The sequence below is a fragment of the Anoplopoma fimbria genome, chromosome 14, assembly GCF_027596085.1.
Source record: "Anoplopoma fimbria isolate UVic2021 breed Golden Eagle Sablefish chromosome 14, Afim_UVic_2022, whole genome shotgun sequence".
In the NCBI taxonomy this organism is placed as follows: Eukaryota; Metazoa; Chordata; class Actinopteri; order Perciformes; family Anoplopomatidae; genus Anoplopoma; species Anoplopoma fimbria.
This window is the reverse complement of record NC_072462.1, coordinates 13,404,097-13,548,275: the sequence shown is the minus strand read 5'-3', so window position 1 is coordinate 13,548,275 and position 144,179 is coordinate 13,404,097. Positions and strand designations below refer to the sequence as shown.

The 144,179-nt window shown below is 40.2% G+C and overlaps 6 protein-coding genes across 8 annotated transcripts; 4 read left to right on the top strand and 2 right to left on the bottom strand.

The window, feature by feature from the left end:
- The first annotated feature begins 4,255 nt into the window (after window positions 1–4,255).
- nup214 (nucleoporin 214) lies at window positions 4,256–31,867 on the top strand. Of its 3 annotated transcripts, none has more exons than XM_054612450.1 (36): window positions 4,256–4,485; window positions 5,318–5,513; window positions 5,676–5,830; window positions 6,409–6,607; window positions 6,702–6,772; window positions 6,873–6,936; window positions 7,119–7,222; window positions 7,654–7,760; window positions 7,917–7,986; window positions 8,888–9,011; window positions 10,819–10,977; window positions 12,094–12,529; window positions 12,772–12,908; window positions 13,038–13,126; window positions 13,518–13,601; window positions 14,156–14,305; window positions 14,756–14,914; window positions 15,020–15,123; window positions 15,216–15,395; window positions 15,773–15,855; window positions 15,953–16,036; window positions 16,531–16,842; window positions 17,001–17,168; window positions 17,567–17,678; window positions 19,609–19,672; window positions 20,545–20,614; window positions 21,055–21,139; window positions 21,370–21,422; window positions 21,573–23,105; window positions 24,047–24,114; window positions 24,219–24,432; window positions 25,082–25,234; window positions 27,320–27,491; window positions 28,734–28,879; window positions 29,634–29,667; window positions 31,032–31,867. In XM_054612450.1, exons 1-36 carry the CDS (start codon window positions 4,444–4,446, stop codon window positions 31,066–31,068), a joined length of 6,018 nt encoding a protein of 2,005 aa, XP_054468425.1. In that variant the 5' UTR covers window positions 4,256–4,443; the 3' UTR covers window positions 31,069–31,867. The 3 variants fall into 3 exon arrangements, with proteins under 3 accessions (XP_054468425.1, XP_054468424.1, XP_054468423.1); XM_054612449.1 differs by having other exon boundaries at window positions 15,950–16,036; XM_054612448.1 differs by having other exon boundaries at window positions 15,950–16,036; window positions 21,573–23,111.
- Window positions 31,868–40,343: 8,476 nt separating this feature from the next.
- Window positions 40,344–50,132, bottom strand: fam78ab (family with sequence similarity 78 member Ab). The gene is made up of 3 exons (XM_054612456.1): window positions 50,097–50,132; window positions 49,715–50,011; window positions 40,344–45,391 (listed from the first exon to the last, which is right to left on the bottom strand). Exons 2-3 carry the CDS (start codon window positions 49,975–49,977, stop codon window positions 44,866–44,868), a joined length of 789 nt encoding a protein of 262 aa, XP_054468431.1. The 5' UTR covers window positions 49,978–50,011; window positions 50,097–50,132; the 3' UTR covers window positions 40,344–44,865.
- A 2,024-nt stretch (window positions 50,133–52,156) lies between these two features.
- Window positions 52,157–59,339, top strand: LOC129102653 (inactive phospholipid phosphatase 7). Its single transcript, XM_054612890.1, has 3 exons — window positions 52,157–52,454; window positions 52,618–53,397; window positions 57,549–59,339. Exons 2-3 carry the CDS (start codon window positions 52,866–52,868, stop codon window positions 57,935–57,937), a joined length of 921 nt encoding a protein of 306 aa, XP_054468865.1. The 5' UTR covers window positions 52,157–52,454; window positions 52,618–52,865; the 3' UTR covers window positions 57,938–59,339.
- Window positions 59,340–63,705: 4,366 nt separating this feature from the next.
- On the top strand, window positions 63,706–84,591 carry prrc2b (proline-rich coiled-coil 2B). The gene is given in 32 exon segments (XM_054612068.1): window positions 63,706–63,866; window positions 67,138–67,315; window positions 67,424–67,601; window positions 68,104–68,206; window positions 68,707–68,770; window positions 68,904–69,047; window positions 69,320–69,447; window positions 69,450–69,632; window positions 69,801–69,925; window positions 70,556–70,719; window positions 70,932–71,016; window positions 71,134–71,302; window positions 72,116–72,455; window positions 72,548–72,738; window positions 73,582–73,783; window positions 73,899–74,103; window positions 74,239–76,269; window positions 76,998–77,155; window positions 77,376–77,482; window positions 77,571–77,712; window positions 77,980–78,056; window positions 78,215–78,502; window positions 78,672–78,773; window positions 78,957–79,149; window positions 79,240–79,334; window positions 79,476–79,594; window positions 79,751–79,991; window positions 80,155–80,322; window positions 80,510–80,589; window positions 80,751–80,832; window positions 81,129–81,335; window positions 82,090–84,591. Coding segments are annotated over 31 exon segments (6,654 nt in total). The 5' UTR covers window positions 63,706–63,866; window positions 67,138–67,200; the 3' UTR covers window positions 82,258–84,591.
- Window positions 84,592–88,973: 4,382 nt separating this feature from the next.
- edf1 (endothelial differentiation-related factor 1) lies at window positions 88,974–92,682 on the top strand. Its single transcript, XM_054612340.1, has 5 exons — window positions 88,974–89,223; window positions 90,435–90,486; window positions 90,641–90,801; window positions 91,191–91,284; window positions 92,099–92,682. Exons 1-5 carry the CDS (start codon window positions 89,146–89,148, stop codon window positions 92,158–92,160), a joined length of 447 nt encoding a protein of 148 aa, XP_054468315.1. The 5' UTR covers window positions 88,974–89,145; the 3' UTR covers window positions 92,161–92,682.
- Window positions 92,683–95,803: 3,121 nt separating this feature from the next.
- On the bottom strand, window positions 95,804–115,230 carry LOC129102791 (inactive tyrosine-protein kinase PRAG1). Its single transcript, XM_054613060.1, has 6 exons — window positions 114,983–115,230; window positions 111,090–111,434; window positions 109,222–110,984; window positions 102,564–102,709; window positions 100,262–101,028; window positions 95,804–98,503 (listed from the first exon to the last, which is right to left on the bottom strand). The coding sequence occupies exons 2-6, from the start codon at window positions 111,357–111,359 to the stop codon at window positions 97,340–97,342; spliced, it is 4,110 nt and encodes a 1,369-aa protein (XP_054469035.1). The 5' UTR covers window positions 111,360–111,434; window positions 114,983–115,230; the 3' UTR covers window positions 95,804–97,339.
- Window positions 115,231–144,179: the final 28,949 nt, after the last annotated feature.

The window sequence follows — 144,179 nt, the reverse complement described above, 5'->3', positions numbered from 1 at the left end:
TCTCTAATTTTAAAAGTTCACCTGCACTTCTGATTTCTCACCAAAGGGAACAGTCTTCCCAAAATGTACAGAAATTAACCAAATTCACAGTTATTACTTTAGATCACAAAATAGCTTCTAACTTAATCACCCTGCTGCCCCAAAAAATTGAACGGGCAATTTTATTTTTGCATGGCCTCTACTTTAACTTGGAGAACTTTAAAATAAACTCCAATTAAAACTAATCGGTAAATAATATATGGTGGGAACATTGATATACTCCACTGTAGTGATAGGTGGGTGTGGAGCAGTGCCTTAGACTGTGACTGTATGAATGTTGTTGTGATGTGAACCTTTTTATGATCAGAGACGAAAGAGACAAAGTACATGTAGGGTTAGGATACAGACGTTGACTGATTATTTCCCTCACTCAAATTGGCCTCAGAGAACCTTTGCTCAGTATAATGTATTAAAATGTTGTATTCACTCATCTTTTCACTTTATGTTTATCAGTTGAACTCATTATAACAGATTTACTGTACTTGGATCCATTCAACAGCCAATCCGCAACAACCTCACATTATTTATATAATTGGCATACAAATGTATCCATTGCATTCCCTTGTTAACATTTAAGATGAGGCATTTTAGAGACTTCATTTTGGAATAGTCTTCCTTACAAAGTAATCCCATATGCATAAACATTTATTTCTCTTGAAGCATTCACATTTCAGCCTGTTCGCCTGCCTTATTCAAAAATATGTATGACTCTGTCCTGGCCAACAAAAAATTCCAACCATTTTAGGAAAGACTTCTCTGCGTCCTCTTCTGCTAAAGGTCTATTTGTCTTGTGCAGGGTGAATTGAAACATGAATGATGTTGCACTAATAACTGAGATATTCTCAGAGAATGTCATGGCTAAGCCTTGGGAAGGGTGAACTGTTTGAGGTGGCTAAAAGCAAAAAGTCATGTAAAATGTATGTAATGTTCTGTTTTTTTACATATATCTTTGATTTAAGCAGTGTCTCCTACGCATAAAACATAAAAAGAAAACCTTTCTTTTATTTAAAAAAAATTGGTCTTTTGCAATCTGTGCCATTCACCTAGATGATCATTGAACATAACAAGAAAATAGAAAGAATGGGATTGTTGGTTGAAAATAACCTGTTTTCACAAACATTTATTTGCAAATAAATTGTTACATACTTTCTAAAACCTTACATAGTGCTCTGTTCATCCCCATTACTGTAAAAAAACTGATGGGCACAGTAGTTCTTTTTTTCCATTGAGTGGTTTATCCTGAAAACAAAACATTTATATGCAAAGAGACTCTTGTATTATACAAATGCATGCCATTCAGACACTCACTCTAACCCAATGAAACCTCTGATCTTTATGCACCATGTAATTTAAGCTGAATAACTGTTGTCACTGTTAGCAAACAAAGACTGTGGAGTCTTGCAACGAGTAGGGTTGTATTTTTATCACACACCCTGGCCTTTTATTGACTGTTTGCGTCAAGTTTAATCTATTATAATAATGACAGCAAAGTAGAGATAAAGAGTGGAATTCATGGACTAACTACCCAGTTGAGTGTGCATTTGAACCTTCAGCAGACTCAGAAAAAATGCACTAAAAGTTTGTACGTGTATATATGTGTCCTTGAACATAATGCCAGCACTTTAGAACTACTTAGAAAAAAAATTATAGGAAAGAGTGACCGAGGGTTTGGCGAATGAGAGAAAACGCAACTTTTAAAGCCATGTGTTCAGAGCACTGACAATCAGAATAGGGATGAGACCCAAAGTGCATTATGGGAGATCTGACATGACTTGCTGTGCTCTTGCTATTTGCTTTGTCTTTCTCCAGCTTGCTTTGGTCTGTGCTAGCTTCCTTTCCAGAGTGGAGGGACATGATAAACTCAAGCCTTCTTGGTTATAAGTGTGTGTCTCTGCAACAAGGACTGACTGATGTTTGACTGATACCTTGGTGCTTCGTGAACAGAGCTGTCCTGTGTTGACATGGACCATATCTGTATTGCTCTGGTAAGCATGTGCCGGACTTGGTTCTAAGTCTGGGCTAATTGGTAACCTCTCAATGGACAATAGTCCATAGGACAAAAGATCTTATCATGCAACCCTACATTTTGATCGTGGTAACGCTCTTCACTATCAACAGGGCTTGGACCCGGCAAACTGGGATGGGACAATTTCAGTGTTGATACTGCTTTATGTTTCAAATGAAAAATGTTTATGCGCCTTCTGACTCAAGCATCAATAATATATACAACCGAAATGCAAGTTGCCACTTTTGATGTTGCATAAGAATCTACCTTTCATTCCCATCATGGTATTTGCCATCACCAGTTTCAGTTGTGTAGTCCAAGAGTACCTGATTTCTTTAAATGCAATACAGAAAACTCTGCTTTCTAATAAAAGCCCTTACTTCACCACATACAGTCCTCCTCTTTCTTTTGTCTCTGTTTGTGTGCTTTTAGGTTATTTATTTTTTAGAAAGTTGTGCATTTCAACGAGTTGTGATGTATTATGGAAATGCATTGCATTTGGATTAAAATAAAATACAGCAGGACATTTTCAAGGAGGGAAAACACATCATGTTGAGAAAAAAAATAGTAAATCTCAATCCTTTAGATTTCAGTCCTGGTGGATTTAGAATTTCTATGTGAGTGAAAACAATGGACTGTGCTTAAAGGTTAGCCGTCTGGAGTCTTGAACTGTGACCTATTTTTCAGAATAGTGTGCATAGTACATTTGTGGTGTGTATTCAATGAATGTCGCCACACACCCAGTTCTTAATAATACAAATATATAAAATAATGCAATACCTTCATCAGTGGGCTATCAGCTCCATCCCCATTGTCAACCCCTTTTAACATACTGAAACTTTTATTTTTTTTGGAAAGCCACAACAAGAATTCAGAATTATTTCATCAAAGGCAAAAAGATTGCCAACTTCTACAATGTTGGGTATATTCATTCAGCCTACGGTACTTAATTTACTGCAATCCTTCATCAAACTATACCCTTCTTATAAGAAGAATGCAGGACAGAAAAGTGGAGTAATAGCTTGGTCATAATGTTTTTGGAAACATTCATAAATCCTTCCTGCTGCTGTCAGGTTGCACAACCAGCTCTGCTCCCAGCTGACCACATGACACTAAAAACCTCTGCAGTACAAATACACTGTGCAATACAATAGTTATAATAGTTTCTGTCTGTTTTTTTTACTATGTCTCTTGTTTGCACTATCCTTTATACTGCTGTAATCCTGTAAATTTCCCTGCTGCAGGACTAATAAAGGATTATTTTATTTTATCTTATCTTATAAATGGTATTTCTTCATAAATTCTTCACTTTTTTAAATCTGCATTGGAGCTTGATCTATTTTTGTTTATGTCTTTCAATGTCACTCTAGATTATTCCAAACTACAGTACCAGTCAAAAGTTTGGACACACCTTCTCATTCAACTACTTTGAAGAATATAAAATATAAAACATATTCTGGTTTGTTGAGCACATAATTCCATATGTGTTCCTTCATAGTTTGATGTATGAATGTAGAAAAAATAAAGAAAAAAAATAAAGAAAAACCATTGAATGAGAAGGTGTGTCCAAACATTTGACTGGTACTGTAGTCATTCAGCCTACTTCATTTACTGCAACCCTTCATCAAACTATACCCTTCTTATAAGATCTTTTGAAAAAATTCAAAAACTAATTTAGGTTAAGAGGCCTCTGTGCTATTCTATTTCTTAAATGTTATTAGACTGATTTAATAATAATATGTTTAGTATTAGATTGATATTAAACTAATCCTTGCAGGACGGAAAAGTGGAGGTTCTAGCTTGGTCATAGTGTTTTTGGAAAACTGTACAGTACCAGTGAAAAGTTTGGACACACCTTTTCATTCAATGGTTTTTCTTTATTTAAAAAAAAAAAAAAAATTCTACATTGTAGATTAATATGGAACACAAATGGAATTATGTGGTAAACAAACAAATGCTCAACAAACCAGAATATGTTTTATATTTTAGATTCTTCAAAGTATTTGAATGAGAAGGTGTGGCCAAACTTTTCACTGGTACTGTATAAATGGTATTTCTTCATAAATTCTTCTTTTTTATTTTTTTTTTTTAAATCTGCATTGGAGCTTGATCTTTTTTTTGTTTATGTCTTTGAATGAAGTTCAAAGTGAAGTTTTTTTCTTTGTTGTAAAGGAGGTTTAGGAGCATGTGGTCTCGAGGTACTCTGGCATCTACTCGTCATCCTGCGTAGCTGTGACGTCGTGCTGTGACGTCGTTCTGTGGCGAAAATCTGGCGGCGTGCGTTCGGCTGCGCTGTGACAGACTGATGTTGGTCAAAAGACTGTCTCACATACAGAACAAGGAAAGAATAAACTAATACAACAGATCTCCAGGAGAAGGACCGGCCTCCGTCTCTCACCATGAGCGACGACACGGACTCCCCCCCCGAGAGGGAGATGAAGGTACGCTGTTAGCCACAAGTTGTGTTGACAAGTTAGCATGTGGAAGCTAATGCTTGTTAGCACTGAGTCGGTTGATTTCCTATGGTTCCGGCTAGCTTAGCTGGTTGGCTAGCTCTTAGCACATGAGCTACTTCTCGTAACGTTAATCCTCATTGAGAGTTTTAATATTTACGTGACATAATGTGAATTAACCGTCTCCCACATGTGTGTGTGAGTGATTAAGACCTTTTTTAAAAAAAAATACTTTTCATGTTTAGTTCATATTGCTGTAAATGTTAGCAACGCAGTTTAGCAGCATTAGCTAACGTGACGTCACTGCTCAGCACTCTGGCCCTCAAACAAGGTTTTAACTTTCATTTTTCAAGAATTTGCTTAACTTAGTTTTACCTTTTTTTAGTTGTGCACCAACCAGTCAAGTTGACAATAACCACATACTTCATGTTAGGCTTCATGTTAGTCACAGTTAAAGAAATGCAGCTGTCACACACTTTATTTTGTATATTATTGTTTTTCATCCTAGAGGGAGGTATGGTTTGGATTAAGTTTTGCAGGTAAAATAAGATAAAATAAGATAATCCTTTATTAGTCCCGCTGGGAAATTTACAGGATTACAGCAGCATAGAGGATAGTGCAAACAAGAGACATAGTAAAAAAAAACAAGATCAAAAATAAGTATTATGAATGAGCAATAAAAAAAACAGTAAAGAATCCACAGTAACTGAAATATTATATATACAGACAGAAACTATTATAACTATTGTATAGGTATTGCACTGGAACCATATATGTTAACCACCACAAACCTTTCACACTACTTGTGTTTCTTTTTCAGGATTTTCAGTTTCGTCAGATGAAGAAAGCCAGAGTCTTCGACCCTGCTGAAGATTTGCCAAGAGAAAGAAGTAGTCTGCTGACCATCTCAAACAAATTTGGTTTAACTTTTGTCGGGCTCGACAGAACATTCAAAGTTTACCAAACCCAAAACATTCTGACGGCTGATATGTTTGACGGCAATGCCAACGAAATAGGTATGCGTACGACCGTTCAGGTTTGAATTTGAATATTCAGCTAATCTAGTTTTCACTACATTGTCATGTTATTCATCGTTACCAACAATACATCTTCCTCTTATTGTTTTTTTATTCATGTCTCTTTCTCACAATTCAATCAAATTTCCCCCTTTGTTCCAGTCGAGGGGATAGCAGCATTGGCCGAGGTGACTGTGGACCTGACTCTGCACCACTTGGCGCTCAGTTGTGATGAACTTACTTTGTCAGTATGTGGCATGTCTGACAGGGGGAGTTTGTCCCTCACGTTCTATGATGTCCGCACCTTCGTGAACAAGGTGACTACTTTAGTCAGTGTACTTTTTGTGCGAGTGTATTAGAAATGCGCGTTGCTTATTTCAGGATTTTATATTAGTTTTTTTTACTTAACAAACATAAAAAGATGGTTGAAGATTTGCTAGTTGTGCATCACGCAGGTCTCGGGATCACCACAATCCTCCAGTAAATATTTGTCTAATGCAGATGACTTACTGAAATGAACAACGTTAACAGGGAAATAATATTCTAACAAATATTAGGTGAACATTTTAAGCTTTTTAAGCTGACATTATTCTTTCAGAGCTATACTTAATGAGCAGCAGCAGACTCGCAGATGCTCCTAATATATAATAACCCTGACATTCAGCAGTTATTTTTTATTAAATTCTCCGTCATGTCTCCAAATAATTATTCTACCTTTTTATGTTGACCTTTTAGAAATACACAGTTTGTAAACCTTTACTGTAGATGGGCATAGGTTATGAAATAATTTCATGACAATTAATTCAATTTCCAAGTTCACACATTTCAGTTTAAATGTGGCTACTTCTCTTTCCCTGATGTTCATTTTTTAAAAATGTTCTTGTTACTTTTCCAGGCAAGACCACAGAAGCTACCTTTTTCATCATTGATGCCAGCAGTACCCCCTTGCACTGTAGTGCAAGACCTGAAGTGGAATCCTGGACTTGCATCCATGTTGGCTGTCTGTCTGTCAGACGGCCGTATGATGATTTTGGATGTTACTGACAGTGTCAAAGTGCAGGCTGAGCTTCCAGCTTCAAGTGGCATCACATGTAGTAAGTGACAGACTGCGCTCATAGTGGAGTTCACATGTTCTCCATATCTCTGTTGTGGCTCAATTTTAGTTAATGTACCTTTTTTTTCACACAGTTTGCTGGAGTCCAAAAGGAAAACAAGTTGCTGCAGGAAAAATGAATTCCACACTCAGTCAATATACACCAGTAAGTGAACCTAATTCACCATCATTTAAATAATACACTTATCGCTCCATCATTCAATGACTGATACGATGGCTAACATATGTTCTCCTCTGTTAAAAAGGCACTGGAAGAGAAAAAAGTTATCCAATGTCCACACTTCTACACCTCTGACCAACCTGTCAAAGGTAAGACGAGTCCTGTACCAATAAAAATGTAATAACATCCGTGTTCCTGAGCTTGATTATGAAATGCATATAAGACAGACACTCCTTTGTAACCAGTATAATACATGTTATCTAATTAGTTTTACTTTCATTTATGTGTCCCTTCTGTGGCTAATACTTCTCTTCCCTGTTGTCTCTCACAGTTCTGGATGTGCAGTGGCTGAGAACCTTTGTGTTTGCAGTGGTATATGCTGCTGCAGATGGGTCCCTTGAGACCCCTCCTGAGCTAGTGTTGATCTCCCTTCCTGTGAGTACGCCCTACATCCATAGTCCACTGAATTCACCTCATCACATTTGGATCATTGTCAGGTTTCACCACTCCAGTTTTCAATAGAGGGGCAATGAAGATACATTTGGCTAGTTTATTTCTTTTGAAATTCACATGAATGTTTCGTGTTTGATTGAAGATATTTTCTCAACATGGCCACAACATCTAGTTGAAGAAACAAATGTAGCATTAGACGCTTTGCCAGATTATATATTGTAACTTTTAAAGGCCACATGCTTTGCGGTGTAGCCATATTCTTGTGTAGTGGCTCTGTAGGCACATATAGGCTCCTACTGCGGCTCCACCATATGCTTCCACCATACAGATGTTTCATCAGTTGTTCCATCTTGTGAATGTACATTCAACAAATGTGTTAAAGTGTGGTTTGTTTATGTTTGTTTTTTTTGTAGAAGAAGGATGAAAGGGTGGAGACAAAGTATCTGAACTTTAGTGACACGGTGTACGGCAGCTGCACTGAGCGACAACACCACTACTTTCTTAGCCATGTAGAGGACTGGTAAGAATGGTCACGATTTACAGGCATGGATGGTATAAGAGGCCCCCAAAAGCATGATAATTATGTAGTTTATCAGTGCAAACTCTTAAGTTTGATTTATTTCAATGTCATGTTAGATTGGTGTAATGTTTTGCTTCATCTATGTTTTTCATCTAGGGACCTTGTGTTTGCTGCATCAGCGGCTTCCATTGAAGTCAGCGTCATAGCTGCCAGACAAGAGGACAAGGTACCTAATTGAGTGATAAACGAAGATTTTATTGAAATAACAAGTTTAAAAGACACACTGTTTTGATTATAACTAGAAATGAAAGGTGTGATGAATTTCCATTTGTGTCATGAAGCGGTGTACGGTTCACACCATTTGTGTCATGAAGCCTGCAAATTTCCCTGCTGCGGGACTAATAAAGGATTATCTTATCTTATCTTATCTTATCTAAATCCTCAGTTTGGTGCTCATGCTGAAAAAACACTTAGATAGCAGCCTACAATTATATTACAAAGCAAAGGGCAATGCTAGTCTGTCATACAATGGTGGTATGATAGACAAGCATCGCAAAAAGGCGCTTTGAGCATTTTTTTGTTGAAAGTCTTGGAAGCGCTCCTCCTCTGCCAGCACAAGGCGCTATGTGGAAATAGGCCCTTAGATGTGTTATTTTGATGCACCTAAATGGAAAGGTTAAGCACATCAGTGCATCTAATGTGAAACGTTAGTCTTCAGCCCTCCATTATGAGAAGTATCAAAGAGAGTTGCATAACTGTTCTAAAAAGTTCTTCTCACTCAAAACCCTTTTAAAATAATTTATGCTAGAAGAGCTTCCCCCACCTACACTCAATAAACCCAATGCCAATTGCTTCACTAGCCCTCTCAAGGACAGCAATACTGACTTTTTTTGTATGAGGTCTCCACTACAAAACAAATAATGTTATCTTGGGTCTTCAGTGTAGAATTAGACTTGTTCAAAGCTACAAATGATCACATGGAATCCTAGTCTTGTCTAACATAAAAACTGTATTTAGATCATTTCAAATAGCTTTAATTTACAGTTTTAACACTTACTGCTGGTGTGATGAAAACACATCAAATCTCTATAGACTGTGATGACCATGACTTATCGTTGTCCTTTTAGATCTGGGAGCTCTGGATTCTGGAAGATGCGAGTAGGGCTGAGCTTCCAGTGACAGAGACAAATGACGACACTCTGCCCCTTGGCTTAGCCATAGACTACACCAGCCAGCAGGAGATCCACATCAGTAAGTGAACTTGGCTTTCTGTTTACTTCCTCTCTTGTCTTGTCTGACCAGCTTTTTCACATCTACACAATGTGATTACACTTTCCCCAATATTTGTCTTTCATTCTCTTCCGCAAACCCGACACTCAGAGATGGTTGTAAATTGACCTATTTTGGCCAAATAACACAAATTTTTCATCCCAGTAAAGTCTGTTTAAAAAATAAAAAAATAAAAAATTCTAATGTGATTCTAATAGTTTTATAATGTGATTCTAATAGTTTTATGTGTTGTATGTTATAGTTTTACCAGCTATACCGCCCACTCCATAAGCTTGAAGTATTTCAAGATATGTATTTAACTGTTTTTCTTAAATACTTCAAAGCACTGCAGCTTTTTTTCGTCTGTCTTCTCAGATTCCTACATACTAATTATTTATTTGTATTAAGTTGTTTGTAGCCATATTCAATAATCAGTTTCCTATCATATTAAAGTTAACTTTAATGTCATGATAGTTGGTGTTATGTCTTTTAACAGCATTCCTTGTGTCTTTTGTTTAAGCTCCCAAACATTTTATTTTCAAAACTACCCCTAATGATCAGATGAAGCTGAAATCCGTCAGGGTTCTTTGTGCATACAGCATCCACTGCAGTGCCGTATTGCACCGTGTGTAAAGAATATAGATAAGCTACCGTCTCAGTACACTGTTTTATCTTAAATGGCTTAGTCTGCCAGACACTCACGTAGAGCTGCTGTTGCTGTCTAGCCCCATCTCTCCCCGCTCACGCCAAGAGCTCCCTCCCCAACAACAAAAAAAACCTGCAATTGGAGCAACATTTTTACAAGATTATAGTCTAATCAAAACCTTTATCCGACGTGAGACTTTTGATCGGGAAAGCGAAGGGAAAGAAAGAAAAGTTATCTGTGGTTAAAAAAATAAAAAAATGCCCTCATTAAAATGGCTCAGGCAAGCTAGAGGACCACAACAAACAACAAAGCCCAGACAATCCTGTTGCAGAATGCTGATGAGGTTTACCATGTGCCTCTCCCTTCTGTTCACGCACTGTCACCAGTTTTGCTTCTCATTACCTTTCAACTATAGTTTCATAACTGAAATAAAACATAAACTGAACATAAGATGCTACATTTTAGTTTTGTTCTCTGCGTTGTGTGCTTATTCTGTGGATAACTTTGGATCATTTCATTTCAGGAAGCACTTTCTGTGTTTGCATAAATATGTATTTGCATACTGAATATGTAAAGTATAGGATAGTAGTCAGAGAGGTGAGTCAGTGGTAATTAATCAAACACTGAAATGTACTGAGGAGGTGCAGCCACTGCTGTCAAGGCTCATACTTGAGGAATAGTTTTAGATACGAAACAGCTGTAGAGTGGACAAAGTGTACTTTTTGACTCACTAGCTCAAATGACTTGTTTCAACTCTGACTAATGCATCTTTAAATTGGAGTGCGAAACACTCAGTCATTATTTAAATGTTGGTTTTGGCTGGTGGGTGTGAAGAGCAGGAAAGAGTTTGTGTTTTACCAAACGAGGCATCTTAGGACTGTAGTCTCTGCACATAATTACAGTGTGCCGTTTTTGAACTGACCCCTGGGTACTTATTTTAACCACTGGGGGGCAGAATGAGCCACGGTCAGGTTCGGCACTAACACACAGCCTGTGTGCTCTATTGCTGTCAAGGCTTTCATGATTAAAGAATTTTATATTTCCCCGTGCAGTGCTGGGAGTTGAGTCTTTTTCCTGCACATCATGTAGACTATACTATTTCTCTGTCTGATCTCTGTATCCCATCTTTCCACCCTCTCAAAGCTGATGAGAAGACCTTGCCTCCAGCCCCCACGATGCTGATGCTCTCCACAGAGGGATTGCTCTGCCCGTTCGCTCTGCTCAACCTCAATCCTGGGGTTAAGCAACTGGTCTCAGCTCCCACTGCCCTCGCCTTGGAGGGGGAGAGACTGCCCAAGCCAGGTAAAGAGAGCCGGAGACTCGATAGATGTTTTAGTCTAAAATGTTGTTTAGAGGGCTGCACAATGTTTCGTGATCACACATTGCAGTGGTACATTTCCGTAAGAGATAATCATCTAATGCAGTCTTGTCAGTCAGAGGCTGTTGAAATACGTGTGTTTATCATCTAACATGCCATCCTATTGTTTCTAAAGGTGCATTTTTAAGTGGAGATGGTATCACTGCTCAGTTTAACAGCCTGAGAAACCAGTCAATCAAGCAAACACCTGTCCAGATATATTAAGCTTATCTTCATGTCTTCAAGGAACAAGGCTTTAATTTTGCATTACAGTTTAGTTCTTAAACATAAAGCTGGTGTGCAGGACTTTAACATATAAATTAAGGCCTGTTAAACAAGGCCACAAATTGCTGATTAAGCCTATCGCTGCCAGGGAAAGCGCTCTGTAATTTCGTAGTAGATTTGTCTCGTAGATATGTCTGTGGCAACTTTCCAGGGCTGTCACACAAATGCCTGCAGGTGAGCTCTCCGCATCTCCCCATTGGAATTTTTCCTCTAAATGCCGAGTTATTTTTATATCTAGAACATCGCTATGGTCAAGTATCATTTATTTTCATTATGCAACACAAGGATGCACAACTTCAGCCCAAATTTAGTTGTAGCCCATTTGTAATACAACAAACGCATGACAAACAAAATAAAACAAAAACGTTCCTGTAGTGCATTTTTTTAATTAACGTCATAAGGAGCGTAAACGGCAGCAACAATATTTTTCCTGCGAGCGGGCATCAGACAGCCAGCTGCTGGCTGGGTAGTGAAGAGCCTTAGGTCCTAGCTGGGACCATTACTTTCATACAATTAAAATGAATTACAAATACACCAATGTAGTTGGGAGGTCTTGTAGCACTTTACGTCATAAAACAGGGCCTACAAAGATCTGAGTTGTGTTTTAGTTTAGTGGTGGTGAGAGTGGAAAGCAAGTAGAAAACGTTTTTGTCACTTGTTCTTATCTCTTAGGCTAATCCAGTGACTTGTAGAATTTGCAACCTCTGCTTGTTGACACAACTTGTAGATCTCATGTGATAAGATCAAATCAGAGCCAATTTCTTTTCTCTTCACAGGTTCTTTGGCAGCCCAGCCACCCAGAATTGCTGCCTCCATCCCATCAACCCTAGCAACATTCCCAAACCTTGGTCTTGCTTCAGCAAATGCTTTTACCCCTCCAGCCCCTGCTGCATCTTCATCTGCTGCCCCATTCAGCATGGCTCCCACAGCTCCTGTGACATCCATGGCGTCATCATCAGGCTTCACTTTCTCGGTCCCAACTACATGCGCCACCTCTGCTCCTCCACCTTTCTCCATGGGGGCGCCCCCACCTTATGGCTCAGGTTCCCTCGGCTTTTCCTTTGCCCCCAAACCTGCCTCTGACACTGCCTCAGCCTTTTCTTTCACCCCTCCGATCAAACCATCTGCAGTGGCAGCCCCAGTTCCAGCTCCAACACCCCAGAGCATTGCTGCTGCAGCCCCATCAACTGTGAAACTAAATCTAAATGAGAGGTAAATGATTTTGGACCCATCATTTATAATGGTATTCAAATGGAGACATTACAGTTTGTATACATACATACATACATACATGCATACATACATACATACATACATACATACATACATACATACATACATACATACATACATACATACATACATACATACATACATACATACATACATACATACATACATACATACATACATACATACGAAGACTTAGAAAAATCTGTCTGCTCTTTCCAAAGGTTTTCAGCCCTGGAGACCCCAGCACCATCCCCACAGTCTTTTTCCTTCAATTCCCCGCTGCCCAAAACAGTTGCTCCCAGTTCCAGTGGTTTGACCGCCCCTCCACTCGCAGCCACTAAGCCACCTCCTGTAATGAGTAAGCCTGCCTCAGCACCTTTTACTTTTCTACTTTGTCATTCTGATTTGATATTTAATCAAAGAATTCTTTAAATCCTAAGTGTTCATGGCTTGGGTTTTGATTCTAATGTTGTTGGTTGTGTCTCAGCCCCAGTTCGTCCAGTTCAAACCAGCGCACCGCCCACAGTCGTCCAGAAACCTGTTCCTGCTGCCCAGAACCGTGTCCAGACTCCACAGGTCCTTTCTGTTTATTATGAAGCATTTTTCTGTTTATACATTAACTAGACCTGTTTTATTAGTAGTAGATATTTAGCTAAAAAAAAAAAAAAATTGTCAAAAGATAAATATATCTACCGAAGTGTGTGTGTGTGTGTGTGTGTGTGTGTGTGTGTGTGTGTGTGTGTGTGTGTGTGTGTGTGTGTGTGTGTGTGTGTGTGTGTGTGTGTGTGTGTGTGTGTGTGTGTGTGTGTGTGTGTGTGTGTGTGTGTGTGTCGCTTGTACAAGTGTATCAATAGTGCGGAAAATGAGACTTGAAACCATTTCAATAATGTGTCTAGGTTATATGTTGGTGTGTGTTTCCCACTGACTTAAGTGTAGATGTTAATGACTTTATTACTTCACAATGCAGGCAGCTGTTAGTGTGAAGGCCCTGGAGAAGCAGCTACAGCAAAAGAAAGACTCTGATCCCATTATGGCTGGAATATTGGAGGAGGTGAGACATATCATTCAGTACACGCTAGAGTACCATGAACCACTTATTCACACACAAATACTTGCATATGGGGAAAAAATACTAGCATAAAGCTAGCTACATATTGTAAGATAACTGAACTATGTTAGCTGGCTAGCGCTAAAATTACACAACAGATGTTTGCTTGTTTTCTTAATATATAACCCGTTGAGATTGTAGTTGAGTTGAATAGATCGGTCGACATATCTGGCCCAATTTTATAATGATGTAAACTGGGTAGACTGGTTCACAAACAGCACAATATACCCCAGGTTATAAAGCATTATTCTAATGACATAAGACTCAATAACATTGGTTAGGTTAGCTTAATTATTTCCTGCTCACTATTAACTGCATAAACACTACAACTCTGAAACACACATAAAGCAAAGTCATGCTTACATTTACAAAGCATTGACAGTTAAGTTAGATATATTAGTTAGCCTCCTAAAAAAAGTTTAGTTTTTTAAGTTCTGTTACAGCATGATATGCTTCAGTTTGTTTCGTAACCAAACATGTCTTTGACTCGTGATCAGATTGCACACTTCCAGAAGGAGTTGGATGATCTTAAGGCACGAAGCGCGAGAGCCGACTTCAAGGTCGGCACCAATGAGGAGATGAAGGAGTTGAGGAAGGAGTCAGAGGACCTCCATATTTTCACTCTGGAAATTAAGGAAACAACAGAGGTGAGACCATGGTTAGAAAAACAAAATGTACTCAGATAAAATCCTTGTTGGCTAAATCACACTCACCAGCTAAATTCTATACCCAACAACTACCTCCGACTCAGAATGCAACGGTCTTACAGTCGCTGTCATTCATTTGCTGTGTTACGATAAACAAAAACACCAGCATGTGTACAATCATCCCCCCCTTGTGGCTGGGGAGACGATGCATAACATTTCAATATTTGGGTATTATTATTTTGTCTAGTGCATCAACAATATTTTTTGAAAGCAACATATGTGTATTTCTTCTCCTCTCCCTTTTTAACTTTTGTTGTTTAAAAATACACCAAAAATACTTTTTCAGCACTTAATTTTACATTCAAGTGTATATTGACAAAAGCAGAGACATATTAGTTTAATACCTAGTGTCTCCTTGTTGAATTAAGGTTATTATTTTCTGATTCACAGTCTCTGCATGGGGACATTGGTACACTGAAGACCACCTTACTGGAGGGCTTTGCTGGGGCCGAAGAAGCCAAGGCTCAGAGTGAGCTGAGCAGAGACAGAAACTACAGACAGCTGCTGTACAAAAAACCTCTGGACCCTCGCAGCGAGGAACACCTCAAGGTGAGATGTTTGAATAAAAGGATGCATTTCCTTAAGCCTTTAAATGAATCCCCTACACACCCCTAGCATTTTTGTCTATTATATAGATTTCTTTTCCTTATTTAGGAGATTCGCAGGCTGTACCAGTATGTTACGTTTGCTGTGGAAGATGTCAATGACGTGTTGGATGTGGAATGGGAGAAACACCTTGAGAAGAAGAAAAAGCAAAAGTAAGCACAAAAGACCTGCTATTGAAGTGTTTGATACTGAAAAGCTTGGGTGTTAAGTATCATTGGTTATGAAATAATGATCTTCTTCACAGACACATGGCCGTACCAGGGCGTGAAGGTCTGTTCACCACACTGGCCAACAACCTGTACATTATCAACCAACAGAAGAACAGATTGGACCAGTTGATTAAGCAACTCACCTCGCTGCGCCTCTACAACAAGACCACCACTCCAACTATAAACCGCAGCACTGCTGCTGAAACAACTGCTGGGTAGGAGCTGACAAAGAACAGTAGTAGAGACGGAAGAATTAGAAAATCTTGGTAGATTTTAGGTTTGTTGTGAGAGAGGAGACTCTGGAGTAGGTTTGAGAATAAGATCATTCATATTTGAAGTTAAACTTGACTTAAAATTTTTGGAGATAATTCAAGCTAAATAATTTCAACTTGTTTTATAATAGTATGGCGTAATAGCTAGCAAAAGAATCACCATTTTCCAAGAATAACAAAGATTGCACTTATTTCCTTCAGTGTGGAATGGGACATTAACATAAATTTTTAATTATCTGCATCGGTACACTGCAAACAGCTCTTAGAAAAGGTTTTGTTTTTCCCCATTTAAACAACTTGTATCTGTGTTTTTATGACAGTTTGGAAAGCGAGCTTGAGAGTTTAAGGGATGCACTCATGAAAGCCAGGCTGGACACCGCCCCGCTCAAAACCAAACCCCCAGGTATGAATCTTTATGTATTTTTTTTATTTAAAAAATAATGAAGAATATCAAATTTCTTAATTTTAACATATACTACATATACATTTTTCTCCAGCAGTCAAAATCTCACCAGTGAAACAGTCCCAGCTGCGTAACTTCCTCTCAAAGGGACAGATGCCTCCTGTCCGCTCAACTGCACCAGGTACACATATTCTGCACAAACTGATTTTTAACAAGGGTTACAAAGTATTTTTTGTTGTGTAAATTTGATCTACTGACTTTTGAAATTTGTCGTTCCATGAAAGTTTATAAGCGTAGTTTAGCTCTCTAAATGGACTCCAATATCAGCCAAACAAAAAAGGTTATTTAAACAAATGCATGTTGTATTTAAGTTAATATACAAAGAATAGAGGGTCATTACGTCAGTGAACTCTATTCTACATTCATTTGATTCAAATAGAGCGGCTTTGTTGTCAATAATTAACCTACCATCAAACTGTTAATGATATTTAATAATTTTCTGGAGGGAACTTTAGCCAGCTCTCTCTATTATTGTCAGGAGGAGGCGTTCAAAGTAGTTTTATCAGAACTGCAAATATCTTGTAAAAATTCAGATTTTTTATTTTTTATATTACCATAATGCAGCTCTACCACAGTCATGGGTTAACTAAATGTTCTCCATCTATTCTCTTCCAGCCAACCTGTCCCGCTCGGCCTTCCTTTCACCTAAATACTACGAGGACTTGGATGATGTGAGCTCCACCTCCTCCCTGTCCCAGTCCCTGGAGCCTCACCCAGCTGACTTGGAGCTGGAGGAGGAGGAAGAGGAAGATGAACTACAGCCAGAACCCCTCTCCCTCCCCTCAGCATTGCCCAACCCCCGCCACCCTACAGTTGTGAGGACCCCCTCTATCCAGCCTGGCTTTGGGGCCATCCAGTCCACCCCTTTAACAAAAATTCACTCAGTCCCGAGTATCGGCTTTGGACTCAGCCCTATTGCCAGCCCTAGTGAGTAAATCACACCAACTATTGTTTAAAGATTGTTTGGCATTTAAAGCCAGGAGATGCCTGCTTTTAAATGTCACATGTAAGACAGAGTGCAGCTGCCAAACACTAAGAGACATGCTTTGTTTTCTCAACTGTTGCTCACTGTATTGGTATTTCAGTTCCAACAAATAAGATCAACCTCAGTGGGGCTGAATCCACTGCTCTTGCCACAAAGACAGTAAAACATGGAGCCCCCCCAACGGAGAGGAACATCCCTGTCACCAACCCTGCCCAGCAGGCTGCAGCCCATGCTGCTCTACGCAGGCAGATGGCCAATCAGAAGCCAGGTAGGAGAGCATGATTTTTGATTATTAATTTGTTTATTTTTAAATGGTAATGGAAGATGTATTAGGTTGTTATGGGCAACAGTGTATTTAAATATCTGTTTGTATAATATTGAAGTGCTGTGCCCACTCTAATTCACCAGGGGGAGACACAGACTTCCAGATCAAATAATATGAACCTGGTAGCTTTATGTCCAAGCACATTGCTTGTCCCATCATATCTTAGAATCACACACTAAACTGTTTCAGTACAATTCAAACCAGGCTTAAATCACCATGGATACATTACATTCATTTAAATACACCTGCCTCGAATGTTCCTTTTTTTTAAATAAACATTGTTTGTGTGTTTATGTACACATGTGTGTGATTGCTCACATATGCATTTCTGTGCTTTCCAGCTGTGGTCAGTTCTTCCTTGACAGAGTCCGCTTTGAAGACGGTTCCTCAGGTGGTCAATGTCCTGGAGTTTAAGGACAAAGGGCCTCCTATGCCGGTTTCCAATATCATCAGGTAAAAATAAAAAACATTATATAGATCTCTTACTGTCTTGACATTTCCTTAAGTAAATGACAGTTATATGTGTTAAGTTTGGGTTAGGCATTGTCCTCGAATGGTTAAGTTTAGGATAAGTGAGAGATTTTTCACATTTTGGGAAAAAATAGGGTCAAGACCAAAAGTAATGTGACAACCACTTTTATGAGTTTCAGGCAGTTAAAGTCAGGAATATGTCCGAAGTTCTGTGTTGTATGCTGAAAGTCTGGATATGGCTCTTATGATACAGTTACAATGATATGAACAAAACAGACACTACTATTTAATTGTCTTATTTTACAGAATAACTCTAATCAATAACACAATATTTGTAGTTTCTCACTTACTGATGACACGTTTTAGCTGTTTTTCCCCTGAATCGTTGTATGTTGTATCTTTCAGTTGTGTGGTTTGGTTCTTACAAAATTATTCCAAAGTTCCAGTCTATACATGTCCTAACTGGTTTTCATGCAATTTAATTAGGTTTTAATTTCTAATTTGAAACCATTTTTAATTGAGTTTAATAAAGTAATCTATTTAATCTATTTTATCTGTCATAACTATGTGTTTCCTCTAATATTAAACATGTTATCTAATATTTATGGCGTTATATCATGCCTGTATCTATTTCTGATCCAGTGAGTAGATAGTCTGTCACTATGAGTCCTCGAGGGGTATGGTGTTTGTTTTGAATGTGTCTCCCCGGCATAGATTTATCAGGTCACTGACTCCACCTAATCTTAGCTGATGCTCACAACAGACACAGGCCAGCAGCCTTTGCATTCTAGCTTGTTTCCTCGAGTGTTTCATCTCTTCCATATATATATATATATATATATATATATATATATATATATATACATATCACTTTGTCTTTAGTCTTACCTTTTTAATGTTCAGTTAAAAAATCTGTTTCCATTTCCCTCTGTTTTATTAACCTCCCTTATTCTAATATATTGTCCTGTCTTTGCTAAATACAATTCAGCCCATTAAATATTATAACGGTTATCTTTATTTTTATGTCATGGCTCTACTCCAGCACACTGGATTTCAAACAAAATAGTGATTATGATGTTATATAAAACAGTATGTTTACAAAAACAGTATGCTGTAGAATGGAGCCAAAACAAAACAGTGTGAATACTTAGACTGAACTCTATGCACTCTTTCTTATTGTCTCTTTAAATGCCATTATCCTTTCATTTCTTCATGTCTTTTATTTGACTCTTTTATTCACTGCATGACTCACACACTCTTGCCTTGCCTCTTCCAGTCTCCTGCACCTTACTCTTTCTGCCTCACTGGGCTGTGCTCCACTTTTGTGCTTGATATTTCGGCAGGCCATCCATGCTTGCGGCTTTTCCCAAATAAAGCCTGCACACATTAACAAACAAGCAAAGCAAGGCATTGTAAGAGTAAGATGATTATGAATGTGGGCTTTTCCCTGATTCCAACATGCTCTTTTGTTCTCGCAGTAGTGTAATGGTTTAGACATTTCTTCAAACGATTCCTAGCTCGATATATTTTGTTTTACCAGAACAAAATATAAAAAAATTCAAAAAATGGAAGCTCCCAAGAATTTCAAAATCCACATTGTTGAAGATTTGGTTAAAATTTAAACTACCATTAATTTAGACTTTGAGCTAAGGAATCGGTTTGACAATTGTCCCACAATATGATTATATAGAGAGATGATAAACTGCAATATTACATTTTTGACCAATCCTACACAAAGGAAAAACTTGGTAGCAGAGACCAGGTTTTGGGTTGTGGATACCTCATTTAAACATGAATACCTCATCTCACTAAATTTTTAAGGTGCGAGTTGTATTTGTTCCACCTGGATGGAATTTTAAAAAAACAAAACGCTTAACACTCTCTCCACTATTTGTTCTGCTCTCTTTCCCAGCTCATCAATACCAGATCCAGCAGCTCCGGTCTTTACAACAGTTTCTTCCAACCAGGCCAAACGAGTGAGTACTAAATCTATCCATCCCTCCCCAAGCTGTTTGGGGTGGGGAGGGGGTTTGTACACCCACACGGCTATATAACTATCATTTAAGTGACACATTATCCTCAGATCTGTAAAATATATCTTCAATTGCTCACAAGTCAAATTTACGGAACATGTTTACGGAATTGATCAAACATTGAAACATGAAATTATATTAGGGTATACCTTTTTTTCCCTTATCACCCAAATCTACCACATATGTTGGAATAAAAGCACACAATCTGATTGTCAAAATTTAATTGATTAAAAGAATATGAACATATTGACTTGACCACGTGTAGCGGTTGGGATTTCTGTTTGATACAGCCACACATAAATGTCTTCAATGTATTTTTTTATTTTTTTTTTTTAAATCCATGTACATGCTGTTATTTAAATACTTAAAATCAAGCACATTCAGTATTAGTATCTCTCTCCCTGCACATTTAAAGATTGTTCAACTTGGGAGAGTTCGCAGATTGCTGACAGTTTTATATGCGAACACAGACCATTAAGTACATGGGTGAGAAATGCCCCAGCTCCCTCTCATGTTGATGTTACAAATTGCAGTTTGGTGACATGGGAACTCCTCGCACACATCTTCATCACGGTTCAAGTTAATGGGAATGACCCAGAACATGGTGATCTCCAGCCATGTGTGTGTGCATAAAAACCTGCTTTTTCTCTACATCTGCCTTGCGATAGCAGCAGATATAGCAGTGTTTTCAAAGGAACTTGCACAATGATTTTTTTTATCCTACACAATGGATAAACTGTTTGTCTGTATCGATGCTTTACAGAATTACCGGTAACCTTTATTTGCCAATGCCTTTTTAAAAACTGTCTGCACAGAATCCTACCCAAGGTATCCAGAAGATGTCCGCTGAAAGCACAACCACCCCACAATCAGGCTTCTTGTTTGGTAAGCACTGGTTAGACATAGGTGAATGCATAGTTTCCTCTAACCTGTTTTCTTTTGGGTTTTTTTTTTTCAGATTTGGTTACGCAATAAAACTAAATTGAAATCAATAACATTGCTTACTATTCTTGACTATAGTAGTGCAAAATCTTGTCTTTTTTTATTTTTTGCATGGTGACACCTAATATGTTAGATTTTGATTGATTTCATGAACTTCTTTACCTGGGTCCTGACCTTTTTAACCCGCCCACTCCACTGAGTTCGAGTCTATAGATTTGCCTGGCATCCTTACATGAAACGACGGAAGTGCCAGTCGACTTAGTGGGTCTCTAGTGATTGGAAATTTATTAGAGTGGAGATAATGTCAGACTGAAGATGGAAACAGAGTGTAATGAGTTGACAATTCTTCCTGATATCAGCCAATAAACTTCTGTGTCTTTCAGGTCAATCGCCCAAAACAGATGTTTCAGTGGCTCCTGCTTTCTCAGCAGAGCAAAGCACCAGCAAAAGTTTCCCCTTTGCATCAGGGTGAGTCAATTATGAAACTTAAAGAAGCATTCTGAAATATAAAGAATGTGCAAGTGAACACTGACAGCTCCTCTATGTTGTGATTCTCCAGATACTGCAGCAATTTTACCAAATGCCTCTTAAAATGATACCCTGCCCACATATTCTGTTTCACTAGGAAATGTGTGGTATTACAGAAGCTAAAGATGCTCTCACTGTTGGTTCATTGTAACCTAAATTGTCTCTTGCAGGCCTTCAGGCTTCAGTTTTGCTTCTGTTAGTCAGGGAGCTGGAATGTCACAAGGTAATATACTACAGCAACTTGCTATCAGATATTTTTAGGGGCAGATCACACCGAGAGGCTTTTTTCCAGCTATGCGTCTTAAGTGTGATCGGCCCCTTGATGATGTCAAATGTATATGCACTCATCATTGTCTTATATGCCTCTCTCTAGCAAAAGATGGGAATAAATTCTCCTTTGCTGCAAATGGCAAGATGATGTTTGGCCAGACTGGAGAAGAGCCATTCGGCCTCACCCCCAAATCCCCTTCCCCTGCTCTTGGCACAGGGGCTCCCACCCAGCCTCCAAACACATCAGGGGACAAATCTGCCTCTACTGCCTCTGTCCTCAGGATAGATCCACAGCCGCTTAAGACCATTGGTGGAGAGACTCTGGGCAGTTTCTCTGGGCTACGTGTGGGCCACGGAGAAGAGGCTAAAGACTCAGCCACCAAACCTGCTACTGGCTCATTTAGCTTTGGGGAAGCTGGACTTGGTATAGGCAAGGGAGCAGCACAGTTTAGCTTTGCTTCAAGCACCCAAAAGTCTGCAGAAGATGCTACAGGAGCAGCGTCAGGGAGTTTGTTCAAGCCTCCTGAACCGACCCCCAAGCAGGCCTTCTCTGTGCCCCAGTCCAGCTCTTTTGCCTCAGCTTCACCTACGTCTTTCGGTAGTCTCCTAGCTGCTTCTCCAGACCCCTCAGAGGAACTAAAAGTGTCCCCACAACCTTCAGAACCAACACCACCCCCTGAAAAAGAACCTGCTACCGCACCACCTGTAGAAAGCGCCAGTCCCCTTGTAGTATCTGAGCCTCCAGCGGCTGCAGCCGCGACAGAAACCGCAGCAGTTGCAGCACCAACACCCACACCTCCTCTGGCCACAACTGCCCCTACCGCAGACTTCCCCTCGTCCACCACTGCACCAACTGAAGCAACCGCTCCAGCACCAGCCAGTGCGGCTCTCACAATAGACGCCACCCCAGACAGCACCATCACCATTGATCCTGTGCCCACTTCAGCTGCTTCCACCCCTGCTGTAGCACCTGTCTCCCAGGTAGCTCCAACAACATTCCAGGTGCCCAGTTCTGACAAACCAGGATCCATTTTTACTCAACCTACTCCTGCAACAACAGACAGCAGCTCCCTTGGTATTCTACCAGTTATCAGCACAGTTTCCGCCGCAGCCATCACTCCCACCCTTACTGTTGTTAGCAGTACAACAACCACAGATGGAAGCTCTATGTTTGCACAACCTGTTGCTCCTCCAGCTTCTTCAGCCCCCTCTGTCCCCGCAGCCCCAGCAGCCCCAGTAGCCCCGGCATCCACAGGTTTTGGCTCAACTGGCTTTGGTGCATCACCTGGAACTGGTTTTGGCAAATCTGTGTTTGGCCAGGTGAGTGGCTTTGGTCAGCCTGCCAGTAACACCGAAACACCCAGTGGCTTTTCTTTTGGCCAGTCAGCCTTTGGAGCAAGTTCCAACGGTGCGACTACTGGCGGAAGTGTTTTTGGTGCTGCTACTGCTACCAATGCCAGTTCCTTCTCCTTTGGCACAAGCAGTGCCAACACTGCCAGCAGCACTGGCTCAGGGCTGTTTGGACAAAACACAGCACCAGCATTTGGCCAGAGCTCAGGATTTGGGCAAGGGTCTGTGTTTGGGAGCAACACCACCACATCCTCCTCTACAGGATTCAGCTTTGGACAGCCCTCAGGTGAGTGTGAGTCTGCACTTGATTTCTTAACGCTCATTGATAAAATACGGTAGGAAGTTGTGGCCAACAGTTTTATTTCTTTCTGCTGTGTAAAAAATCAGTGGGATGCAATAGTAGTCTAGCTATAAAAGCAATAGTTTTGGAAAGGTTAGAGATGTCCAGACTCCTGATTAACTTTATTTATGGGGTCTCTAACGTTTGGGTGTCTGCCAATACGAAGTGTAATCTAATATTTATATTTACTTAAATGTTGTATATGTATCGATACATTGAACAAATAGCTGTAGTTACTAAATTTGTAGAATAAGCATGTATGAGGTTTCTAAGCTTATACTATACTAATATGAGCCCTTATCACAAATGTTATTAAGGCTCGTGTTAAAATCTTTTTTGTCATGTGATTTTCATTTTTGTCTTGTATTCTATGGCATGAGCAAATTATAGTTTCAATGTCGCTAATGCTTCTCTGAACCTGACTGTCTCAGGTCATTACATTATTTCACCTCAACACAATATCAGACTCAAAATGATATTGGGATCCTGTGACTATTAATAAATTAGGAAAATGGCACCTCCAGGCTTTCAAAGGCATTTCTTATAAAAGGTTCTCGGAATTTGGGGCGGTGTGATAGTCTGAGTAAAGAGGGTGGCATGAGGGAAGTTTTCGCATTCCCAAAGAACATAATATGGGAATGTCTGTGTCTCTGTGGACAGCTGATGTTAATGTGTCAGCTCAGCAGTGAGACGCAGCCGCTCCTGTCTCTACAAATGGAGCTCTGAGTTTCAAGAGTTAACATATTCTGTTATATGATTTGGGGGGAAGAAAATGAATATGTGTAGTGGCTACTCGAACATTTCTATGGCGTCATCGGCTTCCTGACGTCTCGTAGCGCTGATGATGTCTCGGTCTTGACTCTATTTTCTTTTCCTTCTTATTACAGCTTTCGGCTGCACTTCTGCCGCCCCTGCGTTCGGCCAACAAGCTAGCAGCGGCAGTGTATTTGGACAGGTATAACCCACTGATTTTTTTTTTATTGTTTTTTTTTGATGAATGATAAAGCAACCAACCAATTTCATTCTTCTGGGAACATTATTGAACTAACATTTCTCTCCCAGCAGCAGCAGCAGCAGCAGCAGCAGCAGCAGCAGCAGCAGCCATCATCTGGTGGGACTCTGTTTGGCTCAAATCCAGCCAATCCAGCTGGCTCAACTGCCGGTGGAGGGTTCTTCACCGGCCTTGGAGGCAAACCGAGCGAAGACGCTGCCAACAAGAACCCATTCGGCACCAATGCCCCCACCGGAGGGTTTGGACAGCCTGCTCAGACAGGTACGCTAAAGCAATCTGTACAAAATGGGTTAAATTGCTAATTCACATATTGTTGAGTGAGTGTGTCAGCTCTATTATACTTAAATCTAAATAGAAACTGAATCAGAAACAACTTCCCATTTTACTGTCCTTGAAAGATGCTTTTATCTGCCTAATGCGTGCTTTATGCTTGCCCTGGTGAAGCTACACCACAAAATGTCATCATTGTGACAAGTTTTCGTGGTGCTTAGTCGTGCACTTCTGGATTTTTTTTAATAGGCGCCTACTGCATGGCTCGAGGCTTATCAGACAACTGTCACAAATCGTTTATCGATAAAAGCACTATTAAAATGTCTGATTTTTAGAAAGAAGGCTAAATCAAATTGTTTACAGGATGTTCAACCTTTGTTTCTTCATAATGCAATTGATTCTTGACTCCTTTTTTGACAGGGCTTGTGATAAAGTATGTCCATTAATATGAGATATGAGTTTAAAGCTAATTACAATTCCTCCTCAGCATTGAGGAGGTTAGTTTATGACGTTTTACCGATTACACTTGTCGACTTCTAATTATATTTTGTTGAGATTACTGCCACGAATACACTTTGAGTAAAAGGACCTTTTTGCATGCTCATAACACATATATAAACAAAACTTTAATCTCCTCTAGGTGCCAACACTCTGTTTGGGAATAGCGGTGCCAAGGCCTTCGGTTTTGGACAGTCGTCCTTTGGGGAGCAGAAACCTAGCGGGACCTTCAGCACCGGTGCAGGGAGCGTTGCAGCTCAGGGATTTGGCTCCTTCTCTACTCCCACCAAAGCAGGTACAGTGTTACATTACATTACATTACAGTCATTTAGCAGACGCTTTTATCCAAAGCGACTTACAATCAGTAGTATATTACATGTCATTCACCCATTCACACACACTGATATAACTACCATGCAAGGTGCCACCATCAGACTCTAACTAACATTCATGCAACATCCAGTCCACACCGATGGCAAGCCTTCTCTTGCCCAAGGACACATTGACTGCCGAAGCCTGGGTATCGAACCACCGACCCTCTGATTGGAGAACTACCTTGCTCTCCAAAGCAGGTACAGTGTTGTCCACATTCCTTTTATTCTAATAGTACTTTGATTCTTCAGTCCTTGTTGGCTCAACCTACTCTCATTCACTCTATGAAGTTGATGCTTGCTTGCACTTTGCAGTTAACATTTTATCAGGGCATTTAAAACGCTGACATTTTCAGACCAGACTCTATGTGCTGTTCATACATCCTTAGGGTAGGGATTCATTTTCTTAAATACAGCTAAATTACTATCAAATGTAAACTGGGGTGTTATTACATCATTTCATAATTCCACGCTTACACGCATTCCCCTGATGTGGATTGTACTAGAGATGTTCGATGATCTTTGATTAACATTTTTGTGGGTCTGACTTGGGGGGGCTCTGCATCAGTGATGTGTGAGGTTCAGGGATAGTGGGAAGGCTGTAATAGCAATCCTTGGCATCTGTGCGTTAATGACGTCTTGCATCAGCTGACTCTTGACATTGCTTTCTCCTTTATCACCTGAACTAAAGCAAGTGCTCTTATCTCCTCCCCCCAGCAGAGCAGAAAGTGAAGTAGTCATTGCCTGCCATCAAACTGCTGATGCAATGTTACCCATCAACACTACAAGTCACAGTGCATATGCACATTTGATACCCAAACGCTTTACGTTAGTTATTTAAGATACATTATTTCAAAACTATCATTTTATATAAGTAATAGTGAATAATCATCACTATTCAATAGAGCTGCAATATTATGGGTTAAACAAAAGGGTACATTTTAGTGCTTTTCCATTCCTCAGTATCAGTTAAGTTAGTCATTTGAGTTTAGGTCTCACAGCTTTAAAATGACTTTGCTGATTCTGTCCTTAATAACCTTAAATATAAAAGGACATTTAGCCTATCTTGATATTTCAAGGCCTGTCTTAACTGCCCACTATGCTACTATACGCCCAGGCACCAAGACTTTTTAGTAGATCAATTTAAATTGCTACTTAAGTTAGCCATAGAGTTTAAGCATAAGGAAATTTACTGAATTCACTCCCAAATAGATACCTCGCTTTTCAGGATTTAAATTAAGTTTCTGTCTTTTTTTCAATTCTTGGTTATAAAATAAATAAATAAATCCTGGTCGTTGTGGTCGCCAACCAAGCTATTTCTTAGCTCTATTGGGATATTGGTACCACTCAGCACACCAATGCCCTGTCACTGGCCTACGTACAGGGAATGTAATCTGGTTACATTAGCTCAATCAATTATTTACTGGGGCATGCTGGTAGCCAGGCTGTAATTTCAGTACACCCTTTCTCCCCTGCCACTCCCACCTCTGTGGCTTTGAGTTGGTGTGAAGTATTCATCCTGTCTTTGAGTTGTCACAGTGTGTTGTTGCACAACAATAATGTACTGTACACAACAAGACACATTGTTGTACTTCACCAAGTTCAGACATATTTTTGTGAGATACAACAGGGGAAAATATTTACTTGCATCGGATATATGATTACCAACAATACTCATTTTTATATGTATTTACTTCCGTACAGTTATTACCATTATGGTGTCAGCCCATGTTTACACCACATGTGGAATGAATGTGTAGTTATTAGTTTATATATTTACCCAGGAGTCAAAGCATGTGTGTTTAGCCTTCTATGAAAATAAAAAGACCCTTGACATAGGTGAACAAAATAAGATACATGCTTCAAAGGCCACAGAAAAAGCATCATCACTGACCTTTTTTCCTTTGTAGAAACAGTGCTGATGACCATGTGACTCCCTGTATATATTCTGCTGGTTTCTGTTACAAAACCTTTTTGAGCACTGATCTATTACCCCCCCCCCCCTGCAGGTGGCTTTGGCAGCGCTCCAGTGTTTGGGAGTCCCCCTTCCTTTGGTAGTTCCCAAGCATTTGGTGCTGGAGCAACATTTGGCGCAAGCCCTTCCTTCACCAACAACATGGTTCCCTCAGCTGGTAAAGTGTTTGGAGAGGGAACACAGGCTGCCAATATGGGCGGATATGGGTAAGAAACTGAATAAGCTCTGTGAAATGTTAAACAAAAAAAATAAAGTTTCACTATAAAAAATAATTTTTAAGGAATGTTTACATAGATATGGCCGAGACAATATTTTAGTGTAAAACATTAAACCAACTGTTGACTGAGAATTGAGAAGGTGGGAGCAGAGCAGAGCAGCCGGTTTAGCTTGCATGGTAGAGCAGCTTTTTGGGGACTTCTCTCATCTGCTCTCTCTCTCTCTCTCTCTCTCTCTCTCTCTCTCTCTCTCTCTCTCTCTCTCTCTCTCTCTCTCTCTCTCTCTCTCTCTCTCTCTCTCTCTCTCTCTCTCTCTCTCTCTCTCTCTCTCTCAGTGCGCCATGCCTAACACATAACACGCAGAAGAACAACTGAAGAGCACCATTCACCACATTGTTAAACCCTCTATTAACAATATAGTGATTAAAATAAACCAAATGGAGCAAATTTTAGAAGCCCATTTGAAACCTTGTCTACTTAATGAGGGAGGCTGCTTTCACACTGTAGCGCACACACACAACATTTCTTTCTTCCAAACCCAAATTTAAAATTGAAGTTTTGAATTTGACAGAAAAATCGTGCTAAATTGGAAATTCCTTACAACCCCTCAAAATATTTTTCTTGATTTCTCCAGCTTTATCAGCACTGTGTGTCCAGCGTATCCATGTGTTTTGTTAAAGGGTGCATGGCATTGAGCCCAAAACTCTGGAGCACTGTGCAGGACTAGATTATTCCCCTCAGATAATCTCAATCCAGGGTCATGCTGCCTGCAGATTAAACTGGCTTGTTCTCTCTCTCTCTCTCTCTCTCTCTCTCTCTCTCTCTCTCTCTCTCTCTCTCTCTCCCCCCTCTGTTTTGCTTATTCTCCACATTCTCTCCCTTGGGAATCAAGGGGAGTGGGATTACTGCTTAAACCCCCGTCTCGCAATCCACACACACACATGCACACGCACACAAACACAAACCATCTGAAACCTTCTGCCTTGCAGCATGTTTAATCAGTAGCATTACACTAGTGTCTCTTTCTTATCTCCCTTATATTATCTTTGTGCAAATACATTTCTGCTTGAAAGCAGGGCTGTATAATGACATTCAGTCATGGTTTAGTATTTTCACTAATTTTGTCTCATCAGCCTCGCTCAGTATCAGATATTTATTTTCAATTTAGAAGTTGTACCTTTTTAGTGACTGTCTACAACCTCACGCCGTCTGTGTCTGCTTTCCCTTTTCCAGGTTTGCCTCACCGCCCAGCGGCCCGTCCTTTGGTGCTCTAGCCAATCAGGCTGCTCCGTCGTTCGGGGGCCTGGCTCAACAGGGCCCCGGGTTTGGAAGTCAGCCCAGCAGCTTCTCAGGCTTTGGACAACAGCCACAGGCGGGAGGTGAGACCACGACTTCTTTTCTTCCCTCATCATCTTCAAATGTCTTCTTGCTTACCAGCACTTAGTTGAATATTGTAAACAGCACAGTCAGTGGCTCAAGTGTAGTCTGCATGCAATTCTTCATCAGTACAATATTAATAGTAATGTCAACAAGGCATTTTTCATCCCATGAATTTATACAAACCGTGCAAATCTCAATTGTAATTGCCCACCCAGTATGAAGCGATTTATCTTATGTCTGAGCACAACATTTTATTTGGTAATTCTTGGAAGCTTTGAAATGCAGATGTACATAATTTATTATTAAAATAGTAATTAAATAATAATAATAATCACAAGATTATTATTAGGATTATTATTGTTCAAAACAGGAAATGATCATCATACAATAGAAATAGTTATGTTCTCTACAAACATTCATGTCTCTGAGTTCTCTTGCCTTCTTTCTCCCACTTATTTTTATGTGATTGTTTTTTTCCAGACTTTTCTCCTTTAACTTGTTACACATTTGTCACATTAGCGTCTCCTTTAATGGCTTTGTTATTAACCATATACATATTTTTCATCAGACCATCCAATTGCTAATTTCATCCATGTATCTTTTAATGCCTTCCCTGTCTCTATCCTTGAGCCCGGGGTGGCAAAGTGAAATGAGAATTGCAATATAATTGTGAATTTTCATCTTTTGCCACAAATTCAAAAGTCATAATGCTACAATCACCCAATGAATCCCTTTTTTCCCCCTTTTTTGTAGGATTCTCTGGAAACACCTTTGGGTCTACAAACCAGTAAGTGTGGTCAACACGTTTCATTTTAATTTGTCTTTTCGTGTGTGAACCAATGAATGGACAGACCCACATTTCGCCGTTCCTCCCTGGCAGCAGTGTGTTGTGCCTCTGGTGTTGTTTGAACTTCAGATTTAATACCACCTCATCTATTTCCTTTTCTTTGCCTTTTCTCTTCTCTTTATTTATTTTGATTCAAACAGAGCTTTATTGCTATTTCACTGTAAAATCAGTGGTACAATAAATCTTGCTTAAAAATGTGGTCCAATAGATTATACACTAAAATGTACAATACAATGCCACTCATACTATATATACATCAGTCTGACCCCACAGGGAAAGTCGATGCTCCTGAAATGAGTGTGTGATTAAATACTCTCCTAGCACTTCCTTACTAATTTGCCCCCTTGTGATTATAATTTAGTTCCAATCCTACTGCTTCTCCTTTTTCGGTCTCTCATCCTTCAATCCCACTTCCTACATCTCCTTCTCTTATGCTGCTTCTCCTTCCATTTGCGGCTGTGTGTCACATGGCAGCCAGAGTTCCCGGGGGTGTGTTCCAGTGAAATGCACTCTGAAGTGTGCAGGAGTGTTTTCAAGACGAGGCTTAGCCTATTGGACACGTTCACATGCTGTTAATAATCCTTCTCTCCCTCTTTTTTAGTTGTTCTTTTGTGACTTTCCTGTATAGTACATTCATCTCAATGCTTCTTTGCTTAACTCTACTCATTCATTGGATTCTTTTTTTTTCTTCTTTAGTTAATATGAAAGACAAGCCTCTATCCTTTTGACTGAAACTATATATTTATGAATTGTACCACAATTTAACACCCTAAAGACAAAACATCAAAATAGATAACAAATAAACAGAAATCACCAAACCATCCTAAATCCATCATGTTTAACGTACTGAGTGCTGGTCTAAATGAAAAAACAAAATCATATTGCTATTTCAGTTTCAGTGATATTTGATATATTACACAAGACATTCATGTGTGTCTGTTTTTATATTTAATATGAAGCTGTAAAGCTCTGCTGCTTGTTTGTTTTTCCTTTTTTACCCCTGAAATTAACAAGTTCCTGTTTTAGTCCTGCTTAAAACACAAACAAAACAACATAAAGCTCCTCAGCATCACTTAGAATACCTGTCTTGTTTTTGCAAAACTTTATTGAAGCCGTCTCCTGCTGACAGAAATATTTAAATCCAATATGCAATATGTTAATAACAGCACCATAACTTCAAATGGAAAATTGTACATAGCCTGGTATAAATCTAATAATAATTCTACAACTGGTGCCCTTTAAAGCATTGAAACTCCTCTCAGTGATCTCTCCCTCTCTTCTTTGTCTGTCGTTTCTTCTTCCAGATCAAGTCCACAAACATTTGCCAGTTGGAGAAGCTAGTTTTATTAAACCTCCACGTCACTGCTACAGTGCTTTCTGCAATCAAGCTCTCCGTGCCATGTAATGGGTGAAGGGAATAGGGCCAAGATTGTGTTGCATTTGGGCTAAATAAAGAAAAGTGAATTAGAAGATATACATGCATTTTCTCTTTTTAGAAAAGTTTTGTATATTCTAGAAAACGTTTTTTAACCAGATTTCAGTTGCAATCACATTAACATACATTTAATTATTTGGGAAGTTTATGCCTGATCCTAGTTTTTTCCTAGGACACAGGAGAAGCAAGTATTGAACATGGAAAAACAGGTTTTTGAAAATCCTAGAAAACTCAAAATCATTTTTTTGTAAACAGGTCCAGGACCTTCTATGGACAATGAAGTATGTTGTTACACATTGATGGAGTTTACAGACTTGTCATAACATTCATACTGCAGGGCGATTTTGTTTTCTAGTTCATTTTGTGTCCAGCATTTGTGAGTTTTTGTTTTTGCACTTTTAAGCATAGAAAATGACGGAACAGTTCAGTCTTTCATTGAATGATGGGTACTTGTATCATTTGCATGGCTATACAAACTCAAATTCAGTCCAGTCGTATCTGTCAGTACAGTTGTAAATACATGTGGCCTGTACCAATGTAGAATTGACTGAAATTAAACAAGCCCAACATGCTAAAATGTGATACAAAGGATTGTGGTCAGGGGTGAAAAAAAGTTATATATTCCTTTTCAGATGATTTTTCCAGTAAATCCCCGCTTGATATATTTTTAAATGAACTGGTAGAAATAAATGAAATTTCTCAAAATATTTGTCTATTCAATATTGTATTTCTTAATGCAGTCATTTGAATCGCTCATTTATTATGTTTAATCTCTACTAATAATGAAACAAAAACAAACACTAGGGTCTAACGTAGTGTCTCTTTACATTCTTAGAAGCAATATCAGTAAAGTGTTTAATGATCTTAAGCCTTCAGCATGCTGCTAAGATAAATTATGTTTCAAATTGAAGAGATGATACTTTGGTGTTATACCATTTTATAGAGTTTAATATTGAGCAAAACATCTTGCATTTCACAGCATCACAGTTAAAAAAACAGCGCATGGCTGTGCTTACTGTTTCCTTAATACAGAGAAAAGATTTGAATCTGAACTTTGTCATACAAACCTAAATTCTGTTTAATTCTAGCTGGCATGAAGAATGGCATGGCAGCGAGCCCTGAGGCCGTGTGCACATGGTTCACTAATTAATGCTAAATCCTTGATATGCAGCTCATTCCTCCATCTTCTGGGAGGAATTCATTGACTCACATACAGAGCTAAATGCGGCTGTGGGAGAATGCTGATGGGGATCCATGGCGCGTATCACAGACTCAATGTTGTGGCATTTGGCCACCATCGACGGAAATGACATTCTCGGCTTATGGCTGTGGAGCATGTCACCGTCACTCTGTCCAGCCTTATCTCAAGTCTCTCACCGGACTGGCGGCAGAGGTCCTGGTCGCTCTGAAGTGGCACGGGAATGTCACGGCCCTGAACCCACCACCATGTTGAATGTCCAAATCAGCAGTCCCCAATAGTCTTTAACTGATATAAACACTACACTGCCTACAGAAAGCCATAGGTTTTGTAGATGTGAAATATAATTGGCTACAAATAAATCATAAATGCGTTGTTTTTTTTTAAATATTTTTGTCTGAAGACTCATATAAGCAGCGTTATCACAGCGATGTTTGATCAGCGTCGGCTCTATTTGATGTCTCAGGTAAAGAGTTACAGTTGGACATGCTGGCAGATTACAGAACCCAAAGGCTGTAATGCTTTCAGCCAAAGCGGATGAGCTTATGAGATTCCCAGCACCCGCTCCACAACTGGCCTCTATGAAAGCTTTTAATGACAGAGTTGTTGTTTTCATTATTATTATTGTTACATCACAAATACAACAGACGTACTCAATAGTGACAGTCCTTCTTTCCTGTGGCACTGCTCCTGATGTTGGAATGTCTCACCAACACTCGGGAGGATGACAGCTGTCTTCATGGAATCCAGATTAAAAATAGCTGAGTCAAAACCACCTCCCACCCCTCCCCCAACCACACCTTCATTCTCTGCGTCCCACCCCCCACCACCATCACCACCACCACTGCCAAGTACGTGATGATTAGCAGCTCTTGAGCACATCCTGCATTGCTTTGCTGACACGTTCATCGTCTCTAAATGTGCCTCTTCGCTCCCCAGTGGGGGCATCTTTTTAGGTCTTAAAGCATTCCTATGAACACTGGTGGATGCTACTGATTCTGGTCACTCGGGCGTCTCCCATACATGTGTCAGCCATGCTGTTCAGGTCACACTACTGTGTGAGGTGACCACCAGCTCCTCTGAAAAGAGCGTGCTACAATTCTCCCTAATGGGTTATTTTGTCTGCCCAGATAATCCAAATCCAATAATCCACTAACAGACGAGGGAGACCTCGCCCCTCTCTGCACACTATGCTGACATGGTGGTGCACTGCGGATCGAGGGCCTCCACCTATTGAGATAAAGGCACCTAAACGAAGCCAGAGGCCACAATGTTGCGAGAAGTTTGGAAGATTACAGTAAGAAAAATTATCAGAAAGGTTAAAAAAGTGCAAATATTTCAGAGGTTAACACCCAAAACTATAGACATTCCCATCAGCCCCAGCTTTACTTTGTTTTCATTATTGCTAAGTAGCTAACGTTAGCATGCTAACACTTTTTAGATGGTGAACTCAGTTAACATAACTGCTTAGCATCGACATATTATCATTGTAAGCATGTTAGCTTGCGGACGTTAGCATTTAGCTCCAAGTGCCTAAGTAGCGCCTCTAGCATGACTCTGAATTTTTTTTAATGCCTGTCATTTAATAACAACATAAATCTGCATACAAATTCAGGACTTCTCTTAGTCCACACAATATAAAGTTAATTTGATGCATTCCTTTTCCATCATTGGCTTCGGCATGTAAAATATTTTTATCCACCAAAAAAATAACCCTAGTGGCCATTTAAAAAAAATAAAGCACTGCTAAAAATCCAAAGCAAGGGACAATATATTTTCTTTATACTTTTCCTTTGTCTTGCATTGTCAGATATACTATTAATATTCATTTCAAATGTTATCAGAGCTTTTCTTTTTTTCCCCCATTGCGTGCAAGTTTCAACTCGACTCAACGCCTCCCGCTGCGTGTTCGTCCCTATTTTAACTGCTGTCTCTCAGCCCGGTATACTTGTACTATTAAGATGCAGAATGTAAGAACATGATCACTTTGTGTGCCAGTATTCATTATTAAATAATAAGCACAGCTTCGAGCATTATAGCAGCACTGACACAAACATCATGCATGATGTATAACACCCGAGGTATACCAGGTAGTCCGTCCCAACCTCCCAACCTTAAATCACCCACCTGCCTCAGTTCCCCCTCTCTCCCTCTCTGTCTTTAACTGACTCACAGGGATTACACAGTTCAGTGTCATTACTTATCCTGATACTTCAAAGGAGCTTTATTACCGAGAGTTTTAATTTCTATCAAACTCCATTTAGTCTTCCAAGTGTCCAGAAAGTATCCAGAAAAGGAGCCCTGCCTCTGCAGAGAAAGTCGACACCCCCCCTCTCCATTTACGTGTGACACTACCAAGACATGTGCGTGCAACAGCAGTTTTAACACTTAGTCTGCTTGTAAACAGATTACTGAGAATGGGTTTAAGGTTTTAACAGACTTGACCATGGATGTCAGGCATTATCACAGATGTCATGGGGGGGGGGGGGGGGGGAGGCTTTGACCATCACCACACTGTTTCCTTTTCCATCGTTCAAACGTAAACAATAGTGAACATCTAAAATGAGACAATAAACTCCACTATGGACGGAAAACAGACGTGTTTAAGTGCATGGCTTGCTCGGAGAGTATCTCAAGCACACCTGGCATTAGTCCCTTGTTTTTGCCAAAAAACGCTGTTTTTCTTGTTTACATGTGTGAGTTGAGCCACAGCTGGCTTTCCAGCATCACCTCTAAATTTCCCACCCAGGTGAGCATTCCCTGTTTCTATAGCGCTGGCATTCAGTTTGAGCTTGGGGCTCATAGTCAAAGTCATTGCTCAACTTAGTCAGAACTGATCGCAAATGTAACTCTTGTTATCAAATCCAACCTCTTGAAGTATATTTTGATTGCGGTGGTTTTGATATCATAAGGAATGTGTTTTGCAGCAGAAGACTTACATTATTTCCTCAATATCCCTCTGGGACTATTTCAGTTTGAGCTCTTGAATCCGAGTCAACACTTACAGCAGATAATTCTCTCATTTGCTGAATCGAGGACTTTCCCCCTTTTTTCTCTCAGTAAGCATCTCGCATTTGACTGCATGTTAAACACTGCTGGTGTCAGCAGACGTGCTATGCTTCTCAAATTTAGGTTTATTGGTCATCAATAAATATCTAAAGGTCTGCTGATGAGACGTTGCAAATGATTCAGCACAATCGGTATGAGCTTCTACCTTCTTTTAGACAGGGGCATGTTTTTTTCTGCTCTAACAACACTATTTGTTAGTGTCATGTGTTTGATGTGAATCTAGAAAACCAAGTTACTGTTTATGTAGAAAAAGACAAAGATTTAAATTTCAGATTTCATTATTTTTACAACATGTTTGTTTAAACAGGCACGTGGCCAAACTACCAGTCACCAATGGCTTTTCTCTCTGATTGGTCAAAGAGGATAAGCACAGGAATCATAGGCTATGTTCCCACTAAGCTTTTACATTAATTACATCCATGTTTGATTGCAGATAATGTCAGAGTACGCCAGCCAATGTGGGGACTCATCCAATCTGTTATTGTGTCTTGGCTTTAGCTCCGTTAGCAAATGCTTAAAAATGATTCACACTGTGTAGCTACAGATAAAGTATTGTTTCTATTTTGTAGCATATTTAAGCACTCTGACGGAGGATTGAGTAATTAATTTGTTTGCTGCTGGCTATATGCTGTATGACTAAATTAAAATTTTATATTTATAACAAAATAAAGTGTAATTATCTTATTTTCTGTGTAAAGTGACGTTCTCCGATGCAAGTTTTGAAGGCTAACAATTTTCTATTAAGGCACCTTTATAACTAATATAAGTATAGTATTAGTTATATAACTAATATTATAAGTATAGTATTAGTTATATAACTAATATTATAAGTATAGTATTAGTTATATAACTAATTACTTTATTATTTGGTAATAAATGATGTGGCCTTGATGTTTAAACACATTATAACAACTTATTAATCAGCATACCCGCAGAAGTGATGATACAATAGCATAATTTGAAAAAAAGAGAGATAGAGGATAAATACCAGACATTAGAATTGTGGAAACCCCAAATCTGTCATTAACGGCTTGTAACTGATCTATAAAATATGAATATATTATTTATTGACCATTAATAAAGCTGTTAGTTACAAATAGAAAGTGGTTCCAATTGCAATCATTGCATTTTTGTAAGAGGACTGAATGGCTTGTTGTTGATGTATGACGAGACATGACAAGAAAAATGGTGATGAAGAATGTTTCACTCTGTCCTTACTGCTGTCAATCTAAATGAAACGTTCTGTTTTTTTTTTTTACTTTTCTCAACAGTTACAGAACCACATAAGAGATTACAAAGAGAGGGGGTTCATCAGCCAAGACAGGTGAAGGTATATCCCAACGAGAACGCACATCATCCCCCGGGTCAATAGCACACCGACACTGGCGGTGTAAAGAATGATCAATGTGTCTTTACATTCTTTTGTCTGTAATTGAAATTTTTCCCAAACTGTTTTTTCTCACCTTTTTTAGATCTCATCCAACCTTTTGTAAGCTCCTTTTAAACTGTACAGAGAAATAAAAGTAACTATGAAATGAACGGACTAAGTCTCATGTTTTATTCATGTTAGTTAAGGTTTTAATATTCACAGTATTTTATTATGGACAAGGCAGGCACAGGTCAGATGAGGTGTTCACAGACGAGGTGTTCACTTAAACTTTTCATGAAGTGGTTCAGCTTCTCATTGTGTAAATCTTGCTTTCCCCTCAGGAGCTGCGTGTGATGTCTGGGTTTATTACAAAAGTCTTGGCAGAGTGTGGGAGGTGTAGGAGCCAACAACATCACATGCTGTAATTACACTGATGGCAATTAAAGTTTGCCTATAAGTACCCTTGTCGTCGTCGTCCCCCCCCCCCGCTTGTGGGATGTTCAGTGTTTAATGGCTATCATTAATTTAAATGGAAATTACACCACACTGTTTGGTAAGCAGTTGTTGTCTTTATTTCAGGCTTAGTCTGTCCAGATGTTGTACAGATGTACTTGTTGTTTAAACCAAAATCTCTTATGTAATTGTTGGGGTTGCAATGTGAGTGCAACAATGATTTAACTACTTTGATGCAGCATTACATTTAAATTAAAAATGACATAACATTGGCTGCAGGGCTTAAAAAAAAAAAATGCATTGAATTCAATTCCCTTAAAAAAGGCCTTGGAAGGTATTAAAAAAGTTTTAAACTCAATACACAAAAGTCTTAAATATATTTTTGTCGTCTGCCATAGCAGTAATTTCATTTAAAAACTTTTTTGTGTATCAACTAAAAGTGGGATTGTGGAGACATTACATTTTATTCATACGAGTTTCCATATAGAAAACACTGTCACTACTGGGAACTGCAGTTGATAGGAACCTTACCATCCCATAATGGAAAAGTGTCAATTTAGAAAAACTTGATTGATTAATGAATCCACTTTTAATCATGACACCTTCAAAGTGGTCGCTACGGTCGTAAAATGGATATTAAACTGCATTTTATGTAGAACTTAAGTTTTGAATTTGAGAACTCATCAGTCTCTGATCACTTCATAACAGACATGTACACCACAGTGCCTTCAGAAAGTATACATTCCCGCTCTTTGTCGACACTGAATAAACAATTTGAATCTTCAGAAAAAATCAGAAGCTGTACTTTCAATCAGACTTATTATCCCCATTTTTCATTGATAGATTAAATATTTGCAAATATTAAGACATCCTCACAAATAAGCCTTTATGATTCTCTAATCTATAATACTAAAATATAAAGGTGACTCATAAAAGCATAATACTTTCATGTTTGCAAGTACTACAACTTTGGAGGTGAAATAGTGACATAAAGTGTAAACTTAGTCCTACTCCAAACAACAAAGTGATATAGAGGTCAATCCCGCTAAAGACGGAGGTCTTTTCAAACCAAAAAGAGCCGAGTCAGTGCCTTTCTGTGGATCAGTGGCTAATAAATCCCAATATCGTCCCAGAGATCACAAAGAATGATGGAGAGCTATTTCACCTCGAACACTGGCACCATGGGAGTATTAATAGTGACGTCTGGAGCTACAGATACTGTGGCACAGTGATTATTTGGTATTACAAATAGGGACAGGTGGATGTACGTCGGGAGACACTGAGTCGAGTAAATATAGCTGTGAATGTGGAGCTCAGGAATGTGACCAGGATAGCTCAGACAGTAGAGGCTGCAGTCCGACCGGGCATCAGAAGCTGCTGCTGGGGGATTTCATTTGGTATATGGACACGTCACAGGATCAATACATTTGAAAGTAAACCAGTCGTTAAATCGTAAAGCATCATTGAACCTTATCAGCCCCTCTTGTCTTCTCTACTTTACTGTCATGCAGACTTTCCACAATTCTTATTAAAGCCACCAGTGTTTAAATCCCAGAGTTGTTTTAAGATTTGTGAGTCACTGTCCTCCATATCTGCCGTGATTCTCTGAGCCTGTACCGAAAAAAGGGACGATATCAGCTCCCTGCTTCTGCTGTAGACTAAAGATGAATTTTAAGCCCTTACATTCGTGCTTAATGCGGTAATATTTTATACCAAGTGATGAACTGGAAATTAAGCAAACCCAGTAGAGCAATTTGCAATCCTTTGAAGACTCATTAAAGAGTTATAACGGAGGTGCAGTGCAGAAAGGGTGGAGAAGAGCTCATCTCCTATTATTGCTGTTTACCTTCTTGTATTCCAATGACTTATTTCAGATTCATACATTTTGACCCTAAAGATTTGAGTGCAATACAAAGAGTTTCCAAACCCACAAGTCGTTGCTCTATTGTGCCTCGTCTTATGTGATGTAGCTCTGATGCTTGGAGCAGTTTTAAAGGATCTGACTTGCCAAGTCAGAAAAGTATTGGCCTTTTAATGGCATTTACAGACGATAAGAAAAATACAATATATTGCCAGTTTTATCTTTTTAAAATAGCAATGCAACTAAGCACAAATAAAAATCCAGAAAACTATTAAAGAATAAGATTGAAAAAAAACTGTGAATGAGTCAATAATGTAGAGCTGGAGGAGAGATAATACAGAGAGTCTCCTTTCTCCACTCAGACACTGCAATATATTTTATATATATTTCTTTTTACCAGCGTTCATCCTGCTGTAAAGGCATTATCTCAGCACTGAATTTAATTGTGCTACAGATAAATTCAAAACATTGGCAGTTATGAGGTTTATACGTAAAAATGGGAATTTAATTGATTTGTGATCCTTCGCAAAATACAGGTACTGTACACTTAATATTCTATCACTGATGCAGGTTTTCCTTTATTTGTTTAATTCTCATTTATTGTTTATTTGTTCCATGTTTCTATGTCATATCAACATAGTCCTTGACCATATGACTCTACAGGATCTCAACTGTTTTATTTGTCTTTTGTCCTTTTTGTAACCTCTTTTGATTTTCTCCCATTCTTTCACTCTATTACAACCTTTCTTTACTCTTTCTTCTTTCCATGCTTTTTATCACAAATCAGTCAACAAAAAGAGACTATATAGAGCAGCAGCATCCTTTCCAGTGTTGTAGAAATCTCTTGACTGGCTGAAGCATACAGTACATCATGTGCTATGCCATGTATGTATGGCCTCGGGGTGTGTTGGGATGCAGGCTTTCAGTTTCAGATTATTCAGTAGGGCACTCAGGACTACGTTTCTTTTTGTTGTGGCTCAGAAGCTATCTGGTTCCTTGATTCATCCAGTGAGTGAACACACAGCCCAACATGTTTGGAAAGGAAACCAAACCTGAAGTGACATGTTTGGATGAAACTAGAAGATTTATTCAGTATAATAAGTCATTAAGGAAGGCAATGTTAAGTGTAAATTTGCCAGACAGCATCATTTTTCATTTTGAATGTCACAGTTGGAAAAGAACATCTCCACATTTAAGCTAAAAAAGAAATGGAAAGACAACAGATAATGTTTGTACATGTTATTCATTTATTAAAAAGTCCTTTTTTTATATCTATTTTTTTCAGGGTTTGTTTCCCCAGTGTTGTGCATTTTCACAGTTTTAAATATTTGCTGACTGACCCATTTTCAAGTATTGGTGTAAAAGTCAAAGCTGAACAAAAGTACACACACTGCTTAAACAATTTCAGTGCTTTATATCTGGAAAACGAACAAAACAAAATGAGAAATGTACCAAGTCGCTCATATTCTTTTCTGTGCTACATTTAGTTTTTTTTTTTTTAAACCATGGGACTTTTTTAAGGGACAACAGCAAATTTAATTTTGGATGGAACCAAAAGTAAAAGTCAGGAAATGAAGGCAGGCGATCCGGAGTGTGAACTTGGGATGTCTTATTGGTTTAAATAAAGGGCTGTTGATTCACTGATGGGACTTAAATAATTACATAACGATCAGAAGCAGCCCTCTGAAGAGCTCTAATGATGTGGGTTTAGGAGGGGAGGCTTTCATCCACTCAGCTCAGCCCTACAAGCAGAAAAAACTGCAACAAAACATCTTCCACGTAGCTACATTTTGCATTTGTAATGTTTGTCAGGAAATACAAATATGAACATTGCATTTAATGATTAAAAATAACTGAAAACAGGCCTGTTATTAAATGCCAAGAGTTCACGAGTTACCTACAATGTCCCACTGCATAGTTTTGGCTTTGTCCAATTTTGGCACCTTCGGCCCTCCATACAACAAACAAACAAACAATGTGCCATTCTGTTTTTCTGTGGCTTATTTAAGGAAGCACATAAAGCATTTATGAAGTTCTTCTGTTTTGTTAACATAAAATACACATCATTAACACATCCTAACAAATTCAGACTCACACACAGAAGACAATTAGTGCCCTTATTCTACAATATATGCTGTTGATAGTTGACAGGCACCCACTCAGTGACCTTAATACTTCCATTTCTCTTTCACGTTAAAGCATGTATCACTTCCTGTTTATTAGCAAATCTTAACAGCTGTGTTTCTGCATATGGCTTTGTAGCATGTGCATGTGTTCAGACGGTCAACGTGCAGGGCTGATAAATGAGTTCCTACTGCCAATGTACTGCTGTGACAATCAGATACCACGCCAGGCCTGCTCCTTTCCCCCCAGGGTGTTTGTCTGTGATGGTGTGTGTGTGTGTGTGTGTGTGCGTGTGTGTGTGTGTGTGTGTGTGTGTGTGTGTGTGTGCGTGTGTGTGTGTGTGTGTGTGTGCGTGTGCGGGCAAGCTCTGTCCCTGTTTTATGACAAGGACGTAACCTTTCCTGCACTGTGTTTGTGTGTGAGAGAGAGAACGAATCATGACTCAACAACAGCAGAAGCACATCATTGGAACTCCTCATCCTGCCTAAATCCCTTAACTGGGATTTAACACACACACACACACACACACACACACACGCTCGCATGAATACACACACACGTGCATGTTGTGAGTGCGGGAAACATCTGCGTGTCAAGGTTTAATGGTATTACATGTAGTCCAAGCTCAAGCACTACCCACAGTGTCCATAGGTCATTGCAAGACATTAGCAGGAAGATCCAAATACTACGACAGGTGAAAGGTCACCGAGTATATAACATGAGCCGGAGCTTTCTCTGCTGCCATCAAAACAAACCACAAATTGAAATAACTTGTGGCTGACATCCAAGTCGGGCTTGGTAAATGTCACGTTATTTTAGGATCGCTTTAATGTCTGAATGGATTTAATTTGTTGTCACCCTTCATATTCATTCCCCCACCGTCGCCTGACTCTCTGCAGTACACTTTAGGACTTTGACAGCTCGCCTCACACAAACTCTATGACCCTGACCTTTGCTATTTGACCTCACTTAAACCTCAACCATGACCTTAGCTGGCCATTGCGCTGCACGGCACCGACTCAGCACAGTTAAGCCCATCTAGGGCATGCAAGTGTGTCACTGCAGATCTAATTATGACAGCAGTCCCCCAATAGCCTCTTCTCTTCGTCTTGCAGCCCAGCATGGAGCACAGGCTAACGTGGTTAGACATGAAACAAGCCTAGCAGGTGTGTTTACATGTAGCCATGTGCTAGCTTAAAGTGTAGTTATGATGTGAACAAAGCAGTTCAGTTTGTGGCATCAAATTGACTGCATGAGTTGATGTTTGAGCTCTGGTTCAGCTAAGCTTTTGTTATTGCATGTTAATTATAAAGCTAGGAGCCAAGAGACTCTTAGCTTAGCATAAATACTCGTTAAGCTAAGCTAACTGCCACCTGTAGCTTCATATTTAGCTTACACACATGAGATAGGTATCAATCTGGTCGTCTAATTTTCTGCAAGAAAGTGAATAAGCATATTTCCCAAAATGTAGAATTAATTATTTACGGTCTGGTAGAAATATCAGCTGAATCATAGTACCTGCCTAATGAGTTTGATCACAAAATAATCTTGTTTTGTACAGTTAAATGGACATAATGCCCTTAAAAAACACAGTTTCTTGTAAGGAGACGCTGATTCACTGAAATAGCAGCAGCTTAATGATCTTTGTGAAATACATGAGCAGGTCAGTCTTGCACGTAAATTATTTCTTTGGTTTGAGGCGAAAATAAGGGAACTTGGTGAGAGCAGTGAGCTTGCAAGATATTTGCATCTAAAAGTGAAAAACTGGCCAGTAACAGAAAAAAAACTTTTGTGCATAAATAACTTTTTACCCATATCTTGGCTTCCCATGATGCCAAAATCAGCCTTTCTCTCTGCTTTTAAGTGTTTGGAGTTTTTCCAGCTGAAGCACATGAAAGATTAACAGCTAAACAGGCTTCATCTCATTTAATGTTGGTATCTAGCTGACCAGAGCTGTTTGTGTATGCGTGTTTGTGTCTTACATCTACTGGCTGTGAATTAAAGGGAGACAAACCCCCACATTTCTGCAGCGAGAGCTACAACTGGAGGGCAGAGAAGTGGGTCATCTATATGCCAACCGAGCAGTCAGGATCAAACTTGCATGCTTCCTGCTCTGCTCGTCAGCCTCAAGAACAGACAGAAACGAGAGAAGGAGGAGGGGAAATCAAGGGGGGGAAGAAGAACTCTGGTGTAGATAAAGATTACAGATGATTGAGGATGAGAGACAAAACCACCTTTAACAGAGAGACATGTCTTAAAATGAATATAACAGAAAGAAAAGGAGTGTTATTCATTTAAAGGAAGGCAACGATTATAAATTAAAACGTGTATAAGATTGTCAGCACAACAAATATCTTGCGGTTTTCACTCTCCAGTTATTAAGTCTCTCTGTTATTTCTCCTGTCTGTGGCTGCTTATTAATCAAAGTATTGATTGTTCAATGTGAGCAATGCAAACACAGTTACTCTCTGGCAAGAAAGTGTAGGCCAGACTAGATTGATGCAACAAGAGAAGGGAAGGAAGTGTAAAAAAGGGGCCCTGAGATGGAGTGACACAGAGAAAGGAAAGCAAGTGTTCTGATGTTGAAGGCAAGGCCTATAAACAGAATAAAGTGAATGAAATGAGGTTAGCTGAGGAGTGCTATCGAGTACTTTGTGCTCAAGTTGTTATTGCGTTGAGTGCTATTGACGAGGGTTGGCTTTACTGGTGTTCTCTGTATCAGTACAGAGCATCACTACTGTTGCATAATGCGCTTGAAACACAACTAGTTAGTCTGGTTGTATAACTGTGTCTACGCATAATGCTGGTTGTACTTGTGCAACAATACATATGTCAGGTAAATGCAACATAACATAGAGCCATCAGACCCCTTCTTCTGTCATATCGATCATGTTGTAAACCCACATATTCCAGCACCAACATGTCTGGAAGAGACTGGACAATTGAGCAAAATACTGCATTGCACTTTGTTTAAGGCGAAAAAGTTTGCAATGAAAAGCAATGTAAACTTAAGGCAGCGTGGATTGAATGTCTTGCATGTTTTTAAAAAAAAGTCCTAAAATCTAGTATGTCACCCAATGCAACGACAAAACAAAATTAAATGCACTCTTCCCAGCCCATAAATAAAATCACAACTGGTATTCATACACAAGGTTTGCGCACATCCATCTTTGTAGCATGTGTGCAGACATGGTCATGTAAATACTTAAATACACCCACACTCACAAACCCCATATCGCTTGGCCCAAAACAGCCAAAATATAAAACTGAAATAAAAAAACAAAGAAATTCTTTTGTTTTTCATTTTTGCAATTATTTCATTTAGCACAGTGCGATCCGCCCCAGTTTGAAGGTAGAATGGTTGCAGTTTGTTCACTCCAGTTTCAAAAGTGTGTTCAAGCCCCCCACCTGAGAGCAACAGCTGGTCTTTTTCTCAGAGGTGGTTTCCTTTGCCTGTTTTTCTCTCCGTCAGTCTTTTTTTGAAACATAAGAGAGAAGAATATAGAGGCAGAAAAAGGAGGGAGGGTTAAAGCAGTGAGAGCTGGTGACGAGCAGGAACCAAAGAAAAGAGAATAAATAAGAGATGATACGGTTAAGGTATCCAAGGCCAGTCTGGTCAGTGAAGCAGGTCAGTATTTGGGTGGGATGACCACCATGGGGTCACCATTCTTTGGCCGCCACATCAGCACCTGGGCGTCGTTGGCGTTGGGCTTGACCATTGCGTTGGAGGGGATGGGCTCGTTCTTGCCCAGGATCTCGGGCTGTTCCTGGGCTACGGGCTCTTTCAGAGCTGCCCTGTGACCCAGAGGTTTCTCCGGGTCCACATGGATGTGAAGCCGCATCCTCCAACGGATCGTCTGCAGCACGAGTGTCTCCGAGGTGACCTGGTTGATGGCCACCAGCCACGTCGTAAAGCTCTGGTCGCGGCGGATGCTGCTAAGCTGAGGCACGTTGCTGTCGCTGACGGGCACACCCCAGGTCACGCTGGGGTAGAAATTGTCATTCATACTAACGGTGAACTTGTTGTCCTTCTTGGTGGGGCCGACCACAGTGCAGGTCTCCGTGGTGTTGCCGTACCACGGGTAGTTCACCCCATCCGAGTCGCTGATGGCCTGGATTTTACCATCACGCAGTTCCGGGAGCTCCCAACTCGACCTGGAAGTTGAAAGTCACAGATGAGGATTTACCAAGAAATGGAGTTTATAGACATTTAGTGGCTGTTGTGATTAAAGGATCATTGCACTTTATTACAAATATGGTCTATTTAAAGTTTTGGTCATCATGTCTAACGGTTAAGATTACTGACGGGTAAAGAAACACTAGCCAATAACAATCATTCTGGCTTTTATTCAAACCACTTCCTTTGAAAGCGAGCATTGGTGAAATGTATGATATTACGTAATGGCAAAGTTGAACTGTATGCACACAAGTGCAAGTGGAGTAAGCCAAAGTTAAACCAGGAAATTGTAAACTCGCATGAATGTTTGAAACTGTTAGTTTGATAAGAAATCATCTTAATCTAATGTCATCATTTAAATCTGATGTCATCATTTCTGTTACTGCCAAAAAGTAACAAAAACAAGACACAAGTTGTAATTAACCAGAATTATCCTTTTAGTTTATCTCTGCCGCACTAAACCAAACCCAAAGGATTCCTCCTGTAAAAAGCTCTCCAGTCTAATCCTCTCTGTATAATAGCAGATCATTTGCATCTCAATAGTGTGACAAGTCTCCTCCTTGATATCTTTACCAACAAGACATGACAGACCCAAGGAAGTGACTCAAAGCCTCACAGCTGGATCGTTCTGCCAATTTTCAAACTGCAGAGGAAAAAATAGAATACAACAATAAAGTACTGCGACACACTCAGCAGGCGGCACTGAACGGCTCAAGTGACCTGGCACCTCTGGTCTGGCCGTCCATGGATTTTCTGCCCACAGCAGGAATAAGATTACCTTTCATTCAGTGAAGCCGGGGATCAACAGGACAGAGGAGATAACAGGGTGATCACCAGCCACATGACTTACTGCCTGTTTGGCCTGGTCGCACAGTATTCACCCAGGGGTTCAGATTAGCATGTCATGCATGATAATAGCTGGCCCTTGTGTGTGTGTGTGTGTGTGTGTGTGTGTGTGTGTGTGTGTGTGTGTGTGTGTGTGTGTGTGTGTGTGTGTGTGTGTGTGTGTGTGTGTGTGTGTGTGTGTGTGTGTGTGTGTGTGTGTGTGTGTGTACAGTTCTGTTCGGAAAAAAATCACTTAATCCTCTCAGTTGATGCCTCCAAAACAATTTGCAGTAACTCTCCATTTTGACAGGAACTCAAATATGTTTTTAAACAGCGAGCACATCCAGCAGAGCCGTCTGCACACAGGTACGATGCTGAGTCGTCTACCCAGCTGAGAAACTTTAATCATGAGTGGAGAAAGCGTTGCAGAGATATGGCTCACTTCCTGTTTGTGTCTTCACTGACTGCTTTTTATGGCGAAATAGTCTGACATAAGAGTTTGTGGACAGAACTGCAAGGATGTTGAAAAAACATTCACCCCAAAAAAGGTTCATATGTATACTCAACTGCATCGCATTGTGACTCCTGAGCATGTCAGTTATTGCAAATGTTGCATGCACTCTAGCACAGTGATTCCCAACCAGGGGTACTTGTAGCTCAGGGAGTACTTCTGCAGCTGCCAGGTGGTACTTGGAAAGATTGTGGATTATGCTTTGACAAAAAAGAATTATATATAAATATATCCACAGACTGAGTGAGCTATAACAACTGAGCACCACAGGTTGTGAGAGAGTGTGTGCAAACTAGTCAGCAAGAGAGCAGTCTAAAACAGTTCAATTGTATACTTTTTTTTAACAATGTATTTAACAAAAAATTGAACATAGTTAATAGTGTTAAATAACTTCCAGCTTAAAATCAAATGAACATGACTCGAAACAAAGATTCATTTACAAATGGTTTCATTGAGAAATCTACTGAGCAAAGTGGAAACATAGCACGTTTCCTGTTTCTGCAACTTCGCAGCCACTTTCATTTGCATGTTGCGGGCAAATGGTTTAGAGCATCTGAATTCTGTTGATGAGACATAATAACAGATGGCGAATATTGGATCAAAATTGTAGGAGAGGAAGTGAAGAAATAGGGTGCCAATGCCATTAATGAATCAATTAAGCCTCACCACCTGTATGTGTGGTGTGTAGACTGCCACGCGGCTCTCCCAAGAATATTGGCAGTAAGTTCTGTCTGAAATATTAATGTGTAAGAAACATTACAGCTAATGCAAATTGTATCAAACTGTTACAACGGATACATATTCATTTCTTTTTTTGGTTTCACTTATGCCGCAGCTCCTTTTTTTAGCCCCTTTAAAAATTTAGGCCAACACAAGTCGCTTCATGTAATCATCAACATATGCCTGATGACAAATACACAAATCCTGCTTATTCATACAAAACTGTACCACGGTAAAGCCATCCTAAAAGATGAGTACAGAAACCAGGGAGGAGAGATGATGAATGTGTCCAGAATCCAGAGCACATCATCCAAAGCCAACAGAGAAATCATCCACATTACTGTCTTCAGCCGTTCTGTCCAATTACAGCACGCTGGAGCTTTATTGCCATCAAAGAAACTACTTAGTATGAGAGTATCAGCAGTGAGAGCAGACTCTTCTCTTGCATCCTAAGAGCGGCTTCAAAAATGAACATCAAGAATAAGTGGCCTTAAAGTGGTTGTGAAGATATTGAAAGTACACTTTTTAAGTGCGACAGCTTACGTGGGGTAGAATGTAGATGTTGCTTACTTCCAGCTTGTGATCAGTCTTCTTTGTCTGTGTGGGTATTCTGTATTTGTGCAGACTTGATTCAGGAGGATGTTATCTCTTAATTGTGTGTCGTTTCGACTGATAATTTCCTGCCTTGGAGATTTTTTGAGGGTGCTGATTACTAACAAAAATAGATCTGAAAAAGAGATATTTAACCAAAATGACTTGCTCCTGTGCCAACAGTACACACTACTTTGCATCCTGTTTGTTTGTAGTTAATACAATCTTAAAAGGAATCTTTCACACCTTTTAAGATAAGAGAAAACTACCACTACTGTGTGCCCAAGCAAGGAGCCTACACCACACCGTGAATAAGTCTTTAACGTCATGTTTTGGGCTTCAAAGTTGGTAGCTATTCTATTTTTTGTCTATATTGTGTTTCAAAATTGGACATTTTCGAATGCGTCTATGTTCCTTTTATATGAACAGTACATCACTTACAAAAAATAACTTGACAAAAGAGCATGGCAATCCAAGATAAAAGAGTAAATATTAAAGCTTGGATGAAAAAAGCAATTACTGTAAACACAAATGCAGTTTACAAAAGGCATTGATCATACTAGATTTTCAGAAAGTAATTGAGGACTTTCTCTCTCTCACACACACTCATACACTCACATACACAATTCTAGGGTGTTGGGGAGGGGACTGCGTCTCTAATCTTAGACGTGCAGCTGCAATGTCAACAGATAAAGCATATTCTGGGTACATGTCAGCTTGTGGTTGCCCACTACAGGATATAAAAATGCACCAATATCTCCCACACAAACATACACACTGTCACTGTCAAAAAAGGGAGAAAGAAATGGACAGAGAATGAGAAAGAGGCCTATTATCTGTTTCATGAGCATATTTTCTTTAAGCTGATTTTGCCCATGTTTGTCACCGCTGGTGAAAGATAACTGTGTATTGACAGGTTGAGGTATCTGAAAGGTCAAAGCAATTATTTTCCATCACAATGTCCAGCTCTCATGTCTGTCAGGTTTTGAAGTAGCTTGCAGGCATGCAGCCACAAACACACACACTGAAGATAGCTCAGCTACTGATTGAACATTAAAGTTCCCTTACAAACAGTTCAATTTATTTTACTTTTCCAGAAATGTTTTACTTATCTTTCTGAATGCAGATATTAATATGTAATATTTTGTTAACATGGCACAGACTGATGATGGCGTTCAATGAATTAGTTGATTAGTCAATCAAGACAAAATTATTTGGAAACTCTTTTGAAAAATGAATTCATCGTTTGAGTCATTTTTCAAGAGAAAATTCAGCCTCTAAATTGGTAGGAGTTTCTGCTGCTCTTTGACATATATAGTAATTTGAGTACATTTGATTATGTCAACTTGGCTCTGAGAAGTTTTGACTGCCATTTCTCCCCCCCCAAAATCGACATTTCATACAGCAAACAATTAATCAATTAATCAAAAAAAGTATTCTGAATTAGGTGGCTTTTTTTAACAGGGCTTTAATGGCTTTATTCACCAGTTGTAATTCTTATGACTTATAATTCTCCTAAAAATAATATTTCTCGTTAATTCATGGGTCCCAACCCAATGTGCTCAACACATGCTCATCACCTCACCAAGATGATCGTCAACAAGACAACACAGTAAAAAAAAAAAAAAAAAAAAAAAGTGCCCACGATACTCACATCCCTTTGTTTCCATACGTATTGTAGAACTCCATGTGGTTACAGGCTTGAATCCAGCCGATGGTCCATGTCTCTTTGCCGGCTACTGGCGGCACAAGGACCCGGGCATGAGCTCGGAAGTGCGGTGTCCGGTAGCGCAGTACCACGCTGGATGACTCGTCGATGCTCGTAGGGTTGGGGTCGATGGAAGTATTCACCTCCAGGACGATGATACTGTCTCGGAAACTCTTAGGCTTACACCTGATACTCTGGATACAGCCCATTGCATTAAATAGCAACACAAAACCGTCCAGAGGTCTGGAGAAGAAGAAAGACGCATGGAAACAGCAAGAAAATCACCACAGGTGGATCCACATCATGTTTTTCCAGAAAAAAAGCTTACCAGATTCAAAAGTGCTCATTCATAGCAGACTGTCTCATAAAAAAAAAAAAAAAAAAAAAAAAAAAAGCCATGCATCTTTGATCCAAAACTACTTTCAGAAGAGAAGAAGAAGAAGAAGACATCTAGAACATCTTCGTATTTGTAGAGCGCATGCTTTCCGGTGCGTAAACGCAACTTCATCAAACAAGTTGCACGACAATAACTTTCCTTTATCCGTGCACTGGTGCTTTCATGCTGTCAAGTTCATAGTCATCGCCTCCTTAATGCGCTTTTATCACATAAGGACTTGACCTTTTGGCGACATGCATCCATTGGAAATGTGCGCGTAAAAGGTTCAGGTTAATTATGAACTAAATAATTAACAAATACTTCTAATGTTACATCTTGGCGTCAGATTCTCTTTTGTGTGATTCTTTAGTCATTACCAGGCAATCGCTCGACTATTCAAAGGCTCGTGCTGCTACATGTCCAGCTGGTGACAAGAATCATAATCCAAAATGTTGTTGCTGGACAGTTATAAACGACTAATGGCAGCTCAGAGGTGACGCTTCTATTATTTGGAGCAGCCTTATGTCCATTTAATCCGCAAAAGCCTCAATTCCTCACAATAATAATAAAAAAAAAAGTGTAATTTAACGATTGTATGCATGTGCGGATTAACGGCTCATGCAGTGCAATTGCATGAATTGTGGTCTATTTTTGGCTGTCAAAAACAACATGCAAAAAAAAAAAGTCTACCTATAAAACAGTGCAGTGGAAAGTGTCCAGTGTCTGCTGTAGCAGGGTGAAATCCTGGAGAGATTCAGAGTGATCACACACACACACACACACACACACACACACACACACACACACAGTTCTTCGGTCCGAGAGGTAATTCCGTTATTTCCTCCACGCTCGCTCCAGTTATTTACAGCTGCACATTATATTCACCGTCCCGCAGAGAGAGAGAGAGAGAGAGACAGAGACACAGAGAGAGAGAGAGAGAGAGGTAGCCTTCCGCGACGGAGCACCGCGACATCCAAAGGACACCGCCGGGTCAACTTTAGCACCCATTTCACCGGATCCATTCTTTGATTTAAAAAAAAATAAATAAAAAAAATAAAGACAGCCCAATTAATGCCTCGGAACGGAGAAAAGATTGGCAGCTGTCACATTGTTGGACCGAGCCGACAGTTGCAGCCCTGCTGTCAGTGATGGGATGCAGTTCAGCCCAAATTCCTGCACAAGCTGTCATTTCTCCGCGCTCGTCCCATCGCTGCCACGGCAGGTTCACCCCGCTAAGTGTCGGTCTGTTTCAGCCGCCTGGGAAGCAGCTTTATAAGTGTCTTTGAGGCGAGACTTCCGCTCTGAGTCGCAGGCATGCTGGGAAATGTAGGCGCATGTGAGGGGAGGGGGGGGGGGGGGGGGGGGGATTTCAGCCTACAGGAAGATAAAATTATAAATATTTGAACAGTTCACCTCAAAAAAAAAAAAACACACCTTCGAGGCTCAGAGTGTCTCTGTGTGATGTCGAAAAGGATAGTTTGTTTGTCCTTGGAAGTATCCCTGTACACATGCACGTTATGATTACAATACTTATTCTTATTAATAATAATAATAATAATTAATTATTATTATTATAATTATAATGATGTATTCTAATTATTAAAGGCTATAGTCTTTGTGTAGCAATGGCATTGTTGTAATGACTTGATCACATAAATGTAACTAATTAACTTATAGATAAATAACATTTAATAATAATAATTATAAACAAATAATAACATGAACTTGTTTATGTATTTTATTTACCTGTATATATCTGTTAATACGTAGTCCTATTAAAACAGGCCTAACATTCAACTGTACTTACCATCAACATTGATGCAAATTAAGTTTATTTGATTTGACTTTATAAAAAAAGCTCATTTATGATACCTAACAAATAATCAACATGGTCTATGATCTCACAATCATATTTTTATTATGTGGTTACTTCTGTTTTTTTATTCTTTTTGTTGTGTTGTTTAGGATCATGTGTAGCACTTCAGTGTCTCCATACAGCTGGCATGGTGTCTCCTCCGTCCTGCTACTGTCCGTTTAAGCACCTTGGAGAACTCCGCTCCGCAGCAGAGCGCACTGCAGTGGTTGAATCGGGTTCTGATGCGTAAACTACGTCAAATCCGCACGGAAGTAGCGAATGCTGCACTGGCTGGGCTGCCTTGTCTTCATCCCTTTGTTGATGATGTTGGCCGAACGTTAACCGTTTCAGGTTTTTAGATCCCCGTCTCTCCTCTCTGCCAGGACACCAGGAGGTGTTATGGAGGCTGCGGGGGGGCAGATTTAGAGCTCTGCTTCATGTCCATCCATCTCTTGGTAAGATGACACCGTGTACTGCGTATTTTTCTTGCCCATCTCCTAACACTGAGCCTGTTTTTTGTCATGGATACGCGCAGTAAACGCACCTGTTAGCCGTGTGGTTGTGCCATGCCGTGGCGTAACAAGAAGCTGATGTTGTTATTTTATCTCCATGCTGTAGATCGGGTTTCACTGGATTCGGCCGAAGCAAATGCCATTCAAATGGACTCTCCCAGCGCGCATGGGTTGCGGTATAAACAGCATGGCCATGGCGCATTCCAGCGGGTCTAAATATATCTAATAAGGCCACAGGAGGGGGAGGACTTGGTTTATCCTGGGACGTTTCACTGTCGTGGTGAACTCGAACCACTTGGAGATTGACAATCGTTTTGGGCACCAACTGAGGAGAAACTTGGCCTTATTCAAAACATGCCCTCGAGTTACAATGTGAGATCCCGTGCGCGGGAGAGAAACGGCGTCCTGAGCAGACCTGAGTTCATATCCCTGAACCAGCCTCTCCGTGGTGGCGGTGGTGGTGGTGTTGGTGGTGGTGGAGGAGGAGGAGGAGGAGGAGGTGGCGGCTCTGGCCCCTCTGAGAGCCGAGGAGGCGCACGGCGACCGGGTCAGATCAAGCACCAAACCAGCCAGCCGAGCGAAGAACCTATCGACAGTGGCAGTAAGGACCGCAGAGAGCCCGGCATAATGCCCGAGGAAGACTGCATGCAGCTGAACCCTTCATTCAAGGGGATAGCCATGAGCTCCCTCCTCGCCATTGACATCTGCCTGTCCAAGCGCATGGGCGTGTGCGCCAACACGTCCTCGTCCTGGGGAGGCTGCCGCTCCATGGTGGGCCTGCTGTCGCTCACCGGGCACGGCATCGCGTGGATCATTGGCACTATCGTGTGTCTCACGAGGAGTAACACGCTGGCAGGGCAAGAGGTGCTGGTCAACCTGCTGCTTGGTAAATTGGCACACCACACTCAACATGTAACCTCTCCAAAAAAACTTCAGTTGCAGTTTGGTACCCAGAGTGCACCGCACAGGAGAAGCAAGTCACTTGAATGACATGCGATCACTGTCTTCTAATTCATATTCTGTCGTTGGTGTACTTGTAAAGGTTGGCTTGTGAATTCAGCCAGCCTGTGTTACTCTCCACTGTGTTGGGAATACAAAAATGCTCCAGCCATACAGTCACATACATTTTTAATAAGGGTTTATATAAGTTGTAATTTCAATGATTAATACATCTTTTGTACATACACCTCATAGACCGTGGGATGGGAAACGGGTATTCACAACATGACCACCTAAACATTGTCCTTATGAATGACTTATTACTGCTCTATAAAGTATTAATGAATTATTTATTCACAGTTATAAAGCCCTTAGCTAAAATGTTTCAATATAAGGTATGGCTTGTTAGAAAGCTGTACCAGTTTGTGTTTTCAAACTCATACACTCAATGACACAAAATGGTCTTTGTTGATCTTGTTGATTGTTCTGATTGACACATTATAAACATTGTGCTGATTGTCCCTCAGCAACAGAGAACAGAAGAAAGTCAGAAAATTCAGACTTTGCAAGAGGAAACATACTGTCAACATGTGTCACTTTTGTTCGGTAAAGTCAGTATGGTGTATTAAATGGGAGGGTTTTTATATTACGTTTTTCCGTGGTGTTGATGCAACTTCTTATTATGAGTTACACCTTACCATTATGCAATGTAACAACAGATGCTATGCATAAAGTACTGACTCAAAATGACAAATATATATCCAAATGTTGTATTTTCTGCAGAGTTGCATCCGATTGCATGATGGTTCGTGATATATTGTTGACCATCTCCATGTGCTACATTGTTTTAGATGAGATCAGATTTTTCAGAATGAATCTTGTGACCTGTGTGTGGTTGTGTGCTGGCAAGTGCACATGTACACACACACACACACACACACACACACACACACACACACACACACACACACACGCACATGCACAGTCTGGACCCAAACACAGATTATTGACAAAAGAGCAGGACAGATCTCCTGGCTGGGCCTACATTATGTTCTGATTGGAAGCCAGTAAATCTCTGGATTTAGGACGCTGTTGCATTGTGCTTGGGACATTGTTCAGCCCCAGACGCTTGTTCATTATTTGTCCAGGATAATTTCTAGTCTATAAAGGTCTGACAGGCTGAATAGTGGCGGGGAATTAATATTTACCGCTGAATGAAATTCTGTTTTTGTTTTCACCTAACAAGAAAATAATCAGCCCAGACTGGACTGTCAGATTTGGTTTAATTCAGTCTACTGCCATCAGCGTATAAACTGTGCAGTGCAGAAATATTTCCCATACAGTGTTTGGAAATGACTGGGAAGCAGACCTTGACAGTGCAGAGGATGTTCCCATCCTTATCAACCAAGGTGTAGCTCTGCTTTGGTGTTTTCTAGTTTTTTCTTCTTCAAAAAGGAAACATTTAGCCAGCTATGATGCTTCAGGTATGCAGATGAGATTGCAACAATATCCAAGACATCGTTATCATCGCTTCTCCAGATGTGATCAGTTAAGGGAGGCAGAGTCTGGTGTACTCTAAATGCCCATCTCACTGCACTGTATTAGAGGCCTGCATGGATGATGACAGTAGCAAACAGACATAACATCACACAGCTGTTGTCTGTAATTGATTTTCCATTGTGCTTGTTGGAGCAGATATGTTAGCATTATATTTCGAGTGACCTGTGCGCAGCTCCTGACTTTCTATTAGCAAAAGAATCCAGCAATACAACAATAATTGAAGCGGCTGTAACCAATATTTTTACACTAACGATGGATCACATGACGTGAAAGGAGACACTAGTAGTGACAAATCCTCAGGGAACTATTGACCAACCCTGCAGTACCTTTGACTCATTTGGATCACTGTCAGCACTCTTATCAGCTCTTTTTGACCACAGGAGGCGACTTCTTTTCAGTGTAAAAGCTCTAAAACCCTTCTGTGTGCTACCTGTCGAGCACCAAACGGCAAACAAATAAAGTTTGTGACTAGCTGGGGAACACAGTGGAGCGTTTAGCAGCTAAAAAGACCGATTTTTTTCACAGGAGTTGGTGGAGACCAAAACAAAGCTAAAAGGAGAATGTAAATGTAATACAACAGTTCCAATTATTAACTTTTAAGATGCTAATATGTCAGTGTTGTGTTTTCAGCTTTTTAAACTGCCCCCAAGTGGCCTAAAAATTATTTATTTACATTTATTTTTGGAGAGCTAAACCCTTTTATTAAAGCAAATTATAAGCATTATAATGTAGCCTTTACAAAGCGTCTGAGATTTGTAATAAGATTTTCTGGCCAGAATGAGTCAATTAGAGTCAGTGACAGACTCACCCTTGCTGAAATTGGGAAGAAAAAACATCATAAAGCGTTCTTCTAGTCCTCCTCTTGTCACAGCTCGGAAGTGGGAGATGCAATGAGTATTGTGGAATTTCCTCACAATGCAATCTGTACTGTGGCAGCCTGACCAATGATCTGCCCACACTTGTTGCACTTCTTGGAGATGAAGTTTCTATTCTCAATAAAGGAGATTCCCCCTGAACAGTAATCTGAGTTCTGGAACTGACTTGCTGATAGAGAGTCTTTGGCTGCTCAAAACAGTTTTTATCTGATCAATAACAGTGTACTGATCGACTGTGTGGGGTTCTTCAAACATATTACTATGTACTACACTGTGCTGATTGTAGCCAAGAACATTAAAGAAAAGAAATCCTGGCGGCTATGAAGAAAAGTCCACAATGCGCCAGCAAATTCTGTACCCAACCAGGACTTTTCAGGGGGGGAAAAAAACATCAAAATACGAAAACCTGAATTTTTGCAATATAATCCCCATGTTCCTATTACGAATTATCAGTCAGTTGAAGGGAACCACAAATAGGCTTGGATTTACAGCTGATAATATTCATTATCATTGCTTGGCTCCCCTCACCTGGGCCCTGCAGCAAAGTCCTCTCTCCTCTCACACCAGTTTCATTGTCTGCTTAGCTAATGTCCTGAACAGTTTTGTTTTTTTTACCTCTCTTTTATCCCTTCCCCTCTTCCTTTGACATTTAGATTTCTCTTCCACCTCACTAGTCTGCCTTTAAGGAACTGGAATAGAGGTTTTAAAATAACGGCCATGTTAGGACAGCCAGCGGATGACTGGAATGAGAATTAGGCCAGCAAAACCAATCTGTCAGACAACTGACAGTTATTTAGCTCGTGGCTCGTTGAGTCTGTATAAAGATGGCCGACTTGAACAGAAGTTAAAGACAGCAATGGCAGGGATATTTTTGGGAGCGCCATGGAGCTATAAAAGGGATCTGCAAATGTCCGGTATGTGGACTCACAGCAAATGCTAGATGGTATTGTATGCCTTATTGGTTATTCTTGGTCACCAACATATCTTTGTTGCTATTAGATGTTAAACAGGCCCTATAATGCTATTTTCCGGGTGCATATTTTTTTTCTTAAGTTACAGTTACAACATGTTTACATGCGTTAATGCTCATAATCCAAACTTGTCTTTCTCATCCTGGCTGTCCTGCAGCACCTGTTCTCACCCTCTCTCTGAAATGCTCCGTTGTAGCGCTTGCTCCTCCCTCGAGAAAGAAAAGTCTGCCCTGACTGGTCAGCTAGCCCGCTCTATTGTGATTGGTCAACGTTTCACATTTCAAAAACTCTTCCTCCGTCTCTCTCTTTTGTTGTTTGAGGGCCAAACTAGCCGGAAGGAGTTTTACGTCACTTCCGTAACATGATGACCTCATAAAGTTACGGAAGTGAAGGAGAGAATTCAATCGAGCCGTTTCAGGCAGCTCATGAGCAGTGATTCTGAGGGGGAGGGTAACTCCTTTTAGGCGTGGACTTCAGGTTTTACACTCTAGGGACCTTTTACATGTACAAAAAGATATATAACACACTAAAGAAGAGGAAAAAAGTGGAAAAGCATAATAGGGCCACTTTGATGATTCTGTTTAATCCTCTTCTTGTTCTGTCAGTCTTCATCTTTCACCACTGGAATTGACTAGGTTATAGCATTTCATACATTTATCTCGCCTTTCTAATAACTCTCTTTTTTCCGACAGCCCTCATTGTTGACGTGCTGACGGTGGCTGGAATCCAGAGGCTGGTGAAGCGCAGAGGACCTTGGGAGATGACGCCGGGCTTCTTGGACTGCGTTGCGATGGACATCTACTCCTTCCCTGCTGCTCACGCCAGCCGGGCCGCCATGGTCTCCAAGTTCCTGCTGTCTCACCTGGTCCTGGCCGTGCCGCTACGCATCCTGCTGGTGCTGTGGGCCCTCCTGGTGGGCATGTCCCGGGTGCTGCTGGGGAAACACCACCTAACTGATATGGTGTGTGGCTTTGCGCTGGGCATGCTCCACTTCAGCTTGATGGAGTCGGTGTGGCTCTCTTCGAGCACCTGTCAGTCTATTATTTCCATCAGCACGTTCAGCTGGAGCCCCCTTTTCTGAGCTTTTGATATAAAGCCATGCTAGAACCCAAGGCTTATTTGATACACTAACCTCACCATGTCAAGGACTTAGGTCTGATGAAGTTATTTTTGTAAGGGTTTGAAGTTCTTATCACAGGGTGTGAACAGAGAAGCATTCATATTTAGGAAATAGATGCCGGTTTGCATGTAACACCATAGACAGGCAGGTCCGCAGACCTCAAGAAAACCTTCATTATGCTTCACAAATCCTAGTAGCTTCAACAACTGCAAACTCACAATGATTTGGTGATAATGTATATTAAGATTTTTAAGATTTCTTCGTTGATTTTTCAAACTGTGATTCTCATGCAGCATGAAAGCTGGTACCATTTGTCCATAACCGAAGCCCTTTCTATTTAACAAAATCTCTCTTGAGTCTGTGTGCCTCTTCCTCTTTACCATCTTACTTCCGTTAATGTCCTCCTTCCCTGCTACCTCTTCCTCTTTTCTCATTTGTTTTGAATATTTGTGTTTTTCTTTTTTGGAATGGTGCTATGCTACGTTGGAAACTGAATAGCTTGGTGTAAGGCTTTAATATTGGATGTAACACTACAATATACAAAGTGATTGTTTGTTGGATATTCCACATTTTTCCTTCTGTGGCATGACTAATATGTTTGTATATTTATAATGGGATTCTGTGCACAGATTGTAAAGCCCTCTGAGGCAAATTTGTAATTTGTGATTCTGGGCTATACAAAATAAACTGAATTGAATTGAATTGAATTGTTCTTCTTACCGAATGTTTATTAAATATGAACTTATTTGATAAACATTTTATGTAATTTGATGCCACTGAATTTAGCTGCTTGTGTAAAACAAATGTAACACTTGCGCATTGAATATTTTTCTTATTGGGTGACGTACCATTTCCTTACAACGTGCCATTTATGCTTTAATGAGCTTAGGTTTTTTTTAATATAGCAGATATTTCTCATCAGCTCTCTCATTTCAGGCTGCAGCAGTCAGCGCTGTAGCCTAACAGATGCTTATGTTTGGTCAATGATGCTGATTCTGTGCCCCACAAAACAACTGAAGCGTGTGTGTGTGTGTGTGTGTGTGTGTGTGTGTGTGTGTGTGTGTGTGTGTGCGTGTGTGTGGTGTGTGGGTGTGTGTGGTTGTGGGTGTGACCATTGGCATACAGAGTGAAAAAATATCAGTTTGAAATATCAGCTTTGAACAAATTATACCTTTATTTTCCAATAGTTGTTTTTTTTTATGGACCTTTGAATGAAACCTGCTAGGTTTTTTTGTTGCACACTTTTTGGTTGGTTTGATGTGTAAATACAGTTTTTTGTAGCCTACTTTGTTTGTGTAGTTCTGTACAGGGATCTGTATGCCATGTTTGTACTTTGTTTTTTCTCCAGCGTTAATAAAACGAGGCGGGCTGTCAGTAAAACGTGGATGCCTTTGTGTGTTTTCTCTTTTTTGTGTGTTAACATTATGAGAGGAAAATTGTTTGTATTTATATTCATGTTCAGGGTGAATGGTGTGGGTGTGTGGTGTTGTCGTGCATCTGTTTATCTGCTGTTCTCTACAATGCGAGGTTTTGCAAATGTAATTTGGGTGATTTTGTGTTCGAATTAGAATGAGGAAAACAATTTGATGAATGTTAATGATTCAGCTGAATGCTCTAGGAGGCTTAACTGCCTATTTATTTAGCAGCTTTCAGCAACAAATTGTTTTGATTGCTTCAGTAACCACACAGACTGTTGAGCATCACATGGTGCACAACTTGGTCAGCAAAAGAATAAAGAGAGTCATGAGACAGCTCTGACATGGGCATCATACACTTTCTGACTGTGGTAAACAAAAGGGAAATTAGATAATTGCAAAATCATACTTGTTACACAAAACAGATGGTAATGGTAAATGTAAAGAATTATACCCTGACATCAAACTAAAAATCATCTGTGTCATCTCAGCACTTGCAGTGCAACCACACGGCCAAGAGAGTGCTCTGTGCTGTATGCAAAGTATGGTTTCACATAAAGCTTAAGTGGTTTAATCAACATATAGTGTTTCAGTCTCATGATTGACTGTTAACTGCATACAGATCATTTTAGACCAAATAGTTTATTTGACTGAGAGAGCAAACATTAACGTATTGATGCAACAATATTTCTGAACGCCATTAAGTTTGTGTGTCTTCACAGCCTTTGACACTAGTTTCCTGTCACACAAATCTTACCACAAAAAACAGACAGGAAACAAGGCCAGTGCAACGCTGTGTGCTCTGAAACAGTTCAAATAGAAGGAACAGAAACTGCTTTAAACAACTCTGCCAGTGTCAGAGGGGATAGAGATTCAGCAGCCAGAGATTTGTATGTGTTGATTGATTATTTGTCCATTGCTAGACATCAGAAAAAAAGTTGTCAAACACCAACTGTATGTTGAAAATCAGGTTCAGATAAAGTTCAATCAAAGTCAGAGGTCTGGTTGGTACATAGCATGATGTAATGTCATACAAAACACAGTTTTACGGAGCTTTAATAAATATATAAGGAATGGATTTCCATGAGATTTGCTCTGGACAATGTTGGTCCCCACAGTTCATGTTTGTCAATGCCACCACATAAATACAATAACCCAAAGACTATTCTTTTTAAGACAGCTCAGGAAATCTTGGTGTTTCAAAGGTTGCAATGTCACAGTTCTACAGAGAGGTAGTGTGCTCACCTTCTGAATAACTGAATGGTGTGGCAATTCTACAGTTGGTAAGAGTTGTACTCAACAAATGGTTGTACACCCCCCAATCTCTGAACTGTACAACGTCAGGCTTTCAACAGAGTGGTTTGAATATTTTAAAGGACTCCTCACACAATGGCAACCCTTTACTCAGTTTTCTAGCTTCGGGTAAAAAATGACACGGATAAGAACATCTCGTTTCAACGATAGCACTTATCCTGAGGCATTCCACATCCTAAATGCTTCACTGGTCGTATAAATGAGAACATGCACTTTAACTTGTCACATTAAGGGCATGAGCCATGTGGTTGTGGTATTTTATTTCTTATATGGTTACTGTATTGTAATTGTGGATGCGTCTGGCACCCTTTTCCCTGATTATGCAAATGTCGTGATATAAATGCATCTGTCCATCTTTATGCTGATGATATCAGTGTATTTTGTTGTGCAAGCACTGTTGCCCTGGCATTTGAACATCTGCAGTCTGCATTTGACACTATTCAGTCCCACCTGTTCCACCTCAGACTAGTGTTAAATGCAGACAAAACCAAGGTATTTTGGTAAATCCTAAGTATTTTCAGAAAGATTCCATCATTAGGAATAGACAACAACTACTGTAACCATTGAAAGCATTGCATGCTAATGAAAGCAGTTGTCACTAGTCTGCAAAATAGCTGCATAAAAATTGTATTACTTCCCCAAAAAATGTATTGGGCCAAATTGGAGTTAATTATGTACACTAGAAACATCTTATAGGCCCACCGTTTACTGCTTTAATATAACAATTTTGTCAATTAATCATTCTTATCTTATGTCCAGTTTAAGTCAAAGCAATATGACTTTTGTTAAATATTTGCAAGAGCAGCATCAATATTATTTACTTTTTATTTTTTATTAATAAGAACATACAGTTAGTGCCGATGGATCAGTAGGAGATATTTGCAGCCATTTGAAAGGAATGGTTAATAAAAGGTAAGACAAGTGCTCCCTCTAGAGGGTTCTGCTTGTCTTGACTATAATGAGCACTGGTTATGCTCTGGATAGATTTTTGTTTTAATTTTCTTAAGGATTCAAAGCAGCAAAAACCTATAACAGACCATGACCTTTGAAAATCGGCCAATCAAGTACAAGTGGACGATACGGAAATTAAATCATTAATTTCCATTAAAATGTAATATGATCATTGAATCTGCTGCTCTAGATTTGAATCTCTGTTTCATGCTCATTCTCTAATTTCATACCTTTCATTTATATTTTATTATTATTCCTATTGTAGGTGTTGAGTAAATGAGTTAATACGTATGAATGAAAAGCTAATCCTATTTTCCTATTATTGGATGAAATCAAATCATGTCACCTCAAACAGCCGCGCAAACTTTCACCTTCAGTTTTTTCTTTTTGACAGTGCGTGGGCGGACCCGGTCACCATTGTCTCACTAAAATTAATTGTTTACAATCCTCGTTTTTGGATTTGCCGGATATTACTCCCGACACAGCCGATAGGGGGCGGTATAAAGGTGGTTTTCACACTACTCCACTACACCTCAGAGATAAATATAGTACTTTTTACTACACTACATATCAGAGGTCAATATTGTACTATTGACTCCAATACATCTCAGATAAGATAAGATAAGATAAGATAAGATAAGATAAGATAAGATAAGATAAGATAAGATAAGATAAGATAATCTTTATTAGTCCCGCAGCGGGGAAATGTACAGGATAACAGCAGCATAGATGTAGTGCAAACAAGGTACATAGTAGAAAAAACAAACAAGTATTTTAAATAAGTAAGTAAGAAAAAGAAAAATCCACAATAACTAAAAAAAATAATCTTATAAATACAGACAGAATAATTATAGTTATAGTATTGCACAGTGTATTTGTATTGCACAGATTTTTTAGTGTTTTGTTTTGTGGTCTACTGGGATGGCAGACAGAGCTGATGTAAATATAGTACTTTTTACTACACTACATATCAGAGGTCAATATTGTACTATTGACTCCAATACATCTCAGATAAGATAAGATAAGATAAGATAAGATAAGATAATCCTTTATTAGTCCCGCAGCGGGGAAATTTACAGGATTACAGCAGCAGATATGTAGTGCAAACAAGAGGTACATAGTAGAAAAAACAAACAAGTATTTTAAATAATTAAGTAAGAAAAAGAAAAATCCACAATAACTAAAAAAAATAATTTTATAAATACAGACAGAATAATTATAGTTATAGTATTGAACAGTGTATTTTGTATTGCACAGATTTAGTGTTTTGTTTTGTGGTCTACTGGGATGGCAGACAGAGCTGATGTAAATATAGTACTTTCTACTACACTACATATCAGAGGTCAATATTGTTCTATTGACTCTAATACATCTCAGATAAGATAAGATAAGATAATCCTTTATTAGTCCCGCAGCGGGGAAATGTACAGGATAACAGCAGCATAGATGTAGTGCAAACAAGGTACATAGTAGAAAAAACAAACAAGTATTTTAAATAAGTAAGTAAGAAAAATAAAAATCCACAATAACTAAAAAAAAAAATCTTATAAATACAGACAGAATAATTATAGTTATAGTATAGTAGTATAGTATATATATAGTATAGTACAGTGTATTTGTATTGCACAGATTTTTTTGTGTTTTGTTTTGTGGTCTACTGGGATGGCAGACAGATCTGATATAAATATAGTACTTTTTACTACACTACATATCAGAGGTCAATATTGTTCTATTGACTCTAATACATCTCAGATGTAAATGTAGTACTTTTTACTACAGTAAAAAAACAAGTAGTATTTCTGTAATCAATTTCCGGGCAGAGGGTAAAAAGGTTGATCCCTGCACAATTTACAACAATCTTCCTTTTCTAAAAAAAACTGCTTGTGTATTTATAAAAGAGTATTTAAAATGTACTAAAATGAATACGGCGTTTCTGTAGTTGCTCAAACCAACCAGCAGAGGCGCGTGTTGTGTTGTGCCAGCGACGTTCGGCGACGTTCTGTGACGTATGACGTTCTCGGTCGAGCCGATCCAGCCTACACACAGCCGTGTTCATTTCCAGGCCGGGTAGAACCCCAGCAACACCGCTGTAATCGGTTCAACCTATGAAGATTGGGCTCTTTCAATCTCCATCCATCCTTTGACTAGACAACATTTTGTGGAAATACATCACCGTTACTGATCAGAAGACACACTAATTCGTTGAGTTGGTGAGTTATGGAGCCGGGTGGGTTGTGTGAAATGTCCTAATTTTTGCTCGTCTTCTCCGCTGCCCAGTTTTATTGTCGCTTTGTTCTGGGCAGCGGCCATTTTTAATCGCCTTGCCCTACATTCCCATCGCTGAGGAGGAAAAAAAAAAACACGAACGGGTTGCAAATATCAGCATTGGTTTGAGTGTTTCTACATATATATTCCACCTTTTTTAAAAAACAGTGTTTTATCACCGCCATGCACTAATAGAAACGCTCTCAGCCCCCCGGCCTACCAGGGTTGTTTTTGCAGCTGGACTGGAAGTTAACGCTAGTTTTCCCCCAAAAAAGTAAGAACAAGTGGCTGTGTTTGGATCCAGATTCTAGCTTGGCTACACCGCATATGCACAGCCTAAACCGTGCTGAATGTATATATACATATATATGATGCACAGCTCCACCATGGCCACTGTTAGACGTGTTTACATAGCCGCAGACTGCAGGAACCAGCTAGCATATCTGGCTAGCAACAGTCCTCTTTTGACGTATGTGTGGTCACGTTTAAATCCAAAAGGTTTTTGTTTTTTTAAGTTAGTTAACGTGAATATTCATCTGGTTTAATTATCTGTTAAATGGAGCCAAGGTGGCGGTGTGTTTTGCACAAACAACGTCAGAGGGGATTGATGGTGTTTTTGTTTTTGTGCAGTCTGTGTCATGTGCTGGGGGTTAGCATTAGCTCCCCTGTGAGCTAACGTAAAGGAGGTCAAACGTGATTCTGCTGCAAAAAGCATGATATACTTGCAGCTTGTAATTGATTGTCTGGTGAAATAACCCATGCCAACAACGTCAAGGGGGGTTTCTTATGTTTGCTGTCATAACCTGAGCCTCCATTTCTAACCAAATGTCCTTGCAAAAATGCTTAATATTTATCTGAAATCAAATTATACAGGGAATCTGATGTGATGCACGGCTAAATCCGACCTTGATGCACAGATGTGTTTCGCCTGTGAAACGCCTATGCGGATCTTTAACGTAGCGGCCTTCCACAGCCTGTTTATTCGGCTGAAACGACCATAATCATCAGCAAAAGGCTTGAGCATAAAATATTCAAAACACCAGCTGGGAGCCCCTTATGCCTACATTATGAAACCCTTGTGTTTTCATATATATATATTGTGTTATTTGTATGTATCATAAGTCACAACATTTAACTAGAAACACATTTTGGGGTGTGCACTTAGTCGTATTTGTCAAAACCATTTTATTTATGATAACAAAATATGCTGCTTTCTTATGTATAACAAGTTGGTGCATCTTGTTTTATTGCTATAGTTTGTTATGGTCACTTGATTATTGGTTGCAAGTGTGTGTGTATAAAGATATCAAATATATTCCCTATTCATTTTTAAATATTTCATCCAATCCTGAATCCTTTGTTCCATGTTATTTTAAATAAGAGCACAACTGGTAAACCAAATACATTAATTGCCCTTATATTTCAATTTAAAATTCATGCATAATTGTGTAAACCAACATGTTTTTGTGTACTTCTGTAGAGCCATCATAAGTTACATTAGCAAGGGCTGTATGTTGTTGTTACATTGGGTGTTAGCATATTTCTGTGGGGTAACAAGGAATGTTGGAGCCAACAATTTAAGGTTTTCAAGTATGTAACTTAAGGATTTTGTCGGATGTGAATTTTCGGATAAGCACATTAGTGTATAAGCTTAGCCTGGTGCGTTGAGTGCATGATTCTAACTTAAACATGTATGCCACAATCCAAAGCTTTTCTGCAAACATATAACAGTTAATTTGTTAATTTTGGTTTGAAAAAAGTATTAAGTCAGATGGTTAATCATTTTTAAAGGAACTTTCTGTCAAATGGCTTAAAAAACATTTCCCCCTTATTATATGTTGTTTCAAGCCAAACAGGTGGTTGATGTGACAGAAACTGTGGTGAACGAAGCATAGAACAATATATTTTAAAAACTCAGAAGCAATGTTCCCTTTTTACTCTGGTCAATGCACACACCTGAGCTGTATATCATACATAAAAAGGTGGGGAAAAAAATCAGGATGCTCTGATTGTCTGGTTTTTAGTTGAAGGATGAACACTGTAATTTTGTCGCGTTCAAACCAGCGTACGATTAGTGTTGACATATAGAGAGCAGCCTGTCTGCAGCCTTGGTTTTGATCACAGACACTTAGAGTTGTTTTAAGGTATGCATTTGTCCAGAATACCAGTGATCTTACACAAGGAACCTTGCCACTTAGGCAGCGTGTCATAGACAAGTTTGACTGTTTTTTGTCACTGCCCCCAGGTCAAGATATGAAATATGCAAAAACTGAAGTACAGTTTCAAAGCAGTCCATGTCAACTTGGAGTAAATCGCTTTTTCCAATTTAACATAAAATGTGCATTTGAGGACAATGATTTCTTCAAAATTATGATTCTTCTTAAAATATCACATCATTGTTTACCTGTACCAAAAAGTATTTTTTCATTTGGTTATGATACCTGTTCCAAGCCATGTTGTGCCAACATTTAATCAGTGGTTTAAAATGGCCCACTGTCTAATTGGTGTGCTATTCAATGCCAATGGAGAGGCACCATAAGCCTGAGATTGATTTGATGCAAAGTTGATTTCATTTATTTATGCATAGAACTTTGAAATTATGAATCCTATGTTTACATTTCCCTTTTTTTGTAACCAAAACACATGAAATGAATGCCTTAATTATAATTTGCTGCTTATTGCAGCAATCTTTTCATACTAGAGCAATGGGACAATAATCTAATATTCAATATCTAGATACTACCTGACCTCACAAGGTGGTAGATCAGGACTCCAGACTAACTTTTCCACCCAGTGCTACCAACTTTCTCAGTTGGTTTTTGTGAACTCTTATGCCTCAAAGTACTCGTGCACATAAAAACCAGGCGCATGCATGTGGTAGGAGAGCCCAAAGATAGCTGAAAAGAACACTCGAAAGGTGCTTTTCTGTGCAAGCTTGACCCTTGCTGTACACTGGCAACTGCTCAACTCTGATCAAGCTGACCGTGGTGACTTTTGAGACTGAAAAATAGACTGTGGCTGATGTCTCCACTCCGTAATGCTCATCATGCTCTTGCATGAATGCGACCACGTGAATTTGTAACTTGCACACTCGTAAAAAATGGTCGCTATCTGGAGCCCTAAAGAAGAACACACTCCACCCCGGAGGTTGAATTCTTTTTCTCACAGTGAGCTCTGTACTTAAGGTTGACATTTCTTTTCCTCCTGTCTTTCTAGAATCAGAAGGCACTGGGAAGAGGCGCAAAGAAAAATTTCCATACTCGATGACATTACATCGCAATGTCCGATCGTTTGGGGCAAATAACCAAGTCCAAGGATGGGAAAAGCAAGTATTCCTCACTCAGCCTATTTGACAAGTACAAGGGAAAATCAATAGAAACTCAGAAAAACGCAGGTAAGTCCTCAATACCTAATTGCTTTCTTTGCATGTCTTGTTACCATGTGTCAATCCCATTGGAAATCTAAGTCCCCTGGCTTTATCTACCCGTGTTTTTTTCCCTAGTAGTTCCGCGACATGGCTTGCAGAGTCTTGGCAAAGTGGCCGCAGCCCGGCGCATGCCCCCACCTGCTCACCTGCCGAGCTTGAAGTCCGAAAACAAAGGAAACGATCCCAACGTGATTATTGTGCCGAAAGACGGTACAGGATGGGCGAACAAGCAGGAACAACCCGATCAAAAGAGGTAAGGGTAGAATGGTTAAAACCCTCTAAACTACCGACTTATCTCTTCATTATATCAAAGTTCAGTTAAGTCCTGTGTACTATTAGTAATTATTTATAGCTTATTTTAAGATACTTTGCCAAATATCATAGCCTTTCTAGTTTGTGGTTTTCAGTCATAAAGGCTGTTGGAGCAATTGTTGGAGCAATTAAAATAAACACGTTAACTACACTGGGTGCCATAGAAAGGTGCATTCTAAGAGACCAGTATCGACTTAAAGCGCTTTTATCCTTTTCAGAAGGCAACGTCAGGAAAAAGTTCAATAAAGCGTTGAGCTTTGTAACAAGTCAGCTGTTGTTGCAAAGCTTTTGCCTTATGATTATAGATGGTTATTGCCTAGAGGTTTGTCAGCGCAAGTCAGTCTAAAGTCTTGCGTTTCTGTGCTCTTGCCTTTTTATCAAGTCATTGTACCTGTGGCCTGCTTTGACAAATTTTCACAAAACTTTTTTTCCCTTATTTGTAGTTCAATTGCATCAACACCACAGCTGCCGGAGTTGCAGCCACAGCTGGCTTTACAGAAATCTGTCTCCAATCTTCAGAAGCCCTCACCGGTAGCCAACCAGGAGGTGTGTATGTGTTGCTATGGTTATGTAATACATTTCATTTTTATTTAATTTTGTCTTTAGGTTTTAGAGAAGCACTCCGTTATACACATTAAATATATTTTGAAAAATCAAGAGGGAATGTGTAAGAAAACTGGACTTACTGCACTGCAGTCTTAAAAATAAATGTGGCTAAACAATTCCTTTACAATCGTAGCTTTTAATAATCCCTTTGGTACTTTTTTTGGCAAATGACACTTAATCTCAGTGTGTTTGAGAGCAGATGTCTCTGATAAGTGGACATACATTTTTTTCTTGCAAGAAACAGAGATGATGAAACCTAGCCTTCTCTTCTGTCGCAGTGTGACTTTTATGTTCCAGTCTAGCTACCACAAGGGGGTCAAGATGGAGTTGGCAGCTTTTAACCACATTTTGTCAGGAAAAAGACAAATGCTATGTCTCTAAGGTCAAAGAGAGTGTGAGTGGATATTAGGCTTTGACTTTGGTTCTATTCATTTCCACAGAACACAAACACAGGTGGACCAAAGCAATGGGCCCTGCTAAATGGAAAGGCAGTAGAGCAAGATGGTGAGTCATCTCAGATGCATCTATAATTGTGTTATAAGTGTGTTTTAAAAATATCTAATGACAAGTAACCAGATGTTTTCAGAAGACAGAGAAACGTTTTTCTTAATGCACCTTCTTTCAATGACAACATCAGGTTCAAGGGCCTTAAACCGACTTCAGCCCTTCTCTCACGAGGAATTTCCCACGCTGAAGGCAGCTGGAGAACAGGACAGGGCTGGCAAGGAAAGAAGCGGCTTCGATCCGTCGTATGGGCCCGGACCAAGCCTCCGCCCCCAGAGTGAGTCTCAACTCAAACAAATTGTCTGGTCATCTCATAGATAAGAGGATGTCTGCTGGAAAGCTAATTCTTAAATTGGCAGCAACATTTTTTTTGTATCTAGAAAGCATCTAGAATCTAATGATGCTGTGAAACACATTAACGGCTTATTGATAAACTAAAATAACGGGGCAAAGGGGAGGATGGAAGTCATTGAAGTTCATACGGACAATTTGGGATGTCCTGGTTTAGCTTTTCTAGTGTTTCTGAAATCTCACTCTCCCCACTTCAAGATGTGACGAGCTGGAGGGAAGGTGGTGGCAGGAACCTTCAGCCCTCGTCCTTGACCCTCGGCTTGCCAGCGGATCCTGAGGGTAAGCTCACTGCCCTGGGTGAGAACGGCACCCCTCCCGCCTCATCTCACCCCCTTCTGCCACCGGCACAACCTCTGCTTGTGTAGTGACGGTTCAGTCACCAGTCCTTGACCCAAAGGAACCTTCGCTGCGACCTGCCCAGCCTGTCCGCAGAACAACCGTCCCTACTGCTCTGCAGTATCAGCTTCATCACACTTCGACTGCTGTCTACCATGACATGCTGCCTGCATTTGTAAGTACTATGTGACTGTTTTAGGCCTTTGTTTGTATGGGGGGAAAAAAACCTCCAAAGACTGCTGATATCACTTACAAAATTTGCTGTCGGACAAAGCCAGAAATCATGTTGATGGCTCATTGGTTTTCTACTATGAACACATTGTTTCATCCTTCTGTTTTTCAGATGTGCTCTAAAGACACACGTGAAGCACCAGGTGCAGACCATGTTCCTGCCACTGTAGCAGCCCCGGCCCGATTTGAGAGCAAACCCACTTTTCGACAGAGCTACGCCAAACCTGAACTTGTCAAGTAAGTACATTTACAACGAGAGAGCATATATCCATTAATGATAGATAGATAGATAGATAGATAGATAGATAGATAGATAGATAGATAGATATATCTTTATTTCCGTGTCATGCACATAACGTGCCCAACCCTCATGGGTTTACAAGACACCAAAAATACAGCTGCAGTGGACCCACATCTCATCAAGTCACATTTGATTACATTAATTAAGTAGTTTGACCGGAGAGCATGTAAAATCTGAAGGCAACCAGATGACAAGATTTTGGCATCAGAAGGGTTCTGGCTTCCATTTTGTAGCCAGAGTAGTGTTGACCAATTAAGTTTGAGCAGGCTTTGATTGAATGCAGGCAAACCGTCCGTTCGGAGAGCAAAGGAGGCAGAGCGCATTGTCAGAATTACTGTCGTGTGACAATGGTTAAGATAAATAAACTAGCTACTTGTGAAAAACACCAATCATAGATGTCCTCTCTCAACTCCCTCTCCGGTCTTGCATCTCCAGTTGCTAATTGGACTGTAAAAAACGACCAGAAATATAGCCCGTTGCCCCCCGACGCTTATCTGTCATCAGACCGAAAGCCAATGGGTTCCAACATTGGGCGTAATTTTTATTTCTACCGTCTCTGATTGCAGTGGTGATGTGAGAAGAGAGAACCGCTTTGTTCGAGCTACACCTCGACCCTCTTCTCAGCCCATCCGCAGACCTGGTGAGAGACCTCAACGTCCAGCCATCATTAATCCAGATGACCTGAAGGATCTGGATGAGCTTGACCATGACTGTGAGGATGGATGGGCAGGTCAGTATTTCTTAGACTTTGGTGAACTGCCTTCATTTGGCTCTGAAGTTAGTTTGTACCATATTAAGTATCCTCTTTACCTTCTGAATATTTCCCACCCATGTTTTCGGGTGCATTATTGTTGAGTTAATCATATGCCAGCATTTATTACCATACTGTGCTCTGATTACATTGATAAACTGCTGCTGACTGTAAGTTTGTTGTTTGTCTAGGACTCCATGAGGAAGTTGACTATAGTGAGAAGCTTAAGTTCAGTGATGACGAAGAAGACCCCTCTGGTGAAAAACACAGGATGTGGTGAGATATTTTTCCTGATGGCTTGTTAATGCTCTTAAAAACCCCCCATTATACTCTTGTTTTTTGTCATAATTTAAAGGTTCAACTCATTCAATTTTGATGCATTCTTTTTTTAAGGACTGAATGGGAGAGGGAGAGAGAGAACCAGCGTGATTTCCAACCCTCCCTAAGTTCAGGTGAGGCGTCTTACCCTCAGGAGGGCCCTGAGGAGAGCTATTCTTACCAACATCACCATCAAGAGCCGCCCAGGAAGACCAACAGCAGATATCTCTCTACGGACACCCTGGTAACGACACGCTATGTTGTGTTTTTTTCCATTCTCATCCTCCTCCACTGAGAGGACTTGCCTAAGATTAAGTTATTATGATGTTATCCACAGTTATAACACACATCTTGTTCTTTTATCCCTGCGTGACTGTGGAGTATAAGGCAACACTGCAGAGCACATGAATAGCAGTGTGCCCTCATACACCCTCAAGTGAGGCTGTCATTGTGAATTAGGAGAGATGACTTTGCAGTAACCATAGAGATATGTGTCTGACTCCTTTTCACCTGCCATGCCTCTTGCTTGGCAACTGAAAACGATGGGACAGACGTAATGGAAATACAGACTATGCTTCTGTTTTTTGGCCAGTTTCAATGTGAATAAAATCCATCGGATGAATTCCCGAAAATAAACAAGTATAATTGGACGTTTGAGGTACATATTTGATATTTTATTTCACTAAGTCTTTGAGGCTTTTAAATTGTCAATGTGATTGGAGGGGCTTGGTAGACTGTCATTTAGGGTATCTACTACTATCTGCTGCATCTTATCAACACTTTTACTGAGAGTTAAACAATAATTGAACTATCTGTGTAATTTTGGAAGAAATGGACATCGCTTTGTTTTGTTACCTTAAATTGTCTGTCTGGGGAAAACAAATGACCACCTCCAAGCATGCACACTTTTAAAATCATTAAATCTTTTTGGTCCCTCAAAGTGAAAAATATAATATTTCTTCATTAAAACCTTGTCTCAAAGGACACATGATAGATTATTTTTTTATTATTCTATAGTATTTACCTCTTCCTTGAACTGCCTCTGTTCAATCTCTAGGCCCAGCAGAAAAACCAAGGTGAGCCACTGGCTGACCAAGAAGATCACCAGCGCCAGTCTCAGGCTCCAGCAAGGGCGAAGTTTGTGTCACCTGAGGTGTTGGAGGCTGTCGAGAGAGCTCGCAGACGCCGGGAGGAGGAGGAGAGGCGTCTGCGTGAGGAACGGCTGGCTGCCTGTGCTGAAAAACTCAAAAAGCTGGATGAGAAGTTTGGAAAGACTGAAAGACAGACATCAAGATCAGAGGATGGCCAGAAAGAGGGAGAGGGCAAAGAAGTTCCACTTTCTCCAGACAGGGAACAGAGTAAAAGCCAAAATGAGAACTGGCAGTACAGCACAAAAGGTAAAAAATAAATAAAAATGTGCACATTTGCCTACTTATTGCAGAGCATAATGGCAGATGCTAATCGTGGTCTTTGATCAAATGATTTCCAGATGGAATTGAGTGTCCCCCAGACAATTCTCCTGGCCATAGTTACCGTGATGAACCCGCCTTCCCTAACTACCGCGCCAGTGAGGAAGATGGCCAAGAGCCCTCCTCCCCCTCAGGAGACTACAGTGGACGTCATCCCTCCAAACCTATCCCACCACGCTTTCAAAAGCAGCCACAGCACCATCAACAGCAGGTGAGCACCAGCTGCTGCACCTTCTAAACCATAAAGTCTTAATCCCACACTAATGCCTCAATGTATTAGTGGCTGCTATGTAAGAAGAGGGCTTTCAAGAGTTCATAGAAGCAGGTCCCTCTAGGTCGTCATATGCAAACAGCCCTGTGAAGGGTGTTAACCTATTTGTTTTTGGTTGGATTTTACATTTTTAATTCTTGTTAGGGTTTTTGCAGCTGATGTCTTTTGGTTATCTCATGCAAGAAGAGCAGAAAATGCACTCTGTGAAGGGTACATGCATGCATTTTGCAGTATTTCAAATTTTCCACATTTCAGTGTACATCAAGAGAGTTGGCTATCCAGAGGCATTTTAACAAAAGACATTTGGACATGACGGGTTGTTACATTACTGCTCTGGCTCACTCTCTCACTTCCATGGCTTAAAGGTACACATGAATATAAATTAACCTTTAAGACTATGACAAATCAACTATTATACTAATGAAGCGAATAAACACAAATGGACCTGTGACTGAACTGACGAGAGGACGTGTCACGAATATTTGCTTCGCTTTTGGTGTGAACACGGCATAAGTTTTCCTTGCTGAGATAATTGTGTGTTCAATTGTGAATTTGGAATTGAAGGATAGGTTTACATTTTCATCAAATGTATATTGAAACAGGTTGAAACAGGGGGCCTTGAACTAAGAAGACTGTAACCTTTGAATATATCTTTTTGACATGGCTTACTCTGAAGTCTCACATTAGCTTGAGCAGACTGTTGTAAGTCATTTTTAAACAGATGAGGGCCTTGTATTTTGTGAACATTCTCTTACAAATGTGCTCGTTGCATTCATTCTACAGGAACAAGTCTACAAGATGCAGCACTGGCAGCAGCCTGGTCACCCTGCCCCGTCTGGCTCAACCCACAGCCAGCGAGGCTACTATCCCCCACATGTCCTGGGGTTCGATCCCCGCTGGATGATGATGCCACCTTTCATGGATCCCCGTATGACCCAAGGACGATCTCCTGTGGACTACTACCCCGGTGCCGTCCACTCTTCAGGTGAGCAATAACTCTCTAAAAGGAACCGTTACTTTTACATCTTTAATCACACTTTTCCTCAGTTTTTTTTTATCATGGAAAAGCTCTTAAATTCAAACACCTATTGTTTCAGCAGGAATGATGAAACCCATGATGCATCAAGACCACCTGAACAGTCCTGGATCCGATGAAGGGTGCCATTCCAACCTGCACCAGGAGAGGAGAGCGCCTTCCACTGAGCCTTACCCTATGTGGAACCAAGATGGCTATCCCTTGCGCAGCTTCACTCCACCTTACCAGAGACAGCATGAAAGCTCGGACAGTGGCCAGCCAGATGACAGGTCAGATATTGTGTTTAAAATATTAGAGCCTGTTAATTTTGCAGTTCTTAGATTAAAGCAGTTAAAACCCTGATTTCTGACATAGTCCTTTTTTGTCATTCTTCATCTTTTTTTGTATCTTTTTTTCCCCCACAGAAGTGATATGGCCTGCCCCCAACAAGACTCCTATGAAGAGAGGGCCAATGAGTGCTTGACCCACCCCCGAGATGATATCCCCCATCACGCTTACCAGAGCCGAGGCTCAGAAAGAGAACACCAACACCATGACCAAGGCTTGCTGACCACTGCTCAGAACCCCTCCTTGAATCATGCAGATAGTGATTACCCAAAACAAGACTCTAGAGACAAGCATCAGAAAGACGGCAGTGAAGCTCAAGATGAGACCTTAGATGGCTCAAAGGACAACTGGAAAAGAGATGGAGGCCAGAAACAAGATGGAGGACTCAATGTCCAAAGCCAGTGGTCCGAGCCCAGTTCCAGTAGTAACGTAAGCCAGCCACCTGAGAGCAGTGGGCGCACCTTGATTCGCAGAACTGGGCCCATCAAGAAACCAGTACTCAAGGCTCTCAAGGTCGAAGATAAAGAGAATGAGAAGCCCAAACCTGAACCCGAGGAGAAGCCTGTCCCCTACCGCTTGGAGAAAGAAGTCCTTACCAATGTTTACGACTTGAAGAAAGATAACCAGCCAGCCATCAACAGGCGTTCAGCATCACCTGTGGTTGAGAAACAGCCCGAAGAGAGGCAGCGTCAGTCACCGGCTCCCACCAAAACCGAAAGGCCTCTGAGCACCCACAGTGATGAGTCTCCCAAAGAGAGCCCCTGGGACAACAGCAAGAACCAGTCACCTCGAGATGGCCAGGAAATCCGGGAGCCTCAGGCACCACGGCGCAATAACTGGATCTTCATTGATGAAGAGCAGGCCTTTGGTGCAGTCAGGGGAACAGGCAGAGGCCGCAGCCGAGGGTTTAGGGAATTCAGCTCAAGAGGCGGAACCCGCGGTGGCCGGGGTGGAGACAATCTCAGGGGTGCTTATAACAACAATAACACCAGCAGTGGCGCTCAGCGGACAGGCAGAGGCAGAGCAACCAGGGACCTTGTCAAGGTGGAGGAGTTCGAGAGGGGCAAGCCCCGCAGGCGAAATGTCAGCGAGACCTTGAGTGAAGCTTCCGAATATGAAGAACTGCCCAAGAGGCGCCGCCAGAAGGGATCTGAAAATGGAGAAGGTTACGCAGAGTCTGGAGAAGTCCGTAAGGCTGATAGAGACTCTTGGAGATCCAACAAGGTGTACACAGATGACCAGACGGCCCAAGATCCCAGAGAAAAGACCAAGCCCAGAGGGGGTCTCGGAGGTCGCATGCTGCCTCCCAGAATGAACACCACTGGTAGTTACAGCCGAGGATTTGGAGGATCCAGGGACATTTCTACATGGAGGGGCCGTGGGCCACAGTTCAGTACCACTGGTGGCCCCATGCAAGAAAATGGTTATGGTCCTGGTGCTGAGACTACTTACTCCCGCAGACCCCCTGTTGAACGTGAGACTCTCAAGTACCCCCCTAAATTCACTGGCACCTTCATGGAAAATGGTACAGAGGCCCCCGAAGGAGAATACTACTTTGACAATGACAACCCTGACAGGCAGATGTTACGAAGACGCCGTCCACCGCGTCAAGACAAGCCTCCGCGCTTCCGTCGTCTACAACAAGATCGTGAACCTGGCTCCAACCAGTGGACAAGTGAGGAGTACATAAATGGAGACTTCGCAAACCCCTGGCCCGGCCGCACCAAAAGCAGTGGGGAAGACAACTGGCCCAGTGGCCACTACACTGGTGGACGTCCAAGCCAGCATGGTCAGACAGAGGAATGGGAGACGGGATCAGAGAACAGCGAATTTGACTGGAGAGATAAGCGAGGTGGAGGTGGAGGCCCAGCTACCCAGGGACATGGTGAAATTCCCTCCGACTCTGTCCACGGTGAGCCAGGCTCTGGTGAAAAGAGGGAGCTTTGCAAGAGAAGCTTCTCCAGCCAGAGACCATTGGTGGAACGGCAGAACAGGAAAGGAGAGCCATCACTGCTGGAAGTCAGCAAGATGGCACGTGCACCTGATAATCCCCCCACCTCCTCCAACAGGAGTGACAGTTGGCAGAATGGAGGGGGTTCCTGTAAAAGGTGAGTTGAATAATAGATTAAACTTAAAGTTGAAGTAATTGTCTCCATACTGTACCCATATCTATATATTATCATTAAGAATGAAGCATCCTCGATATGTGCTGGGGAATAATATTAATGCTCTAGTTTGATGCTTCAGGTCTGGTTGTTATAGTTACTTAGAAACCAACAAAACAGGGTGTCTCCTATATTGTTTTTGATTTAAATATACTCCAACTTACACTCTCACAATGACAGGAATGAACACAGATTTTCACGCTCTTCTATTCTGATCCATTTTTTTAAGAAAGTACTACACTTTATTTATAGTTTGTACTTTTTCCCCTGCTATTGATTAAAGCCTGAGGTACTGAGCACTTCTCACTATCCGTCTGTCCCAGATGAGGTAGTATCTCAGTTTCATTGGCTTGATGAATTTGGCAAAGCCATCTGTGCCTGACAGGAGGATTGGCTGCCAACACTGTAGATTTTCCACAGAATCACCCCGAGTCTGAATTTTAAGAAAGCTTGTTTCTTTCTCTTGTTGCTCATCCTGCCCTCTGTAGCCTTTGCTCAACTTGATTTTCTCACTGAAATATATGTTTTAGATATTTGTTTTTAAGTCCCAAATGAGACTTACTTGTCCACAAATTTCTGAGATGTTATTAGGTTATTTTGCCATTGTTCATTTTTTTGATGTCCGAGTCCCCAATTAAAACCCCTTTGTGGCTCCCTTTCCTGTTTTTCAGCAGAAGCCCAGATGAGTCCGGCTCAGTCTACAGCATAGAGCAACCAGAGGAGCCCAATGAACCCTCTGGGAAGAAATTGGATAAGGAACTGAAGCAAGGATCTGTCAAGACAGACATATCTGAATCTCTGTCTCAGTATGAGATCAGCAGCTACCCAAGTGAGTCACATTTTTTTAAATTTCTGTTAACGTCGTGTTGATAGAAATGAAATTAGCAATTCTGAAGTTGAACTGTTGGCCATATAAATTGAGGGAAAAAAACTGGACAATTGTTGCTGCTACATTTCTATATTTCTAGGATGGATACTGATTACTGATGATAATGCAGGTCCTACCTATCAGCAGATCATTTTGTATTTACAACATGTCTGTTTTGTAGTTGAGGGGGACGCAGTCTCAAATCCAGACGGATACCAGGATGCCTTGTCCAAAAAGCAAAGACGCCCACAGGAAGATGATAGACGGAGGAAGGAGCAGGGATCTGCTGTAAGTAAACATATGCTCAGTAATCAGCCTGGGATAAACAAAAAGTGTGTTGGTTTCTAAAAATGTCTATCCTTGTTTCCTGTGTAAGGTCCCAGTTAAGAACAGGACTATTGCATCCAAGATACCACCACGCTTTGCAAAAAAGCAGGGAAGCATGAGCATTGAACAACCTGAGGAAGCGCTGTCTTCCAACAACCTGGGAACTGAAATCTGGGAGACCAACAGCTCAGGTAATAGACAGACCCAACTTTGTGACAATGCTTTTCTCAGTGCTATTAAGCAGTAACCATATTTCAGAGCATATTTGTTTTATTGTTACACATAGCAGAATATAGCTTCTTACAAGTCTCTTCAATTATTTAACTGATAGAAATTACAACTATATTTATCAATTTTACATATAGTTGGAGGCTTTTTTGTGAATGGAAATTGTGTGAAAAGAGACAAATTGATTGCATTCTTTACTAATGGCATTTATTTATCTTTTTTTTTTAAAGCTCTTTCAGTACAGTCTTCCGGGGGAGACTCGTGGACTAAACAGGTGTCTTACACTGGGAGCGAGCCCAACTCTGAGGTATTACACGCAGTTGCTCATTAAACATTTTTGTGAGCAGTTGCTCGTTAAAATATTGTTTGTTTTGATTTGTTTTGCCTTTATTATCGACAAATAACAAATTGGCTACAACATTGAGAGACGTCAACTAATTACTGCCTTGTCTTCTTCTTGGCCAGGACTCCGATGCTGGCCCAGAGCAGAATAAAGAACAGCACAAGCCAGGGCCCATTGGAAATGAACGCTCCCTAAAGCACCGCAAGGGATCAGAAGGTGTAGATCGGCTGGAAGGTGGCCCGATAACACCAGTCAATGGCGTGGACCTCCATGTGGACGCTGTGCTGCCTGTGCCTCCTATTGAGTTTGGTGTCAGTGCCAAAGACTCTGATTTCAGCCTTCCACCGGGCTCCAACCCAGTTCCCGTGTCCAATCCTGTCAACAAGCTTCAGGACGCACTTACTACCAATGTGAGTGATTACATCTGTACTTCTGTGGTGTCTTGTAAATAAAATAACTAGTGGTAATCCGAATGCATTCAAGATTGATGTGACAGTCAAATTTTTTTTTTACTTAAAATTGAGATGTTTCCTTGCAACTGTTTATCCTGAACCTCTGTTTGTTTGTTTTTTTAAACAGACTGTTCTCAATCAGAGTATCCCCATGCTGCGTTCCAACCACCTGCAGCCTGGAATTAACCTCAACCCCATCTCCTTCCCCAGTGCTGACCTCACTCTCAAGGTATTTGAATTACAAGCCAATTCACACAGAACTATATATTTTCATGCATATAACAAATAAGGGAAAAGGACTGAATAATTATGCAAACCCTTTCTTGTATGGAAACTAATGTAGTGGGAACATTAGGGCAAAACTGACTTATTCAAACATGCACATCAACCTTAAATGTTTCTTTTCCTTCAGATGGAGTCGGCACGCAAAGCGTGGGAGAACTCCCAGTCCCTCCCCGAGCAGGGCTCTCCTGGTGGAGGTGCTTCCGGTGCTCAGCCCCCCTGCAGCGTTGGCTCCTCCAGTGGTGTTAGCTACAGTTCTTTTGGAGGGGTTTCAATGCCTCCAATGCCTGTGGCATCAGTAGCGCCTTCCATGTCCATGCAAGGTAACACTGCATTTAATTTTCTCTATTTGATGAGGGGCCTAAACTTTGAGTGGAAATAAACTGAAAGCCTGTTGTTTTCCCTTTTTGTAGGTAATCATATTCCCCCGTTGTATCTGGATGGTCATGTTTTTCCCAGCCAGCCCCGCCTTGTACCTCCCATGTCCCAGCAGCAGTCCTATCAACAGGTAGCGAGATGGGCACACACACACACACACACACACACACACACACACACACACACACACACACACACACACACAATAGACAACAGACTTGTTTGTGTATTCGCAGCGTTGTCGTCATGTAACATTTGTTCATCCATTCAGGCCCAGCAGATTCCGATCTCTTTGCACACGTCTCTTCAGGCTCAGGCTCAGATGGGGCTTCGGGGAGGTCTACCCGTCTCTCAGTCCCAAGACATGTTCAGCTCTATTCCCCCCTTCAGGTACTACCACCTCAATCTGTCACGGAATTTCTGTTGGTCCCATTAATTTGCTTCACTTTAGTCATATTATCTGTTTCATGTATGTGGCACCACCATGTAATCCTAATGTTTTCCTTTCGCTCATTATGCGTCCCTGCTGTGTCTCGTTCCTTTCAGGTCCCAGGTTTACATGCACCCCAACCTGTCACAGCCCAGCCCCATGGTGCTATCAGGTGGAGCCCCTCTCAAGGGGCCCTACTCTCCTTTCCCTGGCATGCAGCCCTCAGACATGGTCAAGACCCAGTCAGGCTCACACTATCAGCCTATGAATGGCAGCCAGCAGCTAGTCTATGAGAGCCAGATGAACCAAGGGCCTGGCATGGGTTCCTCCCAGCTAATGGACTCTCAGCTCATCCAGGTTAGTGGATTGTTGAAGCACAGTTTCATAACTGATGAAGACACTCTATTCCTCTTGATGCTGCTAAATACCATTATGTGAACTCCCCTAGTGCAAGCCTTCAGGGCATAATCAGACCGTCATTGGATGATAACGTTTCCATTAAAATCCTTGTTTTCATCAGGTGACCATGCCCCTACCTGGCTCTCAGCTGCGCTATGGCTCAGCTCAGCAGCATCTCATCCTCCCACAGTCGATCCAGCTGCAGCAGGGACAGAACCTGTCAGTTGGTGGCCCACGCCGAATGATGCCACCTGGATCCCAGGGTGCACACATGACTGGCAGCCGGGAGGTAAGACTGGCTGACTTTATGATGCTCAACCAAAAAACTGCTCTGGAGGTCAAAGTCCATTTTTATCCCCCCCCAAAAAACATGGGGACAAATCTGTATAATGCTGCATTTCTCTTATCTATAAAGAGGCGATCCATAATTGTTTATTTGCATCGACTATATGTCTAACTCTGTGCCCTATTCTCAGGGCTCACAGATGGAAATGAAAGGCTTTCAGTTTGCTGAGAAGCCCAATCATTCCCAAGGCTTATCCGGAGGGTCCTACAGGTGAGTGGAAATGATTTGTGCAATTAATAAAAGAAAACTTTCTTGAACGGACTAGAAACTTTGCTTTGTTAACAAGTGAGAGAGGGTGTATGACAAAGTTACATTTGAGGAAATGGATTGTAACACTTTCTTTTACTTTCCTTCTCCCCTCTCCTCATCAGGCCTGGGTCTGCCAGCCCCAGTGGAAAGCCCTCTGGTCCTGGAGGGCCTGTAGGCCCATTGCCTCCACATTATGCTCAGCAGGTATTTATTTTTTTTAAATGTGTTTTGTTTGTGTATATCATCTTTCTCAAAAAGAGTGGGTTCACTTTTGTTGAATTTAAATTTAGTAACATTATTGGTTAAATTCATCCACATTTTCCTTACCTGACATAATTTACAGTGTACAGGACTATTTATGATTAGATGTGTTTGATGAAACAAAACTGCGGCTGAATTACATTCTGAAAGTTTTCCCAAAGAAATACTGGCATGCTAATAATTTGTTTTCATTTATTTCCCACCCCTCATCTACCCCCTTCCTTTCCCGGGACCAATAGGTCCCAACTGCTCAGGGCAGCATGGTGATGCACATGCGGCCCCCCACCACTGGCCCTTTCCCTAACCCCATCCAGAGACCAGTCATGCAGGTCAACAAGCCTGTCCTCATCCGCCCCCCTTACCCCAATCCCGGCCGTGACCTTTCCCACTCCACCCCTCCCTCGGTCCCCGAGCCCCCTATGAAAGGGCCGGAGGATGGCATGAAGGTGAGCCATCCACTATAAATATAGGTAATTTAATTTCATCCATTTTCTTTTTCTCTACTTGCATTACTTGTGTTGTGTATTTCGTGTGGGCATTTTACTTAAGGTTAGATTTATAGTTTTATATGAATATACTGTATCTGACAGATCTGTATAGGATGTATTTGTAGTGCTGTAAGATTTATCTGGCAAAGTGTAATTATATACTGTTAATAATAATATGTATGTGTTAATTGAGTTAACTGTACTATTACTTTTTTTTTTTTTTTTAAATAGTTATCTAAAATATTAATTGCAGCATTCTTAATCCATGCAGTAACAGTAATAACTTGTATTCCTGTATATAATCCAATATGAATGAATGTTCACACATTACTGGATAGTCTAAGGCTGATCATTTAATTTTAAGTGATAATTTGGCAGTAAAATGTTATGATTGAAACCTATATAGCAGTTCACTGTGGTTATTGTGTTATGTTAGAGTGGCTTACAAATAGGGTTATGTTGACCCAATCTAATAAACAATAAGTAATTGCCAACACTGCTCCTCCAGACAAAGCATAAATTGGCAAAGTAACTGCTCAAATTGACAGAAACTATGCAGACGGATAAATATGTCTGCTGTTTGGAATCCAGTATTTTTACCCAGTAGCTGAGTATCAGCCTCGGGCTCTCCAAACAAGTGTTGGTGCATGAATGTATTGTTTTCAATTTGCTGCTCTAGATCTTGGTAACTCTGCCTTTTTCTTTTCTGCAGAATAAAACCATGCGAGACGTTCGCAAGGCAGTGGGTGAGGGCAAGACACCATCTGGGGGCATGACCAGCAAACTCCAGGAGCCCCTACCCTCCACAGGGCAAGTCAAACCAGCACGCTCTGGAGCCATCAAACCCCAGGCTGTCAAAGTAGAGGAGGGCAAGGCATAACAATGGACCTTAAAATCCTCAACACCACTCAGCCTGCCAACACAAGCCCCTTGACCACTGTCCGAGCCTTCCAAGACCCACCTTACCCCAAGGCACCATGGCAAGGGGCATACAAGCAGACACCATTATGAATTACCCCTCTCGAACTATCAGAACTGGACACTATTATTTCACACCACGTATAGAGATATATAAATATATATAAATATATACATAGACACACACAGTCTTTTAAACAGATCTCTTCAAGGTCCTCTTTAATTTATTATTAGTCACTTTTAAGAGATTGGTAAAAAGAAAAGATATTTCTGTTTTTTTTTTTTTTTTTTGTGTTTCTCTCCAAGGTGGGGAAAAGAAAATGGCCAACTCAGACAGATGGCTCATTTTTTCCATACCATTTTGCCAAACTGTATTTACTCCCTCTTTATGAACTGTAGCTGTTTAGACCAGGCAGACTCTTGAGACCACTCACTATAAGAAGCAGTGTCTCTTAACATTTTTTTTAAAAACAAATTTGAAATGCAGTGGGGCACTTTTTGGTCATTTTTCATTGGCTTTTTTGCAGGTAAATATAAAGAACATCACCCATTCCTGCTATTGATTAAGGACTTATTTTATTAACCCAGAAAAAAAAATCCTCCAATTTGTAGACATCATTGCATGTCAACATAGCAAAAGTCAAGTGATTCACCCTAGAAATGCATCTTCTGGGGTACTTAACCCAGCCCATGAACTGTGGTGAAACTCGGTTCTTTTTTTTCCTTTTACATTCTTTTGCTTGCTCTCTTCTGTATGTAAATTGAAACTAAAACGTGGACATTTTTACCAAAATCATGTTGCTTCCATGGGAACTTCACTGACATTGATACAGCGTGTGCATGTGACGTGCTGAACGTGTGTGTAAACTTGCGGGACACCTTTTTAGAACAGAGCAACATTTCACAAAGACTGTACCTGAACTCGGCACACTTCATAGTGCTGCAATTGACTGTGTGGATTTTGCTCAACCAAGCTGGCAACATTTTTTTGGGGCTCATTGTGAAGTTTTTTGTGCGGGCGGCAGGGGGGGGGAGATGGGGCTGCATTAGCAATTGCTGTAAAGGACCCCCTTAAAATAGCTGATTGAAATGTTTGCTTTCTTATTGGCGTGTTTGGGTTGTAATGAATCAAATCTGTTATTGAATGTGATGTAAGTGATGATTTTTACATCCCTCGGTCTGGGGCGTTTAGCTTTCTTCTTTAAAGGCTCTTAAAATACTTTTCTCTAATTCCGTTAAAATCCCATTTAACAGTTCTGTGGAGACTTGTGAAGAAACGGATTCATCACCATTTGATTATTCAGCATCTGGTCTCTGAGTTGGCACTAGCAATAAATGCAGCCTAACTATAATCACAATCAGGGTCCAAATAACTTTTTTTTTTTTTCAGTTAGAAGCTAATGGATCACAAATGAGGGGCGTATAACATCGCTTGTTGAATTAAAATACAATTGCTTAAGCTTTTTTTTTTTTTTGAGTATTGCAGTTCCAGAGGACTACGAAGGACTTTTAAAGTGTTTGGTCTATTTGAAAATGTGAAGCTGATGTTTTTTTTTTTTTTTTTTTCTCTTTTCTTTTTTGTAATGGACACCCACAATGCCAATGTCATAACTGGTTAAATGTTACTGCTTACCATAACGCTCCATGACACTACAAAATGTTGCGATTTATCTTTGACAGTGTTTCACTGGTATATATGTATATTCATATTTTACTGTACAGTCAAGCCTCGTCAGCGAGGGGAGGCTTAAACCCACACTTCATTTTTAGATATTGTGGCACTATAAAGGATTTAACGTTTAAAAAGGTCACTGTTCTCAGAATGGACTGCTTTCACTTGTTGTTAGGTTTATCGGGCTTGGAGTGTTTTTTTGCCTCTCGTCCCTTAGCGCAAAAGATCCTGATGCTTCTCATCACTGTACCTGCACCAAAATGTTGCCCGGACTTTTTTTTTTTTTTTTTTTGTACTTTTAAGATGCATATTTCATTTTGTCAAAGGACCAGTGCTTTCGACAGCTGATCCAGCATTCTATATTTATCCTACCTGATCTTTATCCTTTCAAATATTTGGTCATTACTTTCCCTCGTTTAAAAAAAAAAAAAGAGCTTATTGAAAGAAAAGAAATAAAGCAGTTGTGATTTCTTAAATGTACTGTTGATTCTGTATTCTCACTTTGTCATATTAAAACCATGCATCAAATTCTTGTGGAAGCAGAAATTTCGGGGGAAATGATTTTAGGCTACGTGGCCAGAAATATACTAAATGTTGTGTTTTGAGCATATCAAGCAGAAGAGACCAGCGCCACCTGAGAACCACCAGTACTTTTCTCCCAGTAGTTCCACTTTATGTGGACCCCCACCTTCAACGAGCATTTCCGCTTTAAAATAAGTTGTAAATTGGACACCTTTTTCCTGCATGGCTATGGCATAAAACCTAACAAGCATGAACATTGTCTTCTTTTTGGATTGAAGGTTGGGGACATACAGTACCAGTCGAAAGTTTGGACACACCTTCTCATTCAATGGTTTTTTTCTTTGTTTTTATTTTTTTCTACATTGTAGATTAATATTGAAAACATCCAAACTATGAAGGAACACATATGGAATTATGTGGTAAACAAACAAATGCTCAACAAACCAGAATATGTTTTAGATTTTAGATTTTTCAAAGTATTTGAATGAGAAGGTGTGTCCAAACTTTTGACTGGTTCTGTACGCAGGCCTCTAAAATCACCCAGATGACACAAGGAGGGGATTAAATCATATTTGTGTTAAAAAGCTCATATCTCGTGTACACTAATGGTCTCTAATGACGGATGGAAAACACCATTTTTAGTGAGTTAGGATTTTAAAAGATTGGGAAAGCACTGCTTGTGTTGGAGAAACCTGCCTTAAATGTAAGCATATCACTTTTTTATAACTTTTAAACATTTTGTATTGTTTAAGAATGAATGAGCCATCTCTACTAGACTTTAAATCCACTGCAACAATGTTTGGTCACTATTGTATAATAATAATAATAATAATAATAATAATAATAATGCACCTGTAGAAAGCAGGCTTGGTGACGTCAGAAATATCAAATTCCTCGGATGTTTGCAGAACAAAGAGGCTTGTCTGGACGAGGACAGTCCTCCGCCCGTAGCTGCGGACTGGTCTCGCGGAGTAAAAGCAAGTCTCGTGCTTCAACTCCAAAACTCTGCTTTTGTACCTCGCGAGCATTTCGGCTGTTTCTACGTCATATTATCTAGGTAACTTCAAATTCTGTTATTTCCCTCCTTTTGTCCCGAGGTGTGTTGCACGCGCGAGTAACTTATCTTTAACATTCGAATCCACTGCGTTGGCTCGAGCGTCGCTGTGCACGAGGCCTTCTTTATATGTAATGACGCTTTGTATCCTGTTTTCGTCACAATGTTACTCACAAAACATTATGCGGGTTGGTTGTCGGCTATGTGTCATATCTGATGTTGACCAAAATGCACCGTGATGTATAAAATAATATCTAATGTGTGGCTTAATTATTATTATTTAACTAGTCTGCAATATCTCTCTGAATCAGATTTGAGCTGAAAGTGTGTGTTTTACCCTTAAATGTGATGACACGGTCATTTTGTGGAGAGACGCCTCTTTTGGGAGGAAAAAACGGGGACTACAAAAGTATTTATTTTTTTTTACATTTGAGGGTGAAGACTTGGTTTAAGGTTAAGATAAGGGTTAATGTAAGTCTCCAGGACATAAATGCAAGTCAATGTAATGTCCCCAAAAGTCGTGAAAACACAGTGTGTGTGTGTGTGTGTGTGTGTTTAAAGTTGAACGTTGAACGTTGAATCCAGATTTTCCACTGTTGATGGGGTTTTTTTTGCATCCAGTTGCCAGTGATATTGAGATCCTGGACAAAAACACAATTTTCCCGTATTTCTCATGATCGGTGACGTGGTTCAGATACTGTGGAGCTTTTTAAATGTTGACAATTGTAAGATGTGTGTGGAAAGATAGCAGCAGGGTTGTTGTACTGCTGCACAGAAGGCTTCTCTGTAGGACATTTGTAAATAGAATATATGTGGAGCCAAAGCGGTGTCTCCCTCTGGTGGTTTTAACCTAAAAGTCAGAGAAGAAATCCTTTAAATTCTCTGCAAGTAAACCTTTAACAAGTTGAGCTCAAAGCAAACCATTTCTAAAACGTGCCTACTAAATGAGTATGAGTTATTTGTTTAAAAATACATTTTCATTCTCATTTTAATTCTAATAGGCCTCATAAACCATATTGTTTCAGTTCAGGTGTGTTTCTGTGACCCAGGATGGCGAAAAAGGGCGGCGTCCGGCCCGATGAAGGCCTGATGATGATGCAGGAGCTTGACGACCGGCTGAAAGAGCAGGTTGACAAACTGGAGCACGTTCGCCTCGCTGCTGTCGAACTGAAGGACAGCTTGTCTGGAGTAGGTTCTGCATGCAATATGTCCACATCTGTAATACAAACTGTTTCATCCAAACTAATTTGCCATGAGACTCTGTTCTATTTTTGACATTTATTTTCTTCTAAAACAGAGCACCAGTGATCTGACCCAGTCCATCGCTGACCATCTGGAATGGCTGAACCACTTGTCAGACCGAGTGGAGACTCTTCACATGAACACCAATGTTTTTGTTCAGGTGAGAAACGCATAGAAACAGAGATTCTGAAGAAAAATAAGCAGTAATCCTCTACTATTTCTTTTAACCAGCACAGTGAATATTATAGTATGTTGTGCCATAATAATACAAATCAGTTTTAAACCTGAATAAAAGATATACAACATATGAGCATAATATCAACTGTAGTATGAATTGGTATTTAAAAAATGATTTAGATAAGCCTCTCAGACAGTACGGCGGCAGGTCCTCAATATTCATGGTTATAAAAATTGCCATTTCAGTTATTGTGATTCAGTTGTGTATTTTATCAAACAAACTTTGAAATGTAATCAAATTATCACAAATCATTGCCACATAAAACAATACATAGCAGTGGCCCACTTTGCCTGGCTGGTAATAAAGTATTGGTTGTGGGTTGTGACACCAGAAAACACTTTTATTTAAGGAAGTTTTCTTAAATGTTTGAGTAACCACAGAGATTGAATCTGGGATGAGAATGACCTGAACATGGATGTGTTCTAGCAAAGCGGAGCATAGTGCAGAAATAATTGACATGGTGTAGTAGACGGCTGAATTATCCTCTATGTGAGAATCTTCTTGATTCAGCAGGCTGCTTTGTTTGGATGGTCATCATTTTTGAAAGTTAGAAAACAAAATATTTCCCAATTTCTAAGAGTTCCTGATACTTTGAACCTCATCAGTCAGCGTACAGTGCTTTTCACTCATTTCTGCTTCATCTATTTCCAGATGAATCCAAAGCCTCGTGCGTGGGCTGGGAAACAGAGTTCCAGACACGGCTACCGCTTAGCCCGTCTCCACCAGGCTGAGGACGCCCAGTCGGAGTACGGCTGGTCCCCCATCCGCACAAGACGAAACAGCGACGCTGCCTCTGAGATGTCGTGTAACTGGTGATCTGGTAGACGGTGGCCTATAGATCGACTGAGGTTGGAATCAGTGCAAAATATTGTACAGCTCACGTCCAGCAAATTGATGATTGAAGATTAAAGTCTTTGCACATTTTTTTAATTGGTACATTTTCACTCATTGTAACAGTTTTAACAGTTTTAGATGTAATGTAATACTTCATTTTTTTTTTCTATGCCCTGCATGAGTTGAACACTCTTTTTAATAAAAATCATGGCTAATCCTATTTTATCAGTACGTTGATTCTATCTCCATGCTACCTTTGTGTAAAGTTAGTGAAATTCTCTAAACTATGTTACTTTTACATTTTGCTTAAATAGAAGAAACCTTACACACATAACAAACAATTGGTGTACTCAGCAATAAATTATTCAGAATGTCCAAACTAATTCTTAATAAATTACTATTTAGGCAATTTGTTAATATCATTAGTTTCATTATTTAAGCATTACCTTTGTAGACTATTGTCTACAAATTCGCGAATTCGCTTCAAACCGCTTCCGAATTTGTTTAATTACTATTATGCCCAATTATGCCTAATGTCGCTAATTTGCTTCATACCAAAATGTATATCTATTGTATGTGCTATATTGAAATTAACAATCTCTAGCATCTGCATGACAGCAAAAAACACAAATAATTTTTTTTTTTACAAGAGATAAAATAAAATAAAATAATCCTTTATTAGTCCCGCAGCGGGGAAATTTACAGGATTACAGCAGCATAGGTTATAGTGCAAACAAGAGATATAGTAAAAGAAAAACAAGATAAAATAAAATTAAAAACAAATATTATAAATAAGCAATAAAAACAGTAAAGAATCCACAATAACTTAAATATTATATGTACAGACAGAAAAACTATTATAGCTATAACTATACTAGACTATTATTATATAATTGTAAATAAATTCAAGCAATAAGGGTTAAGTTTGTGTGCTTTGTACAACCCATGCAACAAGGCAGTGTTTCTTCCCACCTCTCATCTGATGTCATGTGTATTTTTAAAAAAAAACCTCAATCTGGCATTCTGGACTGTCACTGCTCCGTGGGTGCAGTTCAGTGTTCCACCAGCAGAGGTCGCTGCGGCAACGCGTCCATTATGTCACTGTTCGTCTGCCTTTTGTAAATAAAGCTTTGGCATAACGCGTGTAGGGGATCGTTCTGGAAAGAGCGTCAGATTAGCTGTAGTGACACTAAAAAGGGATACTTTTGAACACACACACACCACCGGAGTTGTACTTATTTTTGTATATATATTAGATATTCTCGGTAACTAGTGAACCCCTGGAAACATGGCGGAGAGTGACTGGGATACCGTGACGGTGTTGAGGAAGAAGGGGCCGACTGCTGCTCAGGCCAAATCCAAGCAGGTTAGCACGACCACGCTACTTTATATGTGTGTTTAAAAAATTCATTTCTGCACGTGGGCAAGGGTTAACTGGTCACAGTAACATGTGGGCATGCAGCTAGACATGCACACATTATCATCATATCATCAGTCACTATTGGAGAACCACACGTCATCCAGAAATGATTAATGTTACCCAAGTCAGGGATACTGTTTGCTAAATATATGACGGGGACACAAATAGACACTAGCAAGCTAGCATTAGCCACCTGCAAATGTTACTAATAACTATAAGATAAGATAATCTTTTATTTAAATCTTTGTCCTTCTTGAATTTATGTTTTAAACTTATAATTTAGCCATTTATTTATTTTTCAAGTGATATTTGTGTTATTTATTGTTGTTTTATATACTGCCATATGTTCAGGTTGGGGGAAGGGTCATTTATGTATGTAAATTGTGTTAAATGTATAAAACCAATAAATATATGTTTAAAAAAGATAATCCTTTATTAGTCCTGCAGTGGGGAAATGTACAGGATTACTGCAGCAGAGATGTTGTGCAAACAAGAGACATAGTAGAACAAACAAACAAGTATTTTAAATAAGTAAGTAAGAAAATCCACAAAAAATCCACAATAACTAAAAAGAAAATTATAGTTATAGTATTGCACAGTGTATTTGTATTGCACAGATTTTTTTAGTGTTTTGTTTGTTTGGTTGGTTGTGCAGCCTGACTGCAGCAGGAATGAAGGACTATGCCTTTCCATAAGAAAGTGCCTCTCCATAAACAAATCTATGCTCTTATGCATGATAGGACGTCATGCCCAACCAGTATACACACATCTGGTGATGATTGTCAGCAAAACACTAAATGTTGACGTTAGTTTAACACCCAGGAGCATGCTGTAAATGGCTGTGTAAAGGTTACAGACAAACCAGCATGCACCTAATGCTACTTTAATAGTTGTTCTAATGTAACATGTGAATATGTTATGAATCTATGTTTTAGTTTTGGGAAATAATTAGATTAGCAACATCCTTATTGGTTGCAAAGTTGGCTTTGTTGTGCCCAGACAGGAGTGTTCATGTTGTCTTTTGTTTACAGTTCTGATACTTATTAACAGTTATAAGCCAAAAGCTGAATAGGGCCTGGTCATAATGCAATCTACAGTCAATGAGTCTGGAAAATGTTTTGAAACTTCAGGTTTGAACATGTCCATCTTTTCTCTAGGCAATCGCCGCTGCTCAGAGACGTGGAGAGGACGTCGAGACATCCAAAAAATGTAAATTTATACTTTCTGTACGAATGTGTCATTCCCAAGTAATAACTCTGGAGAAAGCACTGATTTAATTGAATTGCTTGTGCTGTGATTATGTTGATTTTGCACGTCTACCACCCTGGATGAGGCCTCTAACATAACTTTGATCCACACACAGGGTCTGCAGGGCAGAACAAGCAGCATCTTGTGACAAAGAACACATCCAAACTGGACCGTGAGACAGAAGAGCTACACCACGAAAGGGTTCCCCTAGAGGTGGGAAAGTACATTCAGCAAGGCAGAGGGGACAAAGGTCTGACCCAGAAAGACCTGGCCACTGTGAGTATTCAGTTATCCTGAATTAACGTCCAAATGTAGCAGTTGGTAGTACTGCTGGAACAGATGCCTTTATCAGGATTCACAACACATTGTTTATCTTTTGTTATGCATGTTGGTGAATCTGAAGTTTGTTTGCACAAAGTGATAAACATAGGGTAAAAGAAACCTAAAAGTGGGATATTAAGATGAAGCTAACCAAGTAACAGAGAAACTAATAATAATCTTATTTTGCGATAACTTAACCAATGGCAAGCCACATATGGCGTCACATGATCAAGTGTTTACTGCTAAGAAAGTACCACGTAGACTAAATAAATGCAGTCTGCAGTACTTTTGCTGGCTTGTGTTGTGACACAATTCTAAATGATTTACTGCAATTCTTTCCTCAGAAAATTAATGAGAAGCCTCAGGTCATCGCGGACTACGAGTGTGGGAAAGCGATTCCCAACAACCAGGTCATGGGCAAGATAGAGAGAGTGCTCGGTAAGAATATTCTTTGCTTGGATTGAATGATAATGATTATTATGTCTCAATTGCCTGTTGTTTAACACATATGCTTTATATCATAGATGTTTTGCCCTCTTAAGAGCTGTAGCTATCGGGTTCATCCCTGCGGGCATGCGCAGCTGTGACAATTTTTTTAGTTCTGCTCCCATTTTACAGTTTCACATTCTCGGCTTTCCCCGTCCCAAGCTCGGCAACGAGCTTCCCAGCGGCGGCCTTCTCCGCATCCTTTGTCTGCAGCTTAAGCACTTTTTCAGGATCTGCTGGGCAACATGAAAACAGAGGCAGATCTGAGAGACATTGCGATGCCAGCGGGTTTAACACACACAGCATCCCCGCAGGACCCGGTTAATGCTGACCCCACTGTTAACCGTGGCACAGTCTGGGCCTCCCAGACGTATTACTTGTGGCATTTGCAAATTTTTAACTTATTAATGTTGTGTGCTTTGGACCTTGGCGTCACAGTGGGGCTTAGACTACGTCAGCTTTGCCCTCAACCCAAAAGCGACAGCTCTTAGAACATGAAGCCTGTTACAATACAGCCCGCCTGGCTCCACCTGCACCAGCTGAAGCAGCAGACCTGTGGTGGCTCGGCAGTTTTTTTTTTTTTTTTTTTTTTTTTTTTTTTTTTGCAAGTGCGTACGTAAGAGAGGCACGTGCAGGGCACAAATTGAATCTTTATGAATGTGCGCAGGGCTGAACCCAATAGCGTCAGCCTCTAGAGGGCTACGCCTGGACTTGTATAATCTGGTGTTGCAATACATAAGTGATATTCATCTTCTGTCATGAACAGGGCTGAAACTGCGTGGGAAGGATATTGGCCTACCCCTGGAGGCAAAACCCAAGAAGAAATGAATACAAAGCCTCGAAATCAGCCCTCCCAAGTCCCTTCTTTCCTTGATTTCTGAACCAACAACCCTTTCCCTACCCCACTATCCCAAGAACCCTCAAAAACTCTCCTCCCTCCCCTCCCTCCCTCTACCTGGGCTGATCTCACCTGTGTCCTGCCTGAGGACCTGGTGCTCCACTGCATTACAGGCTGCATACTGAAACAGTTTCTTGACCGCATAATCAAAAGAATGGTTGAACGTCACAAACTCGAAGTTCTGTGAATCTTCTTTTCACCTACGTCTGCTTTGGCATGAAAAATTCAACTTTTTGATAGTAATGTAAACTCATTTAAAAAGTAGAGTTATTTTTAATGACCGAACACAATAGTTTGACTCATGTTAATGCTGAGCATGATGTTAAGCCACAAGTGCTTGATTGCATCTTTTTCACACACTCCAGACAGTGGGTGAATGTCATAACAGTGTTAATTTGTTTTTAATACTGTGCTTTGTTTTGATTTAAGAAATAAAGTTTGGCAGATCGTGACATTTCTGGGTGTGAGTTTGTAGCCACTGTAGCACAGGATTTCATAAGAAAAGTGTTTTTCAAACAGTCCTTAATAAAAGATATTTTCATTTAAACTGACATTGAAGCGACATTGTCGTAGAACTATATCATTTGTAAACGCTGACAAATAATTGAATTTTAAGTGTGCTAATGTTTCATAGTGACAAAGGCACAACCAGCTTATGGGGAAAAAAAGCTATTTTTCATGACTTTTGTACTACAACAAGAATTCTAGAAACCTAACACATTTTCAATAAAAACTACATTTAGATCACTGTATTCTAAGGAGCTGGGAGAAATGCTGCAACAACTTGAAATCTGAATGCAGTATTGAATTGATCCACAAGATGTCAGAATACTACCAGAAATATATATCGGGACTGTTCCACTGTCCAGATACTTAACTACTGCAAAATACCTTTGTAAAAATGTTGACATGGTACATAAATTAGACAGTTTTTAGACTTCCAAAAAGTACAAATTGCTGCCCTATAATTATATAAATGTTTTTAACTGCTGATGAAACACAGGTGCATAATTCAAACAATAGTGTCCGTTAAGAATTGAGGCACTTTTTGCAGAGATATATTGAAATGTTCTGGTGTGTAATGTTTTATTTTAGGGACTCGCATGCAATTTCTGCTGCCTGCTCTATATTTTTTGGTAATACCTTCTATTAATGACCACATCGATTTACAGCTGTTCCAGGGGCACAACGGTCTTATCTTACCGTCAAGATTTTGCACCGTAGGGCTCGATGGTGGCTCATCAGGAAAAGAGGACTTGATGGTTTTCCCCTCTTGACCTCTGTATGCCCTACTTTATTTTATTTTTTTTATCCATACATGAATGTATTCTGTCCCACTTTCCCTTTCCCTTACCATGCTGCGTTTGTGATTCTACAACAATAAGGTCCATGAATCTTTTACAAAACAAAGCCCCACCAGTCATAAAAGTAAGTTATTCTCTAATCAATAACTCAAGCGAATCGGCGCAATGCCAACTTCCGGGGTTGGTCTGCAAAAATGCGTCATCACCTGAAGCACTCTATGGCTCAATGTTCATTTTATTATTGTGACATGTCGAAATGTTTTCAGTGAAAAAAGGCCTATAGGGCCATGGATTCATATTTTGAGCTTTGTTTTGAGGTAAAGGGACTAACCCATAGCCCAAAACATACAATAGAAGTCAAGGAGTGAAGCATGCTGTTGCAAGTCATGCAGCAGCAGTAAGTGCTTCACTTGATTGGGCAAATTGTTGCAAACGGCATTTAGCAGGCGCCAACAGGCTACGAGGTTAAACATGGAACCAGAACAGCAAGGAAACAGACGGGGGACGACGCTAGCTGCCCTACATCGCCGTTGACCTTCGTTTTGAAATGATCCCCAGTGTTAAGTGAGCACACTCTAATGGGTGGTTATGTTGAAGTGACGGAGCAGGAGCACTCCGGGCTACTGTCAAATCAGCCACTGGTTGTGCTTTTAATTATGTGAATGGAAATGGCCTGGTGGGGAACTTTTCTAGATAGCTTTCCTAACTGAGCAGTAGAGATAGTGGGGTGAATATATAAGTATAGGTTCAATATGTTGTATGTTGTATGTGTATGTGCCAGTTTTAGCATAATTTACAATAATTTAAGGTGCACTTTTTGGATAGATGCAACAGTGGGAGATGGCAGTAGTTACAGATGGTATAGAAATATGTAATAGTCATGATAATAACTAAGTAATTATAGTTAGGTGCAAAGTAGTGACTTTGTGTCGGGGTGGGGGCACTGTAATTAAGTTTGTGTACTTAAGACGTCTTTACATTATATATCTTCGTCTGTGATTGGCCATCCATCCCTGGGAAGAAGGAGCAAAGACAAGCAGGTATGGCAGCACATCTTTTAAGTTAGCTTTGAACTTTAACTGTCCTCTATGATCCACAGCAGTAGCATCTACATCAAATTCATTCTCTAGTTGTGGGAAGTTTGGGTATGTTGTGTTGGTCTTTTTTTGGTCTCCTTAGGTGCTGTGCTGAAGACGGTGTGCACAAATGAAGTATGCAACCTCCTGACCGGTGTTCACTAGACACACAAAGGAGGGAGCCTTGCTGTTGTTACCAGGGGGTTATTTGGATTCTTGCTCAACAGGCTTCTTCACTCTGTGTCTGTGTGTGTGTGTGTGTGTGTGTGTGTGTGTGTGTGTGTGTGTGTGTGTGTGTGTGTGTGTGTGTGTGTGTGTGTGTGTGTGTGTGTGTGTGTGTGTGTGAGAGTGAGAGAGAGAGGGGAGACAGAGACTGACTACGTTCCTGGAAATGCCATTCCATTGGTCAAAACACCATAGCAACATAGTTCCACCTATGACAAGGGAGCAGCCAGTGGTTTTGAAGGAGTGATGTGAAGCAGAAAAGCTACATGGGTGTGTGTGTGTGTGTGTGTGTGTGTGTGTGTGTGTGTGTGTGTGTGTGTGTGGGTGTGGGGTGGGGGGGTCTAGGGATTGGAAGTCTGGGGTCTAGCTTTGGCCTGAGGCTCCAAACTCAAATTGAGATTCAACTGCACGTCCAACCTGTTGTGTTGATCCGTGCAATGCACTCTCTGTCTGCCCTACAACAGCAAACGCTTCTCTTTCAGCCGACTAGAGTTTCTTTTGTGCCCGTTTATATTTCTTTCAGTCTGAAAATTGCCTAAATTGCTTTAACCATTGCACAAAGAAACCCCGTAGTTTCTGTTTATTCACAAATGTCACTGGTTGTTACAAGGTTAAGGGGTTTTCAGTCTGCTAGTACAATAGACACCGTGCTGCCTTGCATAATGTACTTTGGAGCAAAAGAGAATTCTAAGTTGGAAAATATTGTATGACAAGAAACATAAATACCTTACTTTGTATATATTTGTATCCAATCAAGCCCTCCTTTCCTGTTGAATCTCTAGTTAAGACAGCAAATAAAAATATCTTATTTTTCGTATCCAAGGAATTTATGTCTGAAATTTGAAATCTTTTGCTTGCATTCATTAGTTTAACAGCAGAGGCAGCTGGTAATGCTAAAATAACTATGTCCCTTAATGACTCAATCAATCAAAAGGATGCATCCAAAAAAGACCCAAAACACCAGCTAATACTGTGAGAAAATATATGCACAGTTTATTAAGAGTTGCAATAGGTGAGGCACACACAAAATAATAAAAATCAACAACGTATAGTGGTGAGATCTGACCATGTTTCTTTTCTCTGCAACATTAGAAACATCAGTCAGTCATGGACTAAAACCTGGTGCAGGCTGTTCAATTCTTGACATTATTAAGAATTACTTTGTTGGAGATAAAATACTCATGAACTTGAAGTGTACAGGAGGCAAAAAAAAAAAACAGGCCCGGCTGTTGCTGCGCCAAAAAACTAAACAAATAACTTGATAATCCACATATGAAAATAAACAGAGAAATTCCAGTGACTTCTACAGGATAGCAAATTGTATCATAAATATGTTTTAACTCCTGCTCATATTCATGGATTTTTAAGACCTGCTTGGCATCAATTTCTTTTTTAATATCATGTACAAATTACTGTACAAAGTTGTTTCTAGAACATTCGGTGAAAGGCCAGTTTCACAAAGGACGAATGATCAGTAATATTTACATTTGGCTTCTGTGTCACTTTAACATATACAAAGAACAAAAGGCACTGTGACAAATGTAAAAACATTTAAATATTTACTAAAAGTAAGCATGAGGAAAAACTGGGCATCCATTCAGTAGAAGCAATCTGTAACATTGCCACTTGTTTTGTCAATCTGATTAATATTGAGTTGTTAGACAGTATGGCTTATGATTAATTCATATTAAGTCTTTATTATGCAATGCTGTCTGACAAGGACTGTGACCAGGATTGTGCAACTCGTACACCAGTATTCACTGAGGAACAGGCAAGAAATTTCGATTTTTGTTGTTTACAAAGTATACAGTACAGAACTATGAGCCAATGAATAAACATGACGGACAAGGTGCAACAGTGTTAGTCTGCTAGGGACCTCATATTTCTATTAAAAATAAAAAGTTAGCTGCACATTTACATAGATATGACGCTGCGTTATTTTCATAGCTAATAAGCTAACAGAATACGGTTATGAATTATAAGCCTGTGCTCAGTGGGTAAAATGTCATAATTGATATTTAATAAATACACACAATACAGTGTCATACATGAAACTTTGGTAAGTGTATTACAGGATTATGAATACTGTTCATATTCTTCCTTTTTTTTTTTTTTTTTTTTTTTTTACAGATGTATGCATCAGTGGGACAAAGTGTTTTTCAGTCGGTAAGTGAATCTTTTCATGAGTCAGTCCATATATCTGTGACTGTTACAAGAAACATTTAAAAACAGCACATTTTTCACAGGTCATTTATTTGCTTAAGTCGACAAGTCTGTAGCTGGATGCCGTTTGTGTAAAAAGGTAGAGAGTGGACGGTTGGGTTGATGCACGGCTCTCATGCAAGCAGCAGTAGCGCAAACAGGTGGGTTTAGGTTCACAGTATCTCCCATCCATAGTGTCTAGACATTAACTTAACTGAAATTATTGGTCTCTCTCTCTCGTTCACTCACTCACACATAACTTCAGCTCCACTCACACACATTTTTAACCCTAGAGGAAGCCATCACTTCAGCGAGTAGAGCAACTCAGCAGTGTGGCAGAGAGACAGAGGGTGAGCCGAGGAAAAGTACTGACAGCACAACCAGTCCTCCAGCTCTGCGTTCCTCTCGGGTTCCAGTGAGCGCTCTGCGAACTTCATCATCAGCAGGGCCCTTTTCACATCCAGCCAGTTCAGGAGGCCCTCGTGTCGGGATCCGTCCGCAAAGCCCACCCCCTGTCCGTGCCTCTCCCGCTGCTGCTGCTCCATCAGGTCCTTCCTGGGGCCCCAGAGGAGGCTCTGCAGTATGCGCTTTGCCTCCTGGATATGAATGCGTTTGATGGGGTCGGGTTGGAGCAGGAGCTGGGCCAGCCTCTGGAGCCCGGCGGAGTAAAGGGAGACGGAAGGGATCGGTGGCAGCTCCTCACACCGGTAGTCTTGTTCCTTCAGAGCTGGACTCACCTCAAACGGGTTGGCTTGGTGGAGGAGCTCATAGATCAAGATGCCCGTCTGGAACTCGTCAAATTTACGGTACTGGGCTGCCGAGAGGATCTCAGGCGCCAATCTGGCGTGGTCCCGTTTGATGCGCGGGTCCACACTGGTTGAGGCAGCGTCTTCCGGGGAACGACGCTTGGCCTTGGCAAAGTTGCTGATGAGGAGCCGGGGAAGGTGGCGCTGACTGTCTGCACCACTTGAACCGTTACCGGTGCCATTGTCAGTGGTGGTTTGTTGGGGGAACTTGGAGGCCCTGCGGAGGTGAGGCACCAAGAGCAGGTTTTCGAGGCAGATGTCGCGATGCGTGACCCCGTGCTCCTTCAGGTGCTCCAGGCCATGGCAGAGCTGCAGGAGGAGGAAACACACGCGGCGCTCGTAGACTTCGGGCTGAGCTTTATGGAACGCAGCCCACTCCCGAACAAAGTCAGCCGCTGTCTGCCGAGGGATCTCGGAGGTGATCACCACCACTCGCTCTCGTTCTACCTGCTGACCGGGCGCAGACATGGAGGGCTGAGGCAGCGATGAAGCAGGCGTGTTGGGCAGAGAGACTTCATCAGAAGGCAACATGCTCTGGGGGACACAAGCGAGAAAGTGGCCACAGTCCTGCTGGAGGTTGAAGTGGGGAGGCATGCTCTGCTGCACGGACAGACCGTAGAGATGGCCCTGTTTGGCATCCATGGACGGACTCTTGCAGATCTGGAGAGGTATAAACACAAAGATCAGTGGGAGGAGAGGATTAAGCAAAGGAGAAGAAAGGGACAGAGGCGGGGGAGAGAATAATTCCCCACACAGAGACGGGAAGGGAGTGGAGCCAAGAAACATAAGAAAGGAATTCTTGTTAGTGAGGCTCCAAGGTCAACGTCAATTCAGTCCCAGCTCTCATTCAAGTGAAATCAATGGCCTCGATGCAGATTTAAACCCAATCCTCAACTGAAAAGCTTAAAAAAAAAAAACTTGTTGTGTTTAAGTAAACTACCAAGGCCCTTCAGTGTTTTTCCATTCTCTTGAGAGCTTGGGGAAAATTGACACACTAAAATCTGAATTTTGAAACAGACCTACAAATGTCACAAATCTCATTGTGTGTTGGGGTCAGATTAATAAATATAAGCTCTCCTTAGTGATTAACTGGACAAAAATCCACTTTCATGGAGTTGAATTTTCAGCCAGCTACACACCGGAAGCACATCAGATATCAAATAATAAAGTTACTCAAACACTTACTACGCCTCCGAATAACCCCAATCAATGATGATTCTAGTTTATAACATGATAGTTGCTGGGCGGGTCTATTCTACATGGTGTGTATTGGGTTTTTGTGTGTGCTGGCCTTGACAACAGGGGTTTGTCCGATTGTAAATCCTTCCTGGAATGTAAAGATTAATTGGGCCTAGAGATATTAAGCAAGACTGTGGGCACCCACGCTGTGGCAAAACACAAACTGTACAAACAGCTGCTGCTTTGTACAACACTAATGACTTAGGGACAAAGGTTAGTGAGTGTGAAACCACACCCATCTTCCTCGTTGTTTAAACTGCGGGCCCTGAAGGTTTGTGCTGTGTCAGGGCCATCCCATCTGTAGCCTAAGAACAAACAAGACCACCGCCCCTTTTTAATCTCCTTCTTCTATCATCAAACTGTCAAATCGCTTCTTAAAAGATTAATTTACGACACTCACCCACTGAGCAAATTATTCTTTAACCAACAGTAAAGATTATTTAGAGTGGGCTGAGAGATGCTCTTTTAACAACAACGTCTGAGTGGAAAGAATAAACCCGATCTGTACATGACAAAAACACTTCCCAGCAACCAACAGCCAAACCCAGAACCATCTCTTGTTTACAACACTATAATTATTGGCTTCTCTACTCATTGTTCAAAGTCAAGACCATCAATGGAATAATGATCAGGTTCAATTATCAGCAATTCCAGAAGACCATTCATTCCCATTGAAACATCTATTAAACAATCAAACTGTAACTGCTAACTGAGGATGTGAAAATGTGGACATAATTATGTTACTCAAGCATTTAAGTTAAAATCTTTAAGATTTTCCTGAAGTTAAGATATTTTGGCTTTTTTTTAATAAACTGGGGATCAGCAAGGTGATTCATTTTTCTTTGCCCTGCTGTTGTGTCGGTTGTTCATGGCACAATGGAAAAGGGCTAATAATTGACCGATATCTTCCTTCAAACAAAATAAGTTAATTTGGATGCGCTGTAAAAAGATAAGTTGCTCCTTTGTTGTACTTCCGGTAAAGTAGCAGCTCAAATAGTGTTTGACCCCCTCAGAATTCTGGGACCTGCAGTATAACATTGCATTTGCTGATACCCCCAGTAACCAAAGGTAATGCCAAATGAGTCAGGACCCAAATATTAAGGATTAGAACTTGTACGTTTGAATGTATGTATTTCAGAAATGCCTTATATAAAATTAGGCTTAGTATTTAAGGATTACCTTCACAGCGTAGGAGTTGCTGGGGTCTGAGGCGCAGGCAGCAGAGTAGTACACAGCATCTCCTGAGTTGCAGCTTGGTTTGTTGGAGGTGAGCCTGAACAGAGACCAGTTGCTCTCCTCAAACCTAAGTGGGTTCCTCTGGGAGCGAGTGAAGTGATCCTCACATTTCAGAGCCAAGCGGCGCAGAGACTCAGCGTACAGGCCTCCCAGTTTGGAGTACACTCCCTCCCTACTGTCTATGTTACTCAGGAGGGTCTGGAGCTGCAGGCTAGAGCCCAAATTAGGTGTAGAACTCGGTTCTGAGGATGAGAAGGGCACGCTGAGTTGGGGGGAAGAGGAGCAGGCGACGCTGCTCCGGCAGTGGACACCCAGACGCCCCGGAGTCTTCAGTGGCTCATCCAGTGTCCGGGACCTCGAGGGTCGGCTTAGCGGGGCATGGCAACGCTCCAGAGACTCGTTGGAGGAGAACATGGGTCGTTGGTCAACAGGGCTGGACGGTAAACTGCAGCGGGAGCTAACATCAGCGGGTCGACACACGTTGCTCTCCGAGCCGGTGAATGGGAGTCGTGGGTAGGCTCGGACGAAGGGCCTTCCGTTTGCGCTATCAGGAGCTGACACGGTGCGGTTGACCATTTTTTTCTCTGGGAGTGGAGGTGGCTGGTTACTTAAGCTGTTAAAGGACGGCGGATGTGGAGATCCTGGAGCTGAGGCCACTGGACTTCTGGAAAATGGAGAGGAACAAGACATCCGCGTAGCATCCCGATAACCTAAGAAGAGATAAAGAAATGACATCAGCAGGTCTTCTTAAAATGAAAGTAAACGTTAACTCATGATCAGGCAAGTGCACTGTAATGCTTATATAAGAAAAGGTGTAAAAATTATCCAAAAACTCCAGTTGACAAGTACAAAACACAAACTGAACATTTCCGAGGATACATCAATTGTTAAAGGAATAGTTCAACATTTTGGGAAATGTGCTTTCTAGCTTTCTTACTGAGAGTTAGATGAGATGATTGATACATGTCTGTACGCCAAATATGAAGCTACAACAAGCAATCAGATATCATAGCCTAGCAAAGCATAGCATAGCCGCTAGGCAAAGAAATAGACGGACACAACTTGCTGTTCGAAGGTAACAAAATACCAACTTTTTTGTAAAGCGTATCAAAACAGATTCAAGTTTTTGCAACTTTTGAACGTAGCCAGGCTAACTGTTTACCCCTCTTCCAAGTCTTTATGCTAAGCTAAGCTAACCAGCGGAAGCTTCATATCAAACAGACCGATGAGACAGTGGCATTGATATTTTCATTTCAAAACACCAAAAAGTACAATTCCTAAACCATTGCTTGAATAGAATTAACTTACAGATGTTGATTTGGAAAATAAACACATGCGGATAGAGACAATAATGACCATTGATAGCTAAATATATCCTTCAGAGTGAATTCCCTGTAACCTCACAGTACTCACAGACTCCCATATTCCTGGGCGACGGCTGTGAATTTGATTTATTTACTACAGCCCTTCTGTCACTGCCTGCTGCGCAGCCTTAGCACAAACACATACCTCGTTGCATCAAAAGAGCTGGAAATTTCCACAATCCAGGGTTCAAGCTGACACTCAAAACATCTTCCATCCCATTATGATCCATTTGTCAATTAAAGACTTAAAGTAAGAACTTGACATTACACTAGAAGAGACAGATACTGAGATAATTGTGTGGTGCAGTCTTCAATAACTGCTTTCACAGAGGGAGAAGACTGTAAAGGAAAAAAAAAAAAAAAAAAAAAAAAGTACTCTGTAGGATGTTGCCAAGCCCTTTTTCCCCTCGTTATCAGAGTCCATAATTATCTCTTCAAACAACGTTGCCCAGGAAGTTACAGCAATTACAAGTGTCTGTGCAACAGAGGATATGTGAAGGTTGAAAATAATTTCAAAACCGAGGACTCGTGCCACTCATTCTAAGCCACGTGTCTGGTTTTAGGACTGTAGAAATCTTGAACTCACGTCATGAAAATGAACCCTTGGTCAAAACAAACTGTATAAGTGTAGTTCACATAACAGGAAGAGAGGAGATAAGCTGAGAGACTGCATCTTCATCGTCGTACATTGTGATACAGCGTCAGCTGACATGCAGACAAACAAACCAAAGCACACGTCTGTAAAAGCTGTGGAAGAAGCACCTAACTTTATCAGACACTGTATCAGACATGTATGATCCTTGGACTCAAATTGCATGTTTCTATTGGAGCAAAGGGAGTTTTTGCAAAAAAATAAGATTATGTGTGTGAGTATTACTAACCAGTGTCCCCAGTCAGGTTGTCAGTGGAAGCAGTGGATAGGCTGGAACTGCCTAAGCCCCGAAGAGATGAAGTAGGACTCTCCGCTGACCCTTGTTGGCTGCAGCGATCCAGCTCCATGTTGCTGCCACTCATCTTACCAGACACTCTGATGGAGAAAACAGCAGAAACGGGGAAAGTGAATATGACGAGCAAACAAGATACAAACATGCATCCGAAATAGATCTTTCGTCCGTGTCTGCATTGCTGACATCATTACCAAGTATCAGCCTAGCCAAGTGGTAGTTTCTTTTCGTGCTTCTGTTCATAAATGTGGAACCACACAACTTCCCCCCCGATGTTTTCTTATCTGCACTATGTAATACTAACGAGTCCACGTAAAAGAGAACACTGCTTCTTTTTAAATACCAAGCAACTGACATCAGGAGTGGTTTCACTTCCTAATTCCAAAGGCACACTTCTGGATTTTACGTTGATTTATAACTGCAACAAACAAGCCTTACTAAAAACAATATCAGTCTGCCAGATATGGTAGTTTTGCTTGTTTCCCATAATGGCTCCATTTCATGATGACAGTAAACTGCATCAAGTACTACATCAGTTGTCATATATGGCCCTAAAGTGAGAGTATGTGGCTTTTGCTGAACACCGGACACTGTGGCCACAAGTGTCATTGCAGGATTATGGCGCATTTGAATTCCCCTACATTCCGGTTGCTTTAAAGGGGAACTCCAACAATTTTTACACATCCAAATATGTTTACAGGTCTTGGAAAAGCACTCCTACATACTTTAAAAAAAAGTTGTATACAGCTTCTTGGTTGTTGATAAATTGTTTCAAATTTAGAGTTAGAGTTAGAAAGAAGTGGGCTGAACACATTTATGTAGCTCCCTCCTAATCTATGTTCAAGGCTAGCTACTTTAGACAATACTGGCCAAACACACCCAACCAAATTGTCAGCACTTGGGTTACATTCTGAATAATATAGGTGCCAGGCATAAGAATGCATCAAGTTGTGCTGCAAGTTATGCTGCATTCACTCTCTCTTTTGGAATACAGTGGCCGTAATCAAACTAAATAACGGTTTTAATGATGACGTTACCGTGGTGTATTCTAAAAGCTGTATCTGTTACGCCCTTACACAAGACCAAGTAAAAGCTGTAGGTGGCCACCTTTATTGCATGTCATTTCCCATCTCTCTCGCCCCTTGTTTCCTGTCATCTCTCTACTACAGACTATAAATACCACAATTTGTTTTTTTAAAGCTGCAGCAGCAGAACCTCTAAGTGTATTATATTCAGTAAGGGTGTTTTTACGCTTATGAATTCAACTTTATATTTGTAAGAAAGATTGTGTTATTTCTACTTTCAAAAGTTACACAACCTTGAGTGATTTCTTTTTACTCGCTGAAGCTTTGCATTCTTCTTGTTCAGTCTGCCTGACTATCATGATAGCCACTTATAATACCAATGAAAACTGTGCATGAGCAGACTTCCTAATCAAGGAGACCAATTAGGCTGAGTGACAGCCATTCACATGTGTCATTATACGCTAATGGCTCAGGGAAGCAGGGTCTCATCCCATCCCTTAATCTCTCTTCCATCACAAAATGACTCCTCTATCCATTTATCTGCTAGCCCCCCGACTTCAATTCCACCATAAATCAGCAGAACAAACAGCTGGGGAAGAAAAAAAGGAGAGGAGCACAGGGGGGAGACAGAGGGTTAGGTATCCTCTGTGGGCAGTTAGCTAAAGGATCCGCTATCATTTTACAGACAAAAGAACGGTGATGAAAGGCAGTGGAAACGCTGAGGCAGAGGAGAAATGGTAATGGGTGCAGGAACTATGTGCATGTGTGCGTCTGTGCATGTCTCGCTCCAGATCGCTTAGATTTGTATCCAAAACATGAGATTTGCTTGGTGAAAGAATGTCATTGCTTATGTCCTTAGGGAGGATGTGGAGGGATGAATGAGTCTTCTAAGCAAGGGCATGCAAAATAGACCTTGGATCAGATTAGGACTGCGTGTAAGAATATACAAGAATTAAGGGGCTGCAAATAACAATTATTTTCTTAAAATAATTTGATGATTATTTTCTGTTTGGTCAGAAAAGAATGAAAAATGCCCATCAGCCAGCTTAAGGTTATGTCTTCAAATGACTCAAATGACTTTATTGTAATGTCAGATAAGGAATTACTTAATCGATTACCATAATATTTGCAATTTATGTTCTGTGACTGACTAATTGACTAATCATTTCAGCTCTAGAATCCATTATCTACAACCTGATGGAGAATGATCTTCCAAAATCATGTCATCACGACACAAAAACGCACCATTAATCAGGATTTTCCCCACTCTACTTGGAATGCTCAGTTTTAGTCTAAACAACTATTAATAAACATCTTAATTGCTCATTTCCTCAGAATATATTGAATCGCTTCCCCTGCAAAAAGCAAAGTATACGTGAGCTATCGTGATGTGCCCAGTACACCTGTCACACGTACTGCAATCAGCCCAGCAACGACACTTACTATAGCATGATTGTTTACATTCTAAATCAGGGTAACTAACGAACTGGGTCTGTTGATACATAAGCTATCCTGATGTGTGTGTGTGGTATTAATAAAGATGTGCGAGAGGATCGGGGGGAGTTTTTAAAAAAGGGACTGGATTGGGGTTACAGCTAACTAGCTACAGATAGCAGTGCGACGGTGTAAAATAAGACCCAAACTAAACTGCAGTGTTGTTGCTGTGGATCAAGTTCATACGACTGGTTTCACTTCCTGACTCTTATTAAGACCCTGCTCTGTTGTAAATATATAAAATGATGACAAAGTAATGTTAGTCCTCACATCCCTATATTCTCTCTCCAGGGATATTTAATGTAGAGACAATAATCTTTTAATGAAAGTAAAAAATCTAAAATGGATTATTCAGCATTGAAAGTGATGAGATAAAAAAACAAAACTGTAACCCTAAAACAGCCAAGACATATATTCTGATACACAACTCAGGGTTTTGTTAAAATACGGTGGAGTCAAGTATAAAAGCAGGCAAACTCCCCTACCACAGCCATGCAACATACATAACCTTTAAGAAGCGTACAATGTTCAGTTTTTGATAAGACAGAGGGACTAATTGTATTCTTAGGTGTTCCTTTTGTTTTGTACAAACTGACAAAAGGTGTTGTTTGTTGCATTGTTGTTATAATGGATTGCATTATACCGTGCATGTGGTTTTTGTGCTGTTTTGCAACCTCTGTATGTCGCACAGAGCAGAGAAGAATGACATGCAATGTTTCTTTCCCTTGATTGTAGGATAGTTACCATGGCTATATAGCCATATAAACCCTGTCTTTGAAACACAGATACATTAATGGTTGACATCAATCCTTTTATCTTTTACAAACTGCTCCAGCCTTTCCTCGTTATCTTCTTCACTGTCAGCCATTTCTTTCCCTTATTCAGTACAAGCCACTTTAGACGTCTTCCTCTTACAACTATTTGACTCAAAGAACAACATCATCTAGGCAGAAAGGGATTTGAAGAGATTAGAAGAAGCGTAAAAGTCAGGGGGTGAAAGAGGGGGGGGGAATAGAGAATAAGCAAAAAGTTGACCACATACCATCCGCCACTGTGCCTCTCAAAGCTACCTTGACTTTTGACTACCGAGCCCCTGATAGAGGTGTGAAAATAAGCCTCTGTGGTTTCTTCGTGACACGCATTCAAACTCTGCATCAATTTTCCACTGCAAACAACAACCTAACCACTTCCCTTCACAAGTCTAATGATAGATGTACCCATATACCCTACTGAGAACACACATGAGAAAAAGATGCCATCAGGTGCCTACCTCATGCTGGACATGCAAAGGTCGTTGTCGGGTTGACCGGCACATAATGCCCCTGGATCAGACTGGTGGGCTCTCTAAAGCCCCGCCATGTGTAGTAACACAACCCTGGCTCCACACGAGTCATGTGTATTTAAAGTCCATCTCAGCATTAAAAGCAACAGCACCCATTAAATGTGCAAAATTTAAGCACCCATATCTCATATATATATAGCATTCACTCATTGACCTGGTAGTTCTCTTCAGGCGGCAACAAGATGCTATCTGTTCTGCGGCACAGAAGGGATCAGGACGGCTCTGTGGAGGGGGGGGCGGCACGTCTCGGAACCATAGTTAAGAGAGCGAGAGGCAATTCAAACCCAAGTCAAACTCAGTGGACTTGAATCCACATGACTGATCTATAAATTCTACTTCTATTGATGGCAACTGACTACCAGACGGGGACAGTTTGGGAGTTGCCAGGGGCGACAATCTGTTCACTAAAGCCCCTCCCATTGGCAACCTTCCCCAACCAGTGTAGTGGACATGCCTTATCTTTAAGGATATACTGTACTTACACACATGCATGACCTAGACGCATGTAGAAACTCCCCTTATGCTGACCCACCACATCACACGTGGTTTGACCTGTTACGAGGAACAAAAGAGGGGACATTTGGTGTTTTCCACTGTGATCAAAGGCTCTGGGAGGCCGATTTTTCCAACCATCTGTGGCTTTTAAATGATTCAGCACATCAAAATGCTCCTTCACGGGGTGCATGTAAACGTGTGTCTTTGTATTGTGAATGTTTTCCATTCATGCCACACACAAGATTCTCTTATCTCTCAATAATAAATCAGTAAGCAGACAAGATTTAGATCCTGGTTCTCTGCAGCACTTTTCACACTTGATTAAATACACTAAACCCGCTGATAAACTTAGAAAAAGTCACAACTGTCGCTAGCCGGCTCAAAGCGTGTTCCCACATGTGTCACAACAACATGTATTTTTATCATCTCAGAATGTCGGCAATGTTATAACAGGAGAGATAGGTCCATACTATAATTACCACAAACATAAGGGCCCCTTGAAATGTGATCAGCAATCTGTGTTTAAGACAGTAAAACACTCCCACTCAGCTTTTGCTGACTCTAGCAGCTCAAGATGGCAGAACATCTGTTTGTACTGAGGAAGTCACAGTCGTTTGTTACACGTCTTCATGCTGTCCCAGACAAAGCAGATTTTATTTTGAGGAGTTCATTTGATGCTCTAATAACTAAAACAACACAAGGCCTCTTCTCTGTTTCTGCTTTGGTGTAGCTGACTCAGACAGCGGAGTGTATTCTTAGCTTCATACACACTCAGGTTAAAGAACATTTGCAAATGTTAGTGCTAATAAATGACTATGTAGGCTTGGAGTCCTGAGTAGAGTAGGTCACAATGTAGCAGGTTTTGAATAAAGGTGAAAATGCATGATTCTGCACTTCCTGTAAGTGATGTGATTAAATATGGTTACCAAGCATTAAAAATAACCAGGACGTGAACCTCAAGAATTTCACCTGCCATCAGTGCAAATATGATATTATTATTTTATTTTACCAAAGATTCTTTTGAACAGCTGCTAATAACAGCTTTGTCTCTGTATGATATATCAATGGAACAAGGCCTGAATTTTCTTCTTTTTTTTTTTACAATGATTGTGCTGTAGCCAAAACAAATTTACAGCAACATGACAGAGCAGGGGACTATTTAACAGACCCATTCTGTGTGTTGATTACAATTGGAAAAAGTCACATTACTAGCATGAATAGAACAAGGCGTGCATTGAGAAATGTGCCGGAACAGTTTGAATGATCACAAGCTGCAAGAATGGAGGCTGATTCAAGGCTGAATAATGATGCAAAGAAAGGGAAGGCACAGTGAGATTCACACAGATGACTTCAGTAAGATGCATACATGTGCACAGTCACAGGCAATATAGTATAGCTTATATTCCATCAGCAGCATTAACATGGTATAAATATATACAGTCCCCACAGAGAGCACATATGCAGTTATGCATTTAGACTAAGTGCATCTTGAAAGTGCTAAATTATAGAATATAGTGCCATTGCTAAATTACAGTCCGATTCGTTCTCGTGCAAGCCAAAGGTAAGACTGAAGGACAGGCACGCAAATATGAGCTATAATGGGCAGTTCAAGTTTGATAAATGCGTAACATTCATGTTACAGCAAGACCAACCTTTTCTTGAGATTTACTGTGCTTGGCCCTTAATCAGCATAAAGATCATCATGAGAAATTAATAAAGGTTAATTTGTAGGAAATGACATTCAAACTAAAGTTTTGTACTGTTAAATCTTTTCAGCTGTTCTAAAGACAGAATAATAAGAAATAATGTTGCTGAATATTGAAAAAAATAACTTCTGAAGCTGAATGACCATTGTGAGGTTAATACAGGCTTCAGCATCTATCCTTTATCTAGATAAAATACTTGTAATATAGTGCTCAGAGATTCCCCAAAAACTGAATTACCAAGAACTGCCTACCTTTCATTGCTTCATTTTGTAAACTGAATTACTTCATGATTTGTGTCTATTGGTTAAACTGAGTAAACAATGTTAAGGCCTCACACCTCGGCTAACTTCTAATTGGCATTTTGTCACAACTTCTGATATTTGACTGACTGAAAAAGATGAATCAAATAATCGTACATTTCTCTGGGATTGAAACATAGTCCTACACAGATACAGTAGATAGTGTTCTAACACATTTAAGGGTTAATAATTGAATGTATAAAAGCCAGACAAAAAGTTCTCTGTCATTCTTACCTGTGTAGTTTCTTGGGTGGGGGTGGTGGTGGATTGGGCTCATTGTTGGCAGCTCCATTTCCTGCTGCCAGCAGCTCTGATGAGCCGCCATGCAACGGTTTCTTGGACGGCATGCTCCCGTTATGCTTGCCCTCCTCCTCTGCACCGGTGCCCTCAGTCTCCCCCTGACAGGCACCATTGTTGGGGGCAGCTGGGGGGGCCGTGCCTGGCTCTGTCATCGGAGGGGGGCTGCTGTGGGCCTTCGGGTCCCTGGCCTCCTTCCAGACAGCAGCACCATTTACCAGGCCTGTCACCCGAGAGGTTGTCCCCGGGTTGGCAGCCAACTTCTTCTTCTTCTGCCCCTCTTTCGGCTCTCTCTCATCCTCCTCCTCTTCTTCCTCTATGCGACAGTTCCAGCCAGAATTGTGGTGGTGGGGCTTGTGCCAGCGTTCAGACACTGCTGCGCTGTGGTTCTCTGTGTGGACCTTGAAGTGGCCCTCTCTAGCAGAGACGAGGAAAAGCATGGGGAGTTCAGGTAGAGGGACGGGTGAAGAGATGGACGGTGAGAGGCTGGAAGTGCCCAGTCTGGGGAGATCGGTAAGAGGGACGGGAGAAGACATGGACGGTGAGAGGCTGGAGGCGCCCAGTTTGGGGGAACGGTTGGTCCTTTTCGGGGGTATAGGTGGGCTAGACTGAGGCTTGGGGTAAAGGGTTGGGGTAAGGCTGGCTTCTGGGACCAAAGAGGGTGCGCTGAGGCTGTGGCTGGGGCTTGGCCAGCGGAAAGCCGGGCTTCCGGGGTCTTTACGTGCTGTGGGGCTGAAGTGGCTTTGGGTGCTGATGGCTGAATCCGGACTGCTCAGGTAGAAAGTCCTGTTCTCCTCTGTGTGAGCGGCCATTACTGTGATGGTGGCCCGTTGACTCTCTCCTGACAGCTCAGAGCCCTTGAATGAGTTCTTAGTCTGGTTTGGGGACACAAGATTGGATTGCACCCCGCTTCCTTGCTGCCTGCGCTTTTTCTTGGTGCTCTGTGCATAAATGGGTTCTGAGTCTAGTTGTTCATTAGGAGAGCTGGGAGCTGAATGAAAGCTTCCCATGGCCGATGGGCTTTGGGGGCTCCCTGACTTAACTTGTCTTCCTCCAGGCCCCTCTGCCCCAGGAAGTGAATCCGTACTACTACGGTAGGAACAAGAGGAGTCCGACAGGCTGGTCTGATCAGGCATGATGGGAGGAGATTGGAGGGATGGCGGAGGGTTGTGGCTGATGGTGTCCACACTCAAGGATGTGGTGGGGAAAGTAGTAGAAGTGCTGGATGTCTTAGTTGTAACAGCAGCAGTACTCCCACTGCTGATACCATTGCTATGAACTGTAGTAGAACTTGAAGTGACAATATCCACAGAAAAAGGTATCTCCACCGACGCCAGATGGGACTCCTGACAATTTCCCCTGGCAGTCACACTGAATCCATTATAAGTGCTCTTGGTTCTCGTGGTGGTTGTATTCTGCTCCCTGCAGATGTCTCCATTGGCATTCTTCTTTAAACTATGAGAGCCTCTACCCTCCTCCTGGGTGACGAAGATATTGCCGATGATCATGGAGTCTTTAGGCAGGATGCTGGGGGATAAGGAAGCCAGAGAGAAGCAGTTGTTGTAGTCCATCTTGGGTTCAGGACTTTGAAGAACGGCCTCTCTATGGGCCTTGTTGCAGCCGTTACTGTCAATGTAAAGAGACGACAGGTCCAAGAGTTTCTTCAAGCCCATACGCTCAACTGGGCTCTTTGTGTTCTCCTGTCACACATAAACATGAGCACACATTAATGAACAGGTACATCATTCTGGGCAGTAATAAACTCAAAAGGTCTGTTACAGGAAAGAGACATTTAAGACAATCACCTGCTCCATGTTCATGTTGACATCAGCCATGGACTCGTTGGTGTCAAGGCTCATCATAGTGGGTTTAACGGCGATGGTTGGCTTGCTGTAGGGTGAATGCGCTGTTACTCCAGATTCTTCATCGCCTCCCAGGATGCTCTTCAAACAAGCGGCTGGCACACTGCCATCCAGGCCGCCGACAGTCTTGTGGTGTGCACTACGCGGGTGGAAGCAGTTCTTGCAAGAGCCGGGTTTCCACACGTGTTCTGCAAAGTCGCTGCACGCTGACATCTTTGGTTTGCTAAATCAGATTTGGTCAGAAGTGGCTGTTGAGTGATGTGGCAGATACCGGATGAACCGTCATGGCTGGCCCGCCCGCAGAAGGTTGCAACATCACAGGAAGAGGAGAGAGAAGATAGAGGTACATTGTTAGAAGAATGAAGTCATGATGTTTATCTAATCACTTTTTCCCTTTCACTTTGTTACCCAGTAAAACTGCTTGTATTACATGTGATCTGTCTAAAGATCCACTTTATCCCATCACGTCCTCTTCCACACATGTAACTAACAAAATGATCCTGATGTACAGATCATCAAACTGTTTGAGAGACTGCTCACTTTTTCTAGGGATGCACCAATCTGACCTTATCAAACAGATGGACCTATCTAATAAATAAATATGTTTTTTTTGCTAATTCAGTGTTTTTCCCAAAAAGAATTATGTGTATAATAAAAATTAAATAAAGCTGTGGGTAACAGATCTGCACTGGATAGACCCTGAGTTGAGGTTTAAGAATCTGACAGAAAAAGTTGGATCAGTGAATCTCAATTTTTTTGCCTTTGTTTGTCACCTGAGATGTATTTTTTTTCTTATAAAAGAGAGAAAGTAAGTTGAAAAAGTTTAAACATTTTCCTGAAATTGTTACGACAGTGATGAGGAAGTTGGAAGCTGCTGACAAGTGTCTCAGGGCTCATGGAACCCCAGTTAGGATTTAAGTGTCATCGGCCTTTGTAACTTAAGAAGACCTGATGTGTGCTGCGCTGCTTGTTCCCATGGTCTCCTAAATTAGAGGGTATGTGGTTTCTGTTTAACCAAATGGTCTGCCGGTGTGAGCCTAGCGACATAAAAGCCCCTCCAGAATCCTCTGCAGCCCCCGACATGCTAAAAGACGACGGAGGAGCCTCAAGCACCCCGGAGGTCGGAATGTCAGGAATGTCTAAAGTCTCACAAGGGTGAATCTCACACCCACGACAACCTCCCATCCCCCTTCCACACACACACACACACACACACACACACACACACACACACACACACACACACACCCACTCAACATGTGTGTCCTCCTTCTCGCACAAACAAACTGACCCACACACACACACACCTCCTTCCTCTCTCTCTCTTCTGTGTGTCCTGCTTAACAGGGTTGTCAGTGAGAAGATCAACACCATTTCAGAAAGATCATTTGTTGCCTCACATCTGGGTGCCCCTCTTTATGTTCTTTACACAGCTTTAATTGCCTCTCAACAAGGTGCTGCAGTGATACACGGCAGCATTAGCCCGCCATCTAGACTCATTATCCAGAAAAAAGTAGAGGAAGCAGGCGGATGAACACTTACTCCCCTAAAACAATGAAAAGGGAACTTGCACACTTGTGGCCTAAGTATTACTGTTGTTTTTGGCATTCTTTAGGCCACAGGGTTTTTGGGTTTCTACAATTGTTTATTGACAGAAAATACCAGAACAAATGATAAGGAATGCGAAGACTTCTTAAGACCTTTTAATTCATGGCTCCAAACACAACCTTGCCATCTATGAATGTGAGGAGTCTAATGAAGAGATTTCCTGTTGGTAAAGATAATGCATGTTTACATTTTTCTTTGTTCTGTCTGACTCAGTTTTTTGGCAGGAAAGCACCCACTAGCTCACTGTTTGTTTAACCGTTCCTGCGACAACAGAGGAAACAGAGCCTTGCCTTACATCTTCTGGCATTGTGCATGATTCATACGAAGCGATGACTGATCATTAGGCTACTAGTCCCGCTGCTGTAGAGAACAGCCTGACTGCCAATCAAGAACATGTCGAAGGGGTTTGGTGAGACGATTAGGCCATAACAACGAATAGACAGACTGAGCACTGTTTGTTTGTGTTTAGTTTGTTAAGACCAAACTGACAGGGACAATTAAGTCTATGTTGTTCCATTTTCCTCGCAGGGAATCAAAGAAAACAACAGAAGTGGACATGTGGGAATTTCATTTGAATTGGAATTTCAAATTTATTTTGTTTCGAAAAACACACCTAAAAACTGCACCTCAGTTTAGTTATTCTACCTCTTATTTACACGTTCATCCCTGCTTGTTTGAACAGAGATAGACCCCGCTGTCTACATTCCCCACACCTTCTCAAGCTCAAGGTCCAATTATTTCTCACTTCCCCTTGTTAAAACACACACACGCACAGGGAATAACCACTAGAAGTTCAGCCATATGACAAAATTCAATGCCTGCCTTCAATAAAAAAACTCAGACTATGAAAATTTTCTCAGGAGCATGTGATGAGTGCAAGGGAAAATTATTGTGGTTAGATGTTTGACTGGTGTGGAATTTTTTGTTTTTGGGTTAATCTAATACAGACAATAAGCGTTTTGAAGACACATGCACCCATGACCCCTGTACACACAGTCACATGGCCACTAGATGTCTCAAAAACACATTCAATTACTACCCTATTCTGGGGGGACTTTAATCATTATATTCATAGTCTGAAAAACAAATTTGGTTTGTCAGTTTCCCATGAAAACACAAAAGTAGGCTTTTGCTTTGAGCCAACTGGCTGTGATGCACTGAGGAATGCAGTCAGGAGACAAAGTTAGACTGGATGGCAGCAGTTTAAATAGCCCAGAGATAGGGTGATCAAGAGGTGCAATTAAGGTAAAGGTTAGAGGGGTTATCACTCAACAGCTGGTAGAACTGGACTTTATCTGAATCTGTATGGGGCCCGCAAGCAAGCAGGCACATTTGACCCCCCTCAACCCACCACACACCAGCACGAACGCCCGTGTACGAGCACCCAATGGGACAGCCTTAATGAAGTACATCGTTAGGTCATTTGATGGTTATTATTCTAGGGTTACTGTATCATAATTCACTGCATCATCCTATTGATGGATTGCTGAGTTGCTGTGTCCTGCCCCCCAAAAAAAAGAGAAACCGATGAACTTCAATGAATGAGATGCCTGCAGAATAACAGAATACAGTTATTCATAATCTAAAAGAATTAGACCATCAGACCATACTTGGGTCTGATAACCAGGTCACATCAGCATGTAGTCACCCACTCTAAACAAATGCATTCACAGTAACATTTGTCACGCCTGCCTCACTCACACAGTCCATTCATTTATGAGGGGGGGGACACACAACCTGTTTTGAGATGTTTCCGCCAAAACTTGTGAACTTTTGATAAATATCTTAAAACTTCCACATAAAAAAGGTATTAATGATTTGCTATATTTTTTTAGTAAATACACATCCGTCATAGACAACACATCCCACGTGCCTTGGTTAAAGCCTGCGGGTTTTTTTTTTTTAGATTTGATAAATTAAAAAAATATGGCTAAACACTTGTCTCCCCTGTAGATAAATCCAGTTTACGGTAGGTTATTATTGTAACAGAAAAAAAATCCTTTATGATCTCCCTCGTGCAGCGATAAAAAGATGGCTGTTTTTTTTTAAATTATTATTATTACTACCTGCTTTAATACAATACATAAATAGGAAAATGTCAACAACTTGGCTCAACCTACGTCGTGTACAAACAAAATAGGTGTATAAAAAGGTAAACAAATAAAGGTAATAATATAACCATGCCAAAGTAGCCAAGGTTATCTAGTGCCCATTGACTGGCTGCTTACCTGCTTGGACTTTCTCTTCCCTGGCAACACAAACGCTCTTCTCCTCTTTAAAAAACAGACCCCCCCAAAAAAAAAAAAAAAAAGACACACAAAAACACAACTGATTGCTCTTCTAACTCCCGCAGACGCAGATATCCGCCTGTCTTCAGGTATCCCACATGCGACAGGTTAATGACCCCAGGAGACCGTGTGTATCTGCGGGCTGGTTTCGGCTCTTGCTGCTGCTGTTGCGGCTGCTGCTGCTGCTGCTGCTGTTGCACTGTGCAGAGGTGGAGTGTTGAGGCGGAGCAGGAGTCCTCTGCAGCAGCGTGGAGAGAGAGCACAAGGGGGTGGGAGGAGCTCCAAAAGCAGCCATGCAGTCTGGTCAGTGGCTGACTCTCACACGTTCTCATTAAGGCTTTTGTTCTATTAGCTGTCATAAGGATTTTTTTTTTATTGTGTTATTTACAACACCGGGCTGTCATTTAATTTGCAGGGAAATCACTCAATAATAATAATAATAGTTATAATAGTTTCTGTCTGTATATATAATATTTCAGTTACTGTGGATTCTTTTTCTGTTTTTTATTTTTTTATTGCTCATTTGCTTATTTATAATACTTATTTTTGATCTTGTTTTTACTATGTCTCTTGTTTGCACTATCCTCTATGCTGCTGTAATCCTGTAAATGTCCACGCTGCAGGACTAATAAAGGATTATCTTATCTTATAAAGTTTATAAATATATACCATAAAGGGCATACACACACATTGAAAGTTGCAACCTGAGGCAGGTTTTTTTGGTTAAAACCCCACTGGGTTTATTCTGCAAGCAATCCATCTTGATCAGAAGCCCTTTGATGTGGAAGGTGGATGTAAACAAGCTTCCCTGGGTTTTGCTGCCCCTTCTCTCCTGCTACCCCCTGGGCTGCTCCTGCTTCTGTTCATCATAGCTGGGGTGACAGCGTGATCGAACAACACTGCTGCTGTTACTGAGCCAGGCTGGACCCCTGCTGGTTTCCATTACAGGCAGCAAAAGGAGAGGCAAAGCTCACAGAGTGACAAACACAGTCCGCTGTGTTGCATGAAGGCGGTTATCCATAGAGATTAACCTTTGAACTGAACATCTCCTCTTATGTCTTAATAAGAAATAACACTGAAACAAGTTATTTTCTGTTGTCTTTTTGACTCATTTAAATGGAACCATAGTCTCTCTTTTGTGCTCTTTTCGTACACTTACTTTTGGTTTTCTTTAGTGTGATATAAGGAGGCGACAAAGACAGGCCCTGAAGAGACTGATAATGTTAACAGCACAGCACTATATCTGTTAACCCCCAAATAAACTTCCCTTTTTCTCCAAGGACCCCATTTCGCTGGTCTACTTCCTGTGAAAGGACACATCCATGTACATGAATCGATTGGACACAGAACCCGCCTGTTTCCTGAACCTCACCCGAGGATTTATAGCAGAGCTGAGACAATCAGCATAAGTGGACCAGCAGAGACTGGATCCAGGAAAAAGGATATCTTTTACAAGACCACCTGTTGAATTTAGAGTCACAATCCTCTCAAGAGGATTAGGAGTTTGTTGCATTGCATCTATTTTTGGCAGTACAGATCATGAAACAATTCTCATAATGGGATATTTCAAATAGCTTGTGCTTTGCATAAAAATATGGATCCATATATACACATGCTGCTATTTAGACTTGGCCTGCAAATTGTAAATGACTGTGTCACAGTACATTCAATTCATGCAGGAAGTGGCATATCCGGTTTTAGTATTGATATGTGTCTGTGCTAAGAATGTTCTTGTTAACTATATGGGGTGTCACTCTGCATGCTTGCAGTAAAGGTTTGTCATATAAAACTGTTTCCAGAGACAAGCTGAGATGCATCTTCCATCACAAGCTGAGATTTTAGTGCTGAGATGTTGTGGGAACATCCAAATTAGAGGAGCACAGCAGAGAGGTGGAATCACTTATCAACACTGCAATGTTGGAAGACTTTTTCCCTCCATAAATTCTCCAGTGGAAATTGCATAGAGAGGAAAACCACAAGGGACGATTTAGAGAAAAAAGTGAACAGTGTGAGAAAATATACATTTGTTTTATCTAGAATACTCCTTGATTCACATGCTATATCCACCAAACCACTTGCCATAATATCTTTAAATTATTACTGATGAATTAAATATTCCATTAGTCTGCATGTAGTGCATGCCACACATGTTGGTGCAGTTCTTGCTTTTGCTGGCATGGCTGTAGTTGTCTGTGTACAGCTTGTCCTATAATGCATTCGGAGTTGCTCATCATTTATAGCACTTTCTTGAATTATGAAGGGAGTGGAAGCCACTTAATTTTAATCTGGCCACGAGAGGCTCTGCCACACTATGCACACTGATGAATAAGCAGTTTGTTGGCATTCTGCACTAGGTTATGAGTTTGTGTTGGAGAGACTGGAATAGAGGCAACCACTCTGTTCTCTTTACACTGCAATATGAAGATGCTGTTGGAGGAGAGACAATCTTGAACTGCCAGGGTCCCAGATACAACATAAGGATGCTGAAAAATAAGCAGCACTGTGACAATTTTATATGATGTATGTCGTTTCTCGATGCCCATGTTTCTCTGCACCATGACCACTATCACAGTGGTCATGGTGTAGTATAGAGTCAAGCAATACAAGAATAGAAAATGTAAAGTTTGATATAATAGTAGGAAAAAGGTGATAGAATAATATAATTATGTCATTAAAGAAAGTTATAGTATTGCAGGTCACCATAACCTTCAGAAAACTAAAAGTATAGTTTGTCATACCAAGTCATATGGCGTACTTTACTTTGACATGTCTGTGACATTGAATGACATGTATGTCGAGTAAAAGTCAAAGTATAGCATGTCGATGAAAGTCACAAAAAAGTCATAATATAGCATGTCGGAAAGAAAAGTCTAGTATAGTATGTTGAAAAAGTTAAAAAAAAGTCATAGTATAGCATGTCGATGGAAATCACAAAAAAATCATAGTATAGTATGTCGAAAAAAGTCAGTACAGCATGTCGAAGGAAATCACGCAAAAGTCATAGTATAGTATCTCGAAAAAAAGTCATACTGTAGTTTGTTGAAAAAAAAGTCATAATATCACATGTCGATGGAAGACACAAAAAAGTCATAGAATAGTATCTCGAAAAAAAGTCATAGTGTAGTATGTTGAAAAAAGTCATAGTATAGCATGTCGAAGGAAATCACAAAAAAGTCATAGTATAGTATGTGGATGGAAGCCACAAAACTTCATAGTATAGTATGTCGAAAAAGGTCCAAGAAAGTCATAGTATGGTCTGTCAAAAAATCATAAAAAAATCATAGTTTAGTGTGTCAAAATTAGTCATAGTATAGTATGTCGAAAAAAACATCAAAAATCATAGTATAGTATGTACAAAAGAATCAGAAAATATTATGTCTAAAAAAGTCACAGTATAGTATATCGGGAAAAAGAATCGGAAAAAGTTCTATTATAGTTTGTGAACAAAAGTCATGAATAAATCATAGTATATTATGTCGAAATAAGCCATAATATAGTATTTCGAAAAAAAGTCATAGTACAATATGTCAAAAAAAAAAATAGGAATTATAAAGTCATAATATAGTATGTGAAAAAAGTCATATTAAAGTATATACTCTCAATTTAAGTGTATTTCTGTGTTCTCCCTATTATTTTTTTGTTGTTTGGTCCTGCTTTGGTTCTTTCTGGTTGCGTGTCTGTCTGGGAGTGGCACTAAATCTATATCCTGTTGCCATCAACTTGCAATCAACTTGAGACCCATCGATTCATCAAGCTCCTGCTGTATATCTACCCTGGCTCTACACTACAGTCCTTGCCAGATTGTTGTCTAGTTTGTCTCTAGCTAATCCTTGTGTTTGCCTGAATCTTGTTTAGTTTTTGAAATTCCTATGTCTCGGGTTCATACTCTGTCTCCCAGCACCTCGCCAGACTGCTTTCCAGAAAAATGTTCCACCTCAACCTCTGGATCCTCCCTCACCACTAATTTATTGCAATAAACTTGCTTGTAAACTTTGTACAAACCTGTGTCCGAGTTTTGCTCTTTGTTCCTAAATGCACCCGAATTGAAAGTTACATATTTAAAAAAGGCAATAGGAAGTCAAAGAATAAAATGTCTAAAAAAATTCATAGTGTAGTGTGTCCAAAAAAGTCAAAGATGCCAAAAAGTCAAGTACAGTATGTTGAAGAAAGTATTTGAAGAGTTTGTCAATGAAATTCTTGAAAAAGCCTTAATATAGTCTATCGAAACAGTCATAGAACAGTTTTTCTAAAGAATCTGAAAAATGTCAGAGTATAATATGTCGGAAAAAATATCATAAAAAAGTCATACAATAGTATGTCACAAAAAAGTCATAGTATGCTATGATGAAAAAAATCAAGAAAATGGCAGACTATAGTAAAAAAAGTCATAGTACAGTTTATTTAAAAAAATCATAAAATATCTTAGTATAGTATGTTGAAAAAAGTCCTCAAAAAGTCATAGTATAGCAAGTCAAAATAAATCATAGTATAGTATGTCAAAAAAGTCATATTATAGTATGTCGGAAAAAGACAGAAACAAATCATAGTATAGTATGTTTTATATGACAAACAGTATAGTATGTCAGAAAATGTCGCAAAAACTCATACAATAGTGTGTCAAAAAAAGTAATGGTATAGTATGGCAAAAAAAGTCACAAAATATTCATAGTATAGAATGTAAAAAAAAGAGAAATAAGTCATAGTATAGCATGTCGAAAAAAGTCACAAGAAAAGTCATAGCATAGTATGTTGAAAGAAATCACAAAAAAGTCAGTAAAAAGTATAGAATAAGAAAAAAGTCATAGTATGGTATGTTGAAAAAAGTCAGTAAGAAGTATAGAATTTAAAAAAAAGTCATAGTATAGTAGGTCGAAAAAAGTCACAGTATTGTATGTCCAAAAAAAGTCATAAAAAAGTCATAGAATAGTACGTCAAAAAAAGTCAGTAAAAAGGCAAAGTATAGAATGTAATAAAAAGTTATAGTATAGTAGGTCGAAAAAAGTCATAAAAAAGTCATAGAATAGAATCCACAAGTCCTCTGCTTTGCCAGAATTCAGACAGACGTAACTGCTCAATTTTTCCTCAGCATGATTAAATTATTAAAGGGACAGATATGGGTTTAAATGCAAATTAGCAATACATCAACCTTTTTTGTGATTGAAGGCATTACTTAGGTCAGATACGACACTATGCCTCCCTCAGAGTCAGTCTTGATTAAGTAGATTGATATTAATAGGAGTATGTTGTGCAACAAAAGTTGCCATTGGGATTCTTGGACATGGCCATTACATGGTATGTGTCTTATTTAAACTATCATAGGGAGTTTAACAAAAATAATGTTTTGCCTCCTTTAACTTAATTTCCATAAACATGCTTATGTAGACTTACTGTGATGCCTCAATTTTTTTGTTGCCATCTAACATGAGCTTTTTTCTGGAAACCTCTAACGCAGAGATTTCTTGTGAAAGAGATTCTCTTACCCAAAAGAAGAAGTTTAGAGTTTCCCCCTTGTAGCTGTGTATGTTTCTGCTAATTGACAAACCAGGTATTGTGCTGCTCAGGTTTCTGTCTGTTTCTGTATGTCACTTCCCATTACCACAGGAGGCCCCATAAAAGATATCCTGTCACAACACCAAAAGGTCTTTGTTTGCATTTGGCGTGCATGTTAAGAATACTCTTGTTCAAGTGAAATTTGATCATTTTCAACAGGTGTTATAAATAAAAAGATGAAAGAAGGAAGGAACCTCTGTTTGCAGTCAGCCTGTTTACTGCTTGTTGGAAACACTAAAAAAAAAGCAAGAGGGGGAGAATGTACACCAGCTCCCTCAGGACTCACTTTCTTCTCCACAGGTCGTCCCTTTTAAAACCTGAACATTAAAAGGTTCCCCCTCTTGTGTAACTGTATGCCTCTGAGAGCTAGGCACCAGGAAATGAATTGTGTGTGTGTGTGCGTGTGTGTGTGTGTTAGCCTGTGTGTCAAAGGTTGAGGTGGGTGTCAGATTTAGTGCCTTTCCCCTTCTGGGTTGCCATGGCAGTCATGTAGAGCAGTTGGTGTAGTTAGGAATGCAAGATAAGGCAAGAGACGCACCTCACACACACAAAGTCAAAGAACTCACACATAAAACCATCCGGTATACTTTCTATCCCCTACACAGACCTCCGATGATGATATTTCTCCACCGCCTCCATCCTGGCATTCTTGTACCTGTCCCTACAGGCTTACCCTCTGATTACGAAACACAAACAAAACCCTTCACCATCAATAGGACATGTCATTTGTTTATAGAGATTGAGGGCTTTTCTAATCTGATCTTACTTTAATTAACCCAGATTACTCATAATAGTATAGGATACTGTATGTCTCAAGCTTAGATCATAAGCGATCATATTTCAAAACGTTACAGAGGTGGAGGCAATCCATTATTTTCTATATAAACCTCACCACCAGACACCTAAGAATATATTATCACAGGTGGTGTTTAAAATATTGTCTATTTCTATGGTTAGGAGTTAACTGGTATCCATTGTTTATAAGTGTATTGTAGCTATGGTTACTTCCTGTTTAATAAAGCTTTAATAGAGGGCTTCAAAATATAAAATTCCTGTTTATTTTTAGACTTTCAAGGCTTGGAAGGACATGAGACCAACAAGTACAAAAGCTGAGCTGCTTCAGAAAATAAATGGTTCTTTGATAAGAAATCAGTCAAGCTTGCATACTAAACATGTGAGGAGAGACTCCAAAGGAGCATTTTGGTGAAAAATAAATTTGCTTATTTGCTTCATTACTGAGTTAGACGACACGGTAACTCTATTGTTAGTGTGTTAAGCACGGAGCTAGAGGCAGGAGGCTATTAGCCTAACATGGCAAATAGCTGTCAGGTGCTATAAATTGCTGTTCACCAAGAAATAGTTGGCCATTAACTTCCAGTAAGTCCACATTTTGACATTTGTCATCACTTCTGTTTCTGAATAAATGAGATATAATTTGTTTATTGGGACCTTCAGGGGACTTTGGACAGAGCAAGACTAGTTATTTCTCTATTTTGTCAATCTTTTCCTCGATTTCTCAATAACAAAATTGAAATAAATGAAAGTTATTGCCATAATATAAACCTATAATTATAAGAATGTATTCAGGAGACTTCTATATTCTTTTCTTACTAGTTTAGCACAGTAGTTAAACTACAGACCAGAGCTATATTTGAGGTGTCCCACCTGCTGAGCAACCTGAACAGGTTATTTTTTGAAGCCATGGAATAGGATCATAACAAAAAAACATTAGACATTTTTCTTATTTGTTCCAGTGAAAGTGACAAGTCAGAAGGTAAAATCTCATGACAGTCTGCAGGGTCACAGCTGATAGATTTTTGCTATCAGGCAGACATGTCTGTCAGGCAGAGATACAAACCCATACCAGCTGGTCAGTTTCTGATTGGATGCTCATCTGGCTCACACCCAAACTTTGCTAATACCTATTGCACACAATTGACCCGTTTGTCTTGGGATGGGGCTGCTGCTCTGCTTGAATACTTAACACACATAAACACAAACAGGAATGCTAGCATGGTTTTCACAGATGCACACACATGCCAATACACACACATAGAGCCATCTGCCAGAGGCATTAGCCATCTACAGATGCCCAGGTCAGACTGTCATAGCAGAGCACTGGGAGGGTGTGCGTTCATGGGTTTATGGGGGGCTCAGATATCTTTAAAATCTCATCCAAAACCCTCCTTTCTCAGATGGGGTTCTTTTTCTCACACACAGAGAGCTCTGGCCACCTGCAAAAATAACAATTTCTTTGGGGTTAGACACAGGTCCGATGCCTTTATATGAGCTTTGCCAATGTGGTTACAGGAATCAATCCCTTGTTAGAGTTTTGTGCAAAATTGGAAAGCCTCGAGTTCAACCAAAGCCCCCGAGGCTGAAGCACTGATCACTGAGAGAGAGGGAAACATTATACTATGATTGGTTTGTCTATGATGGCAGAACTTTCAGAGTGAAATTTAAAATAGGGTCTCAGCAACATGCAATAAAGATGACAAATCCTGCCTGTATTTATTTGATGCCTCACTGGTAAGGTTAGTTTATTGGCTAAAACAGTGCACATAACTGGAAGAATCATGAGCTTTAACATGCAAATGTGAAAATCTGAAGGAAAACTAAAATAATATACAGGCCTACATTTAAGAACAAAATACATTCTCGCTTAAACCTATATAGAGTACATTATAACTCATGTTACTTATTTTGTTACCAACCGGAATTTTAAAAGCAATGATGATTTTAAAAATAAAGGCTCATAAATTTCATTTGTTATGTCACACACAAACTTTACTGTGAAGGTTTTCCTGTATAAATATCTGTATATAAACTCGTATATTCCAAAGTCATGATTCCTTATAGATGTTTACAATCCTTATGTAACCACAAACAACCATAAATTCAGTTTATTTACCTGTTCTTTTTCCAGTGACAGAGAGAATAAAAGACTTATTGGCTGGTGTTTTTGTAATCTAGATTTTTGAGGCGTACAAGTGACAGAAACACCTGCTTCACAACTGAGTCCAATTTCACGGTTACACTTGTTGCCAGCCCTCGTCTGTCTCCCTCAGCGAAGTCCAAGTCACAAACCATTTCATCAGTAGTGAGGACATTCACAGCTCTAGCTTATGAAATGATCTTTACATAAATCAAGTTTATTTCTACAGCTCCTGCACAAAATCATGTTACTTTACGGAGACAACAAGCCAACTTTAATCAAAATAACCACTGAATATAAAGCAATGCGATATACTTAAAAAAAAACCGAAACACATAAAAAACACAAGTAACATGAGGTAGCAGGGTAAACTCTCTGTCTGCTGAGATAAAAGCTTTCCTATAGGTGATGGAACAGACTTAAAAGGGCAATATCATAGACAATACGATCCCTTGAAACACATGCTCTTAGTCAAAAAATGTGCTGTTCATTGACCCAACCGTCAAGTTTAGTTATCCCACAATTCTACAAGCTAAGACAATGAACCCATGATTACTCAAGAAAAACATTTCCCTCAAGCTAAGACAGATCCCATCCCATTTCTTTAGAACACACTATTGTAATACTTCATAGTATTCATTGTTCATATAGCTTTGTAACACAAATGCTTTTAGGTGTGTGCCAATGGACATCAAGTCGTGACTTCAATAAGGTATTTCTAATTTCGACACATCAAAAACATTGCAACATTGTCTGACCCCTACGTCTAGCACACATTGTTTCCCAGATGATTGATCATCCGCAGTGCTGTGATTACAGTAAGTTGGGTCAATGTGAATGACTTTGACTGAATGGATGTCTACTCTTTTCCCCCTAAGTCTCACTTTACCCTCTCTCTTACACATATACTTATCAATTAAGCAGCATACTATTAAAGAACCTATCAAACTATCTGTGTTTTGTCTGAACCACGAGGATCATATGCCAAGGATACATTTTCAATAAGCTTGGGATGAAACAAAGGGTTGAAAAACAACAAAAAACGTAACATGAGGAGAAAATTACCATAAAGAAGAACTGAATCAGTCTTTCATTCCGATTTGCCTCAATCTGAGCCTTCAATGTGTGTCTATTCTTATTTCTGTATTTCTAATTTATCACAGCATCTTAAGGGACTTATTTATACGCTTGTTGTTGTTGTAGTTGTTGAAAAGGCTTACACGAAACAAGGATTTAAGAAGTGTAAATTAAGTAGTTGGCATGGAGTTGTGAGCTTCGTGACCACTCTGTTGTCACTTTCAGGTCCTCAACAAAGAGGTTGAGTACCAGTGCTCTAATTGGCCCTTTCTTGGATAATAAAAACCCTCTTTAACTTGTTTTACTTACTGCCACATGTGTAGTGTAACATCACAAGCGAACAACTTTCTAACTGTGCACTGGCTTCTCTTAGATAAAATAAGTTCCAGAAGGAAAACTGAAACCGTGCAACGTTGCTTTCTGATCTGACCAGCTGACTTCTCGTTGACTTGTTTCTGTCAGCAGGGTGTTTAAAGTCTGAGGAACAAAAGAGTAAATGATGAACGATGAACCCATTGATTCGTCAGACGGACAAATGAAATGTACAGTTGTTGATTCACAAGAGGTCTTTATAACTCTCACTCACAAACACTCAGAGGACTCGTAACAAAGCCCCCCTCTCAGTGAAGTGCCTGAGGCTCCGTATAGAACAGAGCTGAATGGTGATGAGTAGCGTGTGAATCACACTTGGTTCCCAGACGCACGTTTCGCTCCAGACTTCACCTCCCCCTCCCCTCCTGTTTGCTTCATCTCTCCACCCTCTGATGACCTCCTGGAGGTCACATGTCTTTATATCATGTCAAACACCAAAGACGTGAGTGCTGGTCATGAACAGTGTTGTTGTTAACAGCCTCAATGCTCTTCATGTGTGCAATAGATGCAGTGGAGTCATCAAGTGCTGACTGTGCATGTGTTTTATGTGTCAGTGCTCATTTTGTGGTTGTATGGGTGTGTGTGCATGTGCACAATGAATAATGCATTTTTATCAATTTATTAAATCCTCACTCTCACTATATTATCTATCAAAAATTGATAGATAATATAGTGAGATGAATTGATTGACATTTTTATTTTTAAAAGATCATTTTTCAAAGCTTTCAAATCTCTCCAATTTATGTGGACTTACTTGTGTAACAGGCTATTGCAGGAGTGCCTCATCCATATGAACAACATAGGAGCCAGTGGCAACCTTTTGCTTTCACTGAAGCTTCATAATGAAGGATCACTGCCAGATCCAGGAGTGTACTTAGCTTAAATCCTTAGCACCTGACAGTGTTTACTTTTACATACATCTGATTTTTTTTGATCAACTAAGATTTGAGATAAACATAATACCTGCCAAGATTATGTTCAATTTTAACATTGTTTTATGTTCATGTAAGCTGTAGGGAGGTAGTTGGGGTAAATGTTAGGCGTACAAACTGCTCCTGAAGGTAGTACTATAGAAAACATTGGAGTACTTATAAATGTTGAAACATTTGGTCAGAAAACATTCACAAGTGTTCACATGTTCTGCAGTTCTAAGGCAATTGTTAGTTACATCACATTTGGTGCAGAAGCCATTTGTACACATGTGCCATCCAGGCACTGTGAGCAGAGAGCTGGGGGGGGGGGGGGGGCATATCTCTGTGATGATTGTGTAAAAATGATTTTCACAAAGGTAAATACCCTTCTACCTGCAGTATGCGGTTATATTTCCCCTTCTATACATTTGTTTGGGAAATAGCAGGATATTACAGACATTATTAAAAGACACCGATACCTTTTCGAATACCTTGGTCTAGCACAGTATATTTACATTCAGGGTCACAGCATTGCAAGGATATTAAGAACTGAGATGGGAATGTAGAAACACGGTGAAGGAAGAACAAAAAGACAAGTTGGGGGATTAATACAAAGAAAGATGAAAATTTGGGGAAATGAAAAAAAGAGAGAACAGTTGTGGGAGTAGAGGCAGATTGCTATGTAATTACAAGAGCAGATGTGAAAAACACACATCTTATAAAGACAGAAAATGGGTGTGATCTGCGTCCTTCTTAATCTTTGCTTGTTAAATCCGTGGTTTTAAGCACACAGACTGAGTGGGATATAGAAGTAGAACAACAGAGGAGAGGGTGTGCCGTGAAGTGGGACGGAGAATCAGTAAACAAGCCGATGACATTTTCGGCATGTAAAAATAGCAAGTCATGTTCTCAGAAATAACTTTTGTCTGTCTGGGGAACAGAGATAAAAAAAAAAAAAGGCAGATTTGGACGGCTTTACTTCTCATTTTATTTAGAGGCTGCAGTTGAGAGCTGGGTTTATATCCCAACTTTATATCTGCATCAGAGACATTGAGTCTGGTGGTGGTTGTTCTAAGTTTAGCAGTGCCTTATTTCTTCCTCACAATAACATGCTAAATTGACTGATACATCAGTGTGAAAGGAACTGACTGTGTTGCATGAAAAGGGACCTCCATTTAGAAATCTTTGGTCAGAGAGTTTGGGATATTGCAAAGTTGCTAAAATGATTCTCACAAAATGGAATGGTCATCTCACATTAATACTCAAATATTACTTTCAGCTGTTCCATCAGAAATTTTACAAAACATCAGATCCTTCTATACGCAACTTCTGAGATAAATCTGAGAAATATGCAACATTTCCTATCTTGTCAGCCTCTCGAACACCACTCAATCACCAAACCTTGAAATTCCACACCGGTTTGCCAAAGCCAGTCAGTCCAGTGATTCCTCACTCACTTACATTTGTGTGTTGAACCAGAACCAGAGACAAAGAGCTTGAGTTTAGCCAAGCATGCATGTGGCTCCTGACCAGAGTCGTTGTTTACCAGCCTCTTTTTAAGAACAATAACATCAGTGTTGAAACCAGGACACCGGGGAACTCAACTAGATGGGAAACATGTAGCAAAATCCTAACTCTCAAATTTACTTAACATCAAATATGTAACTGCATAAACGATGCAATGGAAATTAAGTATTTTTCAAATAAATATGCACAAAACTATGCATGAAATAAATGCAGAACTTTTGCAACATCAGCGTTAGCAGGTAATGGTCTGTAACATTTACTGCTATAATTTGCCTTATTGCAAAACTACACTGCTGTCTTAAAAAACAGCCCGTGGGAGGGAAACACAGCACCAATTGCATTAATATTAAATGCATTCAAAAGAAATCAATATGTGAGGGTTATTACAATGCAGCAGCGTGGCTCAATAAAACATTTTTGAACAGGCACGAGTCAAAATACATATGTTCACAGTGTAAACCAGAATATAGGGTTAATGAAGTGTCACAGGAAAGGTGTCTGCATGGTGGTTGTGCTTCCTCCTGGTAATCCTGTCATGATTGGTGAATCTGATTTGCATTTCCAAGTTTCACACAGAGAGAAGCATCTAGCCTTCCCTCTCTCTCTCTCTCTCTCTCTCTCTCTCTCTCTCTCTCTCTCTCTCTCTCTCTCTCTCTCTCTCTCTCTCTCTCTCTCTCTCAGTAGGTTCTCATCTGCATTCAAATCAGCCACCGTATCTTCCTGCTTACGAGCAGCTGTGATAGTAATATCACGATTGCTGTAATGATCATCATTATAGTAATTAATATAATGACCGTCATCAACAAATTATATGAACTGTTCTGAAAAAAAATGTTTCAAATTAAATATATGTATACATATATTCTATATCTACTGAACTCTCAAATTTCCATTGTAGATTTATCTAGTCAGACAATTGAGTCAGTGATATGTATGTTACTCAGTGTTTTTTCATATAATAACCTGATGCAGTTTTGGGAAGCTTTAAGCCACACAAACAATTACTCCAGTCACTACAGACCGACAACATCCAGGTCGTAGTCATCATTCTAGAAAACTGTTTATATTTCCCAAAGGTGCAGCTTTGCTGTATTCAAACGTTCATAAGAAGTGATTGAATAGCTTTGATCAGCTGGAGGGGAAACTTAACACAAGCTGAGCAAATGTGGATGTTAATATTATAAAAGTTATGCCCGAAGGATCAACAAAATGAGAAATAAGGCAAGGATCTTTTTAAATTGTATCCCAAAAATATGATGTAATGAATAAAAGAGATCATATTCAATACTGTGAAGGAACATGCTCCTCTATAGTTTAATTAAATGGATGATGATATTACATGATAGTGTATAACAGCGTGTATGTGTCTGTGTGTGTGTGCATTAATCACAATTACTTTTTAATGGTATGAAACAGGGCTGTGGACATAAGTCTCAGAGGAGATGGAAGAATGATGCATTAACCTCTGCTGCACCCAAACACCTGCCCCACCCATTTAAAAAGGGAGAGGCTAGGAGAAGACGAAAGGATAAGGGAGAGGATAAGAGTAGAGGATCAGCTCTTTTTTGTGTCTGCTGCATCATACATATCTGGTCTGTAAATCACACGTTCTTTGTGTTTTTTAGAAGAAGAAAAAAAACAGGAACCGTTGTTAGTCACAAGGACTAACAGCCAGTCAGCAGCCTGCTTCATGACACATGAGCCACGGACTTTGAAAAACAACCCTGCATTAAATGTATTGCCCCTTATCATCTAACTTACAAACATGAACAGATGTCTTTGTCCTGCACCTCAGCTTGTTGAAAGAACAACCAAACAAACATTCACCGGGGAGAAGAGCTCTGCTAATTACAGTATGCAAGCTAGATAGCTAGTTAGCAGTTAGTGCCTGCAAATATCATTTTAGTCCAATTAGATGGTCTTACTCTTCTCTGCTGTCTGTCCTTTACTAGTAAGACACAGAGGAAGTTTTTAACTTTGTCTCTTGTTTTCCTGTTGGGGCTCAGCCTGCCAGGTTATGTCAATCAAACACCAACAAACCCCTCCAGCCGCAGAGACCAAAAAAAAAATACATTATCCTCAAGCCCTATTTTTTGATGATATAAAGCTATTAATAACATATATGTATTTTTTAAAAACACATCAACATTATATTTTTCACTGCAATAAGAGATAACTGAATGAAAAAAATACAAATTATTAATAAATAAAAATATAAAATACATTAAAATAGCCACTAAGATGCAGCAGATCTTAGAGACAGACAGGGACGTTGATGTGGAAACCACATGCAGACCTTATGTTAGCCACTATCATATATAATGTAACAGGGGCACATCTGGCACTCACTGCCATTACACTACTGATGGTTGACCACACAAGCACATAATCCTGCACACTTGGACACAAGAGGTGGCAGATAAGAGGCATTCTTATCTGCCGTGTTTTGTTTCAGCTAAGAGAGAACTACAGAGCCGGAGGTGGAGCGGATTCTCAACACTGACAGCGGTTTGTGGTTTCAGCAGCCTGTTAGTCATATTGGGGCATGGGGAAGATAAATTATTTTGAAGAAAGTTTCTTCTTACAGACCAAAAAAAAAAGAAAAAAGACATGTAACAAACAGATAATCTAAGGTAAAAAGAAAAAAAAGTCTCCTGATGATAAATCATTCAGACGTATGTCCATTTTAATAATTCAGATGTGCATAATTTTTGCCCCCTGGGATTTGAAGAGATGACAGGGGAAAAGCCGCTCGCTTACAACCCGTCTGCCCAGGAGATCGCATTACCAGCCAATGCATTAGGATGATGAGAGCACCTGCTCACTCTCGTAATTATTATCAGACACAGCAAGCGGGTCTATGGTGCTAAATTAAAATGTGGTGATTAATAATTATGCGTGGCAAAGTAGAATGGGATGGGGAGTGAGATTACGCTCTTACAGGAGGAAACTCAGATCGTAATGAGGCATAATAATAATAATCAGTACACATACTGTGAATAATGATAAAAAACACAACCAGCAGTACTACAACTACTACCACTAAAATGTAATAATACAATAATAATAACACTGGTGATGATGATGATGATGATGATGATGATGATGATGATTATAACAGTAACAGATCCATGGAATAAAAATGGTACACAGTTTCTAGGTTTTACTGGATGCATTTTGTTTGTGAGGAAATACTTTTGTGAAATATTTGCTTTCTTCAAACCAACTCTTAGAGATGACAGTGGTATCGATCTCCTCATCTAAGTGTAATTCCCAATCTTTGAAACTATTCGTATAAAGTGTAGCACCATAAAAAAAAATATTTAGCATTATCTACATCCTGTTCACTGCTCATCTTCTCAGTTGGTGCCAAGTAAATCGTATTCCTCTACGGGTCCACACACACAGACGCACTGGGCCATGCCCAACTAGGATTTAATGAGTTACAGTAACCATCCAACCAAGCTTAATGAGGGCTGTACAGCGGCATACTGTACTGTACCAAAGACACACAAGCTTTCCTCTGAAGCATGCAAGCCATCAGGCGAGTGCTCACTCACACACACACACAGACATACACATACACACAATGTAATGTAACACACATGTAAAAAATAAAAACCGACATAGTTTTGTTTTTGTTGCAGCTGTCATGACAGATCCATCATTGCACGGACTCATCATGCTCGAGTAAGGAGGGGAAAAAAGGCCAACAGAATAAATAACGACCAGAAACATCCTATCTACCCACAGAGGAAGTGCTGTCCTTGCTCCCACACATTCCCACTGATCTTTGATTCATAAAAAACATACCATTCTCCATCTATAACCACCACAAGAAACCCCAGAGCGCTTCGGCTTCACATATCAAACAGCTTCCAGATTAACAGCGGTTTTAGGAAAGCCACTACAATAGCAAGAATATTCAAAGCAGAGTCTGTTTCAGACTGCTACGCTCAGCAGAATGGAGGTTTGTCCGAGGTTATTATCACTGAGACAGCAGTAAAATTGCTTGGTCATGGAATGTTGGTAAATAAACTTTATAAGGCTTGTAAGATTGTAAAATGCAGCTTCATTTAAAAGAGGATAACGGACAGAAAGTAACGAAACACAACATTTTTTATGTCCTCTAAGCTTGTTTCAAAGGCTCTTTGAATTATATGGATTTCCTTCCATCTGTTTGGGAATACCAAAACAGCCTCCCAGGAGACTTTGAGACATGACAAAGCCCTGGTTTTATCCGTTGTCAGCTAGTTAATAAAACACTACATGCATTGCTTATTTATCCTAAACAGAGCTGTACAGTGTTTGCAGTGACAACAGTTACTTTTCTGATTCTTGTGTGATAAAATAAAAGAGGTAGAGGAGATGCTAAAGGATGGCAGTGGGTGGTCTGGAAGAAATCTTCATCTCTCGTTCTATCTTGCTTTTTCCTCTCATATTCATTCTCCTGACCTCAGCCAAGTAGGGCAAGAAGAAGAAGAAGAAGAAGAAGAAGAAGAAGAAGAAGAAGAAGAAGAAGAAGAAGAAGAAGAAGAAGAAGAAGAAGAAGAAGAAGAAGAAGAAGAAGAAAAGAAGGCCTTTGCTGTCTTAATAAGCACCTGTCTGGGGGGAGGCCAGAAATTCCTGTCTGGTTTCGGTGTGTGTTTTTGTGTGTGTGTCTCTGGTAAGCCTCATCCCAACGGAGGTCACTGGCGGCTTGTCATTTGTTGACAGAACAGCTACAGGTGCAGGTTTTTCCTGCTCTATGTCTCATTTCAGAGTATGCTTAGTTTTTAGAGGAAAATGTTTGGCTACAGTTGAGTCTCTTTGTCCCCTCTCAATGTCTTCAATCCTTCTCTCTCCTCTCCACTCCTCATACTCAGTTGAGTAGTTATTCAAAGATTATACACAAGGTGAAAATAATTAAAATTAGAGGTTTGTTGCTTATTTGGGTTGACTAAAATACAGTTGATGAGAGGATTAGAGTACTGAGATAAACAACAGAAATTGACATACATGGTGGTACTTTTTATTATGTCTGCAGATGTGTTACAAGTTTTTTATGGTTTGAGTCTTTAGGTCTTAAAATTTAATTAAAAAGATAAGTACAGGAATGTTGTAAAACTTTGGCGACAGGAGTGTTAATTAGATTTAATGAGGACATTCTTGAATGAGAAGAAGCATATGAAAACATCCCAAGCTCACATTTTTTTGCACCAAGTTGCAATAATAATTTGAGCATTTGACTGACAGCAAGCCGTCTTGTGACTGTCATGATCTTTGAAGGAACTGAGAGCAGTAGAATCCAAAATGGAGGGAGCTAATGTAGCTTATTAGCTGTGTTGCACCAACCACTTCTTTTTAACCTCCTCTGAAAAATGTATAAACTGCTTTACAAAAGATGACTGGAGAGACAGAAGGCAAAAGTACAAATACATCTGAAATAGAGCGTGTGAACTCATTGTCCCTGTTAGCGACCAAACTAGCTTTCCACCTAATTGTTAACTGACAGTTGCAGCTCTTTATTGAATACCAGAGAGGAGTAAAAGGCCAAATAATAGAGAAATAATAATAATAATAGGCTAGCATGTCACTGGTTAACTCAATAAAGGGGGATGTGAATCCATTACTATGAATTTTCACTGTGCCATTTTTGGGGGGCCTTTCTGCTCATCTACCTGCAGATCTTGTGTATACTAGAGAGCCATATTAATAGGAACTTCTTTAATCAATCTGTTTGCTTTGGTTGTGAGCTAAAACAGAAATGTATTCTGGAGCTGGATTTGCTCTAACGCTCCAGACATAATCAATAACATGGGCCAACAGTATCAGACATGCCCAATAAATCTCACAAATGCGAGGGAATACACTTCTAATGGCTATTTAATGAATGCAATATTGATGTGACGCTGTAACATATTCTGTATTGTAACATTGAACTACAAGACTCTACAAGCTTATTTTGAAGCTGTTTTGTGGGTACTCCATCCTTCCAATTAATTTGATATGTTTATGTGTTAATGAATAAACAGCTATGGGAAATTTAATGAAATAATCGAAGAGCTGGATGGAAAGCAGAGCATAATGTTGCAAAAGGAAGAGAGGAAGAAAGAAAAAGAAAATCAAAAAGTGATGAGACAGTAGACAAGATCTTTCTGTTGTGCAAACCTCAGCAGCGAGTATGTGCCCTGCAGACGGAGAGTTCATAGACACACAAACACAATAATTCGACAAGATGGAGAAAAACTTCCACCTGATTTGGCCTCAGAGCATTACTGAACATTGTTCTGTGTTTCACCTCACATTATCTGAAATAAGACGGAGCGAGTGGAGCAATAAAGCGGACCGCTGTGGGACAATCCTGATTGCTTTTCTAACACGGGGGAAGTGCTGAATCAGAAAATTGGTGCTCTGTGCAATTACACCGGCCTCCAGCAATAATAGATGATCCAAAGACAAAGAGACTCTGACACTGCCGTAAGGAAGAGGGCAAGAAACTCTCTCCTTAATTGTTTAAACAACTCATGGAGGAGTAAACATATTGACATTTCCATTATTTATTTCTTAGCCAGGGCCATAATTCATTTATTAGCTGTCCATGACCTGAGTAACTGGCAGTAAGTCTTGGCTGAGGTCCCAAATTTACAAACAATTTTTTTTCAAGTCCAGCTTTAACAGGGGAACAATACTCTCACTTATTCAGTAGTGTTAGCTTTGCAATTTAAGAACTTTGTATCATATTTTTTTTGGCAGTTATACAAAGTAATAAACCTGATTAATAATCAGCTCAGACACCTTGGCTGTGAACTCAACTGATCAAGTTAGTTCGTGTTGCTACACCTATCAAACTTGTGTAGCAACAGTGGCAGATTTAACACTGAATCAGGAAGTATGAAGACAGAAAAAACCCACACAGGGCAGGCAGGAGGGCATGGGAATGGGCTGTCCAAAAAATGGCCTTTCAACCAGGAGATCGTGGTTTGTGCCAGGTGTGCACTGAGAAGTTTATTGGTCAAGTAGGTAAAGTAAAGTCAATTTAGTGAAAAAAAAGAATCACTTTGTAACCTACTAAAGAAGAAGGTCAACAATGACCAACATGACAAAAAAAAATTTTAACCACTAGATTCCGTTCAATCAGTTCATGTAAAATGTATTAATCACTCGTATTTTTAATAAAATGAAAAGAAAATGAAAATGCTGTAAATTGGATATAATCCTCATCCATGTACAGTACAAGTAGAGGAGAAAAGCACTGAAATGTAACAGTGACTTTTGGATTAACATTCCACTTTGACCCCTGTGTGAGGCCTTAATGTGAATGACCTTTGAGGCACTTTGGTAGATCTTACAAATGCGTAAAACATGTACAGGAAAAGCCTCTAACTGTAACACACCAATACCCACTTTTGAATATTCAGTTTTCTAGCACAAAGCGGAGGAAATCTCAAGATGTAGAAAACTCATAGGAAGGTTATATCTTAATCCGGTATTGCTTGACCAATGGTCTTAGACTGGTCCAACAAGACTAATGTCAAACTCTCAATTCAAGAGAGAAAAAAACACCTGCTGCACACATACACAAATCCACACAACACACACACACACACACACACACACACACACACACACACACACACACACACACACACACACACACACACACACACACACACACACACACACACACACACACACACACACACACAAATACACACTCCCTTCCTTACTGTGACTCTTTCTCTTGGTGGAAACTATCTAAAGCAAGGGAAAGTGGAAAGTGGAAAGTGTAATGACTACTTCATCTTGAACAATTCCTCCCAAAGGTAATGATTAGATCTGCATTCCATGCTGAAGCTGTCACCATCAAAGAAAAGACACAGAGCGAACCGATCCTTGAGGTTACAACCCTTTTCCCCCTTTATCAGGCTGCGAACAGGGAAGGAACTTGAAAAATCTGATGGCACTAAAAAATCTCTCAAGGGCACAGATGGAACATTTCCCAGTAAATGCCACATAAATCACAGAGGGGATATGAATAAACTTTTCCCACTGATTTGTGTTTCTCATGGCGTTATATCAAGAAAATGTGCAATCATTTGTGCTTCTCTGGTATGTGTGTATTATTGTGTATCAATGGTCTGGTAATCATTTCTGAATTCAGAAGGAGTTTACACACTGAGACCAGGAGACTCAATGAGGATGCATTGATGTTTGAGTTTGTATGAGAGACAAAATATATAAACTTTTGGTTGCAAATGAATGACAGATGTGTGTATTGTTGTGTTTTATACTGTTTGTGATAATTACACACATATGATCCAAAAAATGCACGGGCCAAAGGAGTGAACAACAAAACCCACCTCCATTTTTTCAACACTTTGGTAAACACGCTTATTTGCTTTCTTGCCGTGAGTTAAATAAGGAGATCAATACCACTGTATCCGTTGTGAGTTGTATTGATCTTCTCATCTAACTCTCTGAAGAAAACGTCTTTCACAAAATGTCAAACTATTCCTCAAATGGTTCATTTTTAACTGGTCAATTAGTTTATACTCAGAAAATAAATTATTTTTCTTAAAAGGTGAGGAAGCCTTTGAGCCATATTACAGCTTTTCTTGCATTTCATTTTTTATTTTATTTATCATAATTCTCTTGTAGTCTTCATCAAATAGTGATAGGTTTGCCCTTGAGGACTGCATGAAGGCATGGAGTCATTGACTAAGTGTGTGTCTGTGTGTGTGTTGCTGAATTATTTAAATGCATACAGTCTTGTGCAGATTGGAGCATGATATCAAATGGGGGTGTGTGGAGGAATCAAAACAACTGTCTTCATTTGCATGCATGTCGTTATCCGCTTGCGAATAAGATGGATGTATTTTGTGAGCTAGGAGGTATCATGGCTAAAATATAAATAGCTTAATAAGTATCAGGGTGGGTACTGGAACTAAATATTAACTGAAGGAATTTAAATTATACTAAATTAGCTAATTATTCATAGTATACACAACTGATATTGTCTTTTAACTATTTACTTCACATCTATGGCTAAATTAGCTTCACAAATATTTTAAGTATAAAACATTTCAAACAAAAAGAATTCCCAAATACGCACAGTAAAAAAAAATCAAAAAGATCCAACCACAATCCTATCTTTGCTTCACACTCATCTGTTCTGGTTTTCTTTATCAACAAAAACACATGTTGAATTATTACCAGGTTAGACACTGTGTCATTCAAGACACGCCAGCTCCTCTGTCCTGTCTCTTTTCTTTCTGTTTTCCTTTTCTTTTCCTCTTCTTTGTCTGATTGAACAATGATTCTTTTCTGCATGAACAATGATTTTTTTGGGGGGAGTTGTGAAGGGTCGGTCTTTGTCCAGACCTCACTCCAACTATTTCCCCCACTTTCTTTATCTCCACATTTTCTTACCACCTTTCACTACTTTGCTTTTTAATTGAGGGAAAGAAACATTCAAAAGTTTGTCAAAATCAGGCATTTGAATATAAATGGAAACGTGCGTCCCCGGGAGGGTTGTTCAACAGCTTCAGTTCTTAAAATAATTGGTCTGAGAAACTTTACTGTAAAGCACTGAAGAAATATAATGGAGGCACATGTGTGTGAATCTCACGAGTCCATAATGGTTGCTGGCCACAGAGTAATGTATGCATGGTTAATCTTTTCCCATATATTCAACCAGTGTATGTCAGTTTGGGGCAGCTCTACAAAAGCCTTTTGTGTGCTTCCAGTAACCCCAAGCTTTGCTGCTCATCTTACTTAATTGGCTATGCTCTGTTTGTGGTGTTGAGGGGAGTGTGTGTGCGTGTTTGTGTGTGTGTTTGTGTGTGTGTTTGTATGTGTGTGTGTGTGTGTGTGTGTGTGTGTGTGTGTGTGTGTGTGTGTGTGTGTGTGTGTGTGTGTGTGTGTGTGTGTGTGTGTGTGTGTGTGTGTGAGAGAGAGAGACAAAGAGAGAGAGATAGGGGGAGAAAGAATAAGAAAGAGGGTTTGGGGAGAGGGATGACCATTCGATTAGTCATTAGACTTGTCACTTCTGCAGAATGCTGGTTGCAGCTGTAGAACTATTTGGATCACTTTGAAATCCTTGAACTTGAGGTCCACTACATTTATGTGTCTACCATAAATAAATTATATTTGCACACATTCATGCATACACACACATACCCCTGAGCCATTTTTTTTTTTTTGTACAGCACATTTTACCATAATAAGCGTGGCAGATTTATCACTTGAAATTTAGAGTTATTTTCTAAACAGTGTCATGGGAGGGCGTGTTGATTTACGACAAAAGCTGGCTTTTCATTTCTAGTTGGCATCAATTTTGTAGGCTAAAATAAAACATATTTGATCAGCTAGCTAGCTTGCTAACTTAGCTATTGGTACCTTCATGAGGTAGTTTAAAACACTGTCTCCGACTGACTTTTTGAAGTAGACATATGCTGATTTTCACATTCATACTTGTTTATATGTTATAATGTAAAAAAAGCCCAATCATTTTCAGATACTGTCTGAATATTGAAATAACCATAGATCATATAATCCTTGAGTTTGGCATTTGAAGGAATTAAAGTAATTCTGCATTGGCTTCACTTTTGCCATCGTAATCATTACAAGTTGATGATCCAGAAGACAGGCAACTAAAGAGCCAGCGTTGTTTTCGTCTGAATAATATGAAAAAGAAAAATGTATGATCAAACAGTATATTTTTACTTTTAATGATCCTGTAGAAGACTTTTAGGACAAATAGTAACAGATGTCTTCGTTAAATGTAATGCTATCTCAGGTAACTTTGCTGGACTTGCTAACACTCCAGTCCTAACACTACTGCTCTTGTGTTTTTGGTTTTGGATCTACCTTCCAATCTTCAGATGTCAAGTATGACTCTTACTACCCATGCACAAGGCTTCTTCATCTGGAGAAATCCAAAGCTTGACACACCTGCCTAGTTATGGTTGCTTAGCTATGATTGAATTATCACTGTTTAGGGGAGGAGTTTATTAAAGGTTTACTTTAAAACCTCATTCCAAGTGGCATCCAGAATTGCTCACAAACACACAGAAATACAAATGATACTGACTTTCCATCTCCGCCATTCAAAAAAACATCACGAGCTGACCTTTCATCTCCTTTCCTTTAGGAAGGATCGCTACCAGGAGGACATCCTGAACTGTGTGTCATCTGAACCCACAGCTCTGGAATCCAAAAGAAAGACAGGAAGAGTCTCCCATTGTATAAAAATACTAAACTACAAGCCTGCTTTACAAGATTAGTGCAGGTGTTCTCTCTTTCCAACAATTTACTGATTTCTCTTTTTTTCAAAGTCACACATAGAGATGTGGGGACTCAAATTAGGCCACTGAGTTTTGTACCTTTGTACCTTTTCTTGGTGCTTCCTTTTGATTCATCCTGCAATTATCCAAATGTGTGCTAGTTTGCGTTATTATTTCATGCCATCTAGCCGTTCAGCTCCAATTGCAAGCACAAAATATGGTCTTTTGTTTCCACCAAGCTTTTTTTTGATGAGAAAACATTTTGTGGGAGATGTGATAAATTGCAGTCATAATGAGGAATCTGCAGAGTGTGTTTTTTTCTGCAGATAGTAAAACAATAAGCTCATTCTACGCACAAAACGAAAGACTGCAAGCTTTTTTTAAAGGGGTCATAAATCATGTCTCATTATCATGCATACAGTCTGTGTTCTGTGTCTGTGTCTGTGTACCAGTGTTTTGGTATGTGGTCCTCTTTACTGATATCTAACAGTCGTTCATTGTCTGTGGCTATTCTTGCTTATCAGTCTGACTTCCGGCTTTTGAGCTGCCAGGGGAACTGAAACCGGATCAGTCAGTGATCTGCTTCCTGTCTGTGTGATGCCAGGGACAGTTACTTCTCTTCAAAGTCCAGTCAGATCCTTCCAACAGGAACCTAAGGTCCCCCCCCCCACACACACACACACACACACACATGTCCGTCATTGGCCAAGTGTTTGGTCATGATCAACCATTTACCAGAATGTGATGATGATGATAGATAAGCAAATTAATAGCAGACTCAGACACCCTTTGGTTTTATGAGCGTGTCTAAAATGACTCACATGAGCACAGACTCAGGGCTTTACAAATTGCTTGTGGGTAACATGAATGACTAATCAAAGTTAGATGACTACCAGTTTGCATTTTAGATAGATAATAAGTTATTGTCACTGGCATTTGTTTCCAAATACATTCAATTCAAAGGAAAATAGCTGTATATCAGCAAGAGTTATGACTCTGGGCATATGTGGTTATGCTGTTGGTAAAACAGAAAACATCTCCATAAAAGTGCTATAGTTTCTGATAATTTGATCAGGAACCATCATGAATTAAAAAGGAACTCAACCAATGTTGCATCAAGTGATGTCACTTCATTATGGGTAATGTAGGCACCAGGTTTTGACAAGAATGTTTGGAATCAAAAAGCCAATATTTCTGGTTCTGCTGCATCCTCTTTTTTTTTAAACTGTTCATTGTGTAACAATGATTGAGTGCTATGCTAAATTGGTGGAGTGCTTTTGCAGTATGCTTAATGCATACATCTGCAAAACAACTGCAGCCAAAGAAACAGTGCTAAACATTATTAGCACTTGAATACTTCAATACAGCATTTTCTATCATCAGAAGATAATCAAGTGTGCCGGCATCTATACTAATAGACACATTTTTAAAAGCATTTTTAAAGTGTCTCCATTTTATTGCATCAATAATTAGCTTTTCTGTGCCTTCTCATAAACTTTGGTCTTAATGAAACATCCTGAATATACATACAATAAGTTATAAGTTAAGATAAGATAAGTAAGAGATATCCCTCTTTTGTTTTATCTTGGCGTTGGCTGGCTTTTGGTATGAGAGGAATGCACACGTGAGATCCGCTTCAGCTTAAAGGAAGTTCTCTTTGTCTCTATACCTGCCAACTGCTTTGAGGCACAGCGTGAGATTTACTGCGAACACTCACTTTGACAAAGGCATGACACGGCACGTACACTTGTTCACTGGCACCGAAACCTGAGTGTAGAAAAAACACACTCATGAAAGTGTTGGTTTTCCCTTAGACAGAGACGCACATCTAGACAAACACACATACATAAAAATGCAGTCCCAACTGTGCCTCCATCAGTTAGGCCCAGGAGGCAACACCTGGGAAGGTCTACGTCAAAGAAGTATGACAGCCACAGCTGTCTAATCGCATACGTGCATCCTGCCATCTGTCTCTTTGTATCAGCGGTTTGATTTATAACCGCAGTGGTTTTGTTAGCTGTCTCTTCATGTTCTGTGTCTCTATACAGGATATGTATGTGAGTGTCGTTCTGCCTGTTAACATAGTTACAGAGGTTATTCAATTGGCTCACATAGTTGTGCTGCACTGAGGCACTGATATAGAAATGTAGAAACAACAAGACTTGTGGTGGCACAGAGCAAAACATAGATAAGAAACCTGATCTCATGGGAGGGCGTATATATATAGCAGCCCATTTTGAGGACATTCTTGTGTCATATTGATGCATTTTGGGTTTTACGCGTGTCATTTAACCTTGTAAAACGGCCAAATTAAGATATCGGTAACAAAATCCCTTAGTTAGGTTTAGGAAAAGGGAAACAACATAAGATCAACTAGTCACAAACATCACTTCAAAATAACCCTTTGGGTCTTGAACACCGGTCACCTTTCTCACTTTTTGTACAATGTCACTTGCTCAGAGCAGAGCATATTGACGCATATGCGTTTACATTTGGTACCCAAAGTTTACAAATTAATGTTTTATTGTATAAGAGCGGGAATAATGAATAACAACCCTCTAGAAAGTTACATTTTATTTATATTATTGGAATTTGATTTGTCTGATCGTATTTCAAGATTAACAATTTGGAATTTGTCTCAATTTTATTGTGTTCCCAGCTAAATTGTATTATTCCTATAATACTCACTTATGACTGAAACCCTTTATCCATTGTCTTGCCTCCTCTTTCCTTCCCTGCATCTCCTTTGTTCCTTCACTTTTACATGAGATGTACAAGAGAAAGTAATGCCCTGTGGGAGAGGAATATGAAATGAACACATCTCAAACCTGTTCTAAATCATTTATGGCCTCTATATGTACACGACTCCTGCTCTCTCTCCTGTCTCTCTCGCCCCCTTTTGTAGGGCCAGGCAACCTTGTAGGAAAATATTTTACCTGTTGTTTCCATATAAGGACTGAGAACGAGACTGAGGAAGGTGAGGCAGACGCACACAATGAGAGGCAGAGGAAGAGAAAGTAGATTGAACAGGAGATAGGAGGGAAAGTACAGAGATAAAGGGAGAGTGTGAGAGAAAGAGGTGGAGTGTTGATTGTGATAAACGCATTGTGGGGCGTGGACAGTCTTAATAAATGTGTTTTGATAAATGGATAATGAAATCATGGCCCGAGGGAGTAGGATTACTTGTTCTCATGTTTGGTGTTTTTGTGTGTATTCAGTTATGCATTCATATTTGGCTCGTATGATATTCTATGAGAAAACCAAATATTTGTATCACAGCCTACAAAACCTAATTCATTATCCCTTCATCAAACAGCGATTTTCAAATCGACCCTTAGCAACCCCTGTTGTGCCTAGTTTTGGTTTGGCACATGTTCCTAATCGCTCCAGGTACTGTGTTCTGTGTTTTACTGGACATCCAACATGTAGCTGCTGGTACTAAACATGCAGAAATACTGTTTTTTAGCCTATCTGACTGAAGATTATGCACATACATTGCATTTAATTTTCCTTATGTTCTACATAAAGGTGAGGACGCAGAATCTTTCGACTTTTCGAGACATGAAGCAAAAACTGATTGCACAATATCCATCTAGTAGACACTTAAGAACTCCTTCACAGGATTCTTGTCTTCTAACTATCAGATGGAAAAACTCAAGTGAGTCATCTTTCCCGCTGAATTTCCAGAAAATATACTATCACACTACATGAGGATATCGCAATAAAAAAAATACATAACCTATGACAACAGATTTATCCATCAGATGAAAGTAGAATTCAATAGAGTAGAACAATTAACTGATGTAGTGATACATCAGCACGACTTTGCACACGCTATCTTGGGTGACCTCTCCAAAGGGCAGGGCATACTCTGCAGTCACTGGCAGATAAAGGTCTCTCAGTGATTAAACTTAATCAGGGTTGCTAAGCAACAGCAGGCAGACTTGGGCAGACTCAGGAAATTTTTCATGTTTCATGCCGCTAGCAACCAAGGCCACTGCAGGCGTTTCGTCGTTTCAATGAACCTCACTTCCTGCTATTCATTCGCTTCCTTCCTGTCAGCCGATTATAAACGTTCGTCCGAGAAGTATCAGAGCATCGGTTTCTTGGCAGTATTGTAAGCTCAGCTGTCTGAGAAAGCCTTGACCTACTCCAGGTTCCTCTCAATTGTTTGAAAGCTGAGATACACCGAGTGAGCTAAATCTCGGGGTGAACAGTACTGTTTTGACTCGGATAGACACTACATTATATTTAGTTGTATCTGACTTAAGTTCACACTGTCCTTTTGGCACGGATGGAAATAACACTGCATGGTGACACAGCTAAAAACAACATCCTACCAGCCTGCCCTCTTACCTCACAGGTGTTCACATGGAAACACATCAGCTCTCTCAAACCTTATATTTCAAATCACATGGGCTTTGTCTTTTCTCATGCTTTAACTCATTGTTACATACATGGGAAGTTACACGGAGCCTCTCTACCACATATTTTCCCGTTCCGGTAATATGATCCCTGTCACTACGTGCTGTCTGTCCAATGAATGTTCCCGTTATATAGAGCTTGGAGCCTTGAGAACGTAACTACTCCCTGGGGAAACTCTGGAATAGATTGTGTGATGGTTGTTAGGAAGGTCTGAATCAGCACTCTGCACTGACCTGACCCCCCCTCAAAACCCCACCGCCAACCCTCCTGCCTTTCTTTCTTATCAGCCCATCACTTTTCCCTCTATCTTTTCTAATAGTATACCCTTTATCAAGACGAACCCTCTGGGAACATGAAAGAAGATACTGGTTGTGTTTGAGTGAGGGAGGGGCTGGTTCAAGCAGCGACCAAGCCACAGAGAAAACTGTTGTAAGAAAGAAAGCATTGATGAAAAAATAAATACAATGCAATCAATAACTTCTTTCCTACATTTATACAAGTAAAAATGTTCCCTTGTTGCTTGCTGTTCTCTCTGAATCTGATACTCATGATCTTGTCAACACCTTCCAAAGAAAAGACATACTGTTTGTTTACATTACAATGTGTGTTCATCCGTGCTTGCATATGTCAACGGACCCACAGCACACAATCTGTGCTTCCTGTGAATTTCACAGACATGCAGGCAAACAGGTACTGAACAGCATCAACTGTCTGGAATTTTTCAGCAGATGAGACTTGAGCGTGTTTGCAGCAGTTTTGTTAGTGTTTACACAAAAAAATCTAAAGATATACACTGACATTTACACAGTGTGCATTGCAGAACAGTTGTTCCCTATAATGTACAGAGGGAAATGGATGGACGTATCCTGTGATCCAAGAATACATGGCTACAGTTGGCATTTATAGGTTTTGGAGTCCATTGTCATGGATTGCCCAAACAAAGCTCACTGGCTCTGCTGTTTACATATTCCTTTTTTACGGGAAAATATTATAAAGAAACAGTTGATGCCAGTTGCTGTTTGGCCAAAAATATTTCTAATGTGCTTTGTGCGATGGCTGCAAGCACATACTAA

Bases quoted from the DNA above. Each gene is read 5' to 3' on its own strand.
- edf1 (XM_054612340.1), top strand. From the start codon at position 89,146: ATGGCGGAGAGTGACTGGGATACCGTGACGGTGTTGAGGAAGAAGGGG. The intron at 89,224-90,434 runs GTTAGCACGACC...TCTTTTCTCTAG, and splicing joins CTCAGGCCAAATCCAAGCAG to GCAATCGCCGCTGCTCAGAG. The intron at 91,285-92,098 runs GTAAGAATATTC...TGTCATGAACAG, and splicing joins CAAGATAGAGAGAGTGCTCG to GGCTGAAACTGCGTGGGAAG.
- fam78ab (XM_054612456.1), bottom strand. From the start codon at position 49,977: ATGGGCTGTATCCAGAGTATCAGGTGTAAGCCTAAGAGTTTCCGAGAC. The intron at 45,392-49,714 runs GTGAGTATCGTG...TTCAACTTCCAG, and splicing joins ACGTATGGAAACAAAGGGAT to GTCGAGTTGGGAGCTCCCGG.
- nup214 (XM_054612448.1), top strand. From the start codon at position 4,444: ATGAGCGACGACACGGACTCCCCCCCCGAGAGGGAGATGAAG. The intron at 6,608-6,701 runs GTAAGTGACAGA...TTTTTCACACAG, and splicing joins TTCAAGTGGCATCACATGTA to TTTGCTGGAGTCCAAAAGGA. The intron at 16,037-16,530 runs GTACACATATTC...ATTCTCTTCCAG, and splicing joins TGTCCGCTCAACTGCACCAG to CCAACCTGTCCCGCTCGGCC.
- LOC129102653 (XM_054612890.1), top strand. From the start codon at position 52,866: ATGCCCTCGAGTTACAATGTGAGATCCCGTGCGCGGGAGAGAAACGGC. The intron at 53,398-57,548 runs GTAAATTGGCAC...TTTTTCCGACAG, and splicing joins GCTGGTCAACCTGCTGCTTG to CCCTCATTGTTGACGTGCTG.
- LOC129102791 (XM_054613060.1), bottom strand. From the start codon at position 111,359: ATGTCAGCGTGCAGCGACTTTGCAGAACACGTGTGGAAACCCGGCTCT. The intron at 102,710-109,221 runs GTAAGAATGACA...TTTCTCCATCAG, and splicing joins CCACCCAAGAAACTACACAG to AGTGTCTGGTAAGATGAGTG. The intron at 98,504-100,261 runs GTAATCCTTAAA...ATACCTCTCCAG, and splicing joins GCAACTCCTACGCTGTGAAG to ATCTGCAAGAGTCCGTCCAT.